The sequence below is a fragment of the Silurus aristotelis genome, assembly GCF_946808225.1.
Source record: "Silurus aristotelis genome assembly, chromosome: 18".
NCBI classification, from domain to species: domain Eukaryota; kingdom Metazoa; phylum Chordata; class Actinopteri; order Siluriformes; family Siluridae; genus Silurus; species Silurus aristotelis.
The window spans coordinates 16,051,248-16,186,070 of record NC_139591.1 but is presented as its reverse complement, the minus strand read 5'-3'; the positions used below and the strand labels follow the sequence as shown (position 1 = coordinate 16,186,070).

The 134,823-nt window shown below is 38.6% G+C and overlaps 2 protein-coding genes and 1 long non-coding RNA gene across 23 annotated transcripts; 1 reads left to right on the top strand and 2 right to left on the bottom strand.

Moving 5' to 3' along the window:
• Positions 1–3,769: 3,769 nt before the first annotated feature.
• vezf1a (vascular endothelial zinc finger 1a) lies at positions 3,770–28,148 on the bottom strand. Of its 2 annotated transcripts, XM_083568545.1 has the most exons (6): positions 28,001–28,148; positions 15,361–16,115; positions 12,424–12,493; positions 11,548–11,713; positions 8,865–8,900; positions 3,770–7,492 (listed from the first exon to the last, which is right to left on the bottom strand). In XM_083568545.1, the coding sequence occupies exons 1-6, from the start codon at positions 28,031–28,033 to the stop codon at positions 7,119–7,121; spliced, it is 1,434 nt and encodes a 477-aa protein (XP_083424671.1). In that variant the 5' UTR covers positions 28,034–28,148; the 3' UTR covers positions 3,770–7,118. The 2 variants fall into 2 exon arrangements, with proteins under 2 accessions (XP_083424671.1, XP_083424672.1); XM_083568546.1 differs by lacking the exon at positions 8,865–8,900.
• Positions 28,149–32,148: 4,000 nt separating this feature from the next.
• On the top strand, positions 32,149–110,611 carry myo18aa (myosin XVIIIAa). Of its 20 annotated transcripts, none has more exons than XM_083568357.1 (46): positions 32,149–32,361; positions 33,102–34,259; positions 55,830–55,898; positions 56,136–56,204; positions 57,764–57,829; positions 58,558–58,645; positions 59,497–59,603; positions 61,060–61,236; positions 61,319–61,529; positions 61,815–61,957; positions 62,040–62,140; positions 63,276–63,339; positions 63,437–63,581; positions 64,698–64,709; positions 66,212–66,379; positions 71,340–71,430; positions 71,839–72,034; positions 73,210–73,296; positions 74,482–74,623; positions 74,718–74,877; positions 75,183–75,369; positions 75,664–75,868; positions 75,960–76,069; positions 77,102–77,167; positions 80,577–80,705; positions 85,337–85,480; positions 86,617–86,706; positions 86,891–87,010; positions 87,340–87,451; positions 87,594–87,721; positions 89,606–89,760; positions 92,683–92,806; positions 93,988–94,188; positions 94,280–94,390; positions 94,576–94,680; positions 94,943–95,089; positions 95,229–95,342; positions 98,983–99,099; positions 99,191–99,274; positions 100,670–100,807; positions 101,276–101,461; positions 101,768–101,907; positions 102,424–102,468; positions 106,585–106,707; positions 106,984–108,466; positions 109,268–110,611. In XM_083568357.1, the coding sequence occupies exons 2-45, from the start codon at positions 33,252–33,254 to the stop codon at positions 108,446–108,448; spliced, it is 7,650 nt and encodes a 2,549-aa protein (XP_083424483.1). In that variant the 5' UTR covers positions 32,149–32,361; positions 33,102–33,251; the 3' UTR covers positions 108,449–108,466; positions 109,268–110,611. The 20 variants fall into 20 exon arrangements, with proteins under 20 accessions (XP_083424483.1, XP_083424497.1, XP_083424494.1 ...); XM_083568376.1 differs by lacking the exons at positions 32,149–32,361; positions 33,102–34,259 and adding exons at positions 52,036–52,070; positions 53,902–54,681; XM_083568371.1 differs by lacking the exon at positions 56,136–56,204.
• On the bottom strand, positions 51,465–56,186 carry LOC310741114. Its single transcript, XR_014537840.1, has 3 exons — positions 56,049–56,186; positions 52,846–52,978; positions 51,465–51,601 (listed from the first exon to the last, which is right to left on the bottom strand). It is a non-coding gene; the product is annotated as an uncharacterized lncRNA (long non-coding RNA).
• Positions 110,612–134,823: the final 24,212 nt, after the last annotated feature.

Below are 134,823 nucleotides of genomic sequence, written 5' to 3'. Positions count from 1 at the left end.
TTCATTTTTTTATCTTTATTTTTTATTATTTATTATTTTTTTGGACTCATCAGACCAGAGCAGCCATTTTTCTGCCGCCCAGCTCCTATGATTTCATGCATAGTTGAGTCTCTTAGTCTTGATTCCACACTATACGCTTGACTTTTTGGCTGCAATTATTCTATGAAGACCATTTCTGTTCAGACTTCTCCAGACATTAAATGGGTGTACCTGGTTTCCACTGGTTTCTGCCAGTTCTTTGTTGATGGCAGTTCTGGAAATGTTCTGATATCAAAGGGAAGTAAACATGGTGCGTCTTCATTTGCCGCATTCAGTTTCCTCAGTCAACCACTGCGATTACAGTCCTCAACATTGTCTGTTTATTTGAGCTTTTTCAAAACAGCTTGAACAGCAAATCTTGAAACCCCAGTTTGCTTAGAAATCTTTGCCTGGGAGAGGCCTTATTGATACAGTGTACTACACTGGGTCTTGTTTCTGTGCTCAGTCTTGCCATGGTGACATAAAACTGTTTTTCACAACCTCACTTTAGTAGTTTGGCTGTTTCTCTTCCATAGTTGTTTATTTTTAAGTTACATAGTGGTTTCATCCTACTTACAAAATTAATTGAAATCATTACCACCTGCTTGGTATAATTGTTTAATCATAATCTGGTTTTACAAAATCCCCAAAGTTGTACAATGTGCAAAAGGTTTGAAATTGAATAAGTAGTCACACCAAATATATATGATTTTGATTTTTTCCGTGTTTGGTCAATTTTCCCTTTATGTAAAGCATTTTGAAAGCATTAACTTAAACAAAGTCAGAAATTGTTTAGGATCTTATATATTTAATTTTATCTTAAATATCCCTCATATACCTGCAATTTAATAAGTGTGTGCATATAACTTTGTTCCGAAAATTAAGAGGATTGCATCCAGGCAACCGAACCGAAAGCCCTGCACCGAAAACTTTCGGGACGAATACGTGTACCGTTGCATCCCTGACATATATATACAGTACAGACCAAAAGTTTGGACACACCTTCTCATTCAAAGAATTCTCTTAATTTTTATGACTATGAAAATTGTAGAGTCACACGGAAGGCATCAAAACTATGAATTAACACATGTGGAATTATATACATAACAAAAAAGTGTGAAACAACTGAAAGTCATATTGTAGGTTCTTCAAAGTAGCCACCTTTTGCATAGATTACTGCTTTGCACACTCTTGGCATTCTCTTGATGCCTACTTTCAAGAACCTACAATATGACATATTTTCAGTTCATTTTTTTCTTATGTTTATAATTCCACATGTGTTAATTCATAGTTTTGATGCCTTCAGTGTGACTCTACAATTTTCATAGTCATTAAAAAAAAAAAAAACTCTGAATGAGAAGGTGTGTCCAAACTTTTGGTCTGTACTGTATATATAATATATATAAACTTTTGGTCTGTACTGTATATATAATATATATAAACTTTTGGTCTGTACTGTATTTATAATATATATAAACTTTTGGTCTGTACTGTATTTATAATATATATAAACTTTTGGTCTGTACTGTATTTATAATATATATAAACTTTTGGTCTGTACTGTATTTATAATATATATAAACTTTTGGTCTGTACTGTATATATAATATATATAAACTTTTGGTCTGTAGTGTATATATATATATATGAGCCATTCTTTCTGTAATGCATGGTGAGGCCTATTAAATGTGCCAATAGTGTTTGTGTGTGTGTGTGTGTGTGTGTGTGTGTGTGTGTGTGTGTGTGTGTGTGTGTGTGTGTGTGTGTGTGTGTGTGTGTGTGTGTGTGTGTGTGTGTGTGTGCGTGCGTGTGAGAAAGGGAGAGAGTTTCTAATAAAGTCGCAGCGCGTCGTGAGCGCGCGCAGCTGCCCGGTGTGTTTGATCAGTTTATTGCGCTGCGCAGATGGCGCACAGCGGTATTGTGCTCACGGGTCACGTGACCCCCGCCCTCTTTATCCCTGTCCCAAGAAAAAGCGGCTGAAACAAAAGAGCTCAAACCAAAGCACCTGCTCTGGTCCAGAGATTAGAGCAACACACACACACACACACACACACACACACAGATTACAGAGAGCGGACTGTACCAAACATCCCCTTGATTATACGAAGACACGCGGAATTAGCCACGCTTTTATCTGAAACACACACACACACACACACACACACACACACACACACACACACACACACACACACACACACACACACACACACACACACACACGAGAATGCTTGCTGCAAAGAATCATCCAGTTTATATATATATTTTATAAATCTAATCAAATAGTTTTTTTTTTATAATATTAAATGAAAAATGGTCCATTAGGGTCCAATGTAAAAATATAAAATAAAATAAAGCTATATTCAGATGAAATGGAAAGATTTCTATATATAAAAAATATACACACACACACACATATATATACATATATATACATACACACACACACACACACGCACATATAAATAATTGTACTATATGTTGTGTGATATAACTATTTCCACACAATTGAACCAAGAATAAAGTATAATAGGAATAAAGGAAAAGGAGAATAAAAGAAATCGTATAAATGAGCTAAATTACTGAATAATTGTGGTAAATACTGATTTAAAGTGATCGCTAGACTGAAACTGATCCTAATAATAATTATAATAATAATAATAGCATGTTAATAAATGGATGCCAGTGCCAGCAGCCATGTGTAGCTGATTACTACAAAGCGTAATCACACTTTGCAGGGAGCAATACATGAAAGTAGAGAAGTGAATCGAACAAGGGCCTTGTTCATTTACTCTGTACGTCTTCTACAAACTGTTTTCTCAGCAATGTTTGGATTGAAATCTGGAAAAGAACAAAAAAAAAAAAACAAAAAAAAACACAGCTCAACAGACTACATCCAATCCAGTAAATCCAATAGGGGGAAGGGAAGATGGAGGCACCAGATGGAGCCCTATGAATAAAAGATTAAAGAATAGACTCCATTTTCAGGCACTGCTTTAACCCTTAACCTCAGTTTCCAGTGTGTCGTGGTGAGGTACTGTCTGATCTGGTCGGGTCGACGGTTGGGAGGAAAAACCGAGATATTGATTTTCCGCTGTTATGTACAAAACCTTTTGGGTCTGTGATTTCCCCATGCGGAATACATTAGCAGGATATCTTGTGCACCCTGGGCCAAAGGTCAGCGTTTAGAAACTCTCGTCCAGCCGGGATGTCCAAGATGGCATACTTTGCACGGGTACTAGCAGGAACCCTACACAAATCCATGTTACTTTTTCAAATGTACTTCATCAAGGATATAGTACTAGCATACAGGGTCATACAGCTCAGTTGAATGGAAACACCCTTACTCCAAAATGAAATCCAAGATTAGACATTAATTTAAAAGTGTATGTTAAAGTAACTAAGACTTAAACAATCAAAACAATTTGTTTTTGAGTTCCACATTTTTTGTTAATTTCTTTGTTCCTGTCAGTATTTTTTTTTCCCCAAGTTGTAAAAGTTGTTTCTCATTGGTGGAGTAGTTTCCCAAATCTTTCCTGAGATCAGGTAAAAAAATTTTTGTTACATTTTGCATGTTTTCCCACATGTGGGGTTCTCTGGTTCTTCCTTTCACTTTCCAAACAGTTGCTGGACTTGCGACATATTCCAGGCTCAAATTCTTGGAACGCTGATTCATAAACAAACAAACAAACAAACAAACAAACCCTAAACTGGCATAAAAATAAATAAATAAAAAAAAAATCAACAAAAACACGTTTTATTGTTTTCTTTTATTTAGACAACCCAAATAAAAGGCACATAAAACATTGCGCATGTTTACATAACTCATTCTGACATTTAAAAAAATGTAGGAATGTTTTCCCTTTCTGCTAATCAGAAAGCCTAGTGTTCATATATATATATACAAAAAATTACTTTTGTTAATGTTCTAATAAAAAGGTTCTTTTAAAAAGGTTATCTCGCGTCTCCGTCACGTGCGTGTCTATTCGTACGATACCTACCACCTCCTCAGAACTAAACCGTGTTTTGTACAAAGATATACATTCAACTGCCTTCACAGGGGTTGCAAATCATATGACTGAAATCATACAGAGCAGTTCAGTTAAAGAATTTGGAAAATGAGCCAAAATTTTAATCTATCCATTAAAAAACAAAACAAAAAAATAAATAAAATCAAACACCAGCAGTTTCTTTGAAACCAAACCTGGGAACCAAAAAACCCTCACATGCTTGAGTTTAATAAGTATATTTTTTTTGTTGTGATTGCAGAATGCAATTCCTCACAGAAGTCAAACACTGAACACTTGATATCAGTGTCACCTTCAGGACAACTCAGGCACATGCCAATATTAAATGTGTCTAAACCTTTTATTAAAAGTTTACAGCATTTGCATTTCATTAAGGCAGAGAAAATATTTTGTAAACCTGACACACAAGATGCTGCCTTTGTATATCTATCTATACTATATATAGATAGATAGATATAGATATATACACACACACACACAACTTTTTTGTGACTCGTCCACAATAAGAATACTGTGCATGTGATTATTGCAGTTTATCGGAAAACCGAATATCGGCACATGACTGGAACTACTGACCTAAAAACAAAATGCAAAAAGAAAACCCCTAAATTAGTGTTGTCTCTGTGCTGCCCACTCGCTCGCTCACTTCTTCGCTTGAAGTTTGCACTGTAGTGACATGGAGCGTGTTACAGAATCATTCATATCAAAACATTTCCAAAAAATACTAATCAGAACGCTGTGTGCCGACAGTGCTTCACACAGTGTACCTAAACTCACATTGGCAGGGCTCCGAACCCTCGTAGTGACCCAAGAGCAGACACGTCCTCCTGGACATTTTTTTTCTGTTTGAGTAGTGGCAATAGAGGTGACAATATGTTTGAGTAAAATCATTTGAGTTTTTTTTGCCCGAGCCTACATCCAGTTTGTAAACACGCCCTCGTTGACTTCACTTTACTCATCCCCCTTAAAACTCCATAGCCTTTAAGATCCAAGCGATCTGGTCACCGTAAAGGCCTCAGTGTACTTATTATGGAGATGAAACCACCACTGTGTGGGATCTGACTGTTTAGCCATCGAGTACAAGTGCTCCAGTGCTGCAGGTGGCGCTGTGACATGTAATGGCTACATGAACAAGCCTTGCCGTGAAGTCATTATCTTGGAACAAATATTTTGCTAGTTACAAATAATCGCCGACTCGATCGAGTTTGGCCAAGCTACCGTTTTCACAAAAAGCACCACATGACATTATGCTCTGCAAGTTCTATATTGTTAGTGGAAGCTAGCAAAATGTTATATACGCATGAGATATTCAGACTCCTCGTACATTTCAGAAGTATTTCTTAAATTCTCAAATTTTAAAGATGCCGCTGTTTCGGCAATGCCGACATGACCAACCAAATATTGAATAACTAAAAAAAAAAAGATAATTTACCAGTCAGGTAGTAAAATAGCCAATCTCTTCACCAGCACATACAAGATGATAAAATTCATTACTGTCACTCTGCTATAAGTAAGTGTTTATGTTTAAAAGCTGTGGGCGAAGCATTTAAGCGTGCAATCTGACTGACTTCATATGCGAGGATGTACTCCGGATAACCAGAACACTGATCTTCAGAGCAAGATACAGTCAATCGTCTCAGAACCTCAGCGGCTGTTGGCCATGTTAAAAGACAACACGAAAGTACCTGGGCTTGTTCGAGAATAATGAAAGTTAATTAGGAATTCAGCATAACCTTGCACACAGGGTAAAGGAAATTGCTTTAATAGCTGCTTTCGCTGCAGGTGGCCCCCTCCAGGGATGTCTGAATCCTGATGGAAAGTCGATGAGTGCGTGCTTAAAAACTGCACGTGTGCACAAGGCAAAGTGAAAGAGTCGGATTTCTCATTAAAACACCAAGACGGAATCGTTCCATTAAAAATGGCCGGTAATATCAGTTGTTCATTTTGTTACCCCCCTAAACCATGATGGGGGGGGGGGGGGGGTAACAAAAATAGATATTTAAATAGGGAAATAGATATTTACAAAAAAAATTATTCCAGGATGCTGGACATTATTATCAAGGAAAAAAAAATATATAAAAAGTTGTTTACTGGGTTTTCCTGAGCAGAACATTCCTCTTAACAGGGCCCTTGCTAAAAAAAAAAAAAGAGAAGGAAAAATAATTATTCATTGTATGTTTAAAAACAAGGGTATAAAAACACTACCTACTAGTCTTACGACATGAATCCAGTCCAAATCTAATTGAACTTTTGAGTGGCAGCTTTTCACCAGTCACTAATGGCCAAGTGCTGTCCAGGCTGGTTGCCCGAAACAGGTTTGATCTTTGATAATACTGTTGCTGTACACAAGGGATACGCTTTCAGTGCAGGAATCATTCCTTTATCTGTTCCTGATTTAAATAAAAATAATAATACAAAAAAAAATTTGAGTAAACAAATCATACCCCAACTGTCCTAAAAAGAGCAAGAAGAAACTAACAGTCATGAGTCAGTGATGGAGCACTGCAACTGAGGAAAAAAAAAGTTCACAATTGTAGTCAGTTAAAATGCAAACACCAGCATAAGCAACTGTACAATAAAATACAGTTACTTGTACCTCGAATCATTAATTAGCCACCCTTTTCTGTAAAACATTTCAAAACCTCCCTCTCAGTAAAAGCTTTCATCCCTTTGAAAGTTACTTCCTTTAAAAAAAATAATAATTAAAGCAGGCTACAGCTAAACAACATAAAAAGAAATCCCAATGTTCTGAGATAGAAAATTAATATTTATATATAGAAAAAAATATAAATCAGCACTTTATTGCATTTGTCTTTAAAAAACCTCGGTGAGGTCTGCGTGCTCAGTGTCACTAAATATTCGTCCCATCGGTCATCAAACCGCGAACGAAATCAAATCGAAGTAAGAAATCCTTCACAAAACGTCGGCAGGGAACTCCGTCGCCGCTGCAGCGTTGCCTGTGATGTGGCTGCAGGACCGTGCCACAAGAGTAAACACTTACTGGCTGGGGAAAGGGGAGGGGGCGGAGTCAGCTGGTTAGGAGAATCAGGTTTGGATGAGCTCAGGTGCAGATCACCATGGAGGTGAGGAGGGCAGGACCTGTGATAGAAAGGACATGCTATCCATGGGCCGCATGGCGATGTTGAGCGGCCCGCCGATGTTCATGGGCATGGGTGTGGTGATGGCGACCGGGTGTGCGATGTTCATTGCCGACGCCGTGGCCGGGATGTTCACCGAGGCAATGTTAACTGGGCCTGTGATGGTCACCGGGTGCTGCAGGCTCACCGGCGCTGACGTAATGTTCACAGTGTTTACCGTTGTGCTGAGGTTCACCTGAGCGCCGATGGTCACGGCCGTGCCGGCGTTGCCGCGGCTCATCTGCGTCGTGACGGGCGCAGACATGGAGACGGACGTGACCGTGCCAGAGTGGCACACGTCGGTGTTATCTGGAATGAGAAAATGAGAAAAATGAGAGGATTGGTTAATCAGATCACTCGCTCACTCACTTTCCATAGCCTATAACTCCAATCCACTTGTCCTAACAACTTTTAAATATAATTTTACTTAAAAATAAACACCACACTGTATTGCATAGACTGAGGTGTATGAATAAATGTGTACTTTTTTTTTTTTTTTAAATAAATATAAATACTAGACACACACCTTTGGCCTACATTCAGAGAAACGCTACAGTCTGGTTTTGGAATTAGATTTCTTTAACATAATTATTTTATTTCATTTAAAAAATAAAGAAATAAAAGATAATAAAAGTGTGTGGAAAAGATTCTTCATGTTTCTTCCCCTGAACTGTTTTTCTATGCTTTTTTATATATATATATATATATATATATATATATATATATATATATATATATATATATATATATATATATAAAATAAAAAAGGTACACAAAATTAACGGTACACAATTCTTTAATTGACGTACTTTATTATTATTGATATTTGTGATCAAAGTTTTAACAGTTTACATTTTCTACCAATTTTAAATTAAATGTCTGCTTTGTTAAATAATAAAAGACTAATATATAAAAAAAAATTATAAATCTAATTAATGCAATACACATTACATTGAGGTGTGTAATCAATTTAATTGTCATTTAAATAAACTAAAATAAATTAGTTTACATTTGTTAGACCCTATTTGGGTAATACAGATGTGTATGTAAGTGTGTGGGTGTGTTTTACATTTAATATAAACTTTTCTAAAGATATGATCTATTCAACTGTTCTACTTATTTCAACATAATTAACAAATGTCTTCATTCCTTCCATCCTTTATTCATTCACTCCCTCGATATGCAGAATTGTCAGGATTTCCTCCTTTTAAGAGAAATTCTTGAAGCTGGACACAAAATGCTAAAGAATCCGTAGCACAAGCGTTAGCCGCTAACCAGGAAATGGATTCAAGATTCTTTTCTTTTTTTACCTTTTCATTTCACAGCAAATCGTATCCTGCATATAACATGCATGTTTGTGACGAATAAAAAAATCTTGAATCCATAGCGCTAACGTTAGCAGCTAGCCGCTCCCTGGTTAGCAGCTAATGTTAACGGTATTGATTCTTTAGCGTTTTCATGCACGCGCAAAAAACAAATCTTATTTCCGGTACGCAGTGAGTAGCCACAGTGGCACTGCGCTAACTCTAGTTTCTTTTCGAAACCACTGGCATTGTTGTGTATGTTTCCAAATGTAAAAATAATAAAACACGTGCTCAAACACCAGATTTTTGACCTGGAATTGAGAAATATCTCAAACAAAATGAAAAATCTGCATCATCACATAAATCTCCATGTTTACCTCTTAGCAGCCCTGATGTGTTCCACTGCCAGTCCCCTATTCAGAAATACAGACACAGAGTGTTACGATAACCAGGTGGCCATAGCCGTGGGTGCGAGTTGCGGTGATGTCAACCTCCACGACATCACTTCACGCACTCAGCCTCGGGCCCGAGGTGATGGACGGCATTGATATTAAATATAAATTGGCTTCTTGTGCATTTGTCAGCGCAGTCGGTTAGCGGCGAGACGATATACATGTGTGGGATGAGATGGATCTTTCTAAAAGGGAGTACCACTAATGGTTGATTCATTTTGTGTTTAATTTAGAATAGGAAGGTGTTATATTGTGTGGTCGATGAACTATGGTAATGTCACACTCAGGCAATGAAAGCAAAGCAGACTGCAGAGTGCAGTGGGGTACGAAGTACACAAACAATGTACTTGAGTTAAGGTAGAGATACAGTAGGTAAAATATTACTCTAGTAAAAGTGCTCCCTTTATACTTTTACTTGAGTAAAAGAACAAAAGTATTTGCCTTTAAATAGACTTAAGCATCCAAACTACTATGATTTATTATGGCTATAATGTTCCCATTATTATTTGGGTCACAAAACTCTTGTTTATTCAGATCAGCTTATGTGAAATGACTAATGTTATTCTTAGCACAACAATCTATTAATAAAATGATCTTAATGAGTCAAATACTGACTGATCTCTAATTAAATTATCACGAGCCAAAAACCTTCTTCGTACAAATAAAGCTATGGGTGGCATGGCGAGTTTTCTCCATTATTTATTCCTGATGCTGAACTGTACATTGGTGCGAAGTAGAAACCACCAAGCGGCAATCAAAACAAGTTAAAAACAGAGCGCGCGCTAGACCCTGGTTTGTGGCTTTGTGTGCTTCAACAGTTTAAATTTTATCCACTCATGAATTAAAAAAAGAACGACTGATTTCACAAAATGTAGTTGATTAAAAGTAAGATATTTGACTTTGAAATGTAGAAGTTGAGGTAAAATTGTCCCCCCCATAAATAAATATACTTCAGTAAAGTACAGATACGTGAAAAAAGCTACTTAGGTACATTAACGTATTACATTTACTTCATTACTACCCAACACTGACTGAGTGTATAGTCCAGTAGGACGGTTTTGTAAATGGGGATTAGGGCATTTATAGCCGAGCAGGTCCTGTTTAATCTGGCAATCAATCAATCTAAATCACCGCGATAAATCAGTACGGACATGGATTACATCATTTCTGTTATACATTTCAATACACAGAATTTAAAAAGCAACAAAGGTCAGTAAAAAAAAAAAAAAAAAAAAAAAGAAAGTACAGTTTGAAAAAACTAACAAACAGCTACATGTGATGAAAAAGAGGACTAATCTACATGTACTGGTTTATAGCATTGCAAAGACGTGCAACTATAAAATCTCCGAACTACAAATCTAAACAGAATTTAAATGGAGGCAGTTCATCCAGTCAAGCATGAGACAAAGACCCACGTCTATATAATAGTTTCATGCGTGTTTAAGGAAGTTAGTCATCACATGTATAATCTCTTTTGGTTAATAAGATCAGGGGAAAAAACAGCTAGTCATGCCATTAAGAAACAACCAAATCACAATTTCTTTGATCCTGAAGAGTAACACTGGAGACTTCCTCTTGTAGTAAATTGAATCAACACATTCTGACCAATCAGAAGGAAAAGAGAGAATGTGCTATAAATGATCACTGATTTATTATTTTTTCCTCACAGCTTCATTACCTTTTCAGTAAGCGACCACCTCTTGGCTACTTTAAGGTGCATTGGCATTTAACAGCGATGGGGGTTACAGTGATTTCTAAAACTGCAGCTCTATGCACAGATGATAATTACTAGCTAATTAAATATGGATGTTGCTTAACTGTTCAAACCAAGAGTTATATTTGTCCTTGGAGAACGCGAATGCCACGGAACAGACAAAACCTGACCTGAATAATGTTTCTAAATGAATGCTACATTTGACTGATTTCACCACATGACAGTGTGTGGAAAAAAACAGTAGCTCAGGCAAAATATCAGATTTCCAATGTTTTCCAACAAGAAAGAAAGCATGAAGATCTGCATTCCTGCAGCTGGAACATAATCTATCCCATAAAGGTCAACACAGAACAGCATCTGCATAAGTATTGTCCTCAAATACAGCCAGCCCTGAGGTCAGCTTGGGTCCTGTGCATTCGACTGGCTCTGGGCTGTAAAACTCATGCAAATAATCAAGACACCAGAAATGACTGAACCACAATGGCCATTCTCAGGCCAAGAGATAAAAGTTTAAGAGGATCTCGAGATCACACCGAGCTCTAAAGGACTTTCTAGAGACACACAAGTAAAGGAACATAAAAACTAAGCTATTTAAGGATGAGGTGAATATTAGTAGTAGCATAAATAAACTACCTCAGATTAGGACGGCTGATCAGCAGATTTGATTTTAGGGTGGGCAAAATGACTACTAAACTTAAAATCAGAAGGATCAAACATGAATACATTAAGGACAAGATGACTGGGTGTGCCATTATGAAAAAGAATCAATAAGGGAGTTGTGTGTCTAGTGATAGTCTAATAAAAATGCATCGTATGGTCACATAGCCCAGGCCTACTCGAGTCACAGTGATCAGCCGTCCTTGAGCGCTTACACTTCCAGTGGAAAATACGCACCTTTGTTGCAGGAGTTGTTAAAGTTGGTCTGGCCGTGTGTCTTTAAGTGGCTGGTGATATAGGCGGCGCTAAGCATCTTGCCGCAGATGTTACACGTTACCTTGCCCTCGTGTCGGATCATGTGAGAGCGCAGTCTGTCTTTGGTGGCGAAGGCTGACGTGCAGGCCTGCCGAGGTGAAAGAGTGTATTCAGATAACTTTAAAATGTACTACTGCAATCAATAAAAATGGCAACCAAGCTTTTATCCATCTTCAAATTAAGTAGGGTGCACTATCCATCTATCTGGATTTCATGGGCATTGCTGGAGTCTATCCCAGGGATCTCAGTTCACCACATCAGGGACAGTAGTGCATACACACACAAACACTCTCGCACACGCACGCACATGAAAATTTGGAAATCAGACTACATGTCTTTAGACTGAAAAAACAAAACAGGAATATCTGAAAAAACCTTCCAAAGCATTTTCAGAGCCCTAAATATATTAAAATGTGAAGGCTACAGAGTATGATGTACATTAGTTTTATTCTCATTAAATTATTTGAGCAGAACTCATTCCCTGTAGATGTCCGTGGGGTAATCCTGAAAGAGACCACACCCATCAGGATAAAAATCTTCTCACTATGAAGACATGTTCATGAATTTGCTTGGACACTTGTCTCTAATGGGATCATCTACTGCAATCATTGTGATGTCCTTGTCTTCTAGAGGTTACAAATGTGCAAGTGTACTTAACCTTTTCTGCTTGTGATTGGTGAAAAATGGTATAAGTGTAAAGCCTACTAAAATTGAATATTTTTCAGTAGCCCCAAAGCATCAAAGAATTGCAAACAAAAGAGGCCAGTGTGTACAGTGATGAGGATGCTGAGGTCATACCGTAACTTGGCATTTAAAAGGTCTCTCTGAGGAATGCACATGTTTTACATGGCAGCTGAGATGATCAGGCCTGAGAAAGGAAAGAAAAAAGAAAAAATGAAAAGGAATAAAGCAGAAAGGAGGTCAATGAGATCATTATATACAAAGGTCTATTACAGTAAGTATTCAAAGAATAATGTTACAGCTTAGTGTTTAGAGACTCTCTTGGATATTTAATGTCCTATTTGACGGTGTAGAACATTCCGTACAGCAAAAGCAAATCTGAAAGTCAGTGTATTTGGGGATAAAAAAAAAAAAAAAAAAAGAGTGAGTATCACACAAAAGTGAGTACACCCCAGGGTAGTTAATGTGCAGCCTGTATAGCAGTACATATTTACTATCCTCTAAAACATTATTGTCAAAATAACTGGCAACAACAGTGAGAGAAAAGCTGTATGTTTAACCATGCAAAGCCACATGTCCTATTCTTCATGTTCTTGTCTGCTTGACAGGACCATATACATTTGTATATCTTGTATTAGAGCAGTTAAATTTGGTGCTTTGAGAAAAATTATTTCATACTGAACACTGGATGTTCAACATGACACCTTGTGGCAAAGAACTTCCTGAGGATTTGAGAATTGGAATTGTTGCTCTCCACAAGGGTGTTTGAGGCTATAAGATTAGTAACACCCTGAAACTGAATTACAGTACAGTGGCCAAGGTCATACAGAGGTTTTTCAAGATGGGTTCCACTCAGAACAGGCCTCCCAAGGGTCCATCAAAAAAAGTTGATTCCTCATGTCCTGTGGTCTGAGAAGACTTAAATAAACTTGTTTGGCTCAGATGGCGTCCAGCATGTGTGGTGATACCCTGGTTAGAAGTACTTAGAAAAATGTGTTTTGCCTACAGTCTAGCATGGTGGTGGTAGCTTCATGGTCTTGGGCTGCATGAGTGCTGCTGGTATTGGGGAGCTGTGGTACATTGAGGGAAACATGTATTCAAACATGTAGTGTGACCTTCTAAAGCAAAACTTCATCACTTCAGAAGCTGGGCCGACTAGCAGTTTTCCTACATAATAACAACCCCAAACACACCGCCAAGACAACAACTGCCTTGCTGAGCAAGATGAAGGTGATGGAGTGGCCAAGTATGTATTAATGCAGTGCTAGATAACAATGGTGCTTACAAGATATTGACACTCTGGACACAGTTTTCACATCTTCACTACTATGCTGTTATTCATCTTGAAACATTCTGAGCAAGCAAGCTCCATGTTCTGGCCCAAAACCTCCGACAAGGAGCGTTCAAATGCTTCTGAACAGTTGCCGGCTAAAAATGGCTTCCTTTCTTCTCGACTCGCATTGCTCACCCTGAAATTAATCCTTAGATTATTACTCACGCAGTGCCGTTAGGTGGAACGGGATGAGTAGGGAGCCGTTCTGACGCACGCTGCCTGGAAATAGAGGAGTGATGCAGTGCGCTCTTAAAGCAGCCACAATCACAGATCTACAGGGACTGTAGCAGTGAGCAAGAGAAAATCCCAGACTCATGTGTCACCAGAGTTTTTTATTACACCCCCCTTCTTTTTCATCCGAATCTCTTGGGACAGCATAGGCAGGCTGAATGAATCTACTGGAATCAAAGCAGCCAGTCTCTGCCCCCTCCCCCTGCGGGCCGCGATGGTAGGGCCCGCCGCGTGCTGTGGTGCACAAAAGCAGCCAGTCACAACTATTCACTGTGGTTATAAATCAGCCGGCTGCAGAGATAAATCAGCGGGAGCCAGACAATGTTAACGTCATATGGAGGAGCAGATGGTGAAGCCTGCTACGTCTTTGTACACGTATTTCACAACTGAGTATTAAAAACCACTGACATCATGCCACTCTGGCAGATTAGGCCACTAAACATAAAAAAAACCCAACAAAAAATAAAAATAAAACACACACACACTGGAAGGAGCCTGTCAGAGTGCTACCTTAAACCATTAAGAGGTTTTCCTTCAGCTAGGAGCTCTTACTTACTTAACACTTAATACATTACCTAATTAGCCTCCATTAGTTAAAGCAATGATAAATCAGGGTATTCCTCAGCATTGACTCTACAATCTGAGAGAAAATGCAGTGCATCTTGCTTCAGAGTGGTTCATTATTATTTCTGAAGTAAGATAGCATTAACCAGCATTAACCTTTTACCTCAGAGACAGCATGCACTTTCAGAATCCCATTCATGTTGCCTAGCAGTAACATTACGTCCAAAGCAAAAACAAAAATGAATTAAACTCGAATAAATAAATACCAACAACTTTAAATATTTAGGGGTTAGTAGCTCGTTCGATAACACAAGCGAGAAAGTAAATATAGCAGTTTATATTGTAAACAATCTAGTAACACAAACATTATACAGATTTTCTCTGAAGCATGAACAGGACAGCAACAGTTTGTATTAAACTGTTGACATTATTTTACTGAACTTCCATGTAAAACTATAAGAATATGCGCCATGCTACCTTTTAATTACTGCCTAATCAAACAGCTATGAAACAACAAATTTGAAATAGAATGGATTAAGAAACGTTCTTTCAATTTTGTAGATCAGCACATGTGACTAAGCAATTAATCTCAGATAATTGGATAACAGAAATAAAATCCTGACAGCTAGCTAGCTGATAAGATTTCCTAAGCTAGCCAATAGCTGATAATAGCCTGATAGTGATGTAGTTAATTGCAAAGAAACATTTTAATGCACGCTAGTTAAAAAAATTAATATCTTGAACTGTAGAAAGCTAAACAGAAAGAATATGCTGGTAGCTAATAGCAGAGAACATTCTGGAAGAAAATGAATATGAGCATATATGACCATTACTTTGTGTGTTGCAACACACTAATTAATATACTGAAAGCTGTCTATCAGGGAAGTATTCATTGATGATATTTGATGATACTTTAAGTGGCATACCTGGAGAATCCCTTCCCACAGACAGAGCAGACGTAGGGCTTGTGCACACCGCCGTCGTGCGAACGTACATGATACGTCATGCGGTCTTTCCTCTTGAATCGCTGTTGACAGATTGGGCACTCGAACGGCTTTTCGTCCGAATGAGACAACTTATGCCTGTTTAGGTGGTAGACATCACGAAAGGCCTTGCCGCACATCTCGCACCCATGGTTCTTCTTCACAGGCTTGGCCGGCTTCTTGGGCGCACTCGGCTGGCATGCAGCAATCGTGGAGGTCGGCACCATGGCACCTGAGGCCGATGTCGCAGCCGTAGTTAGGATGTACGAGGGGTTAGCGTTGTTTTCTCTCGTCATGCTCGAGAGCAGTGGCACCATGGTGGGCGCCGTGGTCTGCGCAGTCTTTTTAGGCCGTGATACCATCTTGACCCCGGTGTGACACGACTCATGCCGTCGCAGGTGATAGCTATCTCGGAAGGCCTTGTTGCAGTAACCGCAGATAAACGGTGTTTTGCTTTTGGGTTCTTTCTTCACTATGGCCATTGGTGCTCCGATTCCACCTCCTCCGCCACCATGGCCCCCTCCACCTCCTGTCCCACCACCCATGCTGTCCTTTAGGTGGTCGGCGGAGCTCACTGGTGGCTTCTGATCAAGCTGGATAGGCATGATGGGCTTATGGTCATGCGGCTCAGCATTCAGCAGTGGCAGCAGGCTGTTCGGGCCCAACTGGTGCTGGTGATGCAGGGTGTCATTCGCCTGCTGCAGGTAGAAGAAGAAAAAAAAAAAAAAAAAAAAAACAGCATGTCATCTATATAAGTTATAATTAATAAATCCTAATAAAAAAAAAGATTTTACCCCAAAACATTAAACAAGCTAAAATACAACAATAGTATCGTTCGTAACAGTTTGAATGAGCCAATTGAATCACAATTTACCCATTTGTCTGATTGACAGGTCAATAAAATACACTATAAAGCTATAATATCCAAACAAATGAAAACATTTTAAACAATGATTCAGTGAATACTGCACAACATGCTCCGGATTATGAAAGTTGTCTGACCCCAAAGATTCAATGGATAACACAGTGTCTCATTAAATGTCATCAGCCATTATTTAGATGTAGAACAAAGGAAACGATCAAAGGACTACATTGAATGTAAGTAAGCTTTAATCAAAAGGTGCCAGGGTGCCACTGCATTTATTCCCATAGAATAAATGACGCAAATTAGTTTTAAATATATCAGCCATCTTTATTTGGCCCATTCCTAATAAACGATATGAGCCATGTTTTGGACATCTCCGACTGGAAATAAGTCGTCGCTGTAGTCAGAAAGAGCAAAGCAGCATAACCTACTGACAAAAGAGCAACAAGGAAAGTGCGAGACGAATTGCCCGGGTTTCCCCTCATGCCACAAAACTTTATTTAAAGCAGAATCAGCTGCATAGTCCTCAGGTCTTGCTGATGCTGACTTCCTCCTACAAAAGCCTTATTCTGTTTGGTAATGCACACACTGAAGATGATGGAGACCAAGTAGCCAGACAGGAAATGAATCACGCACGGTTTATGTTTCAGAATTGCCTCGGCTAATGAGTGCAGACTAAACACGGCCTCCTGCAGGTGACAAACTTTAAACGCCGCTGGCGCCGTAAATCCAGGAAACGGTGGGTTCTGTTTTTTAGTGAAGCTATATCAATAGAAGTTGATCTTTTCAGTGATCACCTTTAACCTATGAGGAAAAACTTCTACCCTAGTAGGCATGGTTCCTCACAGGTTGGCCCCACCTACATTTTCAGGGGAATGGGCACCTAATGAATGGTTTGATGTAAACTATATTAAGCTCTTGATCTGAGGATTTTGGAGCGACATGTTCTCCACAACCACCATCAAAACACCAACTGAAAGAAATATTTTTTGCAAGAACGGTGTGTATCGCACAGTATAATACAAGGGATCTATGCAATGAGAGTTTTTTTCTGACCCATTGTTTGAAGGCACTACAAAAATAATTGTTTAACCAAAAATGTGAAATTTTTTTTATTTTATTTTAATCAAAGCATTATAAATGCAGTCCCTCAGTGTGATGAAAGTAATGCAAGCAAGGTGCAAGCAATTTGTGTGTTGTGTGAATCTTACCTTTATGACCCCCCATATTAGGCTTTACCAAATGTACAAAGCAGACTAATTAAAAAAACGTGTGCATTTCTTTTCTTTTCTTTTTTTTTTTTAGTGCACAGAGCCTTTAAATAAAATACGTTGTAGAATGGCATGATGTGGTCTATTGTGCTCGAAAAGCCACTGGAGATTAAACGCACGCAGCTCTGGGCATTGATTCTCAAAGGTAGGAAACGTACAGAGCGGAGCAGCCGGAGGGAAAGTGTGTGAATGAGCGAGCGAGTAAGAAAATGAATGAGCCAGGGAAAGAAAGAGAGAGAGAGAGAGAGAGAGAGAGAGAGAGAGAGAGAGAGAGAAAGCATTTAGAGATTAAATACAAGCCGCTCTGTCTGCTTCCCACCTGCTGGACCATGGCTCGATGTGAGGGAGAGAGTGTGAATGGGCAAGACTGAGTAAGGGAGAAAGTGAGTAAAAGAGTGAATGAGCAAATGAGAGAACTGCAGTTCTCAAAGAATGCTCAGAGAAAATGGGGAATCACAGAAATGGTAAACGGAAAACCCAACAATTGAAACGCAAAAACACAACCCCCTAAATTCAGAGCGTCTCGAAAAACAACTTGGGGCTACTACAGATTCTAAATCCATCCAGCGTAAACAGATCCATCCTGCTATAATGGCATGATGGGTCATGTGACCTCAAAACTAGCCGACTCATGTGGAGCGAGGCTTTGAGCCAATGCAGCCTCGGGCGAGATCGAGTCCAGCACTAAACACCGAGACTGAGGTGAGCAGGCATAAGATAGAAGCTTTGGAACAAGTGATTTGCCCTCAGGCATTGGGGGAGGTGAAGAGCTGCGGCTGGAGGAAATTAAGGCCAAGGCCCTTTTGACCCAAAAGTGGAGAGGTTTGTTTATGGCAGCACTGAAAAAGATGGGGGAGGGAACGTCCATCACAGAACTGGCCGGTCACTGTGTGGCCTGCAGTGTGCTTTTGACTACACAGCCAAGGGGAAAACCTGTGTGAGGCCGAAATCGACGAACCACAAGCCACAACCACAATTGTGCAAATCTGCATTCCTTTTTTTTTTTTTTTTTTTTTAAATGCGGATTTCAGGAGAGAACATACAGTATCTCTTTTACATAAATACAGTGATTCATAAAATCAACCACACTCATTAAAGCGTCTGAGATCGGTCAGGACCCTCACAGGACACAAGAACACGTTTAGGATAGTTTTGAAGGTCCATTTCCGCAGTGTAGATCTTTTTTTGATCTACATAGTGTAAACAAGAAGTAAATCATCTGGAGATGTTATGTTACAGGAAAACAATCAACAGGGTGGAATAAGATGAGTCAGAATGTGTCCAGTATGAAACAGTTACTGCTACTGCCCCATATTAGCCTACTTTCCCAAGTCAACACATCCTGAAGTGATTTATTTTTCTTACACCACAACTATTTGCCAATGAGAGCAAATTTGATCTGTTTTTGCAAAGAACTTCAGCAAGGATGGTTGCTTCCAGTAGTTGTTTATGTCATTGTAGCTATAAACGATCATTTTCCAAACAAAAGCCTGTAAAAACTCACTGCTACAATATTATAGCTCTAAAACAAGAGGCTTCCTCCAACTTAGTGAAAACTATACCACATACAAACGAACATACGTTCATCTTCAAGTCTTTACAACCCCAACCATATTTTTTAATTAGGGTTGTACTATAAAAACAATTTGTTGTACTTTAATAGATTTATTGATAGCTTGCTACTTGTAACTACAACCATTTTGGGGGGAGGTGTCAAAAATGAGTTAGCTAGCCAATTAACGACAATCTTTTTTTTAGATGATAAAAATGATACTTAAATCTAACATTAATCACCCTTAATACAGCACCTTTAGACATTGCTCTGAACAAGGGAGTCTGCTAAATGCTATAAATGTTAATAAAATTTTTAACAGAAGTTTAAAGATTGATATAGAATATAACTTGTAATTTTCCACAATTTCTTTTCCAGGTCTGTTTGTGTCCAGGCTACGGGACCCGTTTCCCACCAGAGTTCATGTCTCTGGCACTAGTCAGCATCTTCTTTAAACACCTAACAGAGAACATGGAGTCTTGAAACCCTACATTGTCTCTTAAACCTACAATATATAGACAAACAATTTTGAACACCCGACCATAAGATTTGAATGTGCTTTTTAAACATCCCATTCCACATTTAGTCCCCCATTATAATAAACTCCACTCTTACGAAAATGTGTTCCAGTAGGTTTTGGAGTGAGATTGTGGAGGTTTTTGCTCATTCACCCACACGGTTATTAAAGTCATCTACATGTAGGGTGAGAAAGCCGTGGGTGCGGTCAGCGTTCCAATTTATTTGAAAGTTATTCAATTGGGCTGAGGTCACACCTCTATAGCAGACCACTCAAGATCTTCCAACCCATGTAAACCATGTCTTCTTGTGGTAACAGTTTGCTGAACAACCACGTATGGCTAGAAAAATCAGTTTCTCCAATTCTTATGTTCATATAGTAAAAAAAGATCTCCTATTAGCTTTCTTAACGATGTTCCTTGCGACTGTAACATAGCCGAGTGTGAGAAAGGCGCTATATAAATAATACAAATAATTATTATAATTATTATGACCGCAGACGACGCGTCAGTACAATAGCTGGGAGGGACGGCGCCGGAGGGAGCAAATGCTGTGCTCCTCTCACTATTGTTGTTCAATGGAGCATCCCAAATGAGTGAGGACCAGTGCACATCAGGGTCCAGGCACGGTAACAATCGTTTCTTAATCGGCATTATGGTTGCGGCCGCTGGATAACGGCCTTTCAGACGCAACGAACAATCTCCGCTGAAAGGTTTATTCATCCTCAAGATATGCGCAACTCTATATACTCTCATGACAGTTGCTGTGTTGTAGTGAAAGTGAATGAAGTTTGATCTGTACGCCATGTTTTTCCAAAACCGGATCAAAAAGAACTATGGGAGTGTTCTCTAATAAAAAAGGACATCTGTCATTTTCCTTATCCAACATAAACTGTCCAACATAAGGATTTTGGGTTGCTTTCAAAATCTAAGAAACACTAATGCTTCCCAGAAGTGATCCCTACATAGGGACCCCCGACAAGAACACTATTGTGGACTAAATATCATAATATTGCATTTTAAACAACTACAACAGGAAAAAAAAAATGCATATATATGGGTTACATCAGAGGACTCTGGGAACGCAGGGAGCTGCAATTAAGACGCACGTTCTCTTCCGCAAGCGCAAAAGCCCAGGGTTAAACACCTGACCCTTAGCATTCGGGTTCAGCCATCCATCCGACAGAGACAGAGACGGAGGGGGTGTGGGTGTGGGTGTGGGGGGAAGAAAAGACGACAGAAAGAGAAGAAAAATGAATTCCCCTTGCATTCTCCTCCTTATTTCATCTGCCCCATTGTTGCTTTCCCCCCTAAATCCGAGCAGTGATGCACTCAGGGCCCGGCGGGAGGTCTTTGTATGAGAGTCTCCGCTGACTGGGTTCCTCTATTCATGGTCAGAGGCGCTGCATTTCTCCATACACACCCCTCGGTGAGACGCCGAAGCCTGGCTCACAGATGCAGGGAAACCTGGGAACTTGTGTTTGGTGTGTCTATAGTGTGTATAGTGCGGTAAAGAGAGGGGGGTGGGGGTAAAAGGGGAATATTCACACCATACCACCCTACTGTCTGTACACCTGCTTGGGCAATATTGGGCCACTGGGCATAATCCAGTCTTCAGATATACAAAGGTTATAATTAGCACAAATAATATCTATAGCTTCTATAGAAACAAACCGAACAAGCGTGACAATCCCAAATGTGTCTTGAAGTCGACGTTGAACAAATTTCTTTTCTCAGTGGAAATGCCACTCGCTGAGCGCGCACACAGAAACCAATGTAGTGTTTAAACACAAACCAGTAAAGGGTAAAATATACTGATGCATACAGCTACATGAAATCAGCATCAGAGTGATGAAATCTTCAGTGATGTGGAATCACATTTGCTGCCCAAATCTGATTATTTATAACAGTCTGTCCCAATGGGTTTTTCACCCCTCAACCAGTTCGCTAATGATTACTGCTAATGATCTGATAAATTTTTTTTTATCCATTTCGAGCTACACAGATCAAGCCATTTCTTCAACATTCGTTCCTTCATTATCTTGAATCTAGTAAGACAAAATGTTACAGCTATATACATCATATCAGATATATGTTGGGGTGTGGGTGCGTGTGTGTGTACAGACAGAAGTGCAGTAACTGCAGCCAGCTTCGTCTTCACGCCACTCTTGACAGTTTTGATCCAAATCAGCTCTGAAGGCTGAGGTCACTCCAACGTAAATAACGTCCCGGACGAAGCAAAGCTCAAGAAGCAGCAGGATTTTTTTTTTTTTTTTTTTTTTTTGCTGTTCCTTGACAATAGAGGCTAGACCGAACGCAGCAGCTCATGCCAATTCATTTTTGAGCAAAACTTGTGTAAATTTGAATTTGAATGGATGGAATGGGTGTTTAACAGGGGAGGGGGAAAAAAAAAGAAGAAAAAAAACAACAAAAGAAGCCCTTTGGGGTGAAGGAGAGCAGACTGTACAATCTGCATATTAAGACCTGCAACTATGATTTGTAGTAACTTTCTCACAGTTTTACCCGCATGAGCTCATCTTGAACAAATGTTATTTTGTCGTCTGACTCATTAATCCCTCCTTCCTTTCAGTGACTAAAATTGGCCTGCTACCAACTGCTGTGTCATGCGTTTTATCAAAGGAAATATTTTACTTAGAAACAAGGTTGTGCATGTTCTTGCGTTATCGCACTGATGCCTGACTGACATCTGAGAGCGAACAGAAGCGGAGAAGGAAATGCAGGTGTGTTGAGACGGAGGCGTGATGGAAAACAACCAAAACCACAAGTACACAGGTGTTTTTTTTTTTCCCCAGGATAAGGGCAAAGGTGCTAACACTGCTAAAAAGAAAAGCATAGCGGGCAGAAGAAAAAAAAAAGGCAGAATTTTACTGGTTTGTAACAAATTACACACCTGCCTACCACCTACCTGCCCAAAATTGACATTAAGATATGTTGCATAGTTTATAACTACCAGATAAAAAACACATTTTAAAGTCCTGTGTCCGTTCCCTTTTATTGAAAGAGTTTATATAAAAAATAAGAAAAGCCTTTGAGGTCTCCTGGATCACCACAGCTGGAGGTAGCTATTATCCGGCTAACAGCATAGCTATCAAGTCAAATGCTGCATCGCCTCATGAGTTTTACCCTTAACGGTTACTTTCAAAACTGTGAAACATACATGGAACAACTTAGCTCCCCTCATCACTTACGCAATATATTACCTTACTTCTGAAATTACCTGAAATTTACAGTTACCGGTCTAATTTTCTAACTGGTACAAACTGCTAACACTGGAAACGCTTTCCAAAAAATGCATAATACCCTCACAGAAATCTTTACCACAACAATTATAGCCACTTTTATTACCATCTTTAGATGGAGCGTCAACCATACATACATACATCCCTGTATATGACTGACAGAGCGAAATTGCAATAGATAAAGAGAAAAGCTTGGGTCACACGAGTTTGGTAGTTTGGTGGGTTTGGGGGGCTCTCCCTCCTCGCTTCACTTCAGCTGAGTAATAAAGGGATTACATGTACTTCCACTCTCTCGGCACTCGCACAATGCCTGTCGCACACAACCCTTCACATGAAAGGGCTACCAAATGAAATCCTCCTGCTCTTTCGCATTCTCACTTACTCTTATTCTCCCCTCTCCTCCTGCCTTAAACAGAAGACTCCAGATGTGTGCCACTTGGCTAATCATCATCTACTGATCACAATTCAAGTAGTCAGAAATTCACAAACAAATTATACGATATTCCAAAAGCAAGAATCAAAGCATCACCAAAGGTACCTGGTTTTAAGTGAGAGCATGGTAATTACCATGTAGCAGTGCAACAAAAATAATATATAACTGATATAAAACCTGAACGGTATCACCGCATCTCCATTTGCAACCAAATTGTTCCAACTTGCGATGTCTTGTGACCTTGTTCGTAAGCTTTAAGCTGGAGGCTTTAAAACATATAAACTCTATCGTCTACAGAACTCAATAAATCATTGATCTAAGAGATAAGTAAAACTATAGCAGTTTCTGCTGAAGCCACTGTGAATAGCACTTTGAATACTTTCACTCCCACAGCATGATTCCAACTAAAACGACATTCTGTTGCCTCGTCTAGTTCTGGATTTTTGTTGAAGCACTTAGGCTAAAACCCGATTTTGCAACTAGCCAATAATTGCCTTGTGCCAATTAGCGGACCCAGCTGCACTCCCTCACCACGGTGGTGGATACAGTTGAGCTAACCTGCCACCATTACAGAGTCTACATCAAAGCCAAGAGAAGCTAAATAAGAAGCATAGCCTTAGGATATGCATTTGAACTTCAATAATCAGATTCACTGTTCAAAGTGTGCATGAGGGACAGCATGCATTAGAAAATATACAGATAAAGGCATGCGCACATGTTCAGGCATGTGCTACATAGCAGAGATTAAACCAGTTCAAGTTCATCTTATTGAATGTCCAAGAAGATCACAATCAAACAAAGAAATCATAATTCTGTAGAAAATGCTATACTCTATATCCCAGACAAATGGCAAGGGGCAATTATAGGTGTTCTGCATCACTAGTTTCACCACGAGATGAACAGGGGGCTGGTTTTTCTCCACTACAACTCCAAAAAACACATGCAAACAAGCTGAGTGTTTTCCTCACTTAACATTAAACTAAAATAAATTTGAGAAGCTCTACATGCAGTAATGGCCAAGACTTTCTTCTTTGTCTTAATGTCACAGCAAAAACATGGATCATCTTATATTATTTGTTATTGCATCAAAGACTGCAGAAAACATCTCAGTTTCGCCTGCAACTGGTTTTCCATTACAGGCTGCCGAAATTATCTCAGATTCGCCTGCTACTGATTCCAATGTCCAAAGTTAAAGTCATAAGTGGCATGACCCCAACTAGCAGCATTGCTTCCTGTACATATAACACCAGGCATGTATCATGGAGCTTGATTTCCTAATGTGCTTTCCTAAAGTAACTGGACTAAGGACAAGGACAGTGAGTATCCTATGAGTAAGGCTTGGCAGGGGACCCTTAAAGAATCTGTGGAAAATTCTATTCCTGTGTATCAACAACTCCAGACTCAAGACCAGATCATAGATTGTGATAAGGAAATCTGAAATCTTATTACATACTTTTAAAACAATTCCAAGGGGAAAATCAGAAAAAAAAATCAGTGTTTGAAGTTAATTTTACTACTCCAAAGATGGTAATTTTCCTTTAACAGCATGTCCTGGTATGTTTTATTCCTCTTATTCCTTATACCACAGAACATAAACAAAAAAATCTGCACAATTATTAGCTAACTCTAGGACTGTTGTATTTCTTGTGTTGTGCTTAAAATTTATTAATTCGATGTTGTTTCAAAAGCTAATCTTTAGTTTCTTTCCTAAAATGTGTACTGTAATAACTTTTTATTAGCAGTAATAACCTGATATGAACATATCTTAACCTATACTGGGCTGTACGCAGATGTTTAAGGTTTAAGGCAAGCGCAAATTAAAACAACTCTCGTGTGGTATTTATTCTTCCTTAAGTAATATTTTATTTTACAGCTTCTTTGTACAAGTATGAAGTGTCAAGGTGATTTAGTTTGTTTGATAAAATAGTCTGCAACAAACTAGCTATCATTGATGGAACCCTAACCCTAACCTTAGATGTGAATCCCAGTCAGCTAACTTGCCCACATTACATACAAATGACTTTAAAACAGGTATGTGAAAATCAGTTACATTAAAGATAAAATGTGTGTGAAAATTTTCTAGATATTTTACTGAATCTAGACATTGAGTATTAGGCACAAAAAAATAGATTAGCTAAAACCTTGTTAGTAAAATACACTGGTAACAAACGAGTTGTTTAACCGTGTAATAAATGTGGAATTTGGTATTTAGATGTAATAAAGATTATATTTACTATTTAATGTAGCTTATGTTACGAAAAAATACATAACAGTTTGTTGACATAACCTGCAACAAACTAGTCATCAGTGATAGAGTGAATCACAGTCACAGGTAGCTAGCTACATACAAATGAATACAAGACAGGCATGTAAAAAGATTAAAGATAAAATGTGTCAGAAAATGTTATAGATTTTTTACTGGGTCTACACAGTGAGTAAAAGGCACAAAAAGTGATTAGTATTGTTGGTAACACACATTTGTACAAACTATTTAGTTAACAGTGTAATAAATATAGCAACTGGGTAGCAGGTTAACATGATGTATGTGAAAAAAAGAATTATTATTAGGATAAACTTCGTTCTCTTTTGGCTAAATTAGTAACATAGCAAACATAGCATAGCAAATACTGTAATTTATTTCCTGTAGTTAATCCTTCATCTTTAGGATATTCATTAGCTAATAGTATAATAAAATATGGCAACTGGATTGCAGATCAATATATTATATATAAAATTTTAATCTGCAATCCAGTTGCATCTTTTATCATCAAATTTATTTCACTGTTAAAAAGATGGCAAATGGGTAGCCTGTTCAAATGATGTATATGAAATAAAAAAAAATAATGAAGATAAAACTAATATTGCTTTTGGGGGGAATTATTAACAAAGCAAACAGACGAGAGCAAATTCTGTAATTCAGTTTCTATAACAAATTCTTCCTAATCTTGCATATCTTAGACATTGCACTGAAGCTACAATTCATTTTTAGGACATTTTAAGTAAATACTATAATAATAGCTTATAATAATAATATTATTATTAATTATTATTATTATTATTATTATTAACAACATAGCCTTCAATAACCTAGCCACCAGTGACAAAGAAAATCACAGTCAAATGAATTTAAAGACAAAATGTCTGGGAAAACATGCTATAAATGTTTAACTGGGTCTACATACTGGGTATAAAGCACAAAAAAGCTCTTGTAACAAACAGTGTAATAAAGTTGGATAAAAGCAGGTTAAAATGTTGTACATGGGGGAGAATATATGCATTTTATTTGCTTTTTTGGTTCAATTATTGACATACAACATACAGTAATTCAGTTCCTGTGCTGAATTCTTACTAATATTTGAGATATTGCACTGAATGTTAAAAGATGACCCAAAACTATTATTTTATAAGCCATTTTAATAAATAAGACTTCGTCACTGTGGTGATATTTAGTATTTAATGTAGTTTGTGTTCTAGTTGCAGCCATATGAACCGCAACAGCAGAAAGCCGTTACATTGAGAGCTGCACGTGAACTGTTTGTCCAGGTTCAGCTCGTGAGCCCTTTTTAAATAATAACGGAAACACAGTTAAAGCCGATTAAACATGTAGCTGTTAGCACACGGTGAGGGGAAAATCGCAGCGAGAGCGGGTAAACGTGTTTTCCGGGTAAGAATAAGTCAATAAAAAGTGAGAAAGTTTGAAAAGAAAACGTATATTTGTAAATAATAATAATAATAATAATGAGCTAACTCAAATAAACTAGAGGCTAGCTTGGCGGACTTTTTTTTTTTTTAAACCCGGGGTTCACACGTGAACCCGACAAAGCCTGGACTTAAAGAAGGGCAAAAATTAATAAGGCATATTAAACAAGATGGATAAACATAAATGATGAATAAGGAGTATAGCGTTATATAAAGCAGCTTAAACAGTAAAAGTGCTCAGTCTCAGGTGAATCACATGCGTTCGCACACAATGAAACAGATGCGGGGGGGGGGGGGGGGGTACGTAAACGCTTTGTAAGAAGGTAAAAGGTTTGAGAAATACATCTGAAATATTAAAGGAAAAACGCGTGGAAAGTCGTAAAATCTGATTTTCATGTATCCGGGCTTGGAATTCTGGATCCCACATTAGAGAATAGAGGGAAAAGTTCCCAGCGCTCAACTTCATTCAGCAGCCTGCTCACCGACATCCCTCTGTATTTCTACACAGACCTACACAGATCCCGACCCATGCAACCTTTCTACAGTTAAATCCGTGAAAATCTGGAGATGTTTTTTGGACAAATCTGATCAAACACGGCAAACCGATCTCATCCGAGGAAACGATGTTTGAGACTGTCTCTGCTGTTTCCATGCTGCTGGGATGGGATCACAATCACAGAAATCGCATCTCGTTTCTCAACTATCCCATGATCAAAAAGTGCTAAACAGCACTGATGTCTTTAAAAGTAATAACACAATTACGCGATTTTCATTCGGAGGCATGCCCGAACTCACAACTGGAAGCCCGGGAATTGATGCACCATTGTTTTGGTGGAAATTGCTCATGCTTCCAATCTATCTATCTTTTCCTTTTTTTTTTTCTTTTTTTTTTTTTTTTTTATCAAACTTCCACTCTAAAAGCTGGCGTTTTGAAACCTCTGATTGATCATCTCTTTCGTTTCGTCTAAGCATCCTAGAGTCTCCTTACCTGAAACAAGAAGGTACTCCAGCTCGTCTCCATTGCCAGACTTAAAAAAAAAGCTGCTGGAAAACCTACAAGAAATCTACAACAAAGCAGCTCAACATGGCAGCTGCTACAACTTCCTGTAACCCCGGGGCTGAACCATTTTACAGAGATACGGGGGGGGGTGAGCTCGGGGTAATAACACCGTGAAAGTTTTGCTGGAGTGGAGAATATTTAAACAGTGTTATATAATACAGAGTTTTGTATGTGAACAGTGAACAGTTTTTAGGAAAATGTTTAAATTGATCTGTTGTGATTAAATATTGACGTTAATTGCTTTTAGTCACCCCCTTTTCAGTGCGTTATACTTTCTCTAACGTTAGAAAAAAAAGTTGATTCATTGCACAGAGCTGCGGTGAGATTGCTGTAATGCAGTAATGTGTATGATGCTCTATCGGTTTTACTTCCTTTTTTTATATATTGAATTAGCATTTCCCTCATCTTATTTATTTAAGAAAATGTATGACTACGATGCAATTCAAGAGGGAAAGTTAATAGCTTTTTTTTACTTTAAATCATGTGTTCTTATTAGTTACCCATTTTCCTGTTCTTGTGCAATAATGGAAAATCTGTAAAAAGAAAAATTCATGCACCCCCCCCCCCCCCCCAACACAATCAGTCCTTTGTTTTGTTCTGTAACAACCTGAGCAAGAAAACATATTAGATCTGGAAAATCAATCCAGCCCAAAATTTGGAAAGGGCCATCTGGAAATGGAATAGAAGCTTACAAAAACACACTCCCACTCACTTTCAGTAACTGCTTTATCCTGCCCAGGGTTGCAACAGAGGGAGAATTCTCCCTGAATGAGACCCCAGTCCATCACAAGGCACTGTGCACACATTCACACCCGCAATCACACCCAGTGGCAATTTATCATAGGAAATACTCAGTTTTTGGTGTCAAATCAGCAGGAAAGGACCCGTAACTCTGGTAGATGAGTGGTGAAGGAAACGTAATTATTGTAGATCAGTGGTTAGGGACTGTGCCTGTTATAGATCAGTAGTTAGGAAATGTAACTATAGTAGGTCAGTGGTTAGTAAATGTGACTGTGGTAGGGGTCAGTGGTGAGGAACTGCAGCTGTGGTAGATCAGTGGTTAAATGAAACATGGCTATAGTAGTTCAGGAGTTAGGGACTGTGGGTGTAGTAGGGTTAGAGTTAGGAACTGTGGTTGCAGTGGGGTTAGGGTTGGGTACAGTGGCTGTGGTGGGTCAGTGGTTAGATACTGGTTTTAGTAGTGTTAAGGTTAGGGACTGTGGCTATTGTAGGTCAGTGGTTAATATGGACTTTGACTGTGGTAGGTCAGTGATTAGAGACTGTGGTTGTAGTAGGGTTAGGGTAGAGTCTGTGGTTGTGGTAGATCAGGACTGGGTTAGGACCGTCGTTGTGGTAGATCAGTGGTTAGGGCCTGTGGTTGTAGTAGGGTTAGGGTTGGGGACTGTGGTTATGGTAGATCAGTGGTTAGGGACTGTGGTTGTAGTAGGGTTAGGGTTAGAGACTGTGGTTGTGGTAGATCAGTGTTTAGGGACTGTGGTTTTAGTAGGGTTAGGATTGGGGACTGTGGTTGTGGTAGATCAGTGGTTAAGAACTGTGGTTGTGGTAGGGTTAGGGTTGGGGACCGTGGTTGTGGTAGATCAGTGGTTAAGAACTGTGGTTGTGGTAGATCAGTGGTTAAGAACTGTGGTTGTAGTAGATCAGTGGTTAAGAACTGTGGTTGTAGTAGATCAGTGGTTATGAATTGTGGTTGTGTTATATTAGTGGTTAAGGTCTGTAATTGTTGTAGATCAGTTGATATATATATATATATATATATATATATATATATATATATATATATATATATATATATATATATATATATATATATATATACATATACACTCACCGGCCACTTTATTAGGTACACCTGTCCAACTGCTCGTTAACGCAAATTTCTAATCAGCCAATCACATGGCAGCAACTCAATGCATTTAGGCATGTAGACATGGTCAAGACGATCTGCTGCAGTTCAAACCGATCGTCAGAATGGGGAAGAAATGTGTTTTAAGTGACTTTAAACATGGCATGGTTGTTGGTGCCAGATGGGCTGGTCTGAATATTTCAGAAACTGCTGATCTACTGGGATTTTCACGCAGAACCATCTCTAGGGTTTACAGAGAATGGTCCGAAAAAGAGAAAATATCCAGTGAGCGGCAGTTCTGTGGGCGCAAATGCCTTGTTGATGCCAGAGGTCAGAGGAGAATGACCAGACTGGTTCAAGCTGATAAAAAGGCAACAGTAACTCAAATAGCCACTCGTTACAACCGAGGTATGCAGAAGAGCATCTCTGAACGCACAACATGTCGAACCTTGAGGCGGGTGGGCTACAGCAGCAGAAGACCACACCGGTTGCCACTCCTGATAGCTAAGAACAGGAAACTGAGGCTACAATTCGCACAGGCTCACCAAAATTGGACAAAAGAAGATTGGAAAAACGTTGCCTGGTCTGATGAGTCTCGATTTCTGCTGCGACATTCGGATGGTAGGGTCAGAATTTGGCGTCGACAACATGAAGGCATGGATCCATCCTGCCTTGTATCAACGGTTCAGGCTGGTGGTGGTGGTGTAATGGTGTGGGGGGTATTTTCTTGGCACAGTTTGGGCCCATTACTACCAATTGAGCATTGTGTCAACGCCACAGCCTACCTGAGTATTGTTGCTGACCATGTCCATCCCTTTATGACCACAGCGTACCCATCTTCTGATGGCTACTTCCAGGAGGATAACGCGCCATGTCATAAAGCACGAATCATCTCAGACTGGTTTCTTGAACATGACAATAAGTTCACTGTACTCAAATGGCCTCCACAGTCCCCAGATCACAATCCAATAGAGCACCTTTGGGATGTGGTGGAACGGGAGGTTTGCATCATGGATGTGCAGCCGACAAATCTGCAGCAACTGCATGATGCTATAATGTCAATATGGACCAAAATCTCTGAGGAATGTTTCCAGTACCTTGTTGAATCTATGCCACGAAGGATTAAGGCAGTTCTGAAGGCAAAAGGGGGTTCAACCCGGTACTAGTAAGGTGTACCTAATAAAGTAATAGAGTGTATGTATATATGTAAAACACTGAGAAGTCATCATAATGCAAAAAATAGCTTGAATAATTAGCTTGAACATTATCTTTAATGTGTGATGTTTTAATAAGTATCCTCCATTTTAGTATCAATTTATAAGAATCAGTTAAAACGTTTGTAAATCACAGGCTAAATTATTAAATCTGCATTGTGTCAGTAGAGGGCGCTGTGCACATACTAATAAAAAATGGTAAAAAATGGCCCAAACTGCATATAATTTTGTAGGGTACTGTTCATCATTGTCTGACCTACAGAACACAGTAATTATTATTATTATTATTATTATTATTATTATTATTATTATTATTATTATTATTATTATAGAAAGAGATACAAGAACATGTTCAAGAAGCTGTAAACGTTCAACTGTAGAAAGAACTGTATCAAAAGTTCTGTTTTCTAAGAATGTAGGAATTATACATTTGTGGAAATTATTGATTGGATTTATGTAAAGCAATTTTTATAAATGAGATGAAAATTTGAATTAGAATCATATTTATTGCAGTTCAGCATGTACAAGGAATTTGTCATGTGCTGGTGCTAAAATGTTTTTAAAAAGCTATAAAATATGTGGAAGATATAATAATAAAGAAGGAAAAATACAATAACTGAACATTTTGTGCAGGGTATGTTAGTGTAATGTTAACGTTAATGGAAGCAGGCCAGATTTTATAAATATTACTGAATTAAAGGGCGAATAATTCAACTTTAATTGTAGGATATATGTGAGGGATGATTAGGCTTACTTATTTAGAGAGGATTACTGATTTAAGGGAATGTCTGAGAGAAAATGGTTAATAATGTTAATAAAGAAGAGAGCAATTAAAGTAACATCATTCACTAGGATAGAAGTGAGCGGATGCTATGAGATAATTAACAAATTAAGGAAATGTATAACAGGGGCGTGGCTACATGGGTGGCATAGGTGTGGCACAGGGTGGCATCTATATAATTACCTGTCATTTTACAAGCTAGAAAGAGAAAAAAAAACGACCAGCAGTGGTCCAAGCACTGGTGCTTTCTAGCTACATTTTAACTCACAGTGTACTAGGTGTAAAAACTGCGAATGCTCTTTAGAGGACGCACACACACGCACGCACGCACACACACACACACACACACACACACCGAACCCACATACAGAGGCGCGCGCGCGCATACACGCGCATTCTGTCTTATTTCTACCGGCATGTTCTCGGAGCGGTGAGTCCTACCTAAGCTTTCATTTCCACTTTTTAGACCTGATATTTTGTAAGTGTCAGATCCTGGAGCTGATCTAATATATAAGAGCATTAGGGAAATCGTAATGTGCGAGCTGTCAGGAGTTTGCATTCTTATAGAACTATAGGTAGAAATGCGACAGTGCAGTAAAGTGTATACTACACAAGATTTCTTTTTATGTTATTAGACTGTAATAACGTATTGCGTGACTATATGGTGTAAAACATTTTTTTAGTATTTGGCACTGAACTTTCCTTAATCCCAGACGTGTTAAACTACTTCCGGAAGAGCACCTATAGACCTCCGTGCTGGGTGTCGTATCTACTGTTTATACATCAATCAGCTGTTTAGCGTTTTTTTTCCCCACCTCATATGGTTGTCTGTTATGCATTTGGTTTGTCACTAGATATAAAAAATAAAAATAATAATTATAGATTCAAAAATGTAACATTTAAATTTGTCATTTACACTACCTGTCATTAAAGGTACGTGAAAGCCAATGGGAATGTGCCACGTCACGCTGCGGGCGGTTTTACCAGCAGTCTTGTGTATGCGCGTGCAATGTTTGTTTGTTTGTAGACTTAAAAAAAAAATGCAAACGCTGAATTTTACTCAAGTAATTGTACTTATTTATGATGCTGACTTTGATTCTTTATAACTCAGAAGTTTTGGAATTAAGATTGATTTTCTTCTCTGCTGTTCCACTTTTTTCTCTTCCCAAGACTTAAATACTGCTGAAAGTTCCAGCTGCTCTGGACGCCTTGGTCAAGGATGGAGTTTGTATTAAATGTGGCTAAAATACATCTCTGACATTACTTTTGCCTAAGAACAGCTTGGTTTGGTTGGGTGGCACTCGTGGTCTGCAGCTAAACATGTTCAACTTGATCAAAAAAGACAAGGAGAAGGATGGGGTGAGGAAAGACAAGAAGAAGGACAAAAAAGAGAGGATGTCTCAGGCTGAGCTGAAGAGCCTGGAGGAGGTAGGCATGCGACGGGGGTTCTTCAACATACAGCGTAGTAGTTCCAAGAGAGAAACCAGGACCAAATTGGAGATTTCTGACCCCATTCCAATCCAAGTGGCCAACAACCCAGAGCACACCTTGATAAATGTGAATGCGGAGAGGCTCAATAACAGAAGCTCAATGCTTCTGGATGTGGGGCGCATAAGCGCCTCTGGCTCCAGTGACAACATTAAAGGAGAGATTATGCAGGATGTTCAGAGATCCTCCTCCAGAGAGCAGGCCTCTAGACCAGGCTCTCTAACAAAGCAGGAGTCTCCTGTAGCCAAGCTTATAAAACGCTTATCCTTCTCTCAGAAGAGCAAAGAGGAGACTCCCTCAGAAGGCTCGGTTCCATCAGGACCAAATTCAGCTACTCCTTCTCCAAAGGTGGAGACCAAGGCTTTTCATATACCCAAATACATCTCCCACCGACGCGCCCCCCTCAAGCAGGTCCAGATTCCCTTATTAGTAGAAAATATGTTTCCGGCAGACTTGCATTTTCCTGCTGTCATGCCTCCTGAAGTCCCTGAAATGAGAGCGCTAGAACTCCAGCGGCGCAAAACCGGTGACTTCGGCTTCTCCCTACGGCGCACGACTATGCTGGACCAAAAACCCGATGGCTCTGCCTACCGGCGTGTGGTCCACTTTGCTGAGCCCGGTGCGGGCAACAAGGACGTAACTTTGGGCCTGCTACCAGGAGATCGCCTAGTGGAGATCAACGGGGTGAATGTGGAAAATAAGAACAGGGATGAGATTGTGGAGATGATCCGGCAGTCAGGAGATACGGTCCACCTGAAGGTGCAACCCATCGTGGAGCTGAATGAGCTTAGTCGCTGTTGGTTAAGAAACAACTCAGGAGTGCGTGGTGAGGCTTATGAGGTAAGATAAGGTCTACTTCCTTTGCTAATATAAAGGCTCTAAGGATTGATGCCTGACATTTGGTATTTTTCTGAATTGTCATAATTTAATGCTGAAAATCAACTTTTCCATTGACCTTCTTGTGATCTGTTCCTGTTGTAGTGGGCTTCCAACAACTACTCTAGTTGGATTGGCTGCTCCTACGTCTATGTAAATTTCCCTTTGTCTGAATGAGTGTGTGATTCAGAGTGCTTTTGCATCTCATCCAGGGTGTTTTTCTGCCTTGCACCATGTGACTTATCATTTGCTGGAACAGTTGGATGATTAAAAGTCATTCTATCGCTTTGTTCCTCACAGGACAATTCAGGAATCAAGTTACTGTACAGCAGTCTATGACTTTTTTGGTCCCCCATACTGATATGCCTTTAAAGAGATGTGTGTGGGTTGCATGTGTTAGTTAGCATATGAATTTCGAGTAGCAGTCAGTGATGCACTGTAGTATGAGTGATCCTGAGAAGGAGGATGTTGTATTTTGTGCCCAGGTTGGCATAAAAAAAGCCTTTTGTAAGTACGGAGTGGTGTTCATCTGATGATATCATCAGTGTTGGGTTTCAGTGACTCAGCGCAGACTCACCTGAGGGAATTAACCCTTCCCCTGCACCACCTCTGTGATCTCAGTGATCTTTATGGTTCAAACATGCAAACTGACTTGATGGCATGCTTTTCTAAATTGCTCTGTTTAAAAATGTATGAATTTCATATATAAATGAAATTCATACATAGATACATTTTCATCAAGCTAATGCTTTAAACCCCTTTCGCTATTTTCTATCCTGCTGCACTGCCTTATTCCCCTGTTACACTGTGGCACTGTTTCACAGTGCATTCTGGTCCAGCAAGATAGGTGACCCACTTTAAATATATCTGGGCTGCTCCGTGCTCTGTTTGGCTTGATTTCTCCCTTGAGCTTGAACTCTCCCAGGCAGGTACTGTAGATCTCTATCTATATTGCCGTGACAGTATTAAATTGGTGGATATTGTGGCTAAAAATTGCAACACGAGACTGAAAATTTACCACAGATCAGGTAAAAGACATTACCTTTGATATGATAAGCACCAATGTTGAGTTCACTTCATAAGTGTGTCAAACTGTAACCTTTCACTCATTTGCCAATTTGTTTTATCAGCTATGACCTAGGTCATCCTGTAGATAGACTGTTCCTTACTGTAGCTGATGTAATGCATGTTTTAATATTGTTATACACTCTAAAGCCAAAACTATGCTGACCCCTGACCTTTATTCCCAACCATTGTATGGAGGTCAGGGATCTGTGCAGGACACTTGAGTTCTTACATACAAACTTTGACAATTCATGTCTTCATGAAAAGTGAATGGTACAGCATGAAAAACAACTGAGAGAATTCTATTCTTCTACCTGTTGGCACCAGTTTGGATGCCCACACAAACATTTGGCCATGTCGTGTATACTTTGCAGAGGTGGAAAGAGTAATAATAGAATATTCTACTTAAGGAAAAGTACTGTTACTTCAATGAAATTTTACTTAAGTACAGGTAAAGTTACCAGTCTATAAATCTGCTCAAGTAAAAGTAAAAAATGATCTCATTTAAAAGTTACTCATAGTAAAATGTACTGAGTTAATTATTTTTATTGAAGGAACATCTTTACAAATAAAAGTGCAATAACAAAAAATGAATGAAAAAAACCCCACTACAGTCTATGACTTAAGCCTAATGTGAGAAATGCACGTTTGCGGTAAAAAAAAAATCTGCTGTTAAAATGTCATTTATGTTGCAGATTCTGAATTTAGACAGTGAGCGCATGCATTGAACAACTTTCGATTCGACGGCATTTTGCATTCAGCTGGTGTCTGCATCACTCGTGTCTGTCTTGTCCGTCTCTATCTTTCTATCTTTAAAATTACTTCAAAAAGTAGAAAAAAAACTACTCAATCACAGTAACGCAAGTAAATGTAATTTGTAAAATTTTCACATCTGATGATATGTCATATTTTATACAGTGAGAAAAATAAGTATTTGAACACCCTGCTATTTTGCAAAAAAATCCAGAAATCACAATATATGATTTTTAAACTATTTATTTGTATGATACAGCTGCAAATAAGTATTTGAACACCTGTCTATCAGCTAGAATTCTGACCCTCAAAGACCTGTTAGTCTGCCTTTAAAATGTCCACCTCCACTACATTTATTATCCTAAATTAGATGCACCTGTTTGAGGTCGTTAGCTGCATAAAGACACCTGTCCACCCCATACAATCAGTAAGAATCCAACTACTAACATGGCCAAGACCAAAGAGCTGTCCAAAGACACTAGAGACAAAATTGTACACCTCCACAAGGCTGGAAAGGGCTACGGGGAAATTGCCAAGCAGCTTGGTGAAAAAAGGTCCACTGTTGGAGCAATCATTAGAAAATGGAAGAAGCTAAACATGACTGTCAATCTCCCTCGGACTGGGGCTCCATGCAAGATCTTTCAATCTACATGGAATATGGTCAATGCATATAAACCACAATTTGTTCTCTGTGGTTTATATAACACTTTACCCGGGGTGAAATGCAGCAGGTTTTGATTAACACTCAACACACTATAGACCTTAACACGTGCTGAGTATTAGAGCATATAGACGATTGGTGTTTTCTCCAAAGATTAAGATGGTTCCAGGTTTTTAATCCTTTACACAGGCAGAAAGTGAATAACCGCAGCAGGCGGACTTTTAAATGCAGACGGAATGTGTATGCATAGTGTTTTTAAAGGGGGTTGTTAAGTTCCGCATGTGGACTGTAAGTTTACCCTCACGCATTGTGAAGAATGCAGCTGTAGACATAGGTGTGGTAAGATTGCAGGCTGATTGAAACACTTGTTAAAGATCTGATGGTGTCACTTTGTTTCACAAAGACATGGTTGTGTGTTTCATCACTACCAGTTGTATGAAAATAATGCTACCTGTAGGTCACCAGTGATCTGGGTGTAGATGCTGTGTGCTGAATACCTCAGAGTCTGTTTTTGACACGAGATGCTTTCAAATTCTCACTTGTTAGTAACGTGATTATTATTTCTCATATTTCTTTAAAATAATAGCAAACGGTATGTGTGTTCAGTGCTTAAAGAACATTTCAATTCGTTATGCTTTTATTTATCACCACATATCTCCAAAGGAAATATATATATATATATATATATATATATATATATATATATATATATATATATATATATATATATATATATATATATATATTTAAGGATTTTCATGTATTATTACATGTACAGTAACAAATATATTTGTAAATTGTATAGTAATACAAGTGATTGTAGATATAATAAATTTTGTTTGGTGTCAAAAAACATCTTAATTTTATATGACGCCAAAATGTAAAATCAATGTGAGAACAAATGTTAGACATTTTTTTCTTTATGTTAAAAGTTTTTCTGCATTTCGGTCTTTTGCTAATACCCACTGAGCTCGATCTCCCCTCTCATACCACAGCTACCTACTGGGGAGGGTAAAAAACTCATAATTCCACCAAGGCCATTTAACCATCATATCCCAGTCTAGTGTAACACAGCCAGACACCCTCTTTTGCATAATTGAGCTCAATGACACTAATGATTGGCTTGGGTTGCAGTGAATAAAAGGGGAGAGCGTACGCCTCTCCAACCCCGGGATTCAAACTCAAGTTTTCCTAATAATATGGCAAGTGTTTTTCTGCTGCACCACTCAAAAACCTTGTCATATTCATATTATATTATTATTTATTATAGATAAATGAATAAAAGATGGTTTATCACCTATGATTTTTTTTATGTTTTTCGAACGCTCTTGACCTTTTCGTGTTTCTTCGTTACTCATGTCCGTTTTTTGCTCTCTGGAAGTGAAGATAAAGGTCTGGATCATGTTTAGCTTGTGGCTTTTTTACATTTTAGATATTTTATAGGAGCAAACCTCTTGGGTCAAAGGCCTTGGTTATGTGTTTGTAAAAGCATAGAGAATAGATGAGGGATGATGTTATTCTGAACTGAGCTCGAGATCGAATTGCATTTGAGATGTTTAATAGCGTTTGCCTGCAGCTTCACTCTCCTCATAGTGCGCTATAGGAAAGCAACACCTCATCGGCCTTATAACTGTCCCAGATTCCACCATTACGTCCGTAATGCATGAGTGAAAAAAAATGATAGCATTTGGGATTGACCTAGAAGCAGCAGGACTATAAAAAGACCTGGCGAGTTATAAATCTAGATCATGCATCGCAGCTGTAGTCTATTTTGTGAGAGTTGAGATGCTAATAAACTATCAATTTGTGCATTTGTGGTTAGTAAACTGGTTCAGAACATTCATACTCTGAGAGTACAGGAAGTGGGTCTGTTCAGCAAAAGTGCCACAAAAATTCTCGAGGCAAAACTGTCAGCTTGTGAATTCTCCGTCATTCCTAAACATGCCCTTCATCGCCGAACTGGACGTACAGGTTTCAGGTTTCCGCCTATATGAACATTTGCAGCGAGGACTTCAGCACGTTTCAGCTTCCATTCATGCTTTGTGCTTAGGTCAAATTCCAGTTCTTCAGTGCCACACCCAACTTAGTGTTGCAAAACCGAGTGGCGATCTCTGCGATCTGCTACTGAATTAATGTCCTTAATCACAGACATCATGTGGGTTTTTTGTGATTTTCACATGGCCTGTGAGTCATGAAAAGGCTCAGATATCTATAGCTCACCTTGTGGACTTTTATTAAAATACAAGTAAAAAAACACTTGTTTTGTTTTTATGGTATGTTGAACTCTCAATGGCAAAATAATGATTTGGTCCTGTGTGACATTCCATGGAGCTCCAGATCACTATTGACTTATGGTAATGGTTGGGTCATCTTAGTTGTGTCCATAAAGGGATGCACATTTTTGCACTTTTCCATTTAGTAGAAGCAACATAAATCATTGGATAGATTTAGAATCCAACCCACCAGGATAAGAAGATGTACTGAACATCTACCATTAAGGATACAACAACATTAAGTTGTAAAGTTAAAATTGTAAATATGTTACGTTTATTTCCAAAAGTTTTTGATTTCCAGTCAGTTTTGGAGCCACTCTGTCACAACCAGTCATTGTCCTCTGGCTGTTTTCTCTGTCATTACTCTGTCAGTGCCTCTATTAATTAAATTTTCGGATCGGATTTTGATTATATAACACACCATCTTGGCGACACACCAGCTGCCAAATGCATGAAGTGTCCGTCTGGCTGGAAGCGCGCCATCCACTCAGCTCGAGTCCAAGTCACCCCGGGTCGCTCTGCCCCTTCACATTATTCTCACTTCTCATCTTCCTCTTCTGTAAGCTGTCACTCAGCTTCCTGCCAGTGTCCGTGTGCCAGCCATGGATGTGGAAGGGAGGACAAAATTCAGCCTTGTTTAGTGTTGGCAGGTTTTCCTTCTCACCACAGGACCAGGAAGTGAGTCCAGACATGGTTATTGGTTTACCACATACAGTAAATTGAGGGCACACAATGATAAACGTGGCTCTCCTGTGGATAGTGGAAGAAGAGCTTTGGGTCGACTTCGATGACTATCACTTCTGTGTCATTTCGAATTCTCTCTTTAACTAATTGCTATAAAATATAATCTAATTGTGTCATTAGTGTGCTGGGCAAATCAAACAAATCAATGCAAAGATAAGCACAAATTTCAGTTCCCTTAAAAGACAATAAATTATTGCTGATGTACAATAAAAAATGTGAACTTGTAGACCTGTTAACTATATATAAATCAATCACAGTTATATTTGTTAATTTCGATTCATTGCTAGATTCTGCAATCATCTCTTTTATATAATACTTATTTCTATTCAAATGCTTTCTTTGTCAAATTCTTGCACGGTTATTTATTGGAGTATTTAGTAAGAATGATGTGCTGTACGTAACTATTCATTACAGAACTACATATTACTACCTTAAAAATGTGTAGGTTTCTTGCTTAGTGATATCAGTAATACAATTTTGTGTAATAAAACACTAATATCATGAATCAATGTCAACATGGTGTGATGCAGCCCAGATTTACATTTCATGTCATGTTTTTTTTTTTGTTTCGATTTCTATTTTAGTTTTGTCTCCACCCCCCATATTGTTATCTGATTATACGCACCGGTTTTGTGAATTATTTTTTTTCGATTTGTTTGCCCTACTTGTCTGTTTCTTTACAAACTCTCATCAATGATAGTATGAATCTCCCTATGAGTCTCCATATGCTCATTAGTGGTGTCTCGGTGTATAATTTTTTCTGGGTACTGAATTTTCCCTCCATTCACCTGCCAGAGATTTTCCTCAGCCTGATTTCGTATGAGCAACTGATTCTCAAGAACATTTCAAGAACTGAATGATTGTCGGATTTAGATGGGATTATGACCGTAACCTGTCAGGACCTGTTACAATATTACAATTTGTTGTTACAATAGCCAAACCTGGAGTCACTACAAGTTCAGATGTCTGAAGTAGTTTTTTTTCCTGTTTATGTTTTAAGAGAATTCCGGGAAATCAACTCAGTAAAGGGAAAGGCCTGAAATGCTTTTTACGACTGTCCAACATTCAAGCATTAAAAAGGGATAGAATTTTATCCTTAAATTATAACCGTAACTGTGATATACAAAGCATTTCACCGCATGTCGTACTCTGTATGTATGTGTATGTGACATAAAATTCGATTTGATTTGACTTGTTGGACGCAGAGACATCCTTGTGAAAATGCTGCCTCTGTTGTGAAAAAAAAACTTGTTTATCTCTTGATGTTATAAGGAAAATTATCACAAAGCCCAAAATAAAGGTGAAAAATGTTCAGTTACAGTTACAATATGACTCTTGTCATAATGTTAAATTGAAGACTTCTTTGAGAAAAGCTAGCCATGTACACGATATTGATCTTTTACAATAGTTTTTAATGAACACATTTGTTTGTTAGTTTTAAATTATGTGAGTCTCTGCCAAAACATCTGTGATGTATTTCCACTTGAAACAACTAAAAGTTCTTCTGAATCTTTACTCTACCATGTGCTGGTTATGCTGCAGGAAAAGGCCAAACAATTCATAAAAGTAACTCCAATCCCTTTCCCTGCTGTATTCCAGCATGTATTGCATTTTGTATGTTCTCTATCACACCTTGTTCTTGTGAGCTTTGCATTGTTCCACATCATTTGTATAAACACCCCAATACTGTAATTTGAATATGCTAGCTACCTGTTAATCATTCATCCTAGAGTCTAGCTGTGTGTGTGTGTGTGTGTGTGTGTGTGTGTGTGTGTGTGTGTGTGTGTGTGTGTGTGTGTGAGAGAGAGAGAGACGAACATGCATAGTGTCAATCTTATCTCTACTATGTTTTTAAGGAAAACGTTCCTTTTCCTAGGGGCATATGAAACTCTGGATGTGCAAGAATGTTTCATGCAAGCAAGCCTAAACTTGTTCTGCCGATCCGTACGAAGCATCCGGCTGCTACATCCGCCGGCTGTTCTGTGAAAAACCATTAGAGAAATTCACATATTTAGTGTTATGTCTAACATTAGTATTTGTGCAGCAGAAGACAGAGAGGATATGTACAGAAATTTTGAAGCAGTCTTGAGAGATCTATAGCAAGATGTTTCAAGAAAAGGTATAACTGAAGCTATTTTTTAATGGTTGGCAAGTAAATGAAACCAAAATAAAGCTGTTTCATTTGATCATGTAGTATATTATCACATTCATTCAGTTTCTTACAGTCTCAAAGTAAGGCACTTGCTTGAGTCAGAAGTCAATTCTTTTCCACCCCTACCATCCACATAAACTTTGGCTTGTTTTGCCATCAACGGTAAGCATGTATTCATGCAGCAGCTCCTGGAAATCCATTCGGAAGATTTTACCTCAAACGCACACCTTCTTTTGCACCTTGACTACTGAAAGTTCCCTGTTACACATAGACTTGTGAGACACTTTCATCTTAAGCACAATAAAGTTCTAAAAGGCTAAAGTTTTACTATTTGCAGATCTTACCATATCTTTTTCAGTCACTTTTGGTTTCATGAGTCATAGCTTGTGTCAGCACATTTATTAAATCCTGTATTTAAACTGATCAACACACTGCTTTAATTTACTTTTTAATACTTTTTACTTTATTAATATGCATTAAGTATTATTTAAATAAATCTTCAAATGTATCTGGCTATAATTGAAATTAAAACCTAGCATTATAAATTGGGTTCCTCTTCTTTTTCTTTCGGCTTCTCCCATTAGGGGTCGCCACAGCGGATCATCCGTCTTCATACTACTGTCCTCTACATCTGACTCTTTCAAACCAAGCATGTCTTCCCTCACCACATCCATGAACCTCCTCCGAGGTCTTCCTCTTTTCCTCCTTCCTGGTGGCTCCATCCTCAGCATTCTCCTACCGATATACCCCATGTCCCTCCTCTACACATATCCAAACCATCTCTATCTCGCCTCCCTCACCTTGTCTCCAAAACGTCCTACATGCGCTGTCCTAATAAACTCATTTCTAATCTTGTCCATCCTCATCACTCCCAACGAAAACCTCAACATCTTCAGCTCTGCTACCTCCAGCTCCACCTCCTGTCTTTTACTCAATGCCACTGTCTCTAATCCATACAACATCGCAGGTCTCACCACAGTCCTATAAACTTTTCCTTTCACTCTTATAGATACCCTACTATCACAAATCACTCCTGTCACACTTCTCCACCCACTCCACCCTGCCTGCACTCTTTTTTTCACTTCTCAACACACGCTCCATTACTTTGCACTGTTGACCCCAGGTACCTAAACTCCTCCACCTTCTCCACCTCTTCTCCCTGCAACCGCACCACTCCACTGCTCTTCCTCTCATTCACACACATGTACTGTCTTACTCCTACTGACTTTCATTCCCCTTCTCTCCAGCGTGTACCTCCAATCAACATTCCTAAAGCAAATAATGCGTCTGTGGTGCTCTTCCTCGGCATGAAACCATACTGTTGCTCACAGATGGTCACCTCTTCTCTCAGCCTGGCTTCCACTACTCTTTCCCATAACTTCATGGTGTAACTGATCAACTTTATTCCCCTGTAGTTACTGCATTTATGCATGTCTTCCTTATTCTTAAAAACCGGTACCAGCACACTCCTTCTCCATTCCTCAGGCATCCTGTCACCTTCCAAAATCTTATTACTCAATCCGGTTACAAACTCCACTGCCATCTCTCCTAAACATCTCCATACTTCTATCGGTATGTCATCTGGTCTAACCGCCTTTTCACTCTTCTTACTGGAAGCCTATCCACTTCCTGCTTCACCATCTCCACCTCATCCATCCTTCTCTCTCTATAATTTTCCTCATTCACCAGCTTCTCAAAATACTCCCTCCACCTTCTCAACACACTCTCCTCACTAGTCAATACATTTCCATCTTCATTCTTTATTGCTCTAACTTGCAGCACATCCTTCGCAGCTCGGTTCCTCTGCCTGACCAATCGGCACAAATCCTTTTCTCCTTCCTTAGTGTCCAACTTCTTATACAGCTCCTCATATACCTTTTCCTTTGCTTTAGCCACATCCCTCTTTACCTGTTGCCACATCTCCTTGTACTCCTGTTTACTTTTCTCATCTCTCTGTCGATCCCAATTCTGTTTTGCCAACCTCTTTCTCCTTATGCTTTCCTGCACTTCCTCATTCCACCACCACGTCTCTTTGTCTTTCTTTTTATTTCCAGAAGTCACACCAAGTACCTTTCTAGCTGTCTCCCTTATCACTTCTGCAGTAGTTGCCCAATCATCCAGCACCTCTTCAGCCTCTATGTGCTGCCATGTCAATCTAATGCTAAGTCTGTCCTGCTGACCTTTTTTACCATAGAGAATATTACCAACTGGCCCAGAATAGCGTTGCCATTTTTCCGTCCTCTGATTGGTTGGTCAGAGGGAAACAGCCAAGTATGACTGACAAAAAAAGTATCAATACAACTGCGTTAGACTTTTTTCATGCCTTTAGAAGAAGAGAAATTGATTTGGTCTCGGACATACTTTAAAATCCATTTTGAAGAAAAGCTAGACATCGTGAGGAGAGGTCGGCCAAACCTGAAGCTAGCTAGCATGTCTCAGCCCGGGAAAGGTTTTGTTCTCCACTTCCAGACCAGTGAATACGAGCGGTACCACTGGCTTACAGACTCTGAGGAGCGGTGCAAATTATGACTATGCGTCTCTGGTGAGTGGGTTGTATTTTATTAAATTCTTTATTGTTTTTGTAATGTTATTAGACAAATATTGATTCTGAACTGCTCCAGATGATGTAAGTGGCACAGGTGCGGTTGTAGTGTAGAGGCTTGGAGTCTTAACTGGGTTTCTTGCTTTAGTAAAATGGTATTCACCCTCCATATGTGAAATGTCTCTCTCTCTCTCTGCAATGCCACGCGTCGTTATATTGCGTTTTTTGTATAGTATTGATGCTTTTTAGAATTGCGACGTGATGGTGGTGGTATTAGGAGGTTAAGATTAGATTCCAGCTAATTATATAAGGATTCCTGCATATTATAAAAAATGTGCAAACCAAGTTTGAATGCTGTGCACCTGATCTTTAGATTAAGCAACAGATATTTTACGTGTGCAAGTAGGGCTGTGAAAAAGATTTGAAAGAGAAGTTACTAGGTCTTGCACCTATGTGGCAATTAAGTCTGTATTAAGTACAAAACAGACACCCTGCCCAGTCATATTAAGGTATGAGGTGCGACAACTGGTTCTGCTAGCAAAGGCTTACTCTCAATTATGCAAGATGGCTAGTAAAGTTGTTAACAAAAAGGTAGATAATCAACCTTGCATTGTGATCTAACATGGTGGTAGCTAGTTGTGGTGTTGATACATTTATAGCTGGATGTCATAGTGTTAGTCTTTGTTAGCCATATGTTAACCTTTCCTGAACATATTTTCCTTTCTTCTCCTATCCAAAACCACTCTTTTCTTTTCTGCCTAGAAAATCCTTTAAACAATTAAAACTTCAAATTGTTGTGGTTGTGCAATTTGTTACAGACCAAAAAGGCAATGTTCAATACATATATAAAAGGTGGGACGCTGTCTAAAATGTAAATAAGAACTAACAACTGAGGAAATGTAAAGTTTTTATAATTTTAAGGATAAAATACGGTAATCTTGAATTTGATGGCTGCAACATATCTAAAATAAAAGTTGGGACAGGACCAAGTTTACCACTGTGTAGCATCCCCTCTTCTTTTAACAACAGCCTGTATATGTCTGGTAACTGAGGAGACCAGTTGCTAGAGTTTTGGGAAAGGAATGTTGTTCCAGTCACATCTAAAATAGGATTCTAGCTGCTCAAAATTGCTGGGTCTTCTTTGTTGTATTTTTTGTTTCATGATCAGCCAAATGTTTTCAGCTGGTGAAATGACTGGACTGCAGACATGCCAGTTCAGCACCGATGATGCTTTTCCAGATGTGCAAGCTGGCTATTTCACAGGCACTAAAGCATCTTCATACCATTAGAGATGCAGGCTTGAACTGAGAGCTGATAACAACCCAGATAGTGCCTCTTCTTTTTAGTCTGTCTGATGTGACATCTATTGTTTCCAACCAAAAAAAATTTAAATAAATAAAAATATATATTAATTTGCCTGACCGCAGAACAGTTTTCTACTTTGTCTCAGACTATTTTAATTGGGCTTTGGCCCATGTGCACATATGGCTTATTTATTGCATGATGGATGACTATGGTGAACTGTGTTTCGGATCACTTCAGACAGTGAGGTCTGGAGGTGATTCTGAGCCCATGCAGTGATTTTTGTTACAGACTTATGCTTGTTTTTAATGCAGTGCTTCCTGAGGGCCCAAAGATCACGGCATGCAATATTTATTTTGCTCTTGCCCTTTGTGCACAAAGATTTCTCTGACAAATTCTCCGAATCATTCGATGATTAATATCATGTACTGTAGATGATGCGATATTCTATGACTTAAATTTAATGTTGAGGAACATGATTCTCAAATTGTTCCCCAATTTATTAATGCAATTATTTTGCAGTTTGTAAACCTTTGCCCCTCTTTGTTTCTTGAATAGAGACATGAATAGTTTATGCATCTCAAATACTCTTTTTTTTTTATTTTACTCTTTCAAAAAATATAATGCAGGGCAATTTTTCCGACACAGAAACTCATGAATTACTTATTTCTTCAATGTTTGAATTCACTTTTGTTTCATTTTATGCCTCAGATTTTTTTACCTTTGCACTTTTACATGTGTCTATTCTAACTTAAAATAGAATTGGACATAAAACACATCACTACAGACTGTCTATCTTAATTCGCACAGTAATTCTACAATGAAGAAACAAACAGATTATTTTAAAGTAGCTGTCGCACTCTCAGGCCAGACTGATGATGATGATGATTATGATGGCATTGATTGATGATCGCCCAGCATTAGCATTTACTGGATTAACCTGCTGTGCTAAAAATAAAACCTGGCCTCAGTCAGAAGCAAGATTACTGGATTACTAATGGGCAGGTCCTGATTGGACAAATGGGAGCTCCTGATTTTGTGCCAATGACCTGGCAGTTCAGTTTGTGTGTGATTTTTCAATTACAGCACTTATAGTTTTTTGGTTTGGTTTAAAAAAATGGTGTCATTATTGCATTATTATGCATCATTAATTATTTTCTTGCAACAGTAAACCCAAGTGTTTTATTCTTTAGACACAATGGCCCATTTTTTTCCAGATGTTCTTGAAAAGTACTTTTCAGTGCATTTCCACTATTTAAATTCCCTTATAGACATGACTGATGGTTGTCTTGTTTCACCACATTGTTATGCCCCATAAATGAGTAAAAGTCGCAGCAGGCTATTTCCTGTCATGTTTGCCACGAAGCCTTTTTCCTCCTTCTAGTCACAGTTTTGAGCCGGTCCATATTTTCCCGTCACAAGTGTGCCATTCAACAGGCCTCGGCACAGTCTCTGTGCCATCTGTCAGCGTGGCACACGCTCCTGCAGAGCATGTGCTGTGTGTCATATCTGCCAGGCTGCTTCCGGGTTTGGATTGGATCCAAGGCGGAGTGGAAATCTCAAATCCAAAATGTGATGAATTCTAATGAACTGAGAAGACTGATGTGGGTTAATGCCTTATCATGACACACTTTACTTGGCAGTTTAAGCATCTTATCATATCTGCTCCACCTATCAAACCAATAAGGAGGTACATGAGTAAGAGATCATGGCCGTGTAACGTTTTGCCTGACATCTATGCTTGAACAACGTTTGACATTGTATAAAAGAGACCTTTAGCTGTAAATAAAGGGAGGGAGGTTTTCAGAGCTATGCTGGTTTCAATAGAATAGAATGCCCATTATTTGTAGATGGATGTTGGCCTGCTGGATGTTCATATGGTTGATCAGATAGGATTGATGGCTGTTTGGATGATTGATGATAGAGATGGGACCCATGGTTGTTAAGATGATTGAGGATAAGATGTTATGGATGGATGTTTAGATGATGGATGATTTTCATATACATTTATGGTATTAAGCAGACGCCCTTATCCAGAGCGACTTAGACTTCTCATTAAAACAACCGAGCGGTGGAGGGTTGAGGGACTTGCTCAAGGGCCCAAAAGGGGCAGCTTGATGGTGCTGGAATTTGAACTGATAAACTTCTGATCAAAAGTCCAAGGTCTTAACCACTGAGACAATGATAAGATGGGATAGACGTTTAGATATTGAAGGATTAAATGGATGGATGTTTTGATGATGGATGATCAGATGGGATGGATGGATTTTGATGATTGATGGGATGTTTGGATGGATGTTTAGATGATTGATTTAATGGATGAATGCATGTTTAGATGATGGATGATTAGATGGGATGGATGCAGGGTTAGATGTTGGATAAGAAGAAAGGATGGTTATATAAGTTGAATAGTTGTATTACATGGATAAAATGTAAAGTTGGAATGGATCAATCATTATACATCATATGTCTTAACTTTATTTTTACAGTTAGTGGTATTTACAGCTAAATTCTATATTGATTTATGTGCGCATACATGCTTTAAAAGTTAATTACTGTGCGAATTTATGAAGACTGCCTTCACTTTACTCCACTGTACATGAATTTTCTATTTTGTGAACTAAAATTGTGTCTCTGTAAGACGAGGTAGTGAGCTGGAGCCCCCTGGTGGCTGTTTTTTGAAAGCACTTTGGATGTGAGTTCTGAGCAGATTGCCCTCATAATCACGTCCCTCCACTATGTATTCAAGCTAATCTTTAACTACCTAATGCAAAAACTGGTGTGATGTACAGATGATATATGCGCATGTAACATTATGATCAACTGTAAAACTCCTAAATGTAATAACTCATATGATCTGTTTTTTTTATTGTTCATACCATCAGACTAATATTACATTTATTACAGAAGTTTTACTTACAAAACAAAAAGTATAATCATCTATATGGTGGGGTTAAAGTAAGAATTTCTATAGAGAGGTTTTCTAAGAGATTAAACAGTGAATTAAAGAGTTCCAACTGGGGCAGTGCTCAGGACAGTGAATGTTATGCTTAACAGTTTCTTAGTAACAAGTCATGAAGCTTTTTTGTTGTCGTCTTTAATTAAAAGAATAAATGAGCTGGTTGGCTTCATGATTATAGCAAACTAACTTGTTTGGATGAGGTTCCATATTCATGACTACAAATGGATAAAAAAAGTACAATGCTGTTTCTGAATAAAAAATGCTGAAATGTAAGTGGAATAAAACACTCTGGGAACAATTTACTTTAAATACAAGTGGTCCCCCAGAAGACCTAAGAGTTCCAAAAATCTGTGAATCTTGGATCACACCAATGTTTACCTAATTATTTTTCTATTACATTATATCCTGTACTGCACAGTGTTTTTTTTTTTTCTTTGCATTATTAAATATGATGCAGTTTTATCGATCAGAAAAGATGAGATTAGAGGAGAGTGTTTTGTAGGTGGGGTTAAATGATTTGAGTGGCTGGTGGTCTGGGCTTCCATGTTGCTGTTTGGTTGTTATTTTTAGCTCGGTCAGTATGCTGCGGCAGCTGTTCCACCTTCCCTCCTTGTGTTCAGCGTTATTTTGACTCAGATTTCTACACACACACTCACCAGCCTGGACTCACACAGACCTCAACACACACGGACCGCCTCAAATCCACGTGAAGTAAAGGGTACTGGATTATAGCTGTGAGTGATTCGAATGGTATCAGACAGACTTTGGTGTAGTGTTGTGTGTGTGTGTGTGTGTGAGAGAGAGAGAGAGAGAGAGAGAGAGAGAGAGAGAGAGAGATAAGAGTGCCAAGACTCCACTGGCTGTTCTGATTCCTCTCCTCTATTTATAGTGAAGCTCAGGCTACTGATGAAGGTTTCAGGCCTGGGTTAGAGACTGAGTGGAGTTTGTAGTCACTCAGATGGACTTCTAAACATATCACAGTAATTAGTTATGCTAAATATTGTGGTGTTTTAATACACATTATTGTTAATGCAACCTGCCAGCTTTTGTCATTATACTTGTATGTCTCTGTATGAAAAGAATTGAATCATTTTTAGACAGTGTGTATGCTTTAGAGATAATAGTAACATAATAACAGCGGTTTTTTTTTTTATAATGTCTTCATTTAAAGCACATCATATTTTACCTGACTGCCATCCCATATTCATTTTTAGCAGAGGAAGAGCTTTTTTAAAAGTTTCAAAAACATAGTAGATACAGTCGAGTCTGTCACTTGAGATCAAGTTATGTATAAATCTGTTGCAAAAGACACCAAAATACATTGTCTTTAATAAAAAATGCAATTAAACATAATATTAACATAATAGTTATAATGCTACATACATGAGCTCAAATTAATTTACACTATTCTTTATCTAACAGTCTATTTTGTAAAAAAAAAAAATCTCTTTCCAGCCTTTGGTTTAAAGATACTGGTTAATTTCGAGTCATTCTTTACAGCCTGTTTGTTTTTCTTAATTTATTTGAAGGAGCAGTGCTCATTGGTTTAGACATGATATTAGCACTGTAATTACACCCAAACTGTTTACGGTCGAAACATGAGGAAACAATATAATGAAGCAGGTTTCCAATGCGAGTTGGATTTGGTTTGTTCTGTTCCCCCAGGTTTTGTTATAGGAGCTCAGCTGTGCTATTGATGCTGCAACCCTTCACTGTGTTGCAGTGAGATTGATTTATTAGAGACACATGCTAATGGGGTGTTGCGAGAGCTGAGAGAAAGAATTTAACAAATATTTGTATAATTACTTAAGGCATGAAATAGCAAGAAGGAGAAGGATTATATGGTTATGTGTGTTACTAGAATTAGTTATAAACTATAGACTAAGACTGCATTGAAAAACATATTTGTATTCTTGCAAAAGTGTTTTAGTTCAGGATGTTCCTTTCGGGCTCTTTAAATACGTGCATGTCTACACACCAACCGGTTCAAACTCTGTTTGAATGATCCACGAGCTTCATTCCTAAATGATTTATTCTTCCATTTCCTTTATTTTTCTCTCTCCTACTTTCCCCAGCTGATCATTTCATCCCACGCTCCATAGCCCACCTGCCCAACTGTTTCACTCTGAGGATCAACCAGCTGTGAAACACCTGTCCCATCAGTGCTCCAGCCTATCTACCCTGCCCCCTTATTTTTCTTTCTCTCTCTTTCTATTACAGCTCTTCTCCCACCCTTTTTCCTCTGCTCTCCTCGCTGTGCTTGTATTTTTGTCCCCGCTCAGCCCATGACCACGGTGCTGTCTCCATGGCTTTCTCATCACGCTTTTCATTCTGGGAAAAAAAGGAAAGTGACGTTTCATCTCTGTGCTTGTTTTGCTGCATGTACAGTACCGCGATAGTTTGTCGAAAGGTGTATGTAGGTGCTGTTGTAAAACAGAGTCGAATGGCACGTCAGAGCATAATTTGTATTTGAATTTATCTAGTGATGATAGAGAAGGCAGTCAAACTGAAAGTCAAAAAAAGCAACAAAATGCAAAAAAATGGCCATACATTTTAACATGGTACAGATAATTCACTTTCATTTCTTTGGTTCAGACAGACAGCGAATCATAAATTTACTTAAGTGCCTTCTGACTTCTAATGCACGGCCATTTCAAAACAGGCCTTTGTTGTGCAAAAAAATTTTTTTTTTTTAAATACAACCAGACGTTTTTCTTCCTGTCTCCAGGATGATGCAGCTCTACCTCTGCCATGTTAATCTGTATTCTATGTGACTCTCAGGACACGCCTCGTTCTCCGTAGTGTTGTGATGCGTCATATTCACGTAGCAGCGGTGATGATGATAGAAGGTCCTGGAGAAACAGTTCAGCAAGGAGAAATCAATCTTCATATAAAATATTGGTCATAAATCATTGGTCACTTTTGAAATAATAAAAGTATAGATACCAAAAATGATATATAAATGAATCATTTTTTACAGATATGAATGCTAAAAACAATACATTGTGATAAAAATATCTTGCACCCGATACACGCTATTTAAAATCGATCATTGACTTTTATGCCGATGCATAATGGTGAATCCTACCATCCCTAGTTGAACAGTTTTTATTTTTCCACCTTGTTGATTTTTATTTATTTATAAGTTTAACAATGTCACTTCTAAGCTTTCAGTCAGGTGTTTAGTGCTAATATTAAAAGTTTGTAACCTGGATCATCATGCCATGCTTAAGTCTGAGCCTGGCTTTAATTTGTATACCATTTTGACCTGCATTTCTTTAGGTTAAAGATGAGAACCCTCCAGGCTCCAAAAGTCCAAATGTAAGTGCTGAATGTGGATTTGATTGAACTTTGTTGCTAAAGTGGTAATGGCAGAGTCTAGATCAGTGTTTCTAATTCTTTTGGCAGTCTAGAAAAGAAAATCATATTATATTCTGATTATTATAAGTCTTTCACTCAGAGAACCCATTTATATAATAATAGTCATTGTGTCTAGTTAACATATATGACAATTGGCCTGCTTCCTAATAGATATCCTACCTAGACCTCACTGTGAGAACCACAGCTCTAAAGAGCACAGATTTAAGAAGATGAATGCTTCTGTGAGGCTGTTCTCGGAAACACTTTACATGCTCAAATGTCTTCTTAATCTAAAAAGAAATTTTGGCACTTATATCATTATAATATTGTATGACATGATGTGGAGTGTGGCAGGATTATTCCTGTCTGTTTGCTGGAATGTAGAATGAAGCTGCTCTTTCTCATTTATTTTGGCCGCTTGCCTAGATTCTCTGTAATAAGGTTTTCGAGTGGCTTCTGTTTTTCCACTTTTCAAAGTGCAATGGAATGCATTAATGGAAAACGGTAATAGAAGAAGAGTATTGTTAAGACTTTATTCTCAATACAATGAGGGCGATATGATTATTCCTCTTCTAAACGAATACAAAGCTGTTATTATCTGAAACGACGTCTCTTATTAGAATCTCTTTGAAATCTCTTTGCTAAGGTATTAGAGGGATCTGCTTCTGCTTCAGCGAATAATCAATAGGTTATTGCTGTAATAGAGAATGCAGTATTTCCCCTTTAAAAAAAACACCTCAGTGATGCTGCTGCTGCCATGGACGGTGGTTGCAGGTTTGTTTTTCTCTGAGCATCGGTGCACGTGATCCTCTGAGCCGGGCAGCATGGTCTGCTGACGGAGACATCCATCCCTCGCTTTTCCACCAATCCTGGTTAGACAAAGAGGGGGAGGGATTTCTGGAAAGGCAGAAGGCAATGGGGAGAGGGAGGAAAGAAAAAAAAAGCAGTGCAGTGAAATAGACGGAAGTAGTTGAAGGCAGGATGGGTTCGAACAAACGGTAGATGTGTGTGAAGCACGTGAGCTGGTGGGTTCGGTAGCTCTTCTATAGAGATGGGTTCAGACCTGGAACCTGTTCGACGCACTACTGCGTTCAAAGGAATGATACACTCTGCACCAAACTGGAAGAGGACCAGCATCATCACCTTCAGGATCGATATGAAGGTCTGTCTCTTGACAAGGCTAAAAAGAAGGCTAAGATGCACTCACATAACCTATTGGGATTGTTTTGGTTTTTTTTGCTACGCTGGTGGGTAGTGATGTCTGGAAATTTGATGATGTGGACTATTTCAGCTGTTTGCAATACACGTGCTGGTCATGGTCCAGTTTTAACTGGGGTGGACTGTAGGCAGACTGATTTTAGGGCTTGACGCCAATGTTGCATTGCAGTGCACCCAGTGATGTGTATGTTTCTTGTCTTGATGTGGATACCTGAGGTGAGGAATTATTCCACACACTGTGCTAGCAGGTTGGAAGGAGTAGCATTAGTGGACTGAGTGACCAGAAAATTTGGAATCTAGGATATAACCTACAAAGTCCAGCCAAACTGGTTGTTTTAAGTGGCGGTGTTTTGTTCATTAGAGCAGCAATAAGATCAACTGGAAAATTGCAACATGTAAAGTAAATAGCCTCGAACAGCTGCCTGAAGCCTGATAGATATATTGTTCAGATTTAAATAGATAACTTTTACCTTTATAAAAAACACTCCCCCATTTATGCGTAATCATTTTATTACATTATTAATTTTTCCATCTTTTAGTTTCTTATCACCTTAAATTGTGTGTGTGTGTGCAGTCAGACAGTGATTGCAGCATGAGTACTCAGTCTCAGTCTGTGGTGGATGGAGGGGGTGGTGGAGAAGGTCGTGAGCCTCCAGCCTCTCACAGGGTTTTGGATCCTTCTGCAGAGCCGAGAAGCAATAGCAACATCGCTGGCCCAAGCCAGACACGCAGGGTAGAGAGTAGGGTTAAAGAGGAACCTACACCTACCACTGTGCCCAACAAAGCTGCCTCTGCTGCCACCTCAGTACCCAAATCCAGTAAACCCTCACATGATGACGATATCTCTGTGGGACTCACCAGTCTTATGGGGCGTGGGAGAACCAAAGATCACCGAGCTCGGTCAAGAGCTGGAAGGGAGGCAAAGGAGACAGACGAAAATCCCAAACCAGTGGAGGAGACAAAACAAGAAGCCTCTGATAACACTCCCTCTCCTCCTCCTGCCCATGCTGTGACAAAATCTGACACCGCTCCAACTGTTGCCTGTGGTTCTGCCACTAAACCAGGTCCCGTCAACCCGTCTGCTGACTCCATCCCAAAAGCTAAACCAAATCCATTAGCTCCACCTCCTGGTTTCATCCCAGCCCCTAAACCCAAGCCGCTTTCCTCACCTACTAGTTTTAGCCCACCTCCTAAGCCAGACCCCCTAGCCCCACCTGTTGGGTTTGTGACTGCTCCAAAGAAAAACCCTTTTCCCCCAGTGGCAGGGTTTATCCCCAGGGCTAAAGTGGATCTTCTAGCACCCCCTGCAGGTTTTATTCCTGCTCAGCGACCTTCTGCAGTCCGTAAACCTGAGGTAGAAAAGGCATGTGACGTTGTGAAAAACTTACAAAACTCATCTGACTGATGTGTCATTAACCTAGTGGCATGGATTCCAAACAAAAGAAAAGATTACAGCATGTTGTTGATTTTTGTTAGCCCATGGTAATTTCTAAATTATTTTAAAACTACTTTGCAATTAAATGTTATTAACCCACTGAAAAGGTTTCTAACACAACAAGCAATTCATTGTATTTGGTCAGTTATTTTGACAGTTCGTGCATAAACATTAGTACAGAGGAGGACTTTTTTGATATTGCATTTTCAAACTATTTGGAACCATTTCGCTTATCTCTCTTTCCAATATAGTAGCTTTTGTAGTTTAGAGTTTTGATGAGCATTTTAAGGATTTTTTTAATCTCCAAAACTGGAACTTTTGTTTAAGAACGATTTTAATAGAGCTGACAGAGGAAGGAGAACCAATAACCATTCAAAAACCAAACTAAAAGAAACCTTGAGAGGAACCAGACTCAAAAGGGGAACCCATCCTAATTTGGGTGATCTCGAGAGTGTGATAACTAGATCTCTAAAGGCTTTTTCAGAAAGCTGGAAAGTTTACATACACCATGAGTTTCCTTTTGGTAAAGGGTAGCAAGCAGAATGACCTAAAAGTACTTTGTGTGTGTGTGTGTGTATATGCGCACACATTATTTGGTTAGAATTTTTGGGAAATGATTAAAAGCTTTATATAAACCTCTCTGCTATAGGAGATCTTGCTTCTGGAAAATTAGACAAGCGAATAATCCTTGAGAAACCCTTGTTTTCTACGTTTGTAGTGAGTGTTGGGAATCTTGTATAGCGATTATATGGGTTTATGGAGAAAATATATTGGAGAAAATTGGATTAAAAGTATTTCTGGTGCTAATCATGCACTGGCTTAGCGGAGTAAATGGGTATATAATATTCATGGGTAAAGGGAAGGGTGTATGATTTTTTATATAGATGTTGAAGTAAGAGTGGTGAGTTTTAGTCGTTTCGGAAGAGGCGCAGGTGCAATGTCATGCTTTGTGCATGTTGTGCTCGCATGCTTTTATTTCACTAGTGTGTGATTTAGAGTTTTTGTGTATGTGCTGGCACATACTTTCATTTGTTCACCCATGCACCCTCATGTGTGTCACTCTTAAGGTAAAGGGAGCATCTCAGTCTCCTGCACCAGCTGGGAAGCCCATTAGGGCCACTGCTGTCAGACAACAGGTGTGTGTTATGTGTGTGTCTATTGTAATGAGCACATGCTGGCTGTTTAAGAACGAAAGTACACTTTAGCGTTTCATAATGAAGTGCTAAATACACATGGAAAAAAAAGTTCCTGTTTGTTTGGAGACACCGTTGCATCACTAAAATTACAGTCAGTGAACTGTGAATCCTGAAACAACAAAACATTTCTGTCCTCTTACTTCTTTTGGTTGTTCGACCGATTGCTTTTACCTGCAGAAACCTCTACTGGTCCCCACTGAGGAGAATCACAAGCGTCTGGAGGAGGTCCTCAATCTGGACAAACCCGTAACTGTTTCTTTACTGTCTATCTGCCCTGTTTTCTTTCTCTCCTTAGCTTGTCTGTGTGTCTCCCGGCTTTGCTTTCAGCACACAAGTGGTCTGTCTCCACCCCAATCACCCCATCATCTCCGCATCCCAGAACTCAGTTAGATTTTATAGGGGTTAAACTTGTGTCAGATGAGATCCTAAAATGATCCGTCAGTAGATTAATGGTCTGGGACTCGTCAATCAGACTTTAATTTTGTAATGAATGTGGAGGGCGTGTAAATGGTGGACACAGCACCACCTAAAAACAGCATTTGCATTATTAGGACTCTGTGGGTATAAAATCTAAAAGCAGGAACAGGTTGATTACCAACAACGACAACCTGCAGCCCTGAACCAGAAAAGTCATTGAGTCCAATTTACTTTTTACATATACATTTTTTTTACTGTTTTGTAAAATGTAATAGTAAAGTCTAGATATCCAACTTTGTAATCAGAGAATTTGTATGAAATAAATGACAACTTCATTAAATTTGTCAGGCTCATAAATTCATAAAATGTCAGGCTGCCAAGAAAAAAAAATCTAACCAAATTTTTCAAGCGTATTTAAGTGATTTCTTGAATTCAGGCTTTCTCATTTTTTTTAATTCATTTTTTATTTTTTTTATAATTTTTAAACCATAAAATGGACATTCCGTTCCATCCACTTTCCACATAAGTGTGTCTGAAAGTGAGAATGGATTTTTGATCAAAATCTCTGGAACGGAGCATTACATATTAAACGCTTTATTTCTACCCTCTCATTTGTGCACACAGGTCATTGCTGACTTTTCCATTTTTCCAGCTCATTGTCTTTGTCCTCATTTAGGTTTGTCTGCTTTGTCCCTCCACAGTGAAGATCAGATATCAGTACTTCCTCAGTCACCAGATGCTTTCTACTGTTTCTTAATTCCGTTGCTGTTATTGTGACCTTAATGTTCATGATTATAAAGGAAGTAAAATACGTCCTTTTGTTGCGACACATACAGTTTATTCTAAATATGTATCTAATGTCTGATAAACCCTACAAAGGAAATTTCTAACTTCAACCCCCCCCCCCCACCCCCTTCTCCCTTTGCCTATCTAAGACCTTTTTCTTTTTACATCGATTTCTTTGTCATAACTTATTTTCTTTCCTCAGTGTTTCGTTATTGTGCCTCACTGAGAATAACTGAGTCGGATGCATCAGGAGCTCAGCTCAGTTAAAGTTTTGTCCTAATGAACTAAAAATTGTTAATTCAAATCCCAGGACTGCCAGAGCTCCACTGTTGAGCTCTTAAGCCAAACTTCACTCATGCTTTCATTTTGCTTTGCATTGCTTACAAGTTTGCTTTAAATAAATGCATCAGTTGTCCAAATGAAATAAATGTACTTTAGCATGCTATATCAAAGCTAATGATGAGTTGGTCGAACTGTTGTTTTAACCAAAATCAGCTTTTTGTTTGTTTGTATATACGGGGTGCTCGTCCCTGCTGTGTGCATCATGTTCAACTTCCAGAAAATGATATTTGACCAAGCTCTTAAACCCACTCTTGCCGCAGGTGAAGGTGGAGGAGGACCCCGTGTCTGTCCTGCAAGCGGCTCACGCGGCTGCTTTATCACCCAAGGTCTGAAAACAATGCAGTGCATTAACCTGTAGTGTATGAGCTAGTAGAGAGTGTGGCACGGTAGCACATAAACCTGATTTTCTTTGTTGAATTTGTTTAAAAGTGAGTTGGGGTGTGGAGTTTGAGTTCAGTGTTTGGTAGTTGCTCTGCCACCTGTTGAGAGTGATGAAGCCAGATGAAGGCAATCCTCTCTGTGTTCCTACTTGTTTAATGTAGATCCAATGCTTTCACGCTCGAGATGCCTGCAGCGGTTGCCTAATTTCACACCAACTAATTTCCCTAATTAAATTTCGATGCCTTTACTCAGCATGCATTTGGTTTTAGTGTTCTGAATACCAGCATGTGTCTGTTAGTGTTTCTTACTTTGAGCCAGACGTTCTGAAATGCTGCAAGACTAGCAAAAGAGGAACAGCCACTGAGTGTGAAACTGCTGCACTCGGCTGCAGGTTTCACTTCACGCTTTTTTCTGTCATGCATCCGTCATATCTGCGTGTGTGTGTGTGTGTGTGTGTGTGTGTGTGTGTGTGTGTGTGTGTGTGTGTGTGTGTGAATGCCACCCACTGTCCTTCCTGGTATGTAAAAGTTCAGAGGATGCAACTGGTGCTAAGCCCCCTCCATACAGCACTGTATCGTGGTGTAGTAGTGGGTCGTGGTCATGGTAAGTGAAAGGTTTTGTGTGTCCGTGCACTGTTTACCACTTTCTCTCTGACTCCCCTTGTCTCCTACAGGTGAAGACCGAGGAGCAGATAGCTGCAGAACGAGCCTGGTTTGGCACAGAGAAAGTATGGCTGGTTCACAAAGATGGCTTTTCTTTAGGTAAGCTGACCTTCTTGTTTGTTACATGATATGTAGTTTCACTTGATGTCGTTTGTCACAGAAAACATCATTGAAGCTATTATTGTTTTTCCGATTAACTGGTTATTTTGGCATTATAACACAGTATTATTGGAATTTTTGAATCCAATTGTTTGGAAAGTGTTGATTCATTTTCTATAACAGCAGATAGAACAGTGGGAATATGCTTTTATTGTTACGTTTCACATATTTCCTTTGAATCAAGCAGTAGCATTAACTCATTTGAAACATGATTTTGTTGATGCAATATAACTCCATATGCAGAGATAGATATTTGCATTTTGTATCGTCATAGGAACATTACATGGTATTTGCTTTTGGATTTGGGTGGTCTCGGGGAGTATCACTAATTTTAGTCTTTTTAGTAAAGTTAAAAAGTCAATTAATTTGTGGTATTGAGTTTCACAACACTAGACAAAAGCCTTGTGGGGACAGTTCACAAACTTCTCTGGTAATGAAAGGTTTAGGTGTAGATATTATTTTACTCCAGTTGTGGTGATTTGCACTTGTTAGTTAAATTTTAAACAAAAGTTAAACAAGTTTTTTCGTAACATTTTTTGGTAGCAAATCCATTATAACCATGTCACATCAAAAGCCAAATCGAACAGAAGAAATTAAAGACGCATAACTAATATGAAATTTTGAACCTTTATAAATATAACATGCTCTAACCCCAGCTGCTCTGTGCGCCAGCTTGTAAATGTGGTGTGTTTCATAAAAAATTAATGACTAAATACAAAGCCAGACAAGTGTGTAAGTGTACACTGAGCTTCAGAGTCTCTCAGCAGGCTTGTGTTTCTGTGTATCTGCAGCGACCCAGCTGAAGTCGGAGGAGGGAAGCGTTCCAGAAGGGAAAGTAAAGATCCGGTTGGAACATGATGGGACAGTTTTGGAAGTGGATGAAGACAATGTCGAAAAGGTAAATCATGTAGGATTGGTCTTATTCCCTTTCATTAAATCGCCTTATAAATGATTGGGGGCTTCTCTCAGTTTGTCCTGTTTCAACACCTTTGAACATACATTAAAATTTTTTGGGGGTTCTCCTTGGTATTTTTGTATTCCTCAAACTTTTACAGGATAATCGATATACTGAAATATAACACATTACCCATGCTCTAAACCATGGCTCCCTAAACTACAGGCCTCGGGTCGAATACGGCTCCCCCCACATTTGGAACAGCCCTTTGAACAATGCGAGAGACTTTTTTTTTTTATTTAATTTTAAATATAGATTTTTTTACTCATATTATCCCTGTAATTTATAATAAAGGTTGACTTTCAAATTTCCCTTAGTTATTAATAGAGGTCGAGGCACAGATAGTTGCTGGAATCGGCTATATTAAAAAATCCAGCAATTTTTCCGGCTTCCTGTCCGCTGTCATTACGAGGGTGGCCTCTAGGGGCTAATCACCTTGTGCTGTTTATTTTTACACGTGAGACAGCATGCTGCACGGAGTGCGCTATATTATATTTATTATTTATCATTTATTAATTATATAATTTGTTAATAAATATATTCTTATTTTTCATTTAGCACCTTTCTCACTAAAAAGTGGTTTTCTTAACGCTAGCCCCAATCCCTTGAGGTCCCTTTGCCTTGTGCGTGTGGAAATGCTCTTACTTTCACTATTAAACATTTGTTTTAATGCTTTGATTTCACCAAACGTTTAAGTGATCGCCGATCACGATCATTCAAGAATTGTTTTCGACCACATTTCTTCCTCGAAGATGACGATTCCCCACTATCTTTCTAGTTATTAATAATGCGTTAGACTGTCCTTGAAATAATTTGAGTAGCTTCAGCAATTAAAATCTTTTCCACAACCACAGGATGTGTCTTCCGACATAGTTGGAGGGACCGTAAGGGACGGTGCTGTGAGGATTGGGCAGCAGTCGAAGGCGGGGACCTGCTTAGACTGCTGCCCCCGCGACCCGACTTACGGATAAGCGGGAGAAAATTATTGAATGAATGAATGAATGAATGAATGAATGAATGTTGTGATTTTGATAGCAGTGAATATGGAAAATGTCGTTATGATGGTAATAAATCTCTTTTAATAGGCGATATATTTCTGAAAATGTAATGCTCATTTGTCTGTATGGTGTATAATAAAATAGACTAATCTAGCATTAGGAGGCATAATGAATAAATTTTTAATCATAATGAAATCCCCACAATAATGCTAGTAGTCACTCCAGAACATGCTATTATCTTTTAGAGACCGACCGGCCTCTCATTAAGGAAAGAAAAAATCATGTGGCCCTCACAGAAAAAAGTTTGAAGACCCCTGATCTAACTTATAATCCTGTTAAGTTGGCGAACAAATGTCCATAAGTGAAAATGACTAATGTCGTTCGCTCTCTTTGTCTCTAAGGCGAACCTTCCCTCATCTGACCGTGTGGAGGATCTGTCTTCGCTGCTCTACCTGAACGAATCCAGCATCATGCACTCACTACGACAGCGCTACGGAGGAAACCTCATCCACACCTACACAGGGCCTAACATAGTGGTTATCAACCCTTTTAGTGTGCCATCCATGTACTCAGAGAAGGTGAGAGTCTCTACATCGCTGAGTTACAGCGGAAACGGAAAAGGGCAATAGGAAATACACCTTTTTTTGTGTTTAATTTCAGGTGATGCACATGTTTAAAGGTTGCCGCAGAGAAGACACGGCTCCGCATATCTACGGTGTAGCCCAGGCTGCGTACCGAAAACTTTTGACCACACGTCAGGACCAGTCCATCGTACTCCTGGGTAAAAGCGGCAGTGGAAAAACCATCAACTGCCAACACCTGGTGCAGTACCTGGTAACCATCGCAGGTAGCAACAGCAAGGTGTACTCAGGTGAGAGAAAAAGGAAACAAGATCAAGTAGAAAAGGAGATTGGTTTAGTTTCGCAGATCAGCTGGGATTATTTACATATTTTTGCAGCAGGAAGTAAATGTGAATCTGTGTCGAAGAAAAGCTGCTGAAACATAATTAGGTACACTTGTTAACTTACTTGGACAAGAAACGCCTCTTATACATTTTTTTATAACAGTAGTTGATAAACACAATCCTTAAACTTAAATTGGACTGTACACAAATGTAAGTAGCTGTATTTAATGACTATAATTTGTTATCCCCCAGCTGAGAAGTGGCAAGCTGTTTACACCATTCTTGAGGCATTTGGAAACTGCAGCACATCTATGAACGGGAACGCCAGCCGCTTTTCCCACATCGCTTCTCTGGACTTTGACCAGGCTGGTCAGGTGGCTTCCGCTTCAATCCAGGTACGAATCGGAACGGCATTCTCCCAGCTGTTTATAATCGGCATTCTCCCGATTATTTTATGCATATCTTCTCGTCCTGTAGACGATGTTGCTGGAGAAGTCGAGAGTGACACGGCGACCTGAAGCCGAATCCACATTCAACGTTTTCTATTACATGATGGCAGGAGCTGACAGTTCTCTAAAGTAAGATGTCACAGATTCAATCTAATTCCCAATCAGTTTACATGTTGTAGTACTCACCGCATCCCACTGTAGATGAAAATGACCGTGATGATAGGATTCCCTTGGAAATACTTTGTAGTTAATAATAAGAGTTTTTTCCGTACATTTAATTCCAGTGGTATTTAAAAAAAATTTATCAGCATGATAGAAAATTCAAATCAGTGCAATGTTTTTTGCTCTGCTGCTTTTGTTCCACCAAGCGTCTAGGGTTCTTCAGATTGTCTCGCTTACTCTGAATTGAATTCTGATGATGAATCTAAGTGGAACCATAAACAGAGGAGTTTCCTTTCAGATATTTCTGCTTGATGAATTCTTATAGAAGCATTAACCATTCAAAAGAACCCTTGAGAAATGCCTTTTGGAAAAATGTCACTCTTTAGACGAAAAATGATAAAATTAATATTGTGTTGGTCCCCCTTTTGCTGCCAAAACAGTCCTGACCCATCGAGTATTTACAGCATTAACTTCTTCAGCAGTTTGAGCTACAGGAGCTCGTCTGTTGGATCGAACCAAACGGGAGAACTTTCGCTCCCCACGCGCATCAACCTCCTTTGCTGGTTCACCACTGTTCCTTCCTTGGAGCACTTTTGATAGATACTGACCACTGCAGACCAGAAACATCCCACAAGAGCTGCAGTTTTGGAGATCCTCTGACCCAGTCGTCTAGCTGTCACAATTTGGCCCTTGTAGAACTCACTCAAATCTTTACACTTGCCCATTTTTCCTGCTTTTAACACATCAACTTTGTGGACAAAATGTCATGATGAAGAGATAATCAGTGTTTTTCACTTCACCGGTCATAATGTTATGCCTCCTCAGTGCAATTGCATAATAATTACAGAACACAATAAATAAATAATAAATAATTACAGTATAGTGAAAGTAAAGTTTTTTTTTAACACTACACTGTAATTATTTATTATTTATTTATTGTGTTCTGTAATTATTATGATATTATGATGTATTTAGATGTTCCTTACTTACTCAACTCAAAAGGGGAACCCAATTGTTTTAGTCTAGGGATATCAGGCCCCCACATTAACCTTTCTTTTATTAGTTTTTGAATTCTCTTCATAACCCTGTCTTGTTTCTGCAGAACTGAGCTGCACTTCAACCACTTTGCTGAGAATAGCGCATTCGGGATCCTGCCTCACTCCAAGGCAAGCTCCACCTCCACCTACTCTACAAAGAATTCATCAACACAAATCTTCTACACACTTACATTTTGACTGTTTTTTTTTTTTTATAACTCTACAGCCTGAAGAGAAACAAAAAGCCACTCAGCAGTTCTCTAAACTCCAGGCTGCAATGAAGGTATTGAACATTTCTGCAGAAGAACAGAGAACCTTCTGGCTGGTGTTGGGTGCCATTTACCATTTAGGAGCTGCAGGAGCTACCAAAGGTATTGGCAAGAAGTTTTTCTGGCATTATAAGAAATTAAGCTTCTCTTGGTAGGAGAAATAAATTGATATTACAGTATTTTGAAATGTTGTGTGAAATTGAGTTGCCAGTGTAAAAGCTTTTTGAGGGGATTGACACTGGTAGGAGCACAATAGATGATTTGACTCATTTAATAAACTGAACTTTGACTAATTTCTCTTCATACTTTCTACTGCCGTAATGATTTTTGACTGAACACTAATGGCTCCGGATGTGTTTATTCTCAGTAGCTCATTTGACGCTCATTTTGTCTAATGTTGCCCCCCTGTGCAGTCTCAGTCGTAGATGAAAGCGGTAATGAAAGTCTCAATCACTCTTCTGGCTGTCATCCCTTTCCAGCGAGTTTATTATTTTTTTTCTGATTCGGAAATTTCTTCATTTGAATCGCTCAAAAATAAATTAGAAATAGGTTGCACTTTCTACGTAGTCCAAATGATCACACAGGCAAATTGTTTTGTTTTTATGTTACATTTTTATGTGTTACAACATGCATCAATTAAATCAAGTACTTTGCCATAGCATTGTAAACCTTTTTGTAAGAGTGTATATATTGGCTTTATAGAAAGTGTCATCTAATTCTAAGCTCCCAATTCTAAACTCTGGATAATAAACTGGTAATAAAGCACAATGTATTTATTTTTCATCCGGTTGCATTTTCAAACATAGCCACTCTGTGGCAGTATAGTCATTCAAAAGGGACTTGGTTACGACCCATGTCTCTCCTTATCCTCAGTTCCTCTCCTGCAGTGTGACACTGGGTTAATGCGTGTGGGCGATAATGGTAATAATGACATTAAGCGAGTGGCTCATCACTCAGCACTCTACTGAGATTCTGGTAATGAGCCCATTAATGGGTCTCCTGCGTTTAGAACAAGGCCTGTATTCTCTCCAGAACTTTCACATGCACGTGTGTGTGTGTGTGTGTATGTGTGTGTGTGACTGCATGCTAATATGAACCTTAACTCCCTTGAGATTTGTTTCTCCAGTAGAATTGCAGTGTGTGAGATTTGTCTTGTTAACCCTTCTGTGTTCACTCACATGCTGATGCATGCCGGCGCTACACCGCATCGTAACCCAGAGTCAGATGAAGGTAATACACTGTTGCATATTCACTGGAATGTATGTCTGTGTTTTTTTTTTTTTTTTTTTTTTTTTTACATCACTGACAGCAGACAGTTTATTAGCATTTTAATGGTGTTAGGCTTCCATTTTTCTCACACTTTCATCCTCTCTCAGTGCAGCAAAGCAGTGGGTTTGTGCTGCTGATAAAGCGCCTATCTGCTCCGTTTGATGTTCCTCCATAGTTCTGTTAACAATCTGTGTGCTGGAGCATAACAGACAACAGTGGGGGGAAAAAAATCCCCTCTATCCATAATGTTTGATCTTTAGTCTAAAAGATTAAAGTAAATTTGAAGAAATTGAAGAGACGCTGTTGAGAATGTTAAAACGCTGGTCCCTTTTCAGGCGAACGATGGAGGAAAGTTTATAGCAGCCATGAACACATTTTACAAATTCACTTCAGACAGTAAATCAGTGTTTTGAGCAGACTTGCTTAAGGTGCTGTCACGCTTTTTTCTTATTCCCTATGTAATTTTCGGAGAAGTAGCTGTAGGATGGGTGAAATACTTCTGAAAAATGCTGATGCTGGCATTTTTGGGTCCCAGCTGACCTTTTTTTTCCATCTCCTACAATCTTGTCGAAGCCAGAAAAAAATCAAGTACAGTGTTATAGAGCAGAATTTGTTTAGTTAGGAGACAAATATAAGGACATTTGACTTGTTGAATGTCTCATAAACACACCAACAAAATTCCAGTGTAACAATATAGCAAAAGTAGGACATCCACTGATACATGATGCCCCACTTCATCACCAGTTATCAGTATACATAATAATATCACTGGGCAATAGTTGAGCAGCTGAGAAAAATGTTGTGTATGAGGAAGAAAGTATAAATGATAAATACAAACTTTACTCTTCTTGTTTCTTGACTCTTTGCTTTTGACACCCTGTAGATAGCATGTTATGTTCCGAGGTCTCTCACTGGTACACACTGTATTATGGTTACAGTACAGACGTCATGAGAGTCACCTTTTTGTTCATATCGGAACAAAAAAGCTCTCCAGTTAGTGCTTTTCTTGGAAAAAAAAAAATCCTAGTGTGAAAGAAGACGAGTGATTTTTGACACTGACACACTGTTATCTATTTAAAAAAAAAAGGCTGTCACTGACACTGGATGTCTAGGCATGTCTGTAAGCTTCTCTCTGCTATTACTTCAGGTACATTGTCTGACATGACTTTGAAGATTTCTAGAGATGATTAAGCCATTAAAATGTACTTTTAATGTCTAGTAGCAGGGCTAAATCTGACTGTGTTCATCTCCTCTGTCTCCATTTACTGTCACTTAGTTGAAACTCAGCTGCTTTAGTATCACACAGGCGCCTTAACAGCTCTGTGCGCTGATTATAATCCGCATCTATGCATAGAAGCTTATTCAAAATAAATAAACGTAAATAGAAAAAGCAGTAAAGGTACGATGAATCCCGTGCAGCCCGCATTATTTCATCCATTCATCACTCTCTCGCTGTTCCTCAGCCGGCCGTAAGCAGTTTGCCAGACATGAATGGGCTCAAAAAGCGGCGTATCTTCTGGGCTGCAGTCTGGAACAACTCTCGTCGTCCATCTTCAAACCCCAGGCTAAGGGAACGCTGTCACGAAATACCAGCATTCGCCAGGGGCCTGAGGACTCCGGAGACAGCTCAGGCAAGTGCAACCACAACCACAACCACACCCTTTCACTAATTCTGTGATAGAAACAAAACAAACCTGGCAGAAGGATTTCCTTCGTTCTCCTTCTCTTTTTCAAACGTTGCTTTTGTCTAATCCTACTATAACTATACTATAATGAGTGACTTCTGTAGTGTAAACTGATTTCAAAACAGACAACAAACAGCACAGCAAGATGTAGCATCATATTTACGTATTAAAGACATTAAAGCCTTTAATAATTCTCTATCAGCAATAAAAATAAATAAATATCACTGCAGATTCCCACTTTGATCTAGAGTTAGCTAAAACATCTATGTTGCCAATCATTTTGAAGCTGACTGAAAGGGTAGGGCTGCATTTAGAATTTATTTTTTAAAGCCTAGTAATAAAGAAAAGGCAGGTTTAAATGTAAAGATTAAGCTGTTGTGTCTGAGGGTGCAGTTATTGGAAAAAATTATTGCATGGTGGTGTGTGTGTGTGTGTGTGTGTGTGTGTGTGTGTGTGTGTGTGTGTGTGTGTGTGTGTGTGTGTATATATATATATATATATATATATATATATATATATATATATTATATAGGGCTATCGATTGATTAAATATTTAATTGCAACTTAATCGAACATTTTTTATCAATTCTATACAAAAATGTACCTTAAATTAATGTTTTTAATCCTCTAATCATAATCTAGTCATGGAGAAATATGTATGCCTAATTCAAATGTATGTTTATTATTAGTGAATCAATACTCAACATAGAACATGAAGACAAAATGTTTTTGTAAATGGTGTTTTAAATTATGTCAATCATCAGGACACCAATCGGAACTTTTGCTATGTTTCCACACGGACGGTTTTAATTGCCGGATGTGTACATCATTGCCGATTTTGGTGCTTGATTTGATACTTGATGCATCATTAAAGCAATGTTTAGTGATTTTAAAAATAATTTTTCAGTGGAGTCATTTTTTTTTTCTTTATCTGAGAAAAAAAGGATGTTGTAAATAAATATGTGGCCCCTTTTTTATTTATTTATTTATTTATTTATTTATTTATTTATTTATTTATTTATTTATTTATTTATTCATTTAATAGAAATAGTAAAAGAAATGTGCAGAGCATGAATCCCCTGTTAATAAAATTTGTGCCATTAAAATGAATTTGTAGTTATTGTAGTAACAGCTCATACACAGGGATTTGTACACCAGTAGCTCAAATTAAAAGACTAGTAATAAATTGATTTAAAACATTTTGCTGTTTTGTGAAGCTGGTATGTGAAGCTTTTTGTTAGGAGACGTTTATTTAACATTTATGATAGAATTCTTATTTGTAAGCGCTTTCAGTCTCTGTTATGATCTTCATTTTCACGAAATGAAAGAGATACTGTGCTTCTTTTTAGACCAGGAGCTTGTATCTCAGACATCTCACAGCATTAATTATATATACTGTAAACTGAATAAATGTGCATTCTTAGCTAATAAATTAAACATTGTAATAGTTGGCAAATTGCTGTTGAATAAGCAGAGAAATACACTCCTTTATTACTACTGTATTATTCCATATCCAGGATTTTTGTATTTCTCTTTTTCCACAGCAATTTGCCAACAGTAGCTCTTTTTATTTATTAAAGTATTACATGTCCTCCTTTGTGCCTGTTTATAGTCATGTTCAGTCCAGTGGAACGTTTATGAAAGAATTTCCTGTTCTATAACAGTTGAAAACCGTCACTTCCCATCTTTTTATAAAAGCACCATCCTGCACCGTGAATAGTTTATCCAGGATAATAGGAGGCTGTAGTGGAGCGTTGTGCATATACATCCTTCTAGGAAATTTATGGGTATTAAAAACACATTTTTATGGTTCACATTTAGCTGAAAACCTATTTAATAAAAAAATTGAAAGAATATTGAAAGAAATCTTTCTGTTGAGAAAAACAGCCCAGTTGCAAACATTCTAGAAGCTGTAAAACTGTATAAAACAGAATGCAAATTTTATAAACCCATATTTTAGTCACAATAGTATATATTTACATAAATATATCAAATATTTTAAATTAGGAAATACTATTTAAAGGGAAAAAAGGTCATTTTTATTGCCTGAAAACAAGTTGGGACAGGCAACGAAAAATAGAAAGTGTTTAAAAAAAAAAACATTGGAAACAGGAGGAACATTTAGCAGCTAATTAGGTTAATTGGCATCATGATTAGGTATAAAAAAATAATCTTAGAGAGTCTCTCAAAAATAAAGAGGGGTTTAACACTGTAAAAATCTGCATCTACAAATTGTGGAACATGTTCCTCAACATAAAATTGTAAAGACTTTTTTATATCTCATTATAAATACATAGCATCATCGAAAGATTCAGAAAATCTGGAGAAATCTCTGTGCACAAGGGACAAGGACAAAAAAATCTATATTGGGTGCCCGTGATGGTTGGCTCTCAGGCAGCACTGCATTAAAAACCGGCACGATTCTGCAATGGAAATTACTGCATGGGACCAAAAACAGAAACACTCTCTGTAAACATAGATTGCTGTGCCAACCAGAAATGCAGGTTAAAGTTCTATTATGCAAAGAAGTGGCCAGATGTGAACATGGGGCCAAAGCTCACTTAAAATGGACTTCAGGCAAAGTGGAAATCTGTTCTGTGGTCAGAAAAAAAATGTATTCTGGTGTCACATCCTCCAGACTAAAGATGAGAGGGACTATCCAGCCTGCTTTTGAAAACATTTGGTGCATCAACAGTGGTGGACAGTAATGAAGTAAAGTACAGATACACAAAAACTACTTAAGTAAAGTAACAAATTACATTTACTTCAAGTATTTCCGTTTGGGGAGACTTTTAATATTTATATATAATACCTATACTAGTTAAATATTTAACTTTTTACTAAACTACATTTTGCAAAATCAGTCGTTCCTTTTTATTTATGCGCGGATGAAAACAGGTCAAGAGCGCAGCAGGCCACCAACCAGGGTTTTAAACTTGTTTTGATTGCTGCTTGGCAATGGTGAATTTAGGCAGAGGCGACATGTACATCTTCCTGCGGGGTGGCCCCACCGCTCATTTGCAAGTTTGCGTCATTTATTATATATTGTGAGGGTCAATGAACTCGGTCGGGACTCGGAGTGTGCACCCACCACCCAGAGAAATTCCCTCACTCGTCCATTTAGAAAGAAGAGGCGGGTGGTGATGTCATGACAGTAAGAAGCACTGAATCCAAATTAAAATTATAGATGACAAAAGAAGGTCTTAACCCTCAGGAGCCCAATTCAGAAAAAAAGAGGGAAGAACTATGGGGAAAACGTGAAAAAGGTTTGCATGCAGCTCTATCACTCATCTCATTATTAGGATAGTAAAAGCTAATGTATCTAATTAAATTATTGTATATCACTTAGGTTATGCTGTGTTTCCTGCTATGCTTTTAGCAACACTATATCATTTAGCTGCATAATAATATAATTTATAGTATGTAGTTTATTATAATGTGTGTAGCAACAAAACAATTCCAGCCTACTGTAACTAGTCTAGATGGATTGTAGTTAAACAGCACTGATTGCTTTGGTTGCCTTTAATAGAGGTGATGTCATAAAGGTTTTCTGTGATTGGACTGAAAAGGTCCTGAACTGAGGTCAGTAAGGGGGGAATCTCCAGTGCAGCTTTAAAAGCTCATTTAAAAGACATATATTATAAGGATATAGATGTTGTATGTTTCTTATGGCTACAATCAGCCAAGGAGTTTTATGGTTCTTGTTTCTGAGAGTTTGATAAATTGTGCACTATGGCGTGTATTTAATTTTGCAATGAATGAATTTATTCTGATATTTACATATTTACATAAAATTGAGCTCCCAGAAATGTCTCCAAATTTGTGGACTGCTCTGAGAATATTTTGTACTCATCCAGTGAAAGTTTAAAGGAAGCAATTTTACTGGAGTCATATTTTACCTACTGTAGCGCTACTTTTACTCAAGTACATGCGTTTTTTTTTTTTTTTTTTTTTTTTTTTTTTTTTTTTTTACTCGAGTGCTTCATCCACCACTCATTACACATAAAAAATATGACAAAGTCGTCCCAGGACTGTTGAGCAGCTGGAATCCTGTATCACTCATCAGTAACATTTCCTCAGTTTACACGTTGATATTTTCTATGCTCCATTGTGCATAAAATATGTATTTATGAGTATGTAAATCATTGCATTCTGTTTTTACTTACAGTTTGCACAGCAACTTTTAGTGGAATTGGGGTTGTACTTAAACACATTATTTTTTAGGTTTTGTTGTGTCCATAAGGAAAGTGCTGATTTTATAATCGGGCAAGTTTTTTTTTCCTTCCATAAGCCAAGATTTGTGTTCTTTATATTGATCCCCCATGCAGGTTATCACACCTAAACATGCACGGAAGGCGAATAATCCTCTTTAAGTCTTGAGCACACACTCTCTGCATGGCGCAGCATACAGTACGCAGTGTTTATTCGTCTTTGTTTAAACAGGGAGTTGTGTGTACTGTGCTGCTGCAGTTTTGTAATAAGTGTCAGCGTTTTTATTTCTCTACAATTGCGTGAGCTGAGATTGTCGCCCAGGGCAGCGCCTACGCTTTCTCAGACACGTTCCCGATGTCTCCCGAGGGTGTGTCTAGATGCGCCGCTGCCTCTTGGTTGCAGGTGCAAGATTTATCTGATGCCAGAAATGCTTACTGTGTACTAGGAAGAATGTGTGTGGGTGCCTGCAGCCTGAGTCACTCCATCCCCACTTCGCATATTCAGATTTGATGTCAGCACTGAACGCATCAGAATGATGAAAGCGCTTTCTCCAGTGCGGCTTTATTTTATTGTGCTCAAGTTCCTACTCATCCTTATTGGTCCTTGAGGAACATATGTAATTATTCAGACATTTTCTTTTACATACACGTAGTCTGTCTGGAAATGAGACGTTGTCTATGTGTGCTTGGTGTAGGGTCCAAGGCCACGGCAATGGAGTGTTTGGAGGCCATGGCTTCCAGTTTATACTCTGAGATCTTCACTCTCCTGATCTCCCTCATCAACAGGTGAGTCAATGTTGCCTCAGATGGGAAAAAACATCTTTTTTTTCCCGTATGTTTTCTTTTTGAGGTCAACGTTTTGACATTTACCCATAAATAAGAAAAAGGAAATTAGCTAAAAATTATTGAAATAGTAAGAATAGTATTTAAGAGATTAACTGCAATTTAATCTCTTAAGCTTGGGTGCTTCAAGTTGTCTGTTTTAATGCTAGTTTGTTATTTATATGTGTAAATGATAGTTTCTACGTATTGGAAAATATAGAGGATTTCTTTGCAGAATAATATATATGACTTATTTTCCATTTAAGAATGATTTGCCCGTTTTTTTTTTTTTTTTTTATAACCAGGAAATGATTTGAGCCTTAGAAAACAAATCTTGAAAAGTGTACAATGTTTTTCTTGGTCTTCCTTTAGAGCTCTGAAGTCGACACAGAAGCACTCGCTGTGTTCTGTGCTGATTGTAGATACTCCAGGCTCCCAAAATCCCCGACAGGCCAAGAGCGAGAGAGGTGCAACCTTCGAGGAGCTCTGTCACAATTACACTCAGGAGCGACTGCAGGCTCTTTTCCACCAGCACACATTTGTGCAAGAACTGGAGCGCTACAAGGAGGTCTACACACACACACACACACACACACACACAAAATACACTGTAACATCAGTAACAACAGGGAAATTGTTTAGATCTTTTTGTTAGTTAAAATATTTAGGTCCAGTTAAATTTTCCCCACATGGCAAAAACTGTCAAACTGACTTTTTATTTATTTATTTATTTTTTTACTTTGCTAATATTCACCAGCAGTAATCACGTAACAAAAATTAAATTGTAAACAATAAGAATGAGTACCATTTCAACAGATCAAATACAACGCTAATTCCAAAAAGTTGGAATGCTGGTTAAAATGTGAAAAAAAAACCCACTTTGAATGCACAGATAAATCTCATAAACCCGTATTTTATTCGTGAAGACCATAGAAAACATATTAAATGGTGGCCGTAAAATGTTTAAAAAAACTGTTATTAAAAAGAAACAGCTGGAAGGAATATTTTGCAACTAAATATTTGAGGTTGTATGTTGTAAAATCATACTGAATACCAGTGAAATAAAGCTGAATTTTTAAACAAGTTAGAATGAAACTCTAAATTAAATGAATGCATTATGAAAAGATGGTACACTCAGAGAGTTACAATTATTATTCTTTTTTTATGTTTATAAAAAGCTGTTTTTTAGTTTTTATAAAATGTGATGGTATTAACTGTAAGCAAAATATAATTTACAAAAATATGTGAGTGCAGTAAAATTCATTAGCAGAATCTGGCCTTTTCAAATTTAATTAGATCTAGGTGTTTTTTTTATAAAATAAAGCAATTTATAACATTTATTAAAAAAAAGTGCTCAACTATGACATTAAAAAAAATTTTTTTTGTACATTAGGGAGAGCTCATTTGTTAAAGTTGGTTAAGAAGCTCAGAAGTTAAGTCAAAACTTTGTAGCCCTCAGTCAGCTGCTGTGTGATGCTGTAATCAGCTGAATGTTATGATACCTTTCCAGAATACATTTAACATCAGCCTGCTAAAAGCACTATTAAACATTGCAGTCTCCATTCAGTCAGACAACCAAAAATACATTGTTAATAGATGATATAATGGATCATATTTATATATTTTTTATTTGTATCTGTTTCCTGTGTATGTCTGATTTATTTGAATGTTTCAGTATTGACCAACAAACTGTATGTTTAGGTCATTATTTAAGGTGCTAACCAACATTTTGCATTCATTTAGGAAAACATTGAGCTCACTTTAGATGACATGGAGCAGAGTCCTTCTCTGTCTGTTGCTGCTGTAGACCAGGCATCCAGTCAGGCTTTGGTAAGATCATACCTGCAACAATGTTATATTACAGCTATATATTTTTTTTTTTCATTTCTTATAACCCCAAAAAACTCTCTCTGAAGGCTTTCCTATGGCTAAAAGCTCTTCTTTAAAAATGTCTTCACTACTCTGACTCGATGGTGTTTGTTGCCTACCATCATCAGACGAGTGCTAACTATCTTGGAGCACCAGTGAATTCTTGCTTGTCTAGGCTGATCTTTCTCAGTCGGGATGCTGTAGTTAAAGTGTAGTGCTTGAATTGAGAATCGATGTAGGCTAATTGCTTCGTCTCATGTACATGCATTTGCTATTCTTGCCTCTATTAAACTCGAGTTAAGCGAGACAAAGGGACAAAACAGTCAGAATTGCAGCGGCTATTTTTCCAATAATTGTGCCAGGGCCCTGCTCATAGGCGTCGCTTTTGAGACAGAACTAGAACACTAAAGGCTCGGCCCATTTACGCCTTAAGCATGCGAGAGCATGATAATTGCTTGGACAGGCTTGTTGTTGTTTAATGGTGGGTATAGTACATTAAAGCATGAAATTAAAAGTGCAATGGTGGTGAACGGAATTCAGCTTGCTGTTCTTGTGAATTTATAAACGCTTGTTCAAATGTGAGTATGGAGATTAGCTTGCAGAATGGTAGTGTATAGCAGCAGGATTAAAGTTTGAGCATGTGCGGGTGGGTACAGTTTTGCTAGTGGAGGGTAATCTTGGGTATAAGTCTCTAGTACGCTGCATGGCTGATTCTTTTACCAGTGATTATTACAAGCTGCCAGGAAGGAGTTTTTTTTCTACCTGCATATCTGTGTCTGTCGGTTCCAGTATATGCAGCTTGGCCTTGTAGACAAGCAGTAAAGAAGGTGGAATGGCCTTTACACTGTCCAGGTTTAACATTATGACCACCTGCCAAATATTGTGTTGGTCCCCCGTTTGCTGTCAAAACAGTCCTGACCTGTCGACCATTAACAGCAATTACGTCTTCGCCAATTTGAGCTACAGGAGCTCATCTGTTGGCTGTTGGACCACATGAGCCAGCCTTTGCTCCCTACATGCATCAATTAGCCTTGGCTGCCCATGACCCTGTTCACCACTGTCCCTTCCTTACCCATTCTGAAGTAGGTGTGCTCTACCTGCATTTAGTTGAGAAACTCCTGTATCTTCTTTGTGTGTGTCTGTCAGGTACGGACACCATCAAGGACAGACGAGGCGAGGGGGCTGCTTTGGCTGATGGAAGAGGAGGCATCAAACCCAGCAGGATCAGAGGACGCATTAGTAGAAAGACTCTTTAGCTATTACGGCCCTGCAGAAGGAGAGAGCAAAGGTCTCTTAGCTGCATTTATTCACACACATGCACACACGTACATATACTTAAACACAATAACAATGGTGCTCATGAACGCCTGGTTTTCCTGCAGGGCAAACACTGCTGCTGAAGAGCGAACGGCCACAACACTTTCTGCTTGCCCACAGCCATGGCACAGACTGGGTGGAGTATGATGCCCGCGGTTGGCTAAACATTGCCAAGCAAAACCCTACCTCCCAGAATGCAGTCAGTCTACTACAGAATTCACAGAAGTAAAACACACGTGTACACACTACACACACACACACACGTTACATTGTATCGCTTCTTTCAATACAATAAAGGACTTATAAATAAATAAAGTAAATATGCTGTTTATTCTGAATGAGAAAATGATCTGTGCAGTAAAAAAAAAAAAAAAACAGCATCACATGCCCAAACCTTAAACATAAAAAGGCTTTTCAGTTAATTGCACAGAATACAGAGCTCTGTATGTAAAGACTGGAACACCATTAGTGTTAAGTGAAGTCAGCAACACTCTATTATGTAATACATTTTCTCACTCACTATTAAACAGGAAAAACATCAGCGCCTTGTTTATGGGCCGCTCCAGCAGTGTGACTGTGCTGTCAGGTTCGATCGCCGGGCTAGAGGGCGGCTCTCAACTCGCTCTGCGTCGTGCAACCAGCATGAGGAAGACCTTCACCACCGGTGTGGCTGCGGTGAAGAAGAAGTCCCTTTGCATACAGATCAAACTCCAAGTGGTGAGAACTTGGCGTGAGAGCATGAAATTCAATTAGATTAATGGAAAGGTTGAAGGCGGAACAAAATCTTTTACATGGTCATAATAGTAGGCCTTTATAATAAAACATTTAAAAGGGTTCTCAAAGTTATGACTCTTATTTTCAAAGTTATGAAGTTTATTAAGACTGTAAGGTTTTGTTAATTTTCGAATAATAATAGATTCTAAAACAATGAAATGAAATCAGAGTTCAGGCCAAGATCTTATGATTTCTGATTTAATCTTAATTAATTATAATTTTTTTTTTTTTTTACAGGATGCGCTGCTGGACACAGTCAAAAGGTCAAGGGTTCACTTTGTGCACTGCCTGCTGCCTAAGATGGATGTTTTAAGAAGTTCCAGTTCTGCTGAGCTCCAGGGTGAGAGCTGTGATCCAGGTCTCATGCAGCTGGACGTGTCCCTACTGAGAGCTCAGATCCGGGGCATGAAGCTGCTGGATGCTCTCCGTATTTACAGACAAGGTGTGCAGAAAAGCAGGAGCTTTTCAAGCTTAATTTTTTATTTGTTTATTTGCATGAACAAAAATAAATTATTTTTTTTTTTTTATCGCAGGTTATCCAGACCACATGGTGTTTTCTGAGTTCCGCCGTCGCTTCGATGTCATGGCTCCGCACCTGACCAAAAAACTTGGCCGTAACTACATTGTAAAGGATGAGAAGAGGGTGAGTGGAGAGAGGAGTAAAGTGCTCCAGGCATTCGGGAAATGAGACAAAGCCTGGCGCTCATCTCTTGCTTTTGTGCCACCGTCACAGCGAAATAAAGCTCAGTTAATCGTGCCCATTGTGACGGCTTAATCAAGCTTTCCCAGCTGTGTTTCCCGTTCGAATCAATACAGGGTGCAGACAGGAGAAATATATTAATTGCTCTGGGGCTTAGGGCTTGGAAAATGGCCTAAAAATCTTATAGCAATTATCAACTCTGAAAAATGTGGCTGCCATCTTGAACCTAACGATTTGCTGAAGAAAGTGGGACTGCGCTTGCAAAACTATAGGTTTATTTGAAATCTCCCCAGCTGCATGACTTTGTTGAATTTCTGTACCAGAAAATAAGCGTGAAGACTTTTTTTTTTTCATCCTGATGAGAATTGTGGGAGAAAGGAAGGTCAATTGTGTTTGAATTCCCCGTGGATGAAGCCTCGCAAAAATGAAACGGTGGGAAGAAGGAGGAAAGCACAAAAGCCGGCATTAGCAGGAGAGAATGGGCGAAAAAGTGCAAGAAGCAGATTTCCCCTGTGCCAGCGTCTCGCTGATGGGTTTCTGTGGAAACAGACTGGAACAATGGCGCTTTAGTGCTGCTGGCTGCCACCCCCTCGTCCACTGTAATCTAGATGGGGCTTTTCAGATCGGGTTCTCAAGACCTGTCCTGCTCTAAGAGACTAAAAGAAAAAAAAGAGAGAGAGAGAGAGAGAGAGAGAGAGAGAGAGAGAGAGAGAGAGAGAGCGCGAGAGATGACACTGAAGCTGAGCATTAGCATTAGCAGGACACTTTGGGACTGTGAAATAGCTCTGGTTAGTTTTGGTCTTTTTTAACTGCTTATGTCTTAACACATCATCACTAAAAGAGTGAGCGACCTTTTGCAAATAGATTATAATTCAGCAGTTAAAGATTTTGGAAGCTTAGTGAAGGATTTTTGCCTTCCATTTGACTTGTAAGTGAAATCACTTGAATTAAAAAGAAATGTTGTGTGTTTTGCAGGCTGTAGAGGAGTTGCTGGAGTCTCTGGACCTGGAGAAGAGCAGCTATCATATGGGCCTAAGCAGGGTAAGTGCTTGTTTAATCATGCTCCCATAATGATTACTTGTAGACTTTTATTCCTCTGTCACTAGAAGCAACAGCCAGAATAACAACTAGGCAGTGCAAGAAATGTCATTAAAAACTCTAAAGCGAATCATCGCTGCGGTTGTTGTGTAGTTTATCTGAGAAAAAAACAATGTCTACACCAGCACAATAGATGCATCTTCCTTTTGTGTCAAAATCATTGTTCGGCTCATCACTGGCAGGTGACAGGGTTATTCAGCACAACTCGACCCTGACACGCTCGCCTGCTAATCACAAATTAAACCGAAGTCTCCTAGTAGAGATCTAATCCCATCAACTGGAAAGAAGGAAAGGCCCTAAACAGTCTCCTCTGCTTCCAAACAATTGCAGATTCATTGACTTTGGAATGAACGGTTAATTATTTGGCAGGTGTGGAGGGAAAATCGGACCACTTGCAAATTTCGATTGAGCGATTTTCATTAATGTTCACTCAGCACTTCCTGTCAAAAGTGTGCTTCCTCAAAACAACTAAAACTCGTGCGCATTTTGATTTCACAAACAAGCAAGCAAATCTAGCCAATATACATTATCTGACAAAAGTGAGCAATTGAGAAATGAAACTTGGATATATTTTAGAGTAGTCAATGTGCAGCTTGAATAGCAGTACAGATTTTCTGTCTTCTGAAAATAATATAACTCACAGCCACTATAGTCATAATAGCTGCCAACAAAAGTGAGTACACCCTAAGTGATAACAGCTGTAAGCTGTAACCATGCAAAGCCACATGTCCTATTCTTCATCTTCATGTGTTTGTCTGCTTGACAGGACCATACAAATTTGTGTATCTTGTATTAGAGCAGTTAAATTTTGGTTAATATAAATTCTCTCATACTGATCACTAGATGTTCAACATGGCACCTCATGGAAAGGAACTCTCTGAGGATTTGAGAAATGAGGCTATAAGAAGCTCAGTAACACCCTGAGTTTCAGTACATTGGCCAGAGTCATACAGAGGTTTTCCATGACATGTTCACTTAGGGTGAACTAACTTTTGTTGCCAGCTATTTTGACAATAATGGCTGTATGTTGAGTTATTTTTAGAAGACAGTAAATATAAACTGATATACAAGCTGCACATTGACACTCTTAATATAACCAAGTTTCATTTTTATAGTTTATTCCCTTGAGAAGAGGTACTAAAATGTTTGCTGAAATGTGAGGGGTGTACTTACTTTCGTGAGATACTGTAACTGGTTGTATTTGTGTAACTTTATTCAATATATTTACATTTCTTTTCTCCGTGCTTGCACAGCTGTATTTAGTCCTGCTTGTCAATCAAGCTTTCTTATTGGAATATAAGGCCACACCCATGCAGTAAATTAAACAGTGCTATTTTTTCTTAAATTCCTTTCTTTTATTCGAGTTAAAACTTTTCTCGATGTTTATAAAGTCTAGCTGATGTAATATGCTTAACTTTGTAATGACTAATAATTTTGAGAAAGATTCTTCAGGACATACAGTATTTTTATAAAAGGTGATAAAAGCACTTACACTGAAAGTGTCACCGTTTAATGGAGGCTCTTGTGTAAAGACTTTTCAGTAAACTGTAATGATTTGGTGAATCACTCTGAACACTGTGCTTATGAAACACTGTTTATAAATCACTCAAGAAATGCTTGCTAAAAGTTTTGTGAATGCTAATGTATGTGCCGAGTTGTTGCATAATAACATTTCGTTTGATGGACATTATGATGGTGACAAACAAGTTATAAAAATGTAGAGTTTTTAACTTGATGTTCGCAAAATATGAGTGTCATTTGAGTGTCAGGTGTGCTTGCGAAAACTTAAAAGACACGTAAGGTGTATTTTCGTTAAATTCATATTTAATGGTCTTTACTTTTAATTTAACATTGGAGTCGATGGAACACCCTAATATGTACCAATCACATTTCAGCAACCATATTAGTAGATCTTCTCAAAAGACAAAAATATAGAAATGAAACTGGGATATATTTTAGAGTAATCAATGAGCAGCTTGAATAGCAGTACAGATTTACTGTCCTCTAAAAAGAACTCAACATACAGCCATTATTGTCAAAATAAGTGCCAACAAAAGTGGGTACACCCTAAGTGATAATAGCTGTATGTCGTGTAACCATGCAAAGCCACATGTCCTATTCATCATGTTCATGTTTTTGTCTGCTTGACAGAACTATACAAATTTGTATATCTTTTATTAGAGCAGATACAATTTTGGTGCTTTGAGTACAATTCTGTCACACTGATCACCAGTGTTGTAAGAGTTACTAAGAAATAGTAACTAGTTACAGTTACTAGTAACTCAATTACTTTGTTGATTACTTGCACCAAAAAGTAATGCGTTACTGTTAAAAGTAAAAGTTTTTAGTTACTGTACTTTTTTAAAGAACGTTCTTTAATGTCCCCATTAATGCCCTTTTATGCTTTATGGTCTATACAAACACAAAACTGACTTAAACACAAAGTAATTTTTAAACACTATTTTATTTAAGTCAGACCAGCACAAACTGAATATATCACCAGGATTTCACAGCTTAAGTATGAAAACTATTAACAATGTACAACATAACACAAAACATTCGGCTAACAGTCACCGGGGTAGCTTCTAGCTTTTAGCTTTTATATCCAAGTTTTATTTCTATAGTATTATCCCTTGAGAACATGTAATAAAATGGTTGCAGAAATGTGAAGGGTGTGCTCACTTTTGTGAGATATTGTACATACATTTACATACTTTGACAGCACTTTGGTCATATTTGGTCAGAACATACCTTCTTAACAAACAGTGTGCCAAATGTCGCAATTTTTTTTCCCAGAAGGTTCTGTAGCCTGATCTAACTAGAACAAGAAGAAAAGACACTGCAGAATAACAATAGTTCTCACTTTCTGTGTCTGGCCCTCTAATGAAAAATGTCTTTGTATGAATTGTATTGTTCTTTTCCATACACTTTAAATAATAAATAATCATCTAGAAAAACCAAACAATATAAGGTTAATGGCTGTTTGAATGTTATATTATATATATATATATATATATATATATATAATATATAATATAATATAATATAATATAATATGTAGTTTTAGGGAAAAAATGTGTGCTGAATAAAAATATGACAGCTGATACTACACTTTTAAAAAGTAGTGTATGTCAGAGTTATTCAGTGCGGGATTTTCATTAAATATATATTGTATCCTGATAGTTTCACAAACGGAGCTGGAAAATAACATTAAACACTGTTAAGAACAATAGAAAATGACCATGCTCAGTGTTGCAGCAGGATTGCATCAATTTTCAGTTATAGTGAATTCAGGTGGGTAAATGGAGAGTTTACAGTGTAATGATGCACTCTGTGTGTTTGTGTGTATTAGGTGTTTTTCAGAGCGGGTACTTTGGCTAAACTAGAGGAGCAGAGAGATGAGCAAACCAAACGAAACATCACGTTGTTCCAGGCTGCCTGCAGGGGTTACCTGTCTCGCCAAGCCTTCAAGAAGAGGAAGGTAAACAATTTAGTGAGAACACACATTCATCCAGTGATATTATTTATTATAAAGTTCAGTAGTCTTTACCACTATTGTGGCTGTTTTTCTTTTTTTCTTTTTTTCGACCATGTTGAGAACTTCTCAGTTCTGATTAGAGCTGTTCTCGATTCTGGTTGATCAGAATGTGTCTATGAATATTTCCATTATAGCAGCTCCCTCAGTAAAAGTGCATTAATGTAGATAGCTTTAAATCTATCTAATTTCTAATTATATTTAATCATTAAGGTATGTTAATGTTTCTGTGAGGTGACATTTCTTTTTGTGGATAAAGTCTCCATTCAGCGCTTTGTATCAGTTGTCAGGGTAAAGGTCGTTCTGGTTTCCCAGTAACAAGCATCATACTATTTTTGTCAAAATTTTGAGAGGAAATGAGGGAATGAACCTTTATAGTTGCTATAACAAACGGGATTATAGGGACTAATGGTCTCAGACATTTCAGAATATTACTTACTAATAGATAGAATAATAGATGTCTGATGTTCTTTCATATTTAAACAAATATTCTAGTATTAGAGGAATAAAACATAGATAGCTAATAACTGAATGGGTAGCCTAGTAATCTAGGGATGTACTTTCATTTAACAAATAAATAAAACTTTAATAGTTAGGTGTTACGTTCGACTTGTAAATATTTTGAAACAAAGAAACAAAATAAAGAACTCAATAAGGTGTTAAATAGAAAATAATTTGAAACCAGTACCCGATGTTATATTGCTTGAGCTATTGTTATTTTCATCCTACCGTTTTAATATCTTTATTATAATACAAAAAGCTGATACACTGGTATAACCTGGGGTATTGATATTGCAGATCAAGGTATGATTTTCCAACCTGCCAACAGAGACTTCATGAGACAGACCCTGTTATTGATCTACAACTTTAAAATGCCACCTGGGCGTCTTTTATTGTTCACTGCTTGTGCACGTTTCTGTACCGATGTCTGGCCAGTAATGACAACTCATAATAAATATATTAGTCTGCCGTGATCCCTTATTCTTCCCCCTTAAAGCATATTACTGCTAGGATTTATTTAGGAACGCTGTCATGATTTCATGGTTAGTTATCATGTCACGCAATTTAAAAACAGTACCACATGCAGTCTGATGGAGGTCTGCATTAGCATGATGAAGGATCGCACCTTGATTAAAGTGTTCAGTGTATCTATTGATAGATGTCTGCATCTATTTTTTTACCCAAAGAATGCCCTAACGTCATTCTTTCTTAATTCTTTTGTGTCTGGCTCTAACTGTCCACAATTCATTTAGACAAACACAATTCGTGTCAAATTGTGTGTAAATTAATGAATTGGTTCTTTAATAGTGATCATAAAAATTAACCATAAAAGCATGAATTTTTTTTTTTTTTTTTTTTTTTTTACAAGATTATACATTCACAATGTCAAAATGTACGCTTTGACTTTGAGTTTATGGGATTATTATTGTATGGAAGTCAGTTTATGTTTTAGGAATGCCAGAAAGACACTGAAATAAAGCATCAGGCAAGAGTGATGAATATAAATGTTATATTTATAAGCATTAGTTATATTAAAAATGTTCTTTTAATAGCCTAGTGATGCACTCCTGAAATTCCATCCTGTAAAATAGGCAGATTTCATTATTTTAAAATTCAAGTGTAGCAGGATCTGAAATCCAGCACCACAGTGTAGCACCGGTTACACAAGACCACGTTATCAGTTTCACCGCATTTAGTGCTGCCGGTGAGCATGTCCAGAATTCACTAGCGGATTTGCCTCTTTGTATGTAAGTTTTATTCTTGTTCTGTGAGTAATTTTCCCACTATTGATTTTTCTATTATGGGTTTTGTGTCCTTTCACCTTTGCGGTAGTGGGTAAGTACCTTGTGAATAATGAACATGGAGCTGGAATAGAGATTCAGAGAAAGAACAAGGCCATTCTTCATAAAGGTAGGCCCTGCCTTGGGGAGGGGTTACATTTAAAAAGGCTGGAATAAGGATTGTAGTGGAGCCACTTCCAATATAGTAATGGATGCTGCTGTCTTCACTCTGAGGCCGAGTGTGTTGTAATAAGAGATGACTGCTGGCTGTTTATATGTTAATTAAAACTATTGTATATGTCAGTGTTTAGGATTAACATTTAAAATCTAAGTTAATGTAGTGGCAATTTGAATTGTTTACCAACTAGTTAACCAATTAGTTAGAGCTAGGTATTAGGTTTGGTATTATTAATTCAATTATGCTTCCCAAACTTGCTAAGATGCCTCATATAGTCAATGCTTATAAGTCGTCTGTCTAAGTCCAGTGTTTACAGTCTAAACATTTTTCCGTACCATATTTCCTTGGTTACATTACTTGAGCAGTCATTTCAAATCTGTCTATTTGTAAGTGTTTGTATGTAGATGTGCCTCCTGAGCAGTTACAAAAAATGCTACCTGAAGTTCAACTAGCATTACTTGGTGCTAATATAATAGCCTATTGCGGTGATTATTGTAATGGCCGTGAACAAATAAAAGCTATTAATGAAGTAATGTAATTAATATCGCTGGTGACATTTTTTAATGTCTGTATTTAAAATGTAAATGGCTTTTAGATGGAGGACCGACATGATCATCAAAAGTAATCCTATTTTGTATATAAAATAAAACATAATATGTGATATTAAAGGAATTCATATAATCAAGGCAAAGATTATAAAGTTTTTTGTTTTAATGCATTTGAATACACCCGAGGTTTTACTCCAGAGCGAGTTATTAGATTAAAAGTCCAGTTAATCAATTCAGGACTTAAAAGATTAGATCTGTGAGAACAAGCAGTCAAGGTTTATTGATTATGAGGGCGTGTACCTCTCGTTTTTTTTTTTTGGGTTGACATGAATCAGAACTGAGATAGCGCTCCTTCAGATATGTCATTTGGATGGATCATGGCATTATGAAGCCCTCATGCAGTTCCCTTTCTGATATTCAGTCCACACATTTTGATTATCTTGCTGAGGCATGCTCATCTCCAACATCCTCCATCTTCAATTAAGCATGCATGCCTGGAATTGTGAGCCTTTGGTTTTTTTTTCAACACTGCTAGTGATAACGTTTGAAGGGTAAGAACAACGTCCTGCTGATGAATGGCTTCGAAGTGTTAAGCATTGTTGAGTCTCAAAGGATCTATTATGAATCATGAGAAGAAGCTAATTTTCTGTTTTTAATTGCTGCCTCTTTGCCTGAAAAAGGGTAGGAGGTGTATAAGTGTTTGTTTCTGGAGTAACGTTTATCTGAGGTTTGGGGAGAAGATCTGGTTTGAAAAAGGACACCTTTTGTGTAATTAGAGCTTCCTTTCCTGCTGCATCAAAGATTCTTTTTGATTACAGTGACACCATGGCCCTGTCCTGCAATCTCCAAGAGTGCTGCTGTTGTTTTTTTTTGTGAGACTTGACAACACCAAGCTTGTTAGAAATACTACTCTGGCCATTTAGCCTCTGTGTGTGTATTTGTGTTTGTGTGTGCACGCATGTGTGAATGCGTGCGTGCTGCTACTATTTCATACCATGACAAATTATAATTGGCCAAACAGGTGGCCTTCAGGGGCAAAAACCACTTGATGCTTAGCAGAATGCTGCTTTAATTGGGTTTCCACAAAACCAGTTGCTGCTACAGACGCCCAAGCCGCATGTAAATACCACAAAATCCTTAGCCGTCTGCCAGGATGCTTGATTTAATTAATCAAAAGAGCTCCAAGCCTTTGTGTGTGTGTGTGTGTGTGTGTGTGTGTGTGTGTGTGTGTGTGTGTGTGTGTGTGTGTGTGTATGTGTGTGTGTGTGTGTGTGTGTGTGTGTTGAAAAGCTGATGAATTTTTTCTGCCAGTTGTTACAGTGCTGATTAAATAAAACACAAATAAACACACAGACATCAAACACAAACACTTATTATGTCTATTATGTGGATGCTTGTTTCTATTTATCCTTTTTCCCTGAGTGCCATCTTTTTCTAAAGACTAAAAACCTGCATAACACCTGAAGTTTACATGTCAGTACATTGTGCCTATAAGTAATGTAATGACTATTTTATCAGCTGTAGTATTGCTTATTTACCATATAGGTCAATTTGTAGGTGTTACTTGGAACATTTTGTTTGATCCACATTTTACAAATCACCAAGTTGAAAGAAATTGGTGAAAAAAAATAAATTCTAGGCACTTTCTTTGGTCACTCAGCATTACTTTCTATAACTCTGCATACAGTAGCGAATAGTTGTGTTTAGACTCTGTTACAAGACATAGGTACATGACATTTCATCGTAGCAGTAAATCATATCATGTAAATTGTCGATCTGTTTTGTTGTGTATATACAGAGTAGATGTCCATGAATTTTGTATAAGATGATAATGCACTGCCAAAATCTCCTCCTCTGCAGTAACAAAAAACAAAAAAGTTCCCTGCCAGCCCATGGACTGCAGAGCCACCCACGAACTCTATTCTTTCTCTCGAACACCCTCTAACTCTTCCTCGTACAACCTTTTTCTTCCTCCCTCTCCCTCTCTCTCTCTCTCTCTCTCTCTCTCTCTCTCTCTCTCTCTCTCTCTCTCTCTCTCTAAATCTCTCGCTCTGATGTTTTGTTGAACAGGTCCAGGACTTGGCAATCCGCTGCATCCAGAAGAACATCAAGAAGAACCGGGGGGTGAAGGATTGGCCCTGGTGGAAGCTCTTCACCACCGTGCATCCTCTCGTCGAGGTCCAGCTGAGCGAGGAGCAGATCCGAGGCAAAGATGTAAGTCTGTCACCCTTTCTGTCCAGCCAAATTAGTTTACCGATCAACCTTTTTTGCTCGTCAGTCTGTATTAGCATCAGTCTTGTCTGCTGGCCTGAGTGCAGAGATCAAAATGTTCAGATATGAACTGAGCTTTCAGCTCTAGTGATCGCTATAAGGATGCAGAGCCACTCCCACACACGTGGTGTGAATCCCTCAGCTTTGATTTCAGGTTAATATGGTCGCCGATCAGCCGAGAGAAGGAGATAGCTCTTTGATTTTCTTTTCCGTGACATTCTGATTCGAATTTGTGCTCAAAACCTTAGGAATAAGGTAAAGCTTACATTAGTGGCTCTTTTCTCTAGAGGTATGCCTATCTTCCTCTCTGTCTCCATCCGTGTTCTCTATATCTGCCTCTTTCAATGCTACCTGCATGTCTTCCCTCACCACATCCATAAACCTCCTCCTTGGCCTTCCTCTTTTCCTCCTTCCTGGTGGCTCCATCCTCAGCATTCTCCTACTGATATACCCCATGTCCCTCCTCTGCACATGTCCAAACCATCTCAATATTGCCTCCCTCACCTTGTCTCAAGAACGTCCTACATGTGCTGTCCTAGTAATAAACTCATTTCTAATCCTTTCCATCCTCGTCACTCCCAACGAAAACCCCAACATCTTCAGCTCTGCTACCTCCAGCTCCACCTCCTGTCTTTTACTCAATGCCACTGTCTCTAATCCATACAACATTGCAGGTCTCACCACAGTCCTATAAACTTTCCCTTTCACTCTTATAGAGGATAGAAAAGGATCACAAATAACTCCTGCCACTCTTCTACACCCACTCCACCCTGCCTGCACTCTTTTCTTCACTTCTCTAACACACGCTCCATTACAGAGGTATGCCCATCTAAAATGTGGAAAATCAGAACAACTTCATCAGAGTCTGAATCTAGGCAGGGCAGCATGATTAAACAGAACTGCCGTTATAGTTTGTGGCAGTGTCACATATAGGAGGAAGAGGAAGTAACTGAGATGGCTTTGATCAATCAGGCTTATCTGCAGATCTTAATTTTTTTGCTTCCAGCACAAAGGAAACTTGGGTCAAAGGTCTCGTGTTGTCTTTTTTGATTAGCAGCATGATGATTGTGTGCTTGCAGGAGGAGATCCAGCAACTGAAAGCAAAGCTCGAGAAGGTGGAAAAGGAGAGGAATGAGCTGAGGCTGAACACAGATCGGCTGGAGAGCAAAGTAAGAAAAAAAAAACACAGTCTGGTTGTCTCTTATAAATGAGTCTATAATGACAATTTTTGTGCATTTTTGTGAACATCGCTCATGGTTGTCCTTAACACCTCCAAATTTAGTAGTTTTGTTTATTTTACTGTGACCCTCTGAGGAAATTGGATAGTGAATGGAAGTGTGTTATTGATTCCAGATCACAGAGCTATCAACAGAGCTGTCAGATGAGAGGAACACTAGCGAGTCTGCATCCCAGCTGTTGGAGACGGAGACGGCTGAAAGACTGCGTTTGGAGAAGGACATGAAGGACCTACAGGTAATGATAAAGCAATACACTATTCTCAGAGCTTCATGGTGGCCTGGTGCTTATTAGGTTCCATCCATCACTGAATTAAAATAAAATGTAAAAGTATTTCCTTGCAAAAAAATGACAAGAACTTTTTTGTTTATTGTTTGTTATAAATTTTATAAAGTTTGAACACTGCACTTAAGCCTCAATTATAAGTAAGTTTAGACTCGGATATTTTACAAGTTGTTTTGTTTTCTTTTAAGACAAAAAGATTGTGTTTGTAGTAAAACTATACGTGTGAGCAAGATGACTGCTCATTCCTGATCATGCGCTAACATGAGTTTATCTGAAACCAGACAAAGTTTGAGGAAATGAAAAAGCAGATGGGAAGCATGGAGGTGGAGGTAATGGAGGCACGGCTTATTAGAGCGACAGAGCTTAATGGAGAGCTGGATGATGACGAGAATGGTAAAATAATTCACATGAATTATTATGCTTTGTATAAATAATGACTTTTGTTAATGTTACATACCTTTTGAATAGTAACTACAGTACCATTCTATAAAATATATCAGCGACTTCTATAGTCTAGTTTTCTTGTATGTTTCAGGTGGTGAATGGAAGCTGAAGTACGACCGAGCAATCAGAGAAATAGACTTTACCAAGAAGAAATTACAGCAGGAGTTTGACGACAAGTTGGAGGCTGAACAGCAGAACAAGAGGCATTTAGAGAGAAAGGTATGTAACTTTGTGCTTTATTTTATAACCCTAAAATGTTGGACACTATGTTAAATGTAAATGATTTGCAAATCCCATAAACTCAAACTTTATTCACAATAGAACATAGAAAACATATCAAACATTTCAAAAATTTTTAAGGAAAAAAAAAGCTAATTTTGAACTGGATGACTGCAACAAAATGCTGGGATAAGGATAACAAAATGCTGTAAAAGTAAATGTTACTAAAAAAAAACAGCTGGAGGGACATTTTGCAACTGATTAGGTTAATTGTCAATAGGTCAGTAACATGACTGGTAAAAAAAAGAGTATCTTAGAGAGGCAGAGTCTCTCAGAGGTAAAGGGCACCAGAGGAGCATCAAACTGTGAATAACTGTCTACAAATGTGGAATAATTTCAGAACAATGTTCCTCAACATTAAATTGTTAATAATATCTTCAAAAAGAGACATTTCTGTGCACAAGGGACAAGAGTAAAAATCAATAATGGATGCCCATCCACGATCTTTTGGGCCCTCAGGTGGCATTGCATTAAAAACTGAAAAATCATTCTGTAATGGAAATCTCTGCATAAGCTCAGAAACCCCTCCAGAAATCACTGTCTGTAAACGCAGTTCACCATGCCATTCACAAATGCAGATTAAAACTCTATTATCTAAAGAAAAAGCCACATGTGAACATGATCCCTGAAATATCTCAGTCTTCTCTACGCCAAAGCTTATTTAAAATGGACTTTGCTGTAAAATAATTTTAGTTTTATCTTTTGTAGTTTAAGTTTTATTAACCCTTATACACTGCCCGCCTAGATTTAACTAAGCAAATAGGTAAGAGCCTCCCATTGGTTAATTACTGCATGGATGATTATGTTCCAGCTTGCAACAAGTTATTTAACCCTAACTGATGCAGCGAGTAGCTTTTGATACATCCATTAAAAAGATGTTAATCAGTTTCAAAATGGTCAAATTATTTGTATGCATCAAGCAAAACATCTATGGAAACTGCTGAAACTACTAAAATTATGTTAAGGACTGTCTAACGCATTATTAATAACTAGAAGGATAGTGGGGAATCATCATCTTCAAGGAAGAAATGTGGTCGAAAAAAATTCCTGAATGAATGTGTTTGGTGATCACTTAAACGTTTGGTGAAATCAAATTGTATAAAAACAACAGTAGAACTCACAGCTATTTTTAATAGTGAAAGTAAGAGCATTTCCACACACACAATGCGAAGGGAACTCAAGGGATTGGGACTAAACAGCTGTGTAGCCTTAAGACAACCATTTATCAGTGAGGCTAATTAGAAATAAGGCTCAATTTGCTAGGGAGCATAAAGATTGAACTCTGGAGCAATCGAAGAAGGTCATGTGGTCTGATGAGTCCAGATTTGCCCTGTTCCAGAGTGATGGGCGCATCAGGGTAAGAAGAGAGGCGGATGAACTGATGCACTAATCATGCCTAGTGCCTTCTGTACAAGCCTGTGGGGGCAGTGCTATGATCTGGGGTTGCTGCAGTTGGTTAGGCCTCGGTGCAGCAACATTATGTGCTCAAAGAATGAGGTCAGCTGACTATCTGAATATACTGAATGACCAGGTTATACTATCAATGGGTTTTTTCTTTTCTGATAGCATGGGCATATTCCAAGATGATAATGCCAGGATTCATCAGGCTCAAATTGTGAAAGAGTGGGTCAGGGACCATGAGACATTTTTTTTGGACAGGCGGCATATCTGGTGAAAAAATGTTTAAGGAATCAGTTTTCCCATAAGAACATTAATTTCTAAACCTTTTAGCATTATGAGTAGTATGTCATAAAAGATTGAAATTTTTTTCCCCCAAAATCAGCTGCTTTATTTTTCTCCATCTTCTCTCTGATGTCGGTGTAGCTCACTGACGTGCAGGCTGATCAGGAGGAGACCCAGCGCTCTCTACAGCAGGCGAAGAAGAAAAGCCAGAGAATAATGGCTGAGCTCCAGGACACCAAACTGCACCTGGAGAACCAGCAGAGCCGCAACCACGATCTGGAGAAAAAGCAGAGAAAGTGAGTACAGGCAGAGTTCAGCCTCTCATTTAAATTCAATAGAGAGTTTTACACACACACACACACACACACACACACACACACACACACACACACACACACACACACACACACGTCTAAATGCGCAATGATTAATGTAGATGAGATGTGCATCGGTATGAGAAATTCACAGTATGATCACCATGTTGACCAAGATCACATATTTTGTTACATAAAGACTTTAAATGAGGAGGAGGATGAGAAATAAAAATGAGCAAATATTCAGTTATGTGGTTAAAACAACTGCGAATGCTGGTTTGTAAAATTTTTACACAAGCTAATTCATTTTAATGTTGAATATCGTTGTATTTGCCAAAAAATGTCACCTCTGCAAATTATGTAAACAACATTATTCAATCAGGCAGTACAAGCAGACTCTTTTATTTGGGGACAGGGCTGTATTTAATTTTTTTTTATAATTAGTTTTTAAATGGCTAGCTTTTAAATGTCCTTTATTTTTTTCTCCTTATAAACACAAAAACCAGTGTTTGCATACAGACATCATGTCACCCATACAATTTTATGTCCAGATGATAGTGTCCTTTTAAATATGGCTTTTGTTGGGAACAAAAAAAAACACACCCTGATATTGATTATTTCAAGTCAAGTGTTTTTCTATAAGTATTTTCAACCTGAAAGTATTTTCCAAAATGTTCTTACATCCAACTCTTTATTGCTCATACACCACAGTAAATTATTATAACCCTTTATACAGTGGTGTGAAAAAGTGTTGGTCCTGATTTCTTTTTTGTTTTTGCATGTTTGTCACACTTTAATGTTTCAGATCATCAAACTACTTTAAATATTGGTAGAAGATAACACAAGTGAACACAACATGCAGTTCTTAAATAAAGGTTTTTATTATTTTATAAAAACAAAATCCAAAACTAAATGGCCCTGTGAGAAAAAGTGTTTGCCCCCTGTTAAAACTGTGGTTTATCACACCTGAGTTCAACACCCAGGCCTGATTACTGCCACACCTGTTCGCAATCAAGAAATCTTTTAAATAGGACCTGCCTAATAAAGTAAAGTAGATTGAGATCTTTCAGTTTGGAAAAGGTATTAAAGTCATTTCTAAAGCTTTGGGGCTCCAGCGAACCACAGTGAGAGCCATTATTCCCAAATGGCAAAAACATGGAACAGTGGAGAACCTTCTCAGGAGTGGCCGGCCGACCAAAATTACCCCAAGAGCACAGCAATGACTCATACAAGAGGTTACAAAAGACCCCACAACAACATCCGAAGAACTGCAGGCCTCACTTGCCTCAGTTAAAGTCAGTGTTCGTGACTCCACCATAAGAAAGAGACTGGGCAAAAATGGTCTACATGGCAGAGTTCCAAGACAAAAACCACTGCTGAGCAAAAAAACCCATAAAGGCTCGTCTCAGTTTTGCCAGAAAGCATTTTGATGATCCCCAAGACTTTTGGGAAAATACTCTGTGGACTGATGAGACAAAAGTTGAACTTTTAGAAAGGTGTGTGTCCCATTACATCTGGCGTAAAAGTAACACAGTATTTCAGAAAAAGAACATCATACTAACAGTCAAATATGGTGGTGGTAGTGTGATGGTCAGGGGCTGTTTTGCTGCTTCAGGACCTGGAAGACTTGCTGTGATAATTGGAATCATGAATTCTGCTGTTTACCAACAAATCCTGAAGGAGAATGTCTGGCCATCTTTTTGTGACCTCAAGCTGAAGCAAACTTGGGTTCTGCAGCAGGACAATGATCTAAAACATACCAGCAAGTCCACCTCTGAATGGCTGAAGGAAAAAAAAATGAAGTGGCCTTGTCAAAGTACTGACCTGAATCCTATTGAGATGCTGTGGCATGACCTTTAAAAGGCGGTTCATGCTCAAATACCCTCCATTGTGGTTGAATTACAACAACTCTGCATAGATGAGGGGACCAAAATTCCTCCACAGCGCTGTAACCAACTCATTGCAAGTTATCGCAAACGTTTGATTGCAGTTGTTGCTGCTAAGGGTGGCCCAAACAGTTATTAGCTTTTTATAACACTTTTTCACACAGGGCCATGTAGTCTTAGATTTTGTTTTCCATCAATAATAAAAACCTTCATTTAAAAACTGCATGTTGTGTTCACTTGTGTTATCTTTTACTAATATTTAAATTAGTTTGATGATCTGAAATATTAAAGTGTGACAAACATGCAAAAAAAAAAAAAAAAAAAAAGAACCCTAGACCAACACTTTTTCACACCACTATATATTAACGGACAGCTTTTTAATTCTTTTTATTATGCAAGACATGAAAGTAATTTGGATGATTTAAACCAAGCCTGGACCTTATTGTATTCAGATCTTCATGGGGCACACACAACATCTCCTTTATTATAGCGAGGACCTCCTCTAGAGCCCTTCCAGTCCTCCTGGGGAGATAAAAAAAAAAAAAAAGAGGTGGAAGCAGAGGTCACATGTACGCACCTCTTCACTGTTCAGAGAAACTTGAGTGTCTTACTGGACACTTCAGCAGAGTACAATGCTCATGCTCTGCGTACAATTTTAAATGAAGAGCCTGCCCTTAACACCGGATTTGAGAACCGAAAATAAGCTCTGGTATAAAATACGAATGCAGAATGATCCTTCAGGAGAAGAAGAACATGGATACTGTATTGATGCTGAAGAGTTCCTGGATTATTGTAAAATCATCGCAGTAGATTTTTGATGCATCGGTTAGCCAAATCAAAGAGGTGTGGCATCTGTTAATGCGTCTCATTCCATGATTCGTACGTCTAATGATTAGTACTTCACAGACACAGGATCAGAATGGCAATTCACAATGTCTCAATCATTTTGGATAAGGGCTAAAGATTCATAGCTCTGAGAGTGTGTGTGTGTGTGTGTGTGTGTGTGTGTGTGTCACAGGTTTGATTTGGAGCAAACCCAGGCTCAGGATGAGGTGCAGAGAGAGAGGGCACAGCGGGAAAAACTGGCTAGAGAAAAGGATGTGCTGACTGGAGAAGTGTTTACAATCAGACAGCAGCTGCAGGTAAGACGTGTGTGTTTGTGTGTGTGTGTGTGTGTGTGTGTGTGTGTGCGCGTCGCATTTACCCAACAGACTTTTTCACTGTAGTATACTAACCATTTTGGCTGTTGTGACTACTGACAGAAAATCAATTAGCAATTAGTTGACAATTAAATTTCATGCTCAATTGACAAGGAGAGAAGCCTAAAGATTAAATAAAATTTTAATGTAAATTCTTAGAGTTATCTGGTTTACATCATATATTTATACAGGTAATCCCCAAGCTACAATGGTTCGGCCTACGTTTTATTAAACTTACGATGATGAAAGCGATCCGACGAAATCGTAAAGTTTTACGCGGCAGACAAACATGGGAGCGTATGCAGTACGATACATTGAGACGCTGCCAGAACGTACACATCTCCTGTCTTGTGAGATGCCTTACTCTGACAAGTGGTCGACCGAATCCAGATGTCTTGGTGTTAGATCGCATATTTTATTCTGTGTTTTTGGTGTTTCAAAGCCTAACTTTAGCTCTGTCTCCCTCCTTTTTATTGGCGTGACTGGACACTAAAACAGAGCGCGTCCGGCTTTCGGACTCTCGAGAACAGATTCATCTACAAACCTGCTGCCACATACATATATACTGTAAAGTTTATACAGTATGGTGCTGTACACTTTTGCAAACGTTTTGCAAAATTATGTACTGTAATTTGTTATATTTTGAACAAATAAAAGTATACTACCCCATAATAATCACCCTTCTTTAAAACTCCTTGGTAGGCTTGGCAATGTCTTGACTTACAATATATTACAGTAATAAGTTTAAGATGGGTCATCAAAACGCGTTTCCATTGTACGTCTGGGATAACCTGTATATATATTTATGCCATTTGGCTTACACCCTTATCCAGAGCGGCTTACAGACATTCATACAACTGAGCAGTTGAGGGTTAAGGGCCTTGCTCAAGAGCCCAGCAGTGGCAGATTTGTGGTGCTACAATTTTAACTTACGATCAGAAGTCCAACATCATAAACTCTAAGCTATCCCTTCACTCATATAGCTCTTATTCGAGACACAGTTCAAATCAAGGATGCCAGTGTTTAAATCAGGTTAAAATGCAAAGTGAGGTTTAAGTGCAGTGTGAAACACAACAAAACTACAGAGTAAGAGGATAAAGACTTTGGACTGTGTGTGTATGTAGGATAAGGAGCTGGAGCTGTGTGGGCTAAATGTGAAGGTGGAACAGCTGGAGGCCGAGCTACAAGATCTCTCCTCTCAGGAGTCAAAGGATGAGGCATCATTGGCCAAGCTGAAAAAGCAGCTACGCGACCTTGAGGCAAAAGCCAAAGACCAGGAAGAGGAGCTGGACGAACAGGCTGGAACCATCCAGATGCTGGAGCAGGTAGGTGACCAGGGAACTGCCTAATTAAAAATGCTGCCTGAAAGAAAGGTGTCAAACGTTAAAATGCGCGTGTGTATGTGTGCATGGTCAGGCTAAGCTGCGTCTGGAAATGGAGATGGAGAGGATGAAGCAGATGCATTCAAAGGAGCTTGAGAGCAAAAATGAAGAAGTAGAGGAGATCAGACAGTCATGTAGTAAGAAGGTAAGACAAAAATCAAACACTCAGCTTTCTAACCTCATGCTTTGATGCTGGCTTTTGATGTCTTGTCATCCACGTGGCTGTTTGAAAGTATAAACTCTGTTGTGAAAGCTTCCTGTTGAGCTGTCTGTGTGTGTGTGTGTGTGTGTGTGTGTGTGTGTGTGTGTGTGTGTGTGTGTGTGTGTCAGCTGAAACAAATGGAAATGCAGTTGGAGGAGGAGTATGACGATAAGCAGAAGGTATTGAGAGAGCGGAGAGAGCTGGAGAGCAAACTGCTGAACGCTCAAGACCAGGTACAGCCCAAAACACGCCTCATAACCAATCACAGCACAGTGTTGTCCAAAATTATTCAGACTCTATTCAACCACATGAAGGTCTTGTTAACTGTGCCAACACTGTAACAAATCAAATCAAATCAAATTTCATGACTGAAATGCATGGCTGACCCAAACATGTCTTCTCCTGCCAAAACACACACACACACACACACACACACACAATCCCAACATGCTTCACATTCAACTGCTGCAAAACTGATTAAATGTGTCTCCTCAGGTGTGCCAAAGGGATGTGGAGACGGAGAAGCGTCTGAAAAAGGATTTGAAGCGCACCAAGGCCTTGTTGGTTGATGCTCAGCTCATGCTCGATCATCTCAAGAGCAATGCACCAAGCAAGAGAGAGATCTCACAGCTGAAGAATCAGGTCTTACTTTCCACTTCTTATAGCCAAGCATGAACACACCTAAGTCTCTATTTCACCTTACCTTTATCTACACTCCAAACGTACCCTGAGCGTTCTTGAAACCCCGCCATTAATTGTTTGTGTACGTGCATGCCGACAGCTGGAGGAATCAGAGTTTACCTGTACTGCATCTGTGAAAGCTCGCAAGTCCATGGAGCTGGAGATCGAGGACCTACACATGCAGATGGAGGACATTTCCAAAGCCAAGATTTCAGTGAGTTACGTTTTTGCTCTTAAGGGTATGAGAGATTGCTTTTCCTGAGAATGGAAGCATTGTGTAATTGAAAGGTTTCAATTATTTTTCGTGCACAGGGTGTGGCCTTTGTTTTAGCAGGAAGTGCCAGTGTGATCTGATGAGTTGGTATTGTGTGATATTGTGAGCGGTTCTGGGGAAGATGTCTGAAGTTAAAGCATGTAATCTCCTCGTCTTTTCCTGAGCCAACAACATGCAATTACTCTGTAATTACTGTGTTCAGTCTTGCCATGTTTTTTACTACAAAATGGTAGAAACATGGTTATTAAAAGAGTGGCAGTGTTTTACAGGCATAGCACGTAAGGATTTTTTACTTTTTGTTTTGTTTTATTTTTGACACCATGTAGATTACTGCTATAAAGGAAGTTTTTTTTAAACGTATATAATCACTAAATAAAAGAAGCAGTATTTTAGGTCTAAAAAAACAAGTGTAAATGTTTTTCTCGTATGATACAGATAAGGAGAAAAGTACAGTAAAATAAAATCTACAAATGTGTTGACTGGATTTTTCCAGCCTTCCAAAAATTCAACCAACAAACATTTAGAGAGTTAAGCATTGCAGCAACCTTTTAACCCGGCAATGAGGAGTCCCCTAAGGGGAAATCAACAAGGGCACATTTAAAATACAGTGTTGCCACAGGGGGAAAAGATAAAGCGCATTGTAAGTGGTAAGAAGGTTAGAGGACACAGAGTGCTTTGCTTCAGCTATATATGATGTATATTGATTTCCATTGCACAATCAGAACACCACAGAAGCATAAGTAGCTGTTCTAAAAGTCCAATTATTCCCATATTGGGATGTCTAAAGCTCTACAGAGCAATCCAGAGAGAAAATTATAGGTTGTCAATTTCAGATGAACACTTTATTGTGAGTGGTATAAATGGTCACATGTCCAGAGCCATTTACTTCCAGCCTATGTTCAGATTTCTATAAAAGAACGTAGGTAAAAAATGTTATGGCACACAGCTTTACTACATCTGATGCATTGACTCTACACCGGCAATTGGGGATATTGTGTTGTATATCATAAAAAAAGAATCTCAAGTTGTCAACGGTTAGTTACAGCCAATGGAATAATGGCATCTTGGATGTGTAATATTCAGTATAAAAAATTAGATAAAAAATTAGCTTAAGTGTCTGACATTTTAAACAGCATGTATGAAAGTGACATTCTGTTAGCAAATAAAGAGAAAGGAAAGAAAGTTCAATATGCATTTAATCAAATTGGCAGACACTAATCACCTGATTAAACTGATTTCATTTCCTGCCTGTCACAAAAATTCCAGGATGCAAAGAAAAAAAAAGGAAATGTACCTTTGCACTTTACATAAGTAACACCTTAGGGGAATGCTGTTGTTGGAAAATAGTCAACAGCATTGATTGGTTGATTTCTTTCCTAGAACACTATACCATGAAGCGTTTTCATCCCTCTTACAAAAGAGCAAGGACAACTATTCTTTTTTTAAATCGTTGTAGAATGTTATGTTGTACTTTATCTATTTACAGTTAGATTTAATGATTTAGAACATCATGCAAATGTTACTACATCCACTGCCAGATTGATTGTCTGAGCTGCTGTTACCGTATTTTTCGGACTATAAGCCGCTACTTTTTTCCCACGGTTTGAACCCCGCGGCTTAAACAACCAAGCGGCTAATTTATGGTTTCACAAACTTCAAGCCAAAAAACGGAACCCCATAACATTAGACCAATGAAATTTCCAAACGGAAACGAAAAAACGCACGTGTGTTCTGAGCTGCACGGCATCGGGAGAAAAACTTCCACCGGTGTTGATTTTTAAACGCATGACGATGCCAAATGATAAACTCCCGAGAGAAATAGTTGTGAAAGGAAGGAGGAAGACTTCCTTGGTAGGCTACTGTTTAGATACAAGCCGTTGTAGCGCGTTGAGTCAGGGTGAAGGGAGAGCTCGCTAACTCCAGTTGCAACAGAAATCATATAAGCACAGACAGGTTTTCAAAACTCATGCTTTTTTATTTTTCTTGGCAACAGCGTTACGGGTTAATCAAATAAACTTAGAAATGAGCATCAGAAAATAATGAGCACATAATCCTCAGTCTCACACGCACACACACACACAGTAATACCAGCAGAATGCAGTGAGGTGCTGTTCCCACAATGCCGCTCTGCTCTTAAAGGAGCCACAACATATTTCACCCGTTACACCGTGTAACAGACACTCTCTTTCCGTAAAGCCTGTGTAAAGTTCATTAGTTTCAGTGTAGACCTGCCGCTTATACACAAGGTGCGGCTTATTTATGTTAAAAATAAAAATATTTGTAAAATTCAGTGGGCGCGCTTTATAGTCCGGAAATTACGGTATACAAAATTAATCAACACCTTCCACCCAGGCAAACTCATGAATTCAATAAACCATAGCAAAATCATTTTAAAGGTGCACAACATTCACATTTTAAATGAAAGATACTTATAAAGATGCAAATAAAGTTTTCTTTATACTGATGTCATTATTATGGACTCATTATTATTACCAGAATTTTGATGCTACCGCATTTCTGACTTTCATTTTCCTCTATGGCTTTGGAGGAGTGTCTGTAACTTATGACAGTTGTGCTCCTGCGGGAGTTTGTGCCGGTCTGCTTACAGCTGCTAATTGGCATACTTAATTACGCCGCATTCCTTTTGGTCTTTTGGGACGGTCTATCTAATTTGAAGTGGGCTTATGTTGTGTGTGTATTTGGGGGAACATGAAATGAACTGTCATTTTCAGTGTTTTGAGATGCAGCATTGCGATGGGGCTTTAGGGGCTCCTGTAGACAGACAAACCACAGAACTCTTTTGTACAAGTTTGGAAGGACACTTTCTATACAGTATTTTACAAACGTGAGTACACCCCTCACATTTCAACAACAATTTTAGTATATCTTCTCAAGGGACAATAGTATAGAAATCAAACTAGTCAATGTGCAGCTTGTATAGCAGTACAGATTTGCTGCGCTCTAAAATAAATCAACATATCGTTTAACCAAGCCACATGTCCTTTTCATCATATTTTTATCTGCTTGACAGGACCATACAAATATGTATATTTTGTATTATGGTTTGATTCTTTGATTACAATTCTCTCCTAATGACAACTGGATGTTCAACATTTCACCTCCTGGCAAAGAACTCTCTGAGGATTTGAGAATTAGAATTGTTGCTCTCCACAAAGATGGCCTAGGCTATAAGAAGATCAGTAACACTCTGAAAATGAGTTACAGTACAGTGGACAGGGTCATACAGAGGTTTTCCAAGACAACAATTTTAACATGTTCACTTAGTGTGTGCTCACTTTTGTTGCTAGTTATTTTGACAGTAATGGCTGTATGTTGTTTTCAGAGGACAGTAAATCTGTACCACTAGTCAAGCTGCACTTTGACTACTTTAAAGTATGTCCAATTTTCGTTTTTATAGTATTGTCCCTTAAAAATTTAATAAAATGGTTGCTACAATATGAGGGGTGTACTCACTTTTGTTAGATACCTTAGAGTCCAGCATCACAAATCACCTTTAAGATATTGCACTCAAGAGCAGGCAGATATCATTAAGCTTCTTTTACTGTGTGTTGTATTTCAGCTGGAGGAACAGATAAGCAGGCTGCAGCGAGAAAAGAATGACCTGCAGTCACGTCTGGAGGAGGACCAGGAGGACATGAACGAGCTAATGAAAAAGCACAAGGCAGCTGTGGTCCAGGTTCCTCACTGTCTGCTCTCTCACTTTTATCATGTTTGATGTCTTTTAGTATACGTTTGCAGAATAAAATGACGTGTGTTTCTGTTTGTAGTCTTCTAGGGACTTGACTCAGATCAGTGACCTGCAGGCTCAGATGGAGGAGGCCGCAAAGGAGAAGCAGGAGCTCCAAGATAAGGTGCTCGAATCATAGCCGTGATCCAAATTGTGTGGATCAAACAGCATCACCATGCACAAAGCCATACTCCAGGCCTCAGTGGAAGCAGAGGCATTACAATAGCTCTAAAGATCTTAGACCTTCTTAGATTCTTATCCTAATCTAGTTTAGTGATTAGCTTCTTTCTAGACAAACTTGCTTCCTTTAATGACACTGAACTGGAAGCTGAACCAACATGCCTTTTTTTTTCTGATGCAATGCTCCTAATTAAAAGATGCATACACCAAGGCACAGTAGGAGCGTACATGTGATAATGGCTCTTCAAGAACATCTACCATACCAGAAAAGAGCTTAAGAGTGCACTGTAATAATACCAAAGATGAATTACAGATTTATTTCCCTACATTATTGATTTTCTGCCATTTTTCTGTTTTTTTTTTGTTCAGTCTTGACAACATAAAAATGTGTTGATCTGATTTAGTTGATTATAGATTATAGCAGTGGAACCTCAGTTCATCACCTATCTATGGTGGAATGAACAAGTTTTTTTTTTTTTTTTTAAACAGACAACCCCTTAACTCATTTATAATGGACTCAGGTATAATCAGTGGAATAGTATTATTTTACTACTGCTCTCAGTGTGATGATAGGTATCGGATTACAAAAGTGCTTGTGCTGTACTAGTGCCTCATGATGTAGGTGCTCGTCAAAGTTAAATGTCAATGGTGGAACTAATCGCCTCAGTCAAAAAGCATGCTCAGGTGATGCTCAACACTGATTCTGTGCAATTTTGCTCAATAAAATGTCACAGAAAGCAAGAGGCAGAGGTTTAAGCTCTGGCGCTTTGAGAGCTTGGCCGATGCTCACTTATTGCCACTTCTATCGCCTGGGTCCAATTTGGGCCCAGAAAGACCAACACAGTGTCAAGAATCCCCTCAATTGCGCTGAGATCTGGCAAGTGTGACAGCCGTAGCATATGATTTACTTTTTAATCAAAGTTTTCAGTGAGCCCTCATGTCTTGTTAATGGCATCCCAGAAGAATTACACACATCAGGATTTGTCACACAGCTGTAAATAGTGCATACACACAGATTGTCTTGAAAATATTGCTAGACTTAAGAAATCATGGCAGAACCTACATTTTACAGTACAATGACTGGCACAAAGTCAACTGTCCTAACAAAGTTATTCTGTACTGAAAGAAACGAAGGTTAAAATAACACTTCCCTTAACATTTGATTTAAAGTATTTAAAAAAAGAAAAAAAAAAAACACAGGGATATCAACCTTAAGATATGATATCAAAAGATCACAACTATATCCTATATTGAGATAAGCGCCATAGATATTGTGGCGCATATGAATGTGTATAGCCGATGACCTTCTAAATGAAGAGCATGGTGTTTCTCCACACAGCTCCAGTCTGTGCAGAGCCAGCTAGAGTTCCAGGAGCAGTCAATGGTGGAGAAGTCTCTGGTCAGCAGGCAGGAAGCCAAGATTCGCGAGCTAGAGACCAAGCTGGAGTACGAGCGCACACAGATCAAGCGCCTGGAGGTAAGAGAGCGAAGGATGGCGAATGTGTGTGGGTGGATGGGTTGGTAGGCCATTCTAAAGCCATTGAGCAAGCGGCTGAGTGAAATAAATCAGCACCCTTTACAGAAGCACACTTGAGCTGTAACCTTTTATTCACCAGCATGTCCACCGAGTTTCTAGTGTCTTCTGAGAAACCCGATTTTGTGCGAGTAAGAAATGTTTGATATAATATTTATATACCCCAATGGCATCTGCTCACAGTTTGCATTTTAGAACCATATTATCAAGCGAATCACTTCCAACATGCTATACTGCCTTCAGTTCTTTAAGCCATGCTTGTTAGGAGTTTTCTGCTAGTGTAAAAATCCATTAATAAGTGATTACTCTCTTTTGCGTGTAGCATTAAGACTTTATAGCTATATTCTACTTTCCTAAATCAAATACCATCACATCAATGTATTTCAGCATAACTTTACCTTTAATCTTTAGGCCCTGGTGACACGACTGAAGGAGAACCTCGAGAAGATGGCTGAGGAGAGGGACCAGCGCTTAGTTGGCGAGAACCGGGAGAGAGAGCAGAACAAGCGCATGCAGCGGCAGATTCGTGACATCAAGGAGGAAATGACCGAGCTGGTCAAGAAAGAGGCTGAGGCCAGCCGCAAAAAGCATGAACTGGTAAGCAAAAGAAATTCTGTCGACGTGAATAGAAATTCACAGCTTTAAAAAGGTCAGAAATGCTTAACAGGTCCAACTTTTTACATATTAAACATCAGAATAGTGAAACAGATTTGAGTCTTTGACTAGGACATAGTGACATAGTGGGAGCCTCTAACATTTACACAAAACCCCAAACACCTTAATGTAGTGTGACAATTAATATCATAGAAAATGACAGCCTTCTGCTCAGCATTACAAATGGACTTAACTTAAGCCCGATTCAGTGTCCTATAACAACTAAGGAGAAAACTCCTGTGCTTTCAGGAAATGGACATCGAGAGCCTGGAAGCAGCCAATCAGAGCCTGCAGGCGGACCTCAAGCTGGCCTTTAAGAGGATTGGCGATCTGCAAGCTGCCATCGAGGATGAGATGGAAAGTGATGACAATGATGAACTCATTAATAGGTATGTTTGCTCATGGCCAGGATAGGCCCAGCAGTTTTCACATTATGTCTAAAAATGTGCAATTAGTCTGTTGTAATGGGGCCTGGAGTATGCTTTATTTCCCTTTCTCCTGTTTCAGCATGTCTCTATGCCTGCTATTCATAGTTAAATATAGTTGCTGGTGGAGTAGTTTGTTGTTTCTTATGTACAGCATATACAGTATCATTTGAGTTTCTATCCTGCAGGTAAATATTGGTACATGGATAGACCATATAAATGAATAAATAAAGCGGAGACACACACACACACACACACACACACACACACACACACACACACACACACACACACACAGTGCATATACTTGTCCTTTGTGTGCAATAGAGAATTTAGTGACCTTCGCAATGGTCTAAATTCTTCATACTGTCAGGTAAATCTGTTGTTTTTTTTCCACAAAACAGAGTTTTTTTTGTGTTTGATGATTTAAAGCTCATATTTTTAATAGACTTTTTTCTCCCATCTCTGTGTTTGAGACAGTTTGCAAGACATGGTGACAAAGTATCAGAAAAGGAAGAACAAAAAGTGAGGACCTGAATCCCTCAGTCGCTTGTTTGATCTCCATGTAAAATATTTCTACACATGAGATCATGAGCATGAAAAAAATCAAAATGTGCATGTAAAGAGACACTAACACGATTTCATTACGACTACACACTGTTTATGTGCTAACTAGAGCATCCAGTATTCATCAGCCATTTTATCTCATGTGCATAAATCTGCAACACTCCACGTCTGCCTCATGTCCATTCAGCCAGTGTGTTTATGCCTCATTGGATTTAACAACTTCTTGATTCCTGAACACCGTCAGTGCACTGATAAAAATAACTGGATGAACTGATTGCAGTGGAGGGTCAACTTGAGCCATGTCTGACAAATTCTCCTGTGCATCGGTTTATCTTTATTCCGTGGCTGTAAAATAAGCAATAATGTTGAAATTGATTTCTAGACAAATCAAAATGTCATGAGGCATCAACTTGCTTTCGGCAATTTGTATAAACGACGTGCACAACATGAGGAATGTGAGGAATTACTATATCTAAAAATTGAACTTAAAAATGTAGTTCCAGCGTATATACTGTATAGTTCCACAGTATGGTACTATAAATTGCCCTGCTTTGCGAATTATGTACTGTAATGTGTTAAATTTTGAACAAATTACAGGATACTACCCCATACTGAACACTATTCTTTGAGACTCCTAGGTAGGATAGGCCATGTCTCGACATACAACGTTCTCAAGTTACGATAGGGTCATCGGAACACATCTCCATCGCAAGTCGCAGACTACTTATACTGATTTTCTAGAATGGACAGTAAGTAGCCATACCACATGAAGACTACGATCAGATTTCATTTGGGTTTTTCTCCTGTTGGTCATCATGATGGAGCATTAGTGAGGGACTGTAGTCTGTGAAACGATGGGTACCAATGGAGATTTGTTTGGGAACCAATTCAGTGAAATCCAAGCAGACAAATCCAAACATCAGAGATTTTGCAAAGAAGCTTGTTACATGAATGTAGCATTTGCTCTCATGGCACGCTGAAAAAAAAATGAACAATGTCTCTTTGTAGAGTGGAGTTACGGTGAATTATTAACTCGAAATGTTTTTACGAGACCGTAATGCGTATTTAAGCTGCGCTGGTTTGATTAATGTAGTGCATTTGTGTGGATAATGCAGTGTGGGAGTTGGGCTGTGGATGACTGAGCAGTACTAATAATGTGGAGTGGTTTGGGGAATTTCTACAGGAGCTTTAATGATAAATCTAATTGGGTGGAACGGAGATATGTAACCAATAGGACTATGTTGTCACAACTGATTAATGTCCGGACTATAAAGTGACTGTGTGTGTTTGTGCTCGGTGCTCAGAGCCCGAGGAGATCCACACCAGTAGTCTAAAGCATGGGATGCAAATAAAGGGCCATTGAATATGTAGTATTCTATTAGGTACTGCCACGTCCATACGCTTTTGTTTTTTTTTTTTATCCCAAGCAAAAAAAAATCTGCCTGACCATAAACCACAGCACTGTTCAATTTTAATTAGTCGGATAAAAGTTGTGTGAGTAATGTCTATCGTATTCTCTAGAATAGGCCGCAAATAGCTGAATTGAACCCAGTCAGTGTAAGAGTATGCTAAAATCATATGTTATTCATATGTGGAGATACATAGCCGTTGTACTAGGAACATGTCTACATGTTTATTCAATGGTGGTGCGTGCCTCTTGAGTAAATGTCACTTTTTAAACCGTAACTAACAGCAAATACAAAGAGGGAGATCCCTTCACCTGAGCATGATGCTGACCAGAGAACAACTCGCCTCAGTCACACAGGAGCTTTATTACTTCACTTTACTGTTCATCATGTAAATATTTGAGCTCTGGGGTCTACGCTGTCAAGCAGAGAAGCACAATGCGGTACTTTATAACTGCTCAGTATGCGTACAAACACCCACAGGGAAGAAAGAAGAAACGAACCCTGACAGCTAAATTAGAGCAAGTATGAGGATACAAAGTCAAGCTCACAGCCAGCTGTTTACACGTCAAGCAAAATATTTTTCTCTGTATATAATCTGAGGTATAAAATAACATATTTGCAAAAGCTTTTTGTTATATTAGGGCTGTACTGCAGCAAAGCACAACGGTTGGGAGGTGGGTAAAATCATGATCAATCCCCCTGCAGAGTTTGGATTTGTTCAAGCAGAGTGAGAGGTAATAGCTTGTACAGGGACAGTAGCTTGGTGTCAAATCCTACTTCAGGCACCAAAAAAGATCAAGAATCACAAGGGACATGACAGCGTTTCACCCTATTACCTTCCTGGGGGGAAGAGGGATGATTCTTATTACCTCGTTGTATTTTTAGTATGCTTGGAATACTGCCAATTATAGCAATATTACAGGTATTGTACTATTCCAAACACTACTCATTTTAGAAATATCCTGTAGACTTTAATTATTTCATTATTTAATAGACTTTAAAGTAATTTAAGTATCTAGCTCTATTAATAATTGTTAGTAAAAATACGATTCAACGAATACATAATGCACAAACTTTTACCATTACAGCTGCTGATCTTTGGGACTCGAGTGACTCATTCGTTTATTTCAATCATGCCTGCATTTGAACAGTTCGAACGATGACTGTTAAAAAAAAAAAAAACGATTGTTGCTTTTTTGTGATTTTCACTATATTCTTTTATTTAAAATGTTGACAAGACCTGTAAGATTAGATTTGTATCACACTAACACTGATAGTGTGACATTATGCTAATATTCTGCAAATCCATTCCAAAAGCTAGAGGTAGACTAAAGAAGAAAGACCGTGTTTTCTTGGGTATTTCATGATTGTAATCGTGAGGGAAATCAAAGCAAGCAAAACTATGCTCTGCAAAAAAAAAGAAAACAGCTGGAGGAGTTCATTTCTAGCAGGATGTGCTACTGTAACTAGGTGAGGACAAGGGATTTTTTTCTTTCAAGTAAAGCAAAAGTACACAGCTATAAACAATTATTTTTTTCTTAAGTGATCCAACACCCACTCACTACTGCAATGCAACTTAATCCAATGTAGCAAATTACAGCACTTATTAATTCTATCAAGAATGAGCTTAATAAAATCATATTTATCTCTAAGTAAACTTGGCAAAATGTTCTATGAAGCCCCTGATTGATTGATTTTTAGTTTTGGTATTTATAAGTACCAAAAAACTTGTATGTGCACTCAGTCTTTAAATAAAATTATATCCCTGCATCCCTAAGTTATAATATACTGAAATGTTTGAGTGGTTTTTCCTGCTTACCCTTGACAGTGGGCTTTAAATGCCAGTGAATATGTCAATGGTGCAGAAAAGAGAATAAATTGGGATGACTTGTCCGACTTGCTTCTCGCACTCTTTTGCAATGCGTTTTCTGCCTGTTATCGCCTGGGCTGAGGTGCATAGCTTCGGTAACAATCATTAGAAAGAGACAGGGAAACAGCCAATCATTAACATAACCATTAACATAGTTAATTGTGCCTTCAAGAGGTAATTTGCATTCTGTTCAGAGGCTGGACCTGTTTCACTTGACAGATTCTCATCCTAACTTATTGTTATCCTAACTTATAACATTAAGAGCCGAGAGGCAAACGTGCAGGTACATTCATATTTATAGGCAGGACCATTTGCATTAGACATTTTGAAATATTCAAAGCCCCATGGCATTATGTTGCCTCCTGTTTCATGCATCGCAATCACAAGTGGACTTTATTATGCAAATGTTTTAAATTATGCAGCCAATCTAACAGTGAAAGTTGTTAATGCATTTAAGTCCAGCTCTGCCATTGTCATAGCCTCATTTTCTCCCACAGTGAAAAGGTTTGCTCAAAAAAGCAGTACTGGCAGTAAAAACATTTTGCCATAATTATGGTCTTTATTGTCGTTTGACTCTCAATCAATCCATTGAGAATAAATGAGTTCATGTTCAAAGTCTATCTAGTAGCTGACTCACTAATTCACACCTTAATAATGTTTGCATGGTTTGAAGTATATCTTTTCTGGGACCAAGCTTTCTGACGTTGTTTTATCTTTGCCGCATGTCTTTTCCATTTAACAACAAAGCTTTTGTCCTTGTTACTGCCACTCATTGAAACTTGCGATTTTTTACAGTGGAGAGGATTCTGATATGGACTCTGAGGTGGAAGACCGCGTGGACGGGGTGAAGTCCTGGCTCTCAAAAAATAAGGGCTCCACCAAGACCTTAACAGACGACGCCAACTTAAAAGCCCCCAGGTCAGTATGGACCACCTTCTTCCTAAACCTGAAATAATGGAGATTTTGGCTATAGTGAAGGTTGTGGTTTGTGCTACTTACAGCTGAACAGTGTATACATGTGTATTGCAATAGAGGGCTGTTTGCAACGGGGTACACCAGTGGTTTGATCTTTACAAGTGTTGTTTGTACATTTACTGACAGTTTTCATGTACATTTTCCATTTCCAAACTGTCCTACTATTGTATTGATTTCTATCTTTTTCTCCTCCTGTCTGCATCTGTTTCTTCATTAAAGCCTTAAATATCCTAATGCAGCCAATGCTGATGTAAAAGACATAAAAGAAGGGAAGGAGGGTAAAGAAGGTCATGATGGGAAAGAAGGGTATAAAGATGGCAAAGACACTGAAATTAGATCAGTCTCTGTGATGAGCTCACTTAGCTACAGAAAGCGCTCAAATCTGAAGGACTCAATTGGAGGCACTGGGGATGAGAGCTCCCTTTTCAGTACCCTAAAAGTGGAACCAGACACCCCAGATCGCTCATCACTACGCAGAGCTAAGAACAAGTCCAGTGAGAACGCAGGAGATGACCTAGATGATCGGGGGTCTGTTATCTCTCAAGCTTACTCTGAAGCCACCAGCAGAGCCAGGAAAGGTCTTGAACGGCGATGGACCAAAAATACTCAAGAGTTCGACAAGGAGTCTGTCGTGTCTTCAGTGGCCCCTAGCAGAACTTCGTTCCGTCGTGGACTCGACCAGGACAACGATGCTAGCTCCACGGTAAGCGGTTACAGTGCTAGACGAAGTGCATCATGGATGGAGGACAGTCGAAGCGACTGTGGGTCTGCAGTGAGCCCTGGCTTAAGCCGCCGCTCTGGAGGACGAAGCCCTGGGAGCATCAGCGTCAGCTCCCGGACTTCACTAGCACGCAGCAGCCGGCTTAGTGAATTTGGTGTTAACTTGGCAGATAATGATGATGCCCTGAGTGTGGCCTATAGTGAAGGTGGAATTTCATCCTATAGTCCTCGATCTCTGGGCCGAAGCCTTTCCAGCCCTGCACAGAGCCGCTCCGCTGGGGGTGAAGCACTCGATGACACAGACATTAAGCCTGTCAGTCACCGAAACTACCTGGACCCCGATCTGGAAAAAGCCATCAACGAAGTTCTCAGCTTTAAACCCATTAAGTTCAAGCGCCGTAGTCTGGAGGACTCGGAAGAAGAGAAAGGAGGAGAAGGTGAAGAGGAGGATGACAGGAAGAGCATACGCAGTGTGAAGAGCTCCCTGAAGTATGACGACGATGATGATGATCTGCACAGAAGCACATCTAGACTTCAGCGTTCTGCATCTGGCTCAGCACTGGACTACACCCGCTCTTCAAGCAGTTTCAGCTCTCGCAGCAGTAGCCGCAAAGCCAAGAAGAAGAAGAACCGAGACTCGGAATCGGGGAGCTCGTCAGCTGACGAACACAAAAAGGGCTCCAAGAAGAAAGGGAAGAAGGGCTCTAGGAAAGGGAAGAAAAAGGAAAGTGAATCAGAATCGTCTGAGTCATCCGACTCATCTTCCAGCTCCAGTTCTGGTGTGTCCTATCGTAGTTCCAACAGTATAAAGAAGTGCCCGGGCCGTGGTGTTGCAGGATCTGACGAGGAAGCAGGGTTAGATGCAAAAGAGAGACCCTCTAGCAGGAAACAAGAGAGGAAGAAGAAGAAGAAGAAAATGGACAACCTGGTGATGAAGTATCTCTACAGGCCTGATAGTGATTAAAACCAGGAAATGCAGCAGGTGACTGGAAGAGCAGCATGGTGTTAAACTAACACATTAGCCAAACACAGCAGGCCTACTGACAGACAATAGGATAGTTTTCAGACTGATATAACTACTAATCATAACACGGCATGCCTGTAGATCTCAAGAGTGGTTTTCGTGCTGAGTTTGTGCTATGAACTCTTAACAGTGTTTAAAGTTCAACTTTAAGAGGAAATTGAAATTAATGACCTATGTTCCTCTTGTTTTGCGTTGAAGAGCATGGTTTCCTTCGTGGGTTCTTTTCAGTCCCCCCGTGAAGCCTGGGGTTATCGTCTAATTATTCGCTTCTTCCTGAGAAAGCAGTTTATTTAGAGAGCTCTGTGGGTGTGAGTGCACATACTAATTCCCAGTGAAAGACTGGTGTGATAAATGACTCAACTGCAGCAAAACAACACAGCTCTGGAAAAGTTAATTTACCAAGACCTCTATAGCATGCATGATCTTTTCCCTGATGATGTTTTTTTTATACAATATTAAATTATTTAGAGTTCCACTGAATCCACCATAAATGTATTTATTAGTATAGGAGTGCAATGGTGTTAATAGTAAGGGCAAGCATTTTTCTCTACAAACATCTTTTGAACGTCTTGTTTGTGCAGGGAATCACTGTACAAACTCAGTACTTTCTGAATGCATCTGTGAGACCAAACTGTGGGTGTGCGCTTAACCTCCAGCAAAGAGCAGAGAGGTCATGCTTCACTGCACATTTTTGCAGTAAGCCTCAGCTAAAAGTCTCTTTTTCTGCTTCTTTCCTTCTTCCAACTCCGATTCCTTTAGGAGACACCTGAGCCGGACTGATGAAGAGGTAGGTGAGGAGGAGAATGATCGCCAGCAGACCCTCATTGCTGATGGAGGAGGTGAATCCAGACTTTCAGAGACTACAGCATAAAGCTAAACTATCAACACATGCACTAGATCATGTCCCAGGGGAAATCTTCACCACTTCAGACTCAGACTCCGAGACCTAGATGTTTTTTACTTTTCTGTTCCGCACATAGCCAAAAGACAACGCTAGAGTACGTTATTAATGTTATTTACTTTTATAGGAGTTAAGGATTTCAAGACATAAAAAGAAGCATGAAGTCTGCAAGCATCCTTCTTTTCACATTTATCACCCGGACCTTTCCTCAGAAAGGTCCGTTTTCAAGAAGTAACAAAGTATCACATCATCTATTAGAGGATTACAATTCTTTGATTAAAAAAATTAAGTGTTTTTGTTCTTGAAAGTCACAGAGATGTAGACATCTTACATTATGAGCTCCTCGCGCCTTTCTCTCCTTGCTTTAGCAATACAATGTTCTCTGTAGGAAACGCTTGCCATCATCAGCCTCAGAAGACAAACAATATCTTTACTATTATGAGGAAAGAAATCTTTAGCTTTTTTTTTTGGTTTTGAAAAAATGTGCTTCTGATCAGACAGCTGCTGTGTGGTGGTTGTGGATTTTGCCTTTAATCTTTATCACTTATCAAGCCTTGATCTGAGATCTTATTTAGTTGTGTATCTTCCTCTCGTATTAGGAAACATTGCTTTTTTTCTTTTATTTTCACTTGGGATTATGAGGATATTTAAGGATTATATGCAGACTACTAACTGTTAAGTGTGGGATTATGTAATGCCTGCATATGCACTTGGCAAGAAGCAAAATATTTGGAAATTTGTCAAAATATAATTTTACATGATTTCAATCATTCGGCCCTATATATCAATGAACTGCTGCAATGAGGATTTGTTCCTATCAATATTGTAATATTTGCCAAATATTAATTATGGACTGGTGGTGGAAAAAATCTCGGAAGCGTGTATGCGAAGACACACTGGTTATGTGGACAAATCATGGGTAATTTTGTGTGCTCAAGCATGAAATGGGGAAGAATATAATGTGTTGAGTGGACAAGCTGTTAGCGCAGCTTTGCTTCGTTTCCCTCTTCCATGTTTCCTATGCATCAGTACGTTTTATTGTGAAGCTGCATAAAATGACACTTTGTGTCCGTTCCTGTTGTGGTTTATGCAATAAACGAGAAGGGATTAAGAATATATTTAAAACGTCTTTTAAAACGTTTACATAATGTCAAATGATATTTGGATTAGTTTTATTGTAAATAAATATTTGTGATTGTTTACATTGTCTTTTGTCAAGTTATTATTTTTTATGCATGACGGAAGGAAACTGTATTCTTTCAACATTTTTGTAGAGGAGACCCATTGTTTTGTTTTTTGGGTGAAAGAAATTAGTAAGCAATAATGGCCCCAGGTGTTTTACACTGTTTTGAACACAACCGTGTCGACTTCCTCTTGTCGTTATCCCTCGGTTAAATCCCCATTGCTTTCTTCAAAGCCTATTAAATCCTTTATTAAGTGTAAACAATGTTAGATGACCCACTGGAAGCCTAAAAGAGGGAGCAAGCTTGGCTGCAGAGTTTAGGAGCAGAATTTAGGCAGAATGCCAGAATTTTGATGTTCTATTATTATTGTTATTTATCCTTTTTTCTTGTCATGCTTTTTGTTGGTATAGGTAACATTACAAAATAGCTGTCAAACAAGCTAAATCAGTGTTAAAGCATTAAAAGCGAATATAGACTGTTGTTTTCTTCTAATTTATTTAATGATTTCAGAAAACTGACACTGGAGATTCCTTTAAAAAAAGCAAAATAAACAAAACATAATAATAATAAATAAATAAACATTTATATATATATATATATATATATATATATATATATATATATATATATATATATATATATATATACTGTATATATATATACTGTATATATATACTGTATATGTATAGTGGTGGATGAAGTACACAAAGCATGTACTTGAGTAAAAGTAGAGCTACAGTAGGTAAAATGGGTCCAGTAAAAGTGCTTCCTTTAAACTTTCACTTGAGTAAAAGTACAAAAGTATTTGCCTTCAGATGTTCTGCTTGCTGTTGAACTGAGGCTAAACTGGGTGTTCGTGTAAACTACAGTAGATACCACCAAGCGGCAATGGCGTTTCTAGCTTGAATGAGGCTCTGGGTGAACCACGCCATGACCCAACGTCTCCCTCATTGATTAGTTTCTGTTTTGAAAAGCTCCTCTCTGCTTCAGCGACCGTCACTGGATGAGTACAAAATATTCTCAGAGCAGTCCACAAATTTGGAGACATTTCTGGGAGCTCAATTTCATGTAAATATGTAAATATCAGAATAAATTCATTTATTGCACAATTAAATACACGCCATAGTGCACAATTTATCAAACTCTCAGAAACAAGAACCATAAAACTCCTTGGCTAATTGTAGCCATAAGAAACATACAACATCTATATCCTTATAATATATGTCTTTTAAATGAGCTTTTAAAGCTGCACTGGAGATTCCCCCCTTACTGACCTCAGTTCAGGACCTTTTCAGTCCAATCACAGAAAACCTTTATGACATCACCTCTATTAAAGGCAACCAAAGCAATCAGTGCTGTTTAACTACAATCCAACTAGACTAGTTACAGTAGGCTGGAATTGTTTTGTTGCTACACATAAACTCTCTGAGTAAAAGCATAGCAGGAAACACAGCATAAGTGATATACAGTTTTTAACCTATTTCATTAGATACATTAGCTTCTACTTTCCTAATAATGAGATGAGTGATAGAGCTGCATGCAAACCTTTTTCACGTTTCCCCATAGTTCTTTCCTCTTTTTTCTGAATTGGGCTCCTGCGAGTTTATAATTAAAACTTTTTTGTCATCCATAATTTTAATTTGGATTGCAGCGCTTCTTACTGTCGTGACATCATCACCCGCCTCTCCTTTCTAAATGGATGAGTGAGGAAATTAGTGGTGGTGGGTGCACACTCCGAGTCCCGACCAGGTTCATTCACAGCGTATATAATTTTTACACAACCGTGCAAATGAGTGGTAAAAAAAAAAAAATTAGAACAGATAAAAATGTGTTTAAAAAAAAAAAAAAGTTAACTCATGACAATCATGCGATTAATTCATATAGTAATATTATATATATAATTTATTTGTTTATATTTTTTATATGGTGTGCAATGAGCTGTTGCCATAGAAACGCTAACAGAGGCACTGGTAATATGTATGTAATATGCTGTTATTTATATAAACGCAATTTTCTGAAATTCTAACCATTTTAGGATCTAAAATTCAACAGTGATGTATAGTTAGTGCGTTTGCACAAAATAGAATCCTACAAAGTTAATATGTTATCTCTGTTTAGATAGACTGGGCTTTCCACCTTTAAATCCATAAACCATGTGAGGGTCTCTGGAGGATTGCACCCCCTGAGGGGAAAAAATACATTTGGGGTGAAAGGAATATTCCAGCTACACTGGTGCCCTTTATTTCAAAAGCATGGCTCTTGAATAAAACATGCTATTACAAAGTTCAAGTAAATAAATGCAAGCAATTAGGAATGTGTATCTAAAAGAGAATATAATGGAATTGACCTAGATTACATTTCAAAGAGATTGCCCAATTTCCACCAAGAGGATCAGTAATAGGGTTTAAAGATGTTTGGTATTTAATCCGCACCAGACCTCAAGCTCCTCTCCTAATGGATTGCATGGCTCGAAAGGCATGCAACTTATTTCCTGTCTTTTGCAGGTCGCCTTAAAAGCCTGTTTCCTTTTTATTATATGGCCTCCAAAAATATTTGTCTGTTGGGAAAAGGAAGCACCTACTACTACAAAAATGTGTCTGCTCTGTAATTGATTGTCACATTTTCTAAGCCTTTAGTTAAGTTAGTCATGTACATTCACTGGCCCCTTGATGAGGACCATCTGCTCAGCCCAATCAGATAATTATCATGCAATATGTAAAATTATCATCACTCTGCCTTTTATTTCTTTGTGAAGTAAGGTAACATCTGCGTCTAATATAACCTCAGTTCCCTGTTCTTGGCCTGGATATTGTACCCTTTTTGCTTGTTGTCCATTCTCAGATGCTTTTCAGTTTACCACAGTTGTCAAGAGTGGTTATTTCAGTTACTGTATCCTGTCAGCAAGAAGTCAAGTCAAGTTTCAAGTCAAGTTTATTTCTATAGCGCTTTTCACAACAGACATTGTCTCAAAGCAGCTTTACAGAAATGGTGAATGGTGTGCATTTATCCCTGATGAGCAGCCAGGGATAAATGGCTGTGGCAAGGAAAAACTCCCTTAGATGTAATGAGGAAGAAACCTTGAGAGGAACCAGACTCAAAAGGGGAACCATCCTCATTTGGGTGACATCAAGAGTTTGATAATAAATCTTTCAACAATACAGAACACTGGAGAGTGAGAACTAACATGAGTACTGGAGTATAAGATTATAAGTAATGTTCTTTCTACAATCTTATACAATCTTTATGGTTATAAAAATAGGAGCTACTGTGATCATCACAGATCCAGCACCAGCTTCTCCATGCCAGAGCCTTTAAACACTCCAGGAGGTCCGATGTCAAAACCACACATGTAGCGGGATCCAATTGGCACTGGTACGTCTCTAGATGGTTCAGGATGTTTGCGAGTTCGGCATCTACTTCTTCAAAGGTCCATAATCATCATGAGGTGGGCCGTGACTGAAGCTGGCCAAACCTCAGTTTGCCTCAGGATGGGGAGAGAAAGAGAGGCAGTGGAGAGAAAGAAGCAGTCTGGCCGTCCTTCTCTATCCTTTACCGGCAACTAGGTATTTCTCTCAGCCGCAATTGCTTATATTTCGTTATTATTTACGGCATTTAGCAGGCGCACTTATCCAGAGCGACAGACAAAATGAATAAATCAACACTGGTTCAATAGGTTGCAGACTTAGCATAAAATAAGGCTAAACACTGTTGAAGAGAATAATAGTTTATTTTTTACATAGAGATATAAAACAAACAGAAAAAATGTGCTAGTTTAAGTGTTTCAGGAAGCGGTAGGTCTTTAGCCGTTGTTTGAAGATAGGCAGAGGCTTAGCTGTTCGGACATCTAATAGGAGTTCTTTCCATCGCCTTGCTGCCAGAACAGAGAACAGTTTTGATGTATACCTACCTCTTACCCTGAGAGCGGGTGGGAGCAGTCGAGCAGTGCTAGAAAATCTGAAAGAGTGCAGTGCGAGGAGGGTTGAGAGATTTGCGGTAACAGGGTACTGGTCCATTTTTGGCTTTGTAGGCAACATTAGTGTTTTGAATCTACTGGAATCCAACAGAGGGAGCGCAGCAGTGCGGTGGTGTGGGAGAACTTAGGCAGGTTGAACAAAAGTTGCGCAGCTGCATTTTAGATCATTTGCAGAGGTCGAATGGCATTGACGAATTGCTTCTAAATGCGTGTTTTTCAATCAATTTTGTGCAAACTCTAGAGATTGTGGTGTACATTTCTAAATTATGCAAACCAGGTGGTTTTGTAACAATAGCCAAATATAATCACTGCGATCACAGTTTTCTTTGTTGAATTGTTTGATGTAAACATTAATTAAAATGCAATGTGTATCTGCATATAGAGATATAGAGATGTATGGCTCTCTATATTTATCTGTAGAAAATAAGATTCCTGTTCTACATTTAACAAGTTGTATGCGACAGGATGGATTTCAATTTCTTTCATTTTTATGCATTAAACAGTAATTGAGATCTAACTACAGAAAAGTGTTAAAGAAACTTCAGACCACATGCCCTATAGGATTAGGCAGAGGAATTATTTAAGGCAGGTGCTGATTTGTCGAGTTACCATGTATACTTAATTCGCATGGATTTGAGAAATTCACGCTTGTCACTTTGCTGCTCTCCTCTCTCAGCTCGGAGGTTTGCACGCACATTGAAAATGCAGGTAAATGCAGATTGGAAGCACACAAGATGTGATTTAACTCTACTTCCAAATTATATGTGTGCTGGCCCTCAAAAAGGGGCACTTGGAAGAGCTAATTCAGGGTCACTGCTGAATGAAACAAGGCCTGACTGGGTTCCCTAATGGCAGGCTGCAGCTGCCTGTCAGAGTGCTGTGATTTGGGGTGCTGCGAGCCCATACAGCGAGCAGGTGAAGCAGCGGCTCTCATTTGCAATTCAGAAAGCACTCTGTGTACCGCTTTGAGCTCAGCTTTGTTTGCACATACTGTTTCCACCCTAATGAGCAATGTGCTCTGGTGGAAGAGGCAGTGCGACTTCTGATGCAGAGTGGAAGGGAGCATATATATATATATATATATATATATATATATATATATATATATATATATATATATATATATATATATATATATTATATATATATATATATATATATATATATATATATATATATATATATATATATATATATATATATATATATATTTGTAGGAGTGAAAACACCCACTCATCTATTCCAATCTGACTGTAGACAGACTCAGTAAATCGTTTTTTTTTTAAATACATTTTGTATATGCACAAAGAAAAGGAGAAGGCGCAAATATAAATTGTTCCAGATTTTCAAGCTGACGCTCTGGCAGGCACTCTGATACTGTGCTGGGTGGAGACTTGCAGCCCATATTGATTTCACTTTTTGTCTCTTTGTTTCTTCTTTGTTTGACTGCCAGGGCTGGATTCATGAAATTACTCATTAATTCTCCTTCTCTGCATGAGAGATGAGAGAAGGCTGCGTTCTGATGAAATTTTCAGCTGATGAAATGTTCAGCTCCCTAAAGCACATGGCTCAGTGGCTCTCTAGCGTGAATGTTTCCTCCTCATCATCTCGTACAGCTCTGTGCCTGTTTTATGCTTTTTTTCTAATCCAGTCTGCTATTGCTTTCAAGTGGGAACATAAGAGAAGGTACGTGATTACAAAATGTAGGCTATCACTGAGAGTCCTAGACCTGTAACCAAACAATCAACAAGCATTACATGTTCTAATAAGAACACTCCTATAAATAACCAATTGAAATACACCTGTAATGTGTTTTTGTAATCAAAACACCAATTCAACCTCACCATGCCAACCTCTGTTTAATCATCAGAGCAATTGCGTTTCAGGTAACTGCTTTAATAGTAGGAGAAAAGAACACATCCTAAAAGCACTTTCTATTAAATTTGTTTATACACATTCACACAACACAAAAACCCATGGAGATGAAGGCTAACTTTGTAACATATAATAAATAGATTGTCTCTACATGAGAGATGTTGTTTTCTGATGTAAAAGGATGCCTCACAAATCACACTCTACATACGAGGTGGTATCAAAAGACTGGCGTGCCAAAAACCTGGTCGTCTTCGCCAAATGTCCTCCCTCAGACGCCCTAAAACCTGGCGCTGTTTGGTGGTCTGGCCCTTGGGGACAAATTCTTGCTGCGAATGTCAAAATAGACGATAACCATGCCTCACTATTTTTGCCATGGAGATGATGTGCTCTTCCACTGTGAAGACTGGTGCTTCGTCTCAGGCACACCCAAGTTTTGTCACCAGTTATGATCCTCGATATGAAGGACGGGTTATCCACGTAGTTCTTGGCAGACTTCGACTTGGTGTTCCTTCTGCTCCTGGGTCAGGAGCCTGGGGTCAAACATGGCAGCAACATGACGCATGTTCACATCACAAGTGAGGATTGAGTGGACTGTTCCGTATGACACACCAAAAGTGGCAGTAATGTTATGGATTGGTTTCTGCACAAGTTGCTGAATGGTTTCAACATTTTTGGGGGTTAAGCTCCTTAAAAGTCTTTCTGAACTCTCCTCGTCTTCCAGTGATGTTCTACTGCTCCTAAAAAGTGCATGCCACACAAAACATAAGATAAGTGTCAATCAAATCTAAAATAATTTGCTTTGGTGGTTGGAAGTCTATTGCCATCTGGAAGCCCTGCCCTCTTTCCAAAATCTAATGTTCAGGGTTTAGACCCTGCATGAGGCAGCCTATTGATAACCTATGAGGATACCTATAATAATTTAAGAATGATTAGATAGAAAAGTTTTAGAAAACAACCTGCAAGCATAAGATCATATGGCTCAATTGAATAAGCTTTGATTCTGATTGCAGAGATTACTGGTTCAAACCCCAGGCAGCTCTCCAGAAAACTGTTGCTTGGAAGGATCAGGGTGGTAGAATAAAGTATTGCAGGTGGCAAAAAATGGTCCAAACAGAGAGTCATGGTAGGTACTGAATGCTCCATATGAAGCATTGTGAAAAGCTGGCAGAATGCATGATGTGACCTGAAATGGGTCACAGTGTCTAAGAAGATAAAAAGAGGAGTGATGGAAAAGGAATAAAAGAGGTTCAACTTAATTCTGCATATATAGATTTTACAGTGAAAAAACTGGGGGTGGGGTGGGGGGGGGATAGCAGCTGTGAAGCAACACTTGCCTTATTTTACCTCACACAGAAGCCATCTTTTCAGCACAAACACTTTCTTTAGAAAGTGGAAGGACAAACCAGCAAACTCTAAGCTAAATTGAAAAGAAAAAAAATTAGCTGAGCAAAATCATTGCTAAAGAAAGATAAAATGACAGATACAGTACATAACATACCTCACAAACTCTTACTCTGTCTGAAGAGATGCAACCTCCCACCAGAAGAATTCTGTTAGTCCAAATAGCTCAGTGGGTTAAGGCCAGTGGCAATTATTAAATTATACATTATTGCTAAAGAAAGATGAAACTACAGATGCTTTACATACCTCACATAAACCTTGTCTCAAACCATGATCGGCATAGAGGCACTGGCCTTAACCTACTGAGCTATTTGGGCTGACAGACTGCTTCCTTTTTTGGAGGGTTTATCTTTACTTTTACTATCAGAGTAAGAAATTATTGATTAAGAAAGAGACAGCTACAAAACCATACACAGTACATCACCTGAACCCAAGCCTGGAGTCAATACATTCAGACAGAAATTGGCCTTGACCTTGACCAATGAGACATTCAGGCTGGTAGCTTTTTCAATTTTTTTTTGGAGGGGAATCTGTCAGTTTGTACCAGCAGAGACAGAAATGTTAGTTATTTACAGCACCTAATCCAGGACTCAAACCATGATTTGGACTACCAGAAAGGTAGAATATACCAGAATACCAGAAAGTATTTTTCCCCATTTAAAAACAACAAGCATAGGCCATTTACTGTGGTACTGTGTAAAAATAAGATTTAATATGGAAAACACCCAGCTTCTTATGTGTGTTAAGTGTGGAATGTTTTGTAAGTCTTTCTCCATCACTAGTGCTAGTTTTATCTGTAAGAAATGTAAGTTAGTTAGCTCTCTGATAAAGAAAATACTAGCATTAGAGGAGCACATCCAGATAATAGAGTGAGTTAGTGAGAGCGAGGCAATTTCTGCATTGGAAAGTCTGGATGCCTTAGGCGGAGTTATCAATCTCCCGACTTCCCAGGTGAATGGGTGACAACCCTGCAGCATACCTGCTAAGTCCAAGCTAACTCTAAGGCTCCCACTCCTCTCCACTTAACATGTCCTACCAGGTTTGCTCGCCAGAGTGAAGAACCCACTGGGAAACCTTTGTAACCCAAAGCTTTGGTCTGAAGACAGATGATCCGCTGTGGCGACCCCTAATGGGAGAAGCCGAAAGAAGAAGAAGAAGAAAACTGTTTCGGACAATGTCTAGTGTTAAAAGTGCTTTACAAATAAAATTGAATTGAATTAAAAACTCTTGAGCTTCCAAGACTCACATGCTTCATAAATGGAGAATGTTTTTGAGTTCATTAATATAAAATAATTCTATCAATGTATGTTTGACTTAGTTAACATTAGTAATAACATTACTCACTTATATTTGGGTGGCGATGACATTTTTTATTTAGAAAGTGATGAAAAAAAATTTCATATCAGAAATAAAATGAAAACTCTGCTACTGCCATTTTTGTCCTGTCCCTAGGTAATTTAGTCAAGCGATAAAATAAAATAAAATTTAATAAAGAGACAAGCTAAATAATAAAGACGATTTTTTTTGGATTTTTTTCCAAGTTGAAGAGCCCAGCCATGTTTCTGAATTTTAAACAGTTTTTTTTTTTCTTCCTGCACAGAACCTGACAACTAGGCAAACGTGTACAAAACGGTACAGTAGAAAATACATATGACATTTGGGTGACAGTTATTTCCAGTTGGTGAAATTGAGTGGTTTGCTACTGTACAAAATAGCACAGGTCAGCTGCAGGCATTCGTTAATATTAGTGGATACTTAAAGTATTTTTTGATCCCATACAATATTTAAAATGTGTGTCTGGGAAATCCCAACAGTCTTCACCAAACTTTTTCTGCATCCTGTAATGTAATACCTGTCAGACTGCTTATCTCCTTTGAGGGGGCTCTTTTCCCCAGGGCTAATTAGCTCACCCTCCCACCTCCAATTCAACAGACTCTCCTCTGCATTGTGAAGATGGATTTTGCCCTGTGTATCTAATGGGGTTTTAATGCACTCATTGTCTGGCTTATTCAATACAAATTCACTTACAGCCCACTAATAAATATCCTGCTGATATTCTCCTTGTATAATCCCCCATGATGGCTGTCGTTATGGTCCACCTGATAAGTGATTAAGTGCTTTGTAAAGAAGAACAGGTATGGAACAGTTTGAAAAAGTCATGCATGGGTAAATCATTGGATGGGATGCTGATGGCTTTTTAACAGCCAGGTTTGTTTATGAACAAGCTGCTGCACTGTATTGACACGTGATAGGCCCGGAGGCTTATTCACACATATGCATGTATACTTTATGACCACCTGCATAATATTGTGCTGGTCCCCCTTTTGCTGCCAAAACAGTCCTGACCTGTTGAGCATTAACAGCATTAACTTCCTCAGCAATTTGAGCTACAGGAGCTCATCTGTTGGATCAGACCACATGGGCCAGCCTTCGCTCCTCACATGTATCAATGATTGGCAACCAATCATTAACCAATGCGGTTGCCAATGACCCTGTCACCGGTTAATCACTGTTCCTTCATTGGACCACTTTTGATAGATCCTGAGCATTGCAGACTATGAACACCCGAGAAGAGCTGCAGTTTTGGAGATGCTCTGACCCAGTTGTCTAGCCATCACAGTTTGGCCCTTGTCAAACTCAATCCTTACACTTGCCCAATTCTTCTGCTTCCAACACATCAACTTTGAGGACAAAATGGTTACTTGCTGCTTAATATATGCCACCCACTAACAGGTGCCATGATTCAGAGATAATCAGTGATATTTACTTCACCTGTCATAATGTTATAATGTCATAATGTTATGTCTGATCGGTGTAAATGTATGTGTCCAAACTTACACACCTGTGAATTGAAAACCATTCCTGGTGACTACCCTGTGTATCTGATGAGAGAATGACAAGTTTGGCAAGCTGCTACAATTAATAATAATGATGATGGGTGAAAGGAACACTGAACCAACATGGCTACCATTCCATTTTAACATCAAACCCTGACACAACACCAAGCAATTCCATCTGGACTGTGTCTAATTAAAACCAACTTCACCATACAAGATAATGACCCGAAGCATAAATCCAAGCTCTGTAAGTGTTCTTTACAGAGTAAACAGTCTGCTGGAGTGTTATCTATCATGGAATGGCATGACAAGTCATGGGACCTAAATCCTGTTAAACTGCTCTGGGGTCAGAAAGAAATCAACTAGTAAAGAACACCTTTGGCAAGTTTTACATGTGGCATGGCAAAGGATTTTAGCTTATTGTATGGAAAAACTGCCAGGATGCCAAGAATGTGAAAAGCTGTTATTTATGCTAAAGGAGAATTTTCAACAAAACTTTTCAGTTGAGTGTGTGCAGTTAACTGCAAAAACATAACAGCATCTCTAATTCTTGTCAAAATGTCATCTAATGTCATTCTCATAAATTGGGAATGAGAACACACTGACCGGCACAGTGTTTTAATGACTGTGTAATTATAACAACCATAAATTTTTTTATTTATTATTATTTTTTTTATGTTAGACTTGTCCCTTCATTGTATGCCATTTTAATCTTGTTTTTCTCCCAAATTCTCAGCATTTTTTATTCTTTCAGACTGTTCTTTTAGTGTATTTTTGAGTACCACATAATATTGTTGCTAGTCATCAGGATGTCCCTGAGATTTTATGCCACCATTTTCTAAGCGAAAAGTCACATTAACCCACCATTTCATTAAACGCTTATAAAGTATTCATGTAATTAGTACCAAAGTAAATCTAACAATTTTCAATAATAAAAGAATAAAAGACGATACATTTTTGTTAATTGCTTAATATTGATGAAACTCCACTCTGTGCTAAGCAATACATGAAGCAAATAAGGTCATGTAAATATAATACAAATAATAAAAAATGTGCCATAATTGAGATGTGATTTTGCATGAACATAAGAACTGTGGCACAGTTGCACAGAGTTTACTTCCATATTTTAGCCATATATTATATATCTTTCTAAAGTGACTTTTTCCGCTCAGGTCAGCAGTAACCTGAGGGGATTGAGTTCTATTTGTGAAGAGTGTTCACTGTCAGACTGGCAGCCAGAGAGAAATGTGGAAGCGGAGCACTCTTATTATTATTGGCCCCAAAACGTCCACCAGGAAAGCATATCTCACTGCAATGGAGTGGGTTGTGCTCTCATTTAATCACATTTTACTTTATAATCACATTTAATATAAAAAATATTTACTTTCACTATACTTCTGTCTGGCAGGGTTTTAGACAGATGCTGATTTATTTGTAGTAGCACAAGAACAGAAGTAGAAATCATTTCAACTACATACTGTAATATGTACATTAATTTCAATGAACTGCTATCAGTGAACTACAAATACTTTCTACTTATCATGTAATGCATGTGCATGTATATTTAAAAGTTTTTTTGAAGGTTAGAAGCTAACAGGAAGCATTCCCACCACACAGCTTCAGGGTCCTTGGAGCTCTCTTCTTTCCTCTTACCTCGCAGCACCACTCTTGTCAATGAATAGGCTATGCTAAATTACCCCTTAGAGTTAAGATGTACTACATACTATACTCTATGGATTTTTTTGAGACACTATGGTGTGCCAGGTATGCATTTCAAAACAAATGCCATGTTGGACACAATAGCTTTTTTTTTTTTTTGGTTGCCTTACAGAGAAAAACTGCAATCTGAAACTTTTGATGCAGTTGTATAGATTGCCACATAAACCTGATTAAGGGCAAAAAATATTCGCTTATGTAATTACTAAATACAACTATAAACCATATGGAACTCATTACAAACTGCATGGATATGAGCCATTATTATACTGAATGACTGCACTCATGCTACATTAGGTTTACACCAAAACTTTTAGATAGACAACAAATGGCAAATAAGATTAATGAGCTATTTATCTGTTTAATTTTTAACTTCATAATGAACTCATACCGTAGCATATAGGCATGGATATTACTGATAATATAAGTACAATCACTGATCTGCAGGGTCCAAGCACCATTCCCGAATAGCACAGTTAGTGTCCTGTTCAATGCAAGTTACATGCGGCGCTAAAGAGAGAATCGATTTTGTGACGCACCGATCAAATCCTACTGAGTGTCTTTCTACCCAATGTTAAGACTGTTAATAATGGTCCAGTTAAATAAGAGGCAAAAGTTTTCTAGCTGTCTGGCTTTTATTAACTGAATGACACTGGCAACTATTTCTGTCAAGCAGTAGGAGCGAGTGCATTGATGCAAATCCTGATCACCTAGAACTGCTGAAGACACCTCACCTCAGTGATATGGAATAAAACTATAGGATTTTTATGTTTCAAATATGTTGAAGGATAAAGATATGACAAAGAACAAAAAATTAAAAAAAACCCAACCCAAATGATTTACCCTTACTGCCCTTGCCTGCTTCATTTAATCTTGAGCTGTTTTTGTGAAACAGGGCAAAATGCCAGATGCATGTTGCTCACCCTGTCAGAAAGTCCAGGCAAAATGTTCTAACCCATGACCCAGAAGTCTAAACTCATGCACACGGGGCCAAATAATGCTTATTTATGCAAAAAAAAATAATCATCAGCTGTCTGAACATAGCATGAGGAGGTTCTTGCGCACCAGTTGCTGGAAGAAAAAAGCAGTTGACCAAAGTGGCTTGGTCAAGTCAGACCAAAAAATACCAAAATACCATCATCTTTGAGGACCTACAGGATTTTAGTCACTTGAACACTGCAGTGGTAAACTTTAGTGGATTAAAGAGAAACTAGCAGGCTGCAGTGTTCTGGATTATGTGAAATATCCTAACAGCCTGAGCAAGAAGTTTAACCAAAAGTGACTGAACAAGCACCTGAGTGCTGGTCATACAAATATTACATAAGAGGAACCTGGATGGAAGAGTAATTGTCTAATTCTAAATCAAGAGTTCCGAACAGATTGATCAGGGAGTTCTCAGAGAGGATGACAAAGTATAGGCATGCAATTTCCGGGAGGATTAACAGCTCAGGGTTTCTGTGGTCTGACTTTAGGTGATGAGCTGGAATAAGAAAACAACCTGATTATCTGTCTGTGTGGAGGAGAGGATGAATATCTTGTGAATAGCAAAACAAAGATAATGGAAGCAACGTGATGCTTCACAGAAAAGTTAAACTTAAAGTATCTAATGCCAGTTCGTTTTAATTAATCAGTTGGCATAGAGGTCGAATTGCTTTTCACGGATGTGCACAGGCTTCGGCAAGATCACAGGCTTCGGCAAGATCTACATACTGCGGTATTTGGGACTTGGAGTTTTGGTTGTATAACGTAAAATCAAACACTAATGTTCTGTCATACAACAACAAACATCACTGAGCCATACCTTAAATCATTCTCAGTATCTGAAAACTTTCAACATCCTAATTGTTTTGCTCTTGTTTTATGTATAAACAGTTGCACAGCAATGCAATGTGGTGTGTTGGTGATTTAAATAAAGATCTTCCTTTGTAGAAAATAGTTACTGCATTTACACTGGAGACTCCTTCATTAAATGTTAAACATGCCCTTACATAAAAAATGTATCCAATTATATAGAGTATTGGCTCTAAAAGCTCCTTTATAAGTTGTTACTACAGAAACTACAGGAACAAGGATGTATTAATGCAGCACATAAATATAAATCTGTGACATGATCTGCAGCCAGAACTGTCAGAAATTAAGACACCTCCTGACAAAATCTCAACTTTTACAATGAAGCAACCAGATTTGTAAGCTATAAATGTAGTCCTATTGTACAAAAGCAAGAAAAGTGTGTCTATGCTGCAAGTGGGTACAGCTTTCTTTTTCTGCTAACACACATACATCTGCATGCATCTTGGAATCCGCCTAGAATGAGAGCAATTTTTAAATTTAGTACAACTTCATCATCAAAACAATCATAAACACCCCCTTTCACTACCCCCACCCCACAAAACCTTCTCGCATCTTCACCTTTTACTAACCTACTTTAGAGCCCTGAAGGTGATGCGATGATAAATACAAAAACTAGAGTTTTTACCCCTCCATCTTAGCTTCCAATTTCCAAAAAAGCTCTGTGTTTCCTCCGTTGTCTTTCTCTACCCTGAGGTATTGACGGATTGTGTTTGTTTACCACTGCTTCGACGTTTTCCTTTTTTAAACCTGACATTTAGCAGCTGCGAGTGCTCGACAAATAGAACACGTTTGATTTGTGCAGTATGCCTCCATTATGTGATTTATGGCAAATTGGCTCATTCAGTGCACATAACTTTTGACCCCTTCAATCTGCAACGAATTGCATAAATGCAGAGCTCCATTTCTGTCTGAAGTAAGGGCTATAATAGAGAACAGGAGCCTGCATGGGATGCACATATATACATATATACATATATACATATATATATATATATATATATATATATATATATATATATATATATATATATATATATATATATATATATATATATATGTGTGTGTGTGTGTGTGTATGTATGTATGTATGTACGTATATATGTGTGTATATATATATATATATATATATATATATATATATATATATATATATATATATATATATATATATATATATATGCGTGTGTGTGAGGTGTGTGTATGTGTGTGTGTGTGTGTGTATATGTATGTATGTATGTACGTATGTATGTGTATATATATGCTACAGTATAATTTGACTGCTTAAATCTTGTGGTGATTAAGAAGGCTACCTGTGTGTGTGTGTGTGTGTGTGTGTGTGTGTGTGTGTGTGTTGCAGTAATATTTTTAGATGCTGTAATGTAATATAATACAGTTCTTGGCTGCATATAGACGGTAACTACCTTGCCAAGCTCACTACCATTTTACCATCCTTCAAAACTCCCCTGAGATTCTAGAAAAATTTCTAGTTAAAGCATATTGTAGGAAAAAAGAAAATATAGCCGTACGCATATCAAGTATATAAATGAATAAATACAAAAATAAACAGTGAGTTACGTTTTGGGTTATAATCAAAAGGTTACAAGTTTAAATCTCAGTGATATAATATACAATTAATGAAAAAGCAGTGTGTAGATTTAGTGCTACATTAGATAATCTATAAGGACAATATTAGGTGGCAAAATATTCAAAATAAATACATTCAAATTGCAAACCTCTGTAATAAAACATTTAAAATGAACTAATTATCCTATAAACCTCAGCTTCACTTACTAAACTCAACAAAGTGAAACAAATAGATATCTCTAGTTTGACATTGTCGAAAGCTACACGTATTTATATCGTATTTTTTAAGCGCTTTTGATTAGGCAATTATGATTGATGATAATGATAATGATGATTAGGTATGTTAAAAGGCAAACATTAATGCTGGGTAACGGTGTATTAGGTTAAGGGCATCCTGTTGTAAAAAAATAAAAATAAAAACAAACAAACAAACAAAACATGTTAGGAAGAAACTTTCTAAGGAATTTGCCAATAAATCTTTTTTTATTGGCAAACTTTTCCCCGATGTAATTGTTTCACATCTGACTCCATTGCTGGAGATTAAATCCAAAAATGTTTTAAAAAAAACATCTACTCATACAAAAATTTCACCATGTAAACAATTTCACACTTTACAAGTCCCCCTGTATTAGCTGGTTTACACCAGCATAAAGTAGTAGAGCGAGTACATTAACATGAATTCATCTTACAGATGAAATTGACCAATCAGGATTTAGGAGTATTGTGGTATTTCTATGTGATGCTATTTATCCAAAAAAATAATTAAATTAAAGCTTCTCCTATCACCCAAAACTACATTCACAATGAGCCATTTTGAAGCAGTAGTTTTGCCGTGTTTTCAGAGCAGTTTTCTCGGTGGATGGGGATGAGTAAGAGAGAGTTTTAATCTTGCCAGACTCAGTCAGGATCCAGTTCTCCAGCAGTCGTGTTTATCAGCTGCCGGCTGAACTCTGCGTGAAGTGTGACTTTGCGGATCTTGTGTGGGCCTAAACAGCTGGAAATCTCCATCCTCATCACATCCTTTCACCAAGACGGTGTAAATCCACGAGCATGTCTGTCTGTTCTCCTGGTTTTAGCACTCATCTGCGAGGAATAGAGCTTTGTTTCTAACAGTATTGATGCTGCAACTCCCCGGAGACAGTGTTAGCCCTACGCCAAGGCTCGTCTGCCTCAAATTGAGCCTTCAAGGTGATGAATGCCCTCGGCAGATGTATAAGGCCGATGTTTTCTCTGTACAGCTGGTCATAATGCATGTGCACTGCCCCAGCAGGGCAACAGATCCATATATCAGGGGTTGTGTGTGTGTAGAAATATGGCCCTGTGTTGAGGAGTCATGGTAAGTAATAGTCGTCGCCTGTTGGAGCGTCACTGTCTCGATCCATACCGTGTTTTCACGACTTAGGCTGCTTAACTCTATTTCCTATATCGAGCTAACAATGCTCAGTGCTGATATTTACACCAAGTTGTACAGGATATAAGCGTTTGTAATGCTTTAAACAAGCTAATATTAGAAGAAGAAAAAATATTGAGCTGTTAGAACTCAGTTTTGCCTACGTTTTCTTTCCTATTTTGTCTTTATTTTTTCCTCATATATCTTTGATGGTTTTTTTTTTACTTCAGACTGTTTTTAATGAGCTGTAAACTAGCAATGGTCATAAATCTTAACTTATAATAAACAAGAAAAGGTTGTGGTCCTTTATCTTTCCTTATTTGGTATTTTATTGCAAATGCCCTAATCAGCCGGCCATGTAAAGCTCAATAACCCTAAAATCCATAATTAGAATAAATCAAGACAATGAGAGGCTTAGTGTGACTTTAATGAAGCTAGGAAAAGGTTTTAAACAGGAATAATAGCACATGTCAAAAGTAAATATTAAAATAATTTAGGATTTCTTAATATGTTTTATATTTAGATTACAACACACAAATACACACACACACACCATAAACGCTCCCAGAAGCAGACATTAAAGACTAATATGGATGATTGGATTGCTGTCAAACACGACCACTGTGCTTTTTTAGTGGAGTTGTTTTGTTGGTTCTGTTCAGGTGGCTGGCGGTGAAGAAGCCCCAGCACTAACCCTGCTATAATGATGCAGTCTTGCTCCTGCTGGGAGATGGTGGTCCCGGCTCTAGTTAGCCCTGTCGCTCTCGGGTTCCCTGTAGAGCTGACACGGTGCTCACTTCTCAGTCTTCCACAAACAGGCAGGTAAAATTCTCCTCAGTGCTTCTGAAAAGGGCTTAAAGGTCTCACTTATTTACAAAGTGGCCGTGGATCATTTGCATTTCCATTTGCATTTATTCATTTTATCCAAGGTTAAGACCAGGTAACACATCCTAATGGGTTTATTCCTTTCAAAATCACAACCTGTTGTAAATGTGTTGGAATGCAAAAAAATGTATTTAAAATCCACCATTAAACATGGTACATTTATTAATCATCAAATGGGTTTGACTTTGGAATTTTAAATGCCGAGAATTCTAGGGATTTTTCAGAATACATTGAGGGATGCACTGAAATTTAAGTCAATAAAAAATGTGTGAAAGTAAATTTTAACACACTAATAAGGTTCTATAAGAAATATTTTGGCATGTCAGCCCTAAATGGTCATCAGGCACAGCTAAAAACAAAGATGACATGATTTTTGGTGACACTTCCTTTTAAGAATCAGAATCAGAATGATAAAGAGCTTTATTGCCAAGTATGTTTGCAACAGAAGCTTCCAGTTGCAGATTAAAAAATTTTTTTATATATAGAAATAATAAAATTAATAATAAATAAAAAAAGAATAAAAAGTTATTGCACATTGTAAAAGAAAAATTCATACAGAGTATTATTGCACAGAAAAGTACAGATTTAGAATGGCAAAAAGTGGTAGTGCACATATGTTTTTATTAAACAACGGGAAGAGCATATTAAAGTTTATGTGTTTATAAGGCAGAACTTGTGTCTGTCTGTCTTGGTGCTCTGTAGCGTCAGCCAGACAGCAAAAGTACAAAAAGCATATGGGTTGGATGTGAGTGCTCCAAAGTGATCTTCTGAGCCTTTTATTCACTCTGGATGTGTACAGTATTTGAAGAGTTGTCTAGGGAGAACTAATAAACTTTTTAGCTGTTCGAACCGTCCTCTGTAGTCTTCTAATGTCTGATTTTGTAGCTGAGCCAAACCAGACAGTTATTGAAATTCATAGGACAGACTTGATGATGACTGAGTAGAACTGTTTAAGCAGCTTCTGTGGCATGTTGAACTTCCTCAGCTGGCAAAAGAAGTATATTCTCTGTTGGGCCTTTTTAACCACGGAGTTGATGTGATTTTCTCACTTCAGGCCCTGAGAGATGGTGGTGCCCAGGAACTGCTGAACTCCACTCTTGTCACAGTGCTGTTCATGATGGTGATCGGGGGAGTACGGGGGGCTAGGGGGTGGGGGATTTTCCTGACATCCACAATTATCTGCACTGTTTTGGGCATGTTAATCTCCAGGTTGTTATGACTGCACTAGGCAGCCAGCTGCTAAACCTCGCTTCGGTATGCAGACTCGTCACCTTCAATGAGGCTGATGACTTACTGTACTTACGGCCTCATAAGAGGATAGGATAGCAACCACAAACCACCTACTGAGGGTCTGCCGAAAAAACCTTTTTATATGAAACGTAGTAGACAAAAAGCTGTTCCAACTTCTCCACATGGCAGATCTATGAATGTATGTGTCCAGTACTTGCACCGGGCACACCTAATTATCCTTCTCCTGGTCAGGGGCCTGAAAAGGAGTATAGAATGCCTGGAGCACGACTTGTTGTGGGACAGCCGAGGGCATCTTGAGGACATACCCTTGTCTGGGGTAGAGGAAGGCACTGGCCATGCCTGGGGTAAAGTTCAGACAGGAGGGGCTCACAGAAAGGGCATGAATGTCCCCAACCCTTTAGATGGCCAGAAAAAAAACTTGATTGTAAAAATGTTCAAGGGCACCTTAAACAAGGGCTTGAAGGGAGGCTCAAACAGGACCTCCAGGACAACGGCCAGGTCGCATACAGGCACACTGGGTCAAACCCCGCAGAGGTAACGTGTCACTGGTTTTTCCCTAGTGATTGCTCGGCAAGCGGAGCACGATAAGCCGTAATAGTAAAAATATTTGAAAAAATCTGCCATGCCAGCTTGTAAAGGAGGCGAGAACGCAGATGGTGGTTGATAAGAGAGACACCGATGTGTTGTCCATACGGACCAGCAAATAATGCTCCCTTAGGTTTGAGAGGAAATGCTTCGATGTTAGAAGCACGGCCTGCATCTCCAATCAGTTGATGTGCCATGAAAGACGGGGCCCTTTGAATAGACCCCCCAACCTGTGAGGGAGGCGTCCATTTGTTAACGTTACGCAATGACAACAAGCCCCCAACATGGGGCCCTGGGAAAGGAACCCAGGATCTCTCCACATGTCTAAGGCCTGTAAGGCTCGCTGCGTGACCTGATTGTGCAGAGTGCGTTGCCCTTTCAAGCCATGTAAGCCTTGCCCAGCAAAGCCGAGGTAGTCCTCAGAGGACCTTAAGGGATGATGCAGCACCCGTGGAAAGATAACCAACCAGCGTCTCTTTAACCCAGGGCATCGCTTCACATCGTTCCATTTTTATTTATATATTACCAGATTCCAATACTTGCCAACACAGACACACACAGAACGCTTGCTGAACTGGTTGTGACGTTACCCCGCTGGTGACGTTGGGTCTTTCCGTTAGACAGATTACACAAATGATTCAGAGCGTGGAAACGTGGAAGCATTCACAAAGCGTTGTTGCTGCAACTTGAGTTCCTGAAAGGTAACTTTAGGAACTTGACAGAGGGGTCTATAGAGGTGCTGTTGTTGGTGTACAAGGAGCAGAGGGGATAGAACACCTCCCTGGGGGGCACCAGTGCTAATAGTACTGTCAAAAAAAGTGGTGATCCACTGACAAATAGAGCTAGGAAGATAGAGCTGGGTTAGTTTGGTTTGGAGGAGTGTTGGTATGATTGCATTAAAGGCTGAACTGAAGTACACAAACAGGATCCTCACATAAATCCCTCTGGATTTGTCCAGATGTTGCAGTATAAGTGCAGTCCCATGTTCACTGCATCATCCACAGACCTGTTTGCTCGGTAAGCAAACTGCCGGGGGTTTAGCATGGATCCAGTGATGTAAATTAGATAAGCCAGCACCAGTCTCTCAAATGGCTCATGGACTACAGATGTTAGGGCAATGGGTCTGTAGTCGTTGGGGATGATAGTGGAATGTTTAAAGCAGACAGGCAGTTTACACAGTCTCCGTGATTTGGTAAAGATCTGTGAAAAGATGGACAGCAGCTGGTTAAATAATTCAATTCAATTAATTTATTTTTATTTGTATAGCACTTTTAACAATGGACATCGCCTCAAAGCAGCTTTACAGCGATAGAGTGGTTATAAAAGTTTGCTCCTTAAATAGTATTTGTCTTTAATGAGCGAGCCAGTGGTGACTGTGGCAAGGAAAAACTCCCTGAGATGGCATGAGAAAGAAACCTTGAGAGGAACCAGACTCAAAAGTGAACCCATCTTCATCTAGGAGGCACCGAATGTCCATCCATCACAGTTCCATCATTGTCAAGGTGTGCAGTGCTTTTAAATGTGCAATTAAATGCAACCTGTGGTCCTCAGCCAAATAATTCTTCAGTTCTCTTTGGGTAGATGAGGACAGTGAGATTTGTGTGTTGTGCAATCAATATTTTCTCCATACAAAAGATGCAAATGCTACCAGACTACCTAGTCAGAAATGAATAGGAAGTGCAGAAACGCAGAAATGGTCTTCATGGCAGATATTTCACAATTGAAACATTGTGAAAATATAAAAACAAGAGAGAATAGAAAAAAAGGTCTATCAGCAAATCACTCAGTAATTAGACAGGACTGGTGTCTCTGTGTGTGACCTGGTTTGTCAAGGTTCTACATAATTTACGTTCAGAAGCCCGACATGGAGCGTGCAGCCGATCAGACAGCAAGCAAACAGCAGCACTGATACAATCGGTTGTGTGTGAAACCATGTGAATAGGAGCCATTATGCTGTCATGGTGTTTTCTTTGCAGAGCCGATCAGCGTATTGTTCTAACACGCCAGGCGTAGCACAGGATTAGATTACTGTTATTTTCTCACCCTTTTCACGCACCTAACAAGATGCAGAGCCACCGCTCCTCTGCCCACACAGGCAGATGGAGACAGTACAGAAAAACAACAATGACAACAACAACAAAAAAAGCCTCATAGGCTCCAGCGTACCCCTGTGGAAATTCTCTGATGTCACCCTATTATAAATTTGTGTGATTATTCTTAGCTGGAAGTCCAAAACTCATGAATATTCAATTTTGCAGACATATGCTAAGTGAACTTTCAAATTCACACTCGCATATCAAGCAAGTGAGAAAAAAGCGTCAAAACTTTGGATATTCATTTATTCATGAGGCTATCGTTTTTATGTTGTTTAATTATTGATCCTCATGAATTAGAAGATGCATGAAGATTTACAAGCTAAGTGCCAATATTATTGGGAGTGTGTTTTCACTCTTTCGGGTAAGACCCAGAGAGGGAGAGCTTGTGAGGGTGATAAAAAAAAACCAACAGTGTTGTTTTTGTAGATTTTTAGAGGTTGATAAGGAGTGCAGTGGATAAATATAAACACTGATTTCTTTTTTCCCGTGAAAGCCAATTCCACACGTACAGATGGAACAGCTCCAGTGTGTGTGTGTGTGTGTGTGTGTGTCTCTTTCTCTCAGTATGGCTCTTTCCCCCTGCTAAATCTCCAGAATCACCATCTGTCAGCTATGAAGGCTCAGTTTCTCAAAACTCGCAGCACCACATTATAGTGCAACAAAACAAGCTTCAGCACTGCAAACAACTCTGTTTAAAGCGATTCCATCTTTTATTAAGACTTTTAACCATATACCATGCCACAAAGCAGCTTTAAAGAAATCTGTATGTAGATCAGAAAGGACCGCAGAGAGGACAAGTAACAGGAAAAGTCCAAATGGAAATCGTTCTCCTTCTGAGTGTAATGATTATAAATGATTACTGTATGCAGGTGTGGAAGAGGAAAGACACTCAGTACTGAGTGTGAGCAGATTGTGAATTGAGCCCTGTTTGGACTGGATTAGTTTTATTTGAAAAGTTTGGAGCAATACAAATATTAGTAGTGTATCTCCTACAGTCACACTTTATCTGTCACTGTTTATAAATATTATGTTAAAGAGGACCTTCACCATTCATTCAGTGTAATGACAGTCTAGGAAGCTCTCACTGTTTTATATCTTCTGCTACAACTAAAATAAGAGAAAGCCTGCGTTTAAAATGCAGACTGATAAAAATATAGATAAGGTTTAAAGGGACACATCGGGGTTTAAGTCAAGTTCACTCAAGATCTTCCACTTTTACCATGTAAACTTTATCTTCATGGAGCTGGCTTTGTGCACAGGGCCATTGTTATGCTGGAACAGTTTTGGGTCTCCTAGTTCAAATGACGGGAAAATGTAATGCCAATGCATCCCGAGACATTTATACAACTGTGTGCCTCCAGCTTTATGGTAACAGTTTGAAGAAGAGCCACATATGGCTAGAAAGGGTATCACAATATGTTTCTCTATATAGTATATTATGGACATATGACCTAGTAATGCTTAGTCAGTGTACATGGAAATGACCTGTATGTAGTACACATGGTACACATGATCATATAGATTTTCCAGGAATCTACTCAAAATGTTCTCTGGCAACATTACTGAATGGACATACTGTACAGTATGTCTAGAAAAATAGTATTTATTGTGAATCCAACACTGTCTTTAAGATTACAGCAGCAGTTCTTAGATAAAAAAACAGATAAATGAAAAGTCTAGCAAAACAAATTGCCTCTATCCAACATACTTCATATAATTTAAGATTTTGTTTGGTTAAGTAATCAATTAATCAAAGTAATGTATTAATTATTATCAGTGTAATTTGTTTTGCCAATTAATCATTGCAACTCAATTTTCTTTTAATGCTATTTTACACTATTTACAACTTTGACAACAACAACCCTACCAAGCAAAACAATCAATGCATTCCTTGTCAACTTCAGCTAACTGTGTACTTAGATTCATATTTCTCCCTTCTGAACATTGCCAGATGAACAGGAAACATGAATAATGTAAACATAAATTTGTATTGTTTATATGAAAGACCGTTTTAATAATCACCAGGGGTGTGTGTCAGCAACCTGTCACAAATCATTTGTTTTGCCATCTATTACCTTTTAGCTCCGTTTCAGAACATTAAAAAAGTCAGCAAGTTTCGCCGTGTCTGCACGCTGCTTGACTTCGCCATCAGCTACCATTAATGTTTTATGAGACAATAACTCAACAAGTTCGAGGACATCTAAAGAGCTTCAATCCAACAAAAGTCACTCCATTAGGTGACAGGTTGTTTCTGGTTAAGTCTCAGTGCACATCACTGCCTATTGAACATTAATGACAGAACAGTTTGTCAGATTGTCAGATGAATAAGTTAAATGCCATTAATAATAATAAAAAAAAAGAAAAAAGAAAGAAAAAAAAGCAGGTATTGGCTAAATGTGTTTGAAGATCACATTTTAGGACAAAAAAGTGGTGTGAAAATGTGTTTGCCCCCTTCCTTTCTTATTTTTTTGCATTTTTTGAAGATTTTAATTATTGGGGGAAAACAAAATTTTAAAACTACATAGCCCTTTGTGAAAAAGTGTTTGCCCCTAAACCTAATAACTGCAATTAAGTGTTTAGGGGCAAACACTTTTTCACAAAGGGCCATGTAGTTTTAAATTTTGTTTCCCCCAATAATAAAAATCTTCATTTAAAAGTTGCATGTTCACTTGTGTTATCTTTTACTAATATTTAAATTAGTTTAATGATCTGAAACATTAAAGTGTGACAATAAGAAAGGAAGGGAGCAAACACATTTTCACACCACTTTTTTTTGTCCTCATCTA

Excerpts from the sequence above, each read along its gene's own strand:
- vezf1a (XM_083568545.1), bottom strand. The coding sequence starts at position 28,033 with ATGGAGACGAGCTGGAGTACCTTCTTGTTTCAG. Across the intron at positions 11,714-12,423 it reads CTTTTAAATGCCAAGTTACG|GCCTGCACGTCAGCCTTCGC; the intron begins GTATGACCTCAG and ends TCACCTCGGCAG. Across the intron at positions 7,493-8,864 it reads CACATCAGGGCTGCTAAGAG|ATAACACCGACGTGTGCCAC; the intron begins GTAAACATGGAG and ends TTCTCATTCCAG.
- myo18aa (XM_083568357.1), top strand. The coding sequence starts at position 33,252 with ATGTTCAACTTGATCAAAAAAGACAAGGAGAAGGATGGGGTGAGGAAA. Across the intron at positions 58,646-59,496 it reads CAAAGATGGCTTTTCTTTAG|CGACCCAGCTGAAGTCGGAG; the intron begins GTAAGCTGACCT and ends GTGTATCTGCAG. Across the intron at positions 87,011-87,339 it reads AGGACATGAAGGACCTACAG|ACAAAGTTTGAGGAAATGAA; the intron begins GTAATGATAAAG and ends ATCTGAAACCAG.